Source organism: Pecten maximus, chromosome 10 (genome assembly GCF_902652985.1).
Source record: "Pecten maximus chromosome 10, xPecMax1.1, whole genome shotgun sequence".
Taxonomy (NCBI): domain Eukaryota; kingdom Metazoa; phylum Mollusca; class Bivalvia; order Pectinida; family Pectinidae; genus Pecten; species Pecten maximus.
In genome coordinates, this window is record NC_047024.1 from 24,349,508 (window position 1) to 24,493,686 (window position 144,179).

The 144,179-nt window shown below is 35.3% G+C and overlaps 1 protein-coding gene across 3 annotated transcripts; it reads left to right on the forward strand.

Moving 5' to 3' along the window:
- The first annotated feature begins 16,992 nt into the window (after nt 1–16,992).
- On the forward strand, nt 16,993–117,259 carry LOC117335681 (DNA damage-regulated autophagy modulator protein 1-like). Of its 3 annotated transcripts, XM_033895836.1 has the most exons (10): nt 16,993–17,191; nt 52,741–52,918; nt 91,473–91,526; nt 98,791–98,858; nt 102,307–102,467; nt 108,702–108,888; nt 110,007–110,065; nt 110,654–110,668; nt 115,292–115,447; nt 115,827–117,259. In XM_033895836.1, the coding sequence occupies exons 2-10, from the start codon at nt 52,827–52,829 to the stop codon at nt 115,860–115,862; spliced, it is 828 nt and encodes a 275-aa protein (XP_033751727.1). In that variant the 5' UTR covers nt 16,993–17,191; nt 52,741–52,826; the 3' UTR covers nt 115,863–117,259. The 3 variants fall into 3 exon arrangements, with proteins under 3 accessions (XP_033751727.1, XP_033751729.1, XP_033751728.1); XM_033895838.1 differs by lacking the exon at nt 110,654–110,668 and having other exon boundaries at nt 16,994–17,191; XM_033895837.1 differs by lacking the exon at nt 16,993–17,191 and having other exon boundaries at nt 52,412–52,918.
- Nucleotides 117,260–144,179: the final 26,920 nt, after the last annotated feature.

The following is a 144,179-nucleotide window of genomic DNA, read 5'->3' on the forward strand; positions in this document are numbered from 1 at the left end:
ATCATAAACACTTTTATAATTTCTGTGTCCTATTTCAACAGCAGTTTCATTTTAACACCATCCACCTCTTTGCCTCTACCCTTTTCTAGTTCTGGACTGTCCAATCATTGTTTCAAGTTCCTTTCCTTTTTTGACGAGTCAAAAATAAATTAAATTGGATCAATATTAGTGAAATGAACATATATCGTCATTTCCAGAAATAGTTTACGACGATATGTTATATTTCAGCACATTAAATAATAACCTAGCTACAGGTAAAACCGAAAAAGATAGTAGCATCCAGATATATATATATATATATTATACAATCAATTATAACAGTTTACAGCGTATAAACCTACTTTAATTTTGTTACCAATTATGTCATTTTGGTATACACGAGGCTAGCTTAGTGTAACATTTAACTAGTAAAACATTCAAAATTTTCACAAAATTGTAAACGTATCCAAAATTGTCAACTTGAATTTAGGATAGTTTGAATCATATTAATACTTCTTCAAAAACTTACCGTTCATATATCATGTCTACAGAATCAATCTGAGGACATTTCAAAACCGGTAAATTACTTTTTTAACATGAACAAACATATCCAATGCACAAATGATAATGAAGGTTTTATTATCATTGGTTTTATATTGCAAATACCAATATAGTTTCAATGTTTTATTTATTATAAAACAACTGCTTTTTCATACATGATTTTTGGTTATATGCAGAAGATATAGCTCACAAATATACATTCTACGGAATAATCTATCCTATTAAGAACTACCTAAGGTTGAGATGGAGCTATAATGAGCAAATATGTTCATAAATATGAACATAGACAATAAAGATACCATTTTCATAAAACTAATAAAGATGTGATTATCATTTTGTCTTTTCCAATTCATCAGAAAAAGACATGAAAATATATTGCATACATATATATATATATTGATGAGTATAAAATGGCGAAACCGGTGGGCGTAACACTGCGGTAGGGCAAGTGATGAGCGTAACGTGGCAAACTGGTGGACGTAACACTGCGTCAGGGCAAGTGATGAGTATGACATAGCAGTATAACTGAACTATGTCTACATAAGACCATATCACATCAACCAATAGTAACATAATATTAAGCCAAGATAACGATAACTGAACAAAATGCGATACTGGCGTAACATAATGACATATCAATCCGACATAATGACAAATTAACTAAAGATAATGACATATTTACCCATCATAATGACATACTAACCCACTATAATGTCACATTTGCACAACACAATGGCATATAAACTCCACATCACGACGTGTTAAGTTGACAGTGCAGATTTACAAAGCAATAATGTATACACTGAACATAATATAGTCTTGGCGTTCCATTTCCCGCTTAACACAGGTACGACTGGTTCGCCCGTTGTCTTTTTAATGTGAGTAGGTATGGTTACAATTGATCGAGATTGCACTTTAAATAGTAGGCATCAGATCCACGTAATCACACGGAACACGTAAATACTGCAGCCTACCAAAACACACAACCTTCACCACACACATGCAGCTCAAGCACATGCTAGATAAGTTAATTTGTTAAAATACATGTTTTCCGCGTCGACAGGCTTGGTGGGTCACCAACCGGACCATGCGTATTATTTTCGAGTCCATTTGATGTTACAACGCAAATAGGGAGTGACATTTGTTATTGTGATCAAAACTAGAATATGCTGTTGTATATTTTTATATAATACCGGAAGTTAAATACTTCATGCTATTAACACCTTGAACAATTTTGAATTTTAAGTGGAAAATATTAAGTTACATCCGGCAGAAAATCAATCATGCTCCGCCTCTGCAAATCAGACACCTTCGGATTACGCCTCTACCAACCTGTCGCGGTGGCCTTTTCATGGGAAACGTGTAAAATTGTAAGTATGAATTGGTACACTGCCATTTAATCTAAAATGAAAAAGTGGAAATGGTTACTCAAATCGAGTGATACAGACCAACAACATTTATATAGTTCAACATTTTGTATGTGCCAACAGATTTGAACTTAGACTTGCTATGCTGTTGTAAAAACTCTCTCCTGTAAGTTGTAGAGCAATGCAACTCAATAAAAAATATTTAACGTTAAATGAGTAATTGCACGTGATATACGGAGGCTGGATTTTACGCTTTAATAGGTAGGAATGTGTTACGTTTGTATGGCCCATCCTAAGAGGGCCAAGAACAACCTCGTCTCAGCGACTGTCTTTGAAGCAAGGAGACCATTCACAGATATTTTCTTAAATCGAATGTAATTCATTTCTACATATTGAGTCCATAAAAGAACATCAAAGCTCTTATAACTAGCATTCCTTCACGAATTTCGATCGTATGTCAATCAAAGATCAAGACAGGTCGCTCTGATGGGATTGTAACTTAAAATCTTTAAACCGATCATTATTAAAACACCTTTATAATTCATTTCTTTTTTGGTTTTAATTCGATAGTTTCTATAACATTGTGCAATGTGATGCATTTTTGTAACAGATAATGTTTAGGCCGTGGACACTGCAGCATATTCAAAATGTTAAATCACAATAAATAATTTCAGTTTATTTTACATCTTTGTGTACTTTTCTTTCACGGCACGAAGTCATCGATTCCGTGAGTTGTTTTTGGTGTAAACATAAAATGGTACACATTACTGTAAAAACAGTGTATACGTTTATAAACTTTTATAATTCATTTCATTTGTTGATGTTAAATAGATAATTTGAGCAACAGGCAGTGTTTAGGCCGTAGGCACTGCAGTATCTTTAAATTATCAAATCACAAACAATCATTTCAGTTCATTTTATACCCCTGCGTACATTATCTCACCTCATGAAGTCACCGTTTCCGAGAGTTGTGTTTGGTGCAAAAACTATATACACTATTGTTATATATACTTCGAGGAATGTTATTTGGTTACACTGACGTCACAAGGCGATTGGATTTGTATCCTGTGACTTCTCCATCATACCATTAATGATTTTACCGATGTTTCTTCCTAAGCCAATTAATAAGATATCAAAAATCAAGCGTTTCTTGTTGAGAAAGACCTCGCATGGCCAGGGCGAATGTAAATTTGTTTCATTTATATTCCACGAATGCATCTAAAATGCATTTTTAACGCATTAAGCACATACTGATGGTCTGATTGTAAACCATAAAATAAAAGTGTTCATCTTTTTTATTTTTTCAAGACAGCAAATATCAGTCAGAATATTGCAGTTAACTCCCTTGCCCCATACAATACGGCAAACCGATTTGATAAAAAATGCTTCAGTCAGAGGGCCTTGGTTTCGATTATGTACATGTGGCAGTTGTTGATTATCACTAAAAAACAGTATTTGCACACATTATAAAAACCTTATAAAAATCGGGATATCGATGTAGGAAAAAGTACATCGATAACCGAGTTTTAAGCAAAATAAAGCTCGATAGATATTCGTTATTCTTAATTACATTGCTTTACCTAGGACAAAATCAAGTGTAAAGTTATTCTTTATTCCGAATACCGAATAAACGTCTAACTAAACTTTACTTGATTTTCATAGGTTTTAGTATGTGTATGAAAACGTAGATTATTAATTGGTGTCGTATACCTCAAATCCCAAACCTGGCCCATGAGGCTTCAATGATGGATAACATTTCGGTATCAACATTCCTACAGGGCATATACCGCCGGTATTTTAAATAAATACATAAAAAAATTAAAAAAAACAAAAAAAAAAACACGAAATATCGGCATTAAAAAGTAATGCGGAATCCTACACCAAAAGAGGACACGAAATAGACTCTGATTTCCCCTTGAAATAGTAGGAGAGTAAGACCAGGTGTTCCGGAATAGGTAGCGTCTTCTGCTTCATTAACACCTGTCATGTAAATCTAGGTCATATAATAGATCTAGGTGTTATAACTGATGTAATTTCCGAGTGTATTTTTTTCAACCAGGTCAGCATTTGTTTAGTATTGTTTTACGTCCCTATAAAAGAAAGCAATGCGATTTCCGGACTATTACAACTGCTGAATGCTTTTATTCTGACATCACAATAAAACACCAAGCATGGGCACACTATAGTGTTTTCTCACTCACTCACATGATACTGGCAACATAGGAACCTGTCCATTCTACCATCTTAAAAGCAAAACTGCAGACTTGCTGTAAAATCAAATGGTGTGAAAATCTTAAGAAATAGCATTTCGAAAATGTCAAACAACAACTAATGACAGGAATGAACATCTGTATAATTGTTTAAATGTCCTTTTGGTATCAGAGGGTAAAATCATGAATGTTTAAAGATTAACCAGGATAGGTTTGTGTTAGGGAACAATAAGACACACACCCTCACAAACACTCAAAAGCAACAACAACAATAACAACAACAAATATATATATAAATATAATAAGAAATAAAATAAAATAAGAAATAAGACAGAATAAAATAAAAATAAGAATGGAAAAACAAACAAAACAAAATAATAAAGAAACAAAAAACAAAAACAAACAACAACAAAACTAATGATAATAAAATGGAGATCACCCTATCTAAGCCGCAAAGAACTCATTTTTTTCTGTTGTAGTTCCGTAACATAAAATGCATTATTCATTTTAATTTTATCTACTGTACACAAGACAGTGTATTTTTCAGATTCCTGGGGAGCATACAAACTAGGACATTTATTTTGACTCTAACAGCACTGCCTTATCACGTATTCATTTATAGCTGAGTCGACTTGCGTTCTACCGTAATACCACTACGCCATAAAACTGAAACATGTTCGCCTTACGGTGAATAACTATCTCGGATCTATGACCATTACCCGTCAGTGTTGGTCATATTCAGAAATGGTGGCATATAGGGACTGATGGCATCATCCATTCGTACATGTGAGAAGAAAGCATTGGACAGATTGCTCAAAAGCTTCTTGGCGAATCTTTATTGTACATAGCTCGGGAGATGAGAGTACTTCATGTGTCAGGGACTTGTTCAAGCAACGGTATCATCCTTACCAATAAACAACATTGAACAGATGCATATCTCCGAAGGTCCTGAAAGGATATGCAAAAGACTTTGTTTGTTTGTTTGTGTTTAACGTCCTATTAACAGCCAGGGTCATTTAAGGACGTGCCAGGTTTTTGGAGGTGGAGGAAAACCGGAGTACCAGGAGAAAAACAACCGGCCTACGGTCAGTACCTGGCAACTGTCCAACGTAGATTTCGAACTCACCACCTAAAGGTGGAGTGTCGCATCAACGTTTGAGGGGGAATGGTTTAACTCGCTTGGCAGTGAGTGGAACGTTGATGGTTGTTTTAAAATCAGAGGCAGAGCAGACAAACAAGTTCATCCTTCATCATTTTTTATTCTTCACCGGAAGTAACAACAATAACTATAACGTATGTACAGAAGAATCCGGAATCCGGTAGGGAGTTCCGGAATTACTAACATATATATTAAAAATTACAATAAATTTGACTCTGCATGACCAGTATTATAATGTGTATACACAACATCCCCCCACGCCAAATAAAAAAATGGGAGTATTCCCTTTTTTTTAAACACTGGTCAAGCAGAGGCTAATAATATATTTTAGTAAAATATGCATATGAAATTGTCAATATCAATGCCAAAATAATGACTAAATTTGATCTCATCGATCGAACAATTATATCTTGCAATTATAAATTCATCATCTGTCATGTGAAAGTAGTACAAGGCTTGGTAAACCAACATTGAAATAAGCATATCTTCAAAACACAGATTGATACAGATTAATGCAACTAATGTCATTTAAATTCATCAGAGCATAAACCATATGAGAACAGATGCATATCTATTATATAGAAATACAAGAAAATTGAGTAGTTTAAATGCAACCACATACACCTCTCATATAATCACCTGTGCACAAGGTACAAACACTCACAGATACAATTGTTAGCAAATAATTCAATTCATTATATCTCATTATGAACAGTTTGTAGAACCAATAATATGCAACCTGTCTGTGGCAATTCAATTATCAATATATTGTTGAAATAACACTTTGTTGGTATACAAATTAACACAATATACTACCTATGAAAAAGCAAGGTAAAGAGTATTACAAATCAGCAGCAAATATCATCCACAATGTAAAACAGTAGCAAATATCATCCACAATTAAAAACAGTAGAAAATGCCATTGGTGTAGATTAAGCATATTTGGTTAGTTAAGTATACTTGGTAATCTCAAATAATCAGTCAATAAACTCATATCAACTCATTAAAGGCACATTCTATCTAGGTGCAGGCAAATTAAAGGGACACACATATTTCATGTCAAGAAATTCTGGTAAAGTCAAACAATCAAAATTGAATGTTGGCAAATCATATACATGGGAGATAATTCTATAAGCATATTATGTGGCATTAATAGATGTGATAAGTGATCATAAAAAAATCAAAAATACACAACTGATAAACTATGCAGGTAACAATTATTTCTGTTGTCTCAAAAAATAATGCAACCGGAGATGTAACCCATGATTATTAACAAATTAATATAAAATTAATTTGATTCAGCATGGCAAACATAAGTGAAAAATAAGGGCAAGTGTAAACGATTTGTGTACCTAAATCTATGAACAAAGAGAAGAAGGTCAGAAATTTGTTCATTCAATGCATTTTGGTTTCTTTGCGAGAACTGACCGTTGAGCGGCCTTGTTAAGGGAGTCAAAGTACACCCACATAGCCTTCTGGGACGGTTCACCTACAAACTGCACCAGGTATTCACGATTAGATCCACTTCCACGCTGGGCAAGAACTCGACGGATTTTATAATATACATCATCAGACGCACTTGAGGTATTAGAACAAGATAACATGCCAGGGTCTAAATGTTCGTCGGTGCGAAATCGTAAAGGCTTACGTATGTGACGAGTCGGACGAGCAAGTGGTATTGGTACAACAAATGTAAGAGTACTGTCAGAATCAGTGACCGGTGACAGGGTTTGTGGAGGGGAATCAGCCTGTTCCTTCCCATCCACTGAATTGTCCTCAGCAGAAACACGGCCAGATGACAAAGTATCAGTCTGGGAGTCATCTTGAACCATGTTGGCTTGAACACCTACAGACACTTTGCAGGAAGTGATACACTTGAAGAAATTGGATAGTGTGGGAGCGCGAACATGTGCTATCTTGAGACGATTTACATGTACAGGTCGATCAAGTTGTTTTCTCGTAGTGGGATCTTGCAACGTCATTAAGTGATCAGAATCTGCTCTTAGAATCACAAAAGGTCCTTTGTATATATTCTGAAGTTTCTGACCAGTACCCAAAGGTTCATGTCTCAAATAAACATAATCTCCAACATGAAAGTCTTGTCCTTGTCTTTTGACATTCGCCACCTCAACCATTTTAGACTGGGAATGGAGTATATGTTCCTTCATGTCCTCACGAATGACTTCAAGCCGAAGTTGGATTTGGTTAATATAAGCATGCATGTCCTTTGGTACACTTTTCAGGTCCGGCAATAAAACTGACAATGGAAAAGATGGTCGGTCACCGAAAACAACTTCAAAAGGTGAATACCCAGAACTGCTGTTCACAGATGCATTCATTGAAAACATGACTGCAGGAAGAATCTCCTCCCAGTTGTTTCGCTTGCTGTTCATGTAAGGTGTTAGCTTAGTGGCCAATACACGATGAGTTCGTTCACAGGCGCCCATACAATGATGCGCGTAACTTGGGGTAAAGTTTTGTTGTATATTCAAAAGACGACAAGTTTCCTGAGTAGCTTTGGCAATAAATTCAGATTCTTGATCCGACACGAGAGTGTTACATATACCAAACATACAGACTAGCTGGAAGATAGCTTCTTCGACGGAAAGGGCATCACTGGTGGCGATAGGCACTGCAAACACGTATTTGGAAAACAAGTCTATAGCAGTGAATATATACGACTTGCCAGAGGCAGTAATGGGCAAAGGTCCATAGAGGTCTACTTCCCAAACCTCAAATGGCCGGTGTGGTGTCGGAAACGCAGTGATGGCATGTCCGTGTGGTACAGACGGCACTTTCCTTTGTTGGCAATCTGGGCAAGAACGTACGTAGTCTGACACAATGGTTGATAAGCCTGGGAAAAACTAATGCTCACGGATACGATCCATGGTCTCCTGTATTCCACAATGTCCACTAACAACAGAGCCGTGGTTAATTTGTAGGACAGTAGGTACTAAAGTGAAGGGTAAAGCCAACTGATAATGTTTTAGTGACATCAAACGTTTTGACTTTGCTACACGCGAATGAAAAAGCATCCGGTTGATCAAAACATAATCTGCACTCTCAAGAATGATTTTCCTTGCAGCTTTCTGAGAATTGGGTAGTTCCCCTTGGGTTAAATAGTCAATCATTGGTTGGAAGGTATCATCCTGATGTTGCATCTTGATAACATCCTCAACCCCTATATTAGACACTTTGAAGAAATCACTCTGAGATTCTAAACCGTAGGTGGTTGCTTCATTAGTAGAATCTGAGGTGCTGTACATGTTCATACCGATTCGCTGGTAGGGCTCAGGTAGTAAAATGTCCGACAGTGTGTCATCAGGTGGTACTGGAGAATTCATAAGAGAAACCATACCGTCATTTTCAGTGAAAGTGCTAGAATCAATGTCTGTGTCTTGTATGTAAGGGTTTACTTTAATGTCTGAATCAATATCCGTAGACACGAGAGTTGTAGCACCAGTACTGTCCACATCAGTAAGAACAAAATAAGCGTCGTCCGCAGGAGAAACGGTAGTATCCTGTGCAACAGTATCTACTACACTGTCTAGTATTGCTTGTGAAATGTCTGCTTCAATCCTATTCAAGCTTTCGGTCACTAAAATGTCCAAACAGCTGTCCTCTGCTGGTGCGAACAGATGATCCACATGGTCAAGGGTAGATAACTCCTCCGTACTGTGAGGAGAAATGGGATCAGTCACAGGTCCCTGAAATGAGACCTTATCAGAAACACCGGGCGTGCAATCAGGTAAGCATGAGGCTTTTGTTGGTGGTGTATACGTAGCAGTATAAGAATTGGGTGACTTTCGTTTATGAACAGCCATGATTCGCTTTTTCCTTTGTGGTACACCCTTGACAGCAATATCACCATCCTCAGTGTCCGCATCATCAGCACCACTACAAACAATGTCTGACCGTAAGACAGAGGAGGGAATCATACACATGTTATTCACAATAATGTCATTGTCACTACTATCGGAATGAACGAGAGAACTTAATTTCTGTCCATTAGGGAGGGTGACCCCAACAGCATGAACATCCTCGATGAAAGGAAAATTCAAATCCTCCTCCGCTGGACTGGAATCTATAACTCCATGAGGATAAGGGTGGCATCGCGATAACGCGTCAGGCACTACCATCTGGCGAGCGGGTTTGTATTCAATACTAATGTCAAATTGCTGAAGGATGGCGAGCCATCGTTCATAGATCTTCCCACGAAGCTGCTTCTGGAATAAAGGCTGTAAAGCTTGGTGGTCACACTCGACTACAAAATGTCTACCACGTAGATAATGCACGCAATCCAAAACACTGTACAACATGCCCAATAATTCTAATTTTGTTGGTCCATACGTCTGTTGATAAGTATTAAAACCTCTGGAGCCAAATCTGACTACTCGATGTACGCCATCTGGATGAATTTGATATAGCATATAGCCAATGCCCCGACAAGATGTGTCCACTGCTACACGAAATTCGATATCATAGCGAGGAAATGCTAATGCTTCCGACTCCAAAAGCGCGGTTTTAAGTTTCTGAAATGCGCGATCATGTTCTGAAGTCCAATAGAAACGAACACCTTTCTTCAACAGTTGGGTAAGTGGAAATGACGTTTCGCTAAACCGAGGTATACATTTTCTGAACCAATTCATGAGACCCATCGCACGGCGTAACTCCTTCTGACTAGTAGGTGCAGGAAAGTTCTGAACAGCGTTCACACGGTCAGCATGTGGACGGATACCAGCACATGCAATTTCATGACCGAGAAAAGTACATGCCGACTTCGCGAACGAACACTTCTTGGGGCCTAGCTTCAGACCAGCTGCCCGAAGACAACTAAACACTTCCTCAATATCTGCCATGTGCTGATCGAAAGTGTGCGAGCAAATTAGAATATCGTCCAAATAACACAAGACTGATTTGAAGGTTAAACCGTGCAGTACTTTGTCCATAAGTAACTGGAAGCTGTTGGGTGATGTGCTCAACCCCATAGGTAGGCGTAAAAATTTGTAGCTACCAAAGCAAGTGTTGAATGCTGTATACTTTGTAGAGTCTTTCTCTATCCCCATCTGAAAAAAGCCAGAACTCATATCAATAGAGGTGATGTAATTTGGGTTTTGACGATCAAACGATTCAGTCAGTTCCTGAAGGTTTGGTATCGTGTAGCGAAATGGTTCAGTTTGTGAATTCAAGTAGCGAAAATTGCAACAGAATCTGTAAGATGACGATGGCTGAGTGGAGTTATCACCAGACTTCCGTTTTGAAACAAGCACAATAGGGCTAGATATTGGTACATCCTCCTTTTCATCAAGAGGTGCTATAATACCCTGGTTTAGGTCCGTTTGTCCGGAGATAGTCTATACGGTTTATGATACTTAGGTTTGGCATCAGCTTTCAAGTTAATACGATGCTCCACCACTGTAGTAAACTCTAAAAAAGGATTTTCATCCGTTACGAATACGTCACGATTCCTATACACACACTGTTTAAGACTGTTGAGTTGGTCTAGTGATAAATTGTCATTGTTCATATCAAAGTAAGAGATAAATTTCAAAAATGGTTTTGTATCACTTGGCTCTGTAACAACATTGTATGTAGTACTACATACAGTATCATGTTCAACAAAACTATGATTAGTAGGGTCAATGTTATCTAAAAAGCCACAGACAACATTGTTGTCAACATCACTGGCAACATGACAGACTACATTTTGAGAACTGTTTGCTTTGACATTTGGAAAAACATGTGTGTCAACATTCTTGGCAATATTATTTACAACATTATCCAAAACATCACAGACAACATTGCTGGCAACATCATTGGCAACATGACTGACTACTTTTTGAGAATTCTTTGTGTTAACATTTGTGACATCATTTGTAGCAATATTACTGGCAACATTATGAACAACATGTTGAGAAGTACTGGTATTATCATCAGAAACAACATTAGATGCAACATTCCTAGTAAAAGTTTTGACAACATTGTTAGAAACACCAGTGTTATTGTCAGTGATATCAACCTTTGTAACTACATCAGAGATAGTACCTGTGACATCTTTCCCAGTAAGAGGTTATGAAAAATTGTGAACATCAAAATCAAAAGTCTCAGAAACAGCATTCTTAACACAGGTACTAGCAGACACATGTTTATGTACAAGATCATCATTGTAGGCATCATCTTTGTCAACATTGTAACCTACATCAGAGGTAACATTCTTAAAAGACATATTGTTACATGTTGAAATACTAGCAAAAGTCTGTGTATTTTGAGGTATAACCTGATATGAGCTATCCAAAGCAACACAATCAGCCAATTCAGTATTTCGAGGTACCACAATACAGGTATTACTAGGGTTTAAAATCTTGATGGGAACTTTCGCGATGGATAGATGGTGTTAACTGATTTTGCTACCAATAGGCCAGCTTTTGCAGATTTTTTACTTGGAGAACAAACACCTTGTAATCCTATCATACTGCCCTTAGGGAGTTTACACATCACTATACACTCAGAATTAGGCCTAATCTCAAGAACAGATTTACTCCTAACTTTCAATTTTTTAGAACCTACAAGCATAGATCCAAAATCCAAAACAATATGCTGTTCATGCATAAAAGTAGTACCCAAAATAAGAGGATGTGATGTCTGCTGTAGAATATAAACATGTATTGTACACTTGCCATTAGGTAACTTGACCTAAACATTAGCAGAACCTTTGACCTGTACCTTGGAAGCATTGGCTAAGCCTATAGACACAGCATCACACAAATTGATACTACTTTTAGAAGAATGTGGTAATTGTTCAAACAAAGAATCAGACATGACATTAATACTACTACCACTGTCTAATAATGCTGTAACATTGTGAGTTCCAATGTGTACAGGAAAGTACATGAATTGTCCCTGAGCCTTGTCTGTTTCAGAGTCTGATACAAAATCATCACCATCAGAACTGGTTTCCAATGAGGGTGTGTTGTCTCTATCTGTGTCGGAACTCTCATGTTGTGCGAAGCCGCGAACAGGTTCAGCACTACGATGTCGCGATCGATTTACTGACACAGTCTTCCCGAGGGGACGCGACCTGCTACCCCCGGGAGCAGCAAGTTTCCCGAAGTAACATGCATGCTCGACACATTAGGAGGTGGCAGAGTCGGTTGAAAGTTTTTCAAGCATGATGTGGCAATGTGTCCGAATTGAATACACAACTGACAGCAGGTCTCAGGGTGAGGCACATCCTGTCCTGTCCACATGCAATGGAATTGTCTATGTCCCTGGCCACCACACTTATAACATGCATATGCTGTAACGCGTGTCTCCTGACGATGATTACCAGGGTCCTTAGTATGAAGTAAAGTGGTAACTAGATCTGTTAACTTGTCCACCTTAGCCGAGAGATCTTCCGTCCGAGACAGGGTAGGTACAGGTTCCGGCTGGAGCTGTGACACTGAGGGGGTGGGTGTTCGATAGCCGTACACTTCGCCCATCTTCGCTGATGATAGAGCCGTGGTACTATCAACAGGATTCCCAGCTGTCACAAAGAAGGCAAGTCGGTCAGGCAGCGAAGAAATAAATTTAGTTAAAATTTCAATGTCACTTTTACCAATTCGCCTGCCTCTCTCAACAAGTCTAGCATGATAATCCTCCAACGGTTCATGAGGGCTAAGGGTCATGGTCAAGAAATTGTTTGTTTCCAATAACAAGGATGGACTGGATGCAGAGAACTCTATGTACTTTTTTGCAAAGGATTTTCGGACGACTTCCCAGGGTTTTATACTCAAATTGTTTGTGGAAAACCATGTCCTTGCAGGTCCTTGTAAAAGAAGGGCACTCTCTTGTCATTTAAGTGATTATCCAATGAATATAGTTCAACAAAAGACAGAAATTCCATGAGAAAGGTTTCTGCATTTTCATGGCTGAGCCCTGTAAACTTCCGGCATTTTGAGATGTCCATGTTGAACGGAGTCTGAGGTGGTTGTGGTGTAAACTGTAAACAATCTGATACCTTCAAAGCATTGTCTCTTATAAAATTATCGTGTAACAGCTCGTTAGGATCAAATTGAATGTCATCAACTTCTGATGTAATATCATTATCACTGTGTAATAGAAAACTGTCACATAAAAAACTATCCATGAGGGAGGGAGAGAGGTTAGTCCATGGCGCCAACAAAAAATGGTCACGTGATCAGTCACTAATTGTGCATCGTGATCAATGTTCGGTAAAATTTCAGGCACAAGTCATTAATGTATAGTAATACACACCGAAATCTTCTTATAGAAACAGATTCTCCACCATGTCGCATCAACGTTTGAGGGGGAATGGTTTAACTCGCTTGGCAGTGAGTGGAACTTTGATGGTTGTTTTAAAATCAGAGGCAGAGCAGACAAACAAGTTCATCCTTCATCATTTTTTATTCTTCACCGGAAGTAACAACAATAACTATAACGTATGTACAGAAGAATCCGGAATCCGGTAGGGAGTTCCGGAATTACTAACATATATATTGAAAATTACAATAAATTTGACTCTGCATGACCAGTATTATAATGTGTATACACAACAGGAGGGCTAGTGATAAAGTGTCGGAACACCTTAACCACTATGCAAAAGACACTCAAGTTATTAGCACCTTTAAGACTTAGATACAGTTTAGCAAAAATGAATTATTACTGCAATACAGCTGTTTAGTCCCTCTAGGGCCCGTATGTGATGTGTTGATGATGAAAGGTCATGATAAAAGAAACAAACATCGAAATAAATCAGAAAATATGCAAAAATCTTGATGTGGATTGCAAAACACTAGTAATTCGATAAATGCTATTATTTTCAATAAATTTGATCATTCCGAATATTGCATTTCATAAAAACGTTATGTACATGTGAAAGTCATACGATACGGAGTGAGTTTAAGTCTATATTTCCTAACTACTCTGTCTTCCTGTGCTTTATTTTCTTGACATCCGCCAGCATGATACCCTGGCTGTTGGTGTCGCCATGTCACCCGTCCTCACATGACCCTGTCTGTTATTGTCTCAATGTCACCCGTCCACATGTGACGTCCTGGCTGTTGGTGTCTCCATATGAAACGTCGTCATATGACTCCGGCTATTTGTGTCTCCATATCATCTGTCTTCATATAACTCTGGCTATTGTAAGGACGTCAAACCCCTAAACACACAAAAAAGAAAAGAAAAAAAACAAAAAAAAAACGGGATTTATATTCACACGCTTCATGAATGAATAAGCGCGATGAAACCAACTCGCACACCAACCTCTTTTTATGAAACTTATAGAATTGTCATTATGATGCTTTTTAACTTAAGAAACTACGAAGACCATGGTAAGGAGCCATGACCTTCCTCACAGGGGCGAAAACTCACCTAACACCAAACGTATGGCATTGTCAAGGGATACATTATCAGAAAATGGAAACAATCCCACATTTAGTCGCTTCTAAAGAATCAGGCAATTGAGACAGAATCTAAATTTCTTACCCTCTATCTATCTGAATGACGTATGGTGAAATTAAAAACAAAATATTTTTGAGAATTAATTTGCGAGGAAAACGCTTGTTACCTTCAGAACTGAGCAAGATAGGATAAGTCAACTCGAATCTGGCTATGGTTTTGTAATATTGATTAGAAGGAAGCGATAGAAAATCTTTTATCGAAATAAATCGGGAAAAGTATTACGCGTGTCTTCTATCGAAATTCTTGGTATTGTGTCGTTCTAATCGTTTACTCTTGTTCGAGGAAGCTAATTTAAGTTAATTAAAAAGCTAGTATTCGATCAAAGCGGAAAGTAGCTGTTCAACAATTAAATAAACTGTACATTGTGTTTGATGATAATCGCGTACGCTTGTAATTCGGTGTTAAGTACAAACGTTTCATCGATCACGAACGTACCATCGGTTATAAATTACACTTTATGCCATCATGGTGTCAGAATGCCGGACGAATAATCAAGATTAATCCCCTTCCAAATTATTTTCTCTTCAACTTAGAGAGAACTTTAAGACAGACGATACCGAATAGATATATATTCAGCATAAACGTACTTCACAGATAATTGGAAAACAAAACACTTAAATAGATAACTCCCCATTCACATGTTTCCGCTTTATTCCGGAAGTAGCCGAAGATCTTGTCCAAGCACTCTTAATACCATACCGTACTAGCCAACTCATATAGTATGACCTGTCGACACTCGGCTCTTCAGGATTTTATGATACATAGCTAATGTATTTGTGTACGGAGAGATAAATGCGCTATCATAAGAGAGACTCATTGAAGGGACATGAATACAAAAAGGTCATTAGGGTTAAACAAGATGGCAAAAACGACTTGAAATTGATACATAGAAAAAATAACGCTTAAATACATATTTTATAATACAAATATTTATAATGTAGAAAGAAACGCATATGGCAATAATTTTGTAATGTAAACAGATCGACAGTTTCGAGATAATACAGACTTTTGTATATATAGGTCCCGTTTTAAAACGTTGTGCTATAAAAATACCATTTTACAATTTTTACAAACGGTTTATGTTGTAAGCTTAAATTTAAAACATATTACATGTAATATTGTCCAGATTCATCTGATAGTCAGAATAAATAACTGTTCCATGTACAATACTTGTTGGTAAAACAGTTATGCTTAAGGATACATTGGGCCAAAAATAATACGAAAAAAAATGAATACAATTTTCGCCAATGCTTTCAAGCATACTGAATGTTAATATTCAAGTATAGTCGATACGTATACATGTCAACTGGAACATAAGCAGAAAGAAAAGGATTTTCAAATTGGAACACGACAGAAAGGGAAATACATAGCTAAGTGTGTATAAAAAACATTCGTGGTAAACATTGCCCGTGAAAATATATTGAGACGGTACCACGCTTTTTACCAGGCACGTTATTAAATATTGTTTCCCGGTAATATTTCTATTACATGTTCAACTCGCCGAAACATTATTAATAATGACGATGTTAAATGGTGAATAACGCTTAGACAGATTAGCAATATTTGGTTTGGGTCGTTCAGCCATCACCCTAGTTGTAGTTTCGAGAATTTGATTAAAGCTGGACTCTATATAGATTTATAGGAGGACACTTAATCCTCCAAAATACTTGATATCTTTGGTATATCTTCAAGAGCCTGTATGCAAAAACAAATATGTTCATTGATCTTAAATTTGAATTACGGTTTCATTTGAATGCAGGTATCTTACTTATAATTTTGTTTCACGTCTTATTTAAAGAACGATATCCCTGAATAATGGGGCCACTATCGATCGCTTCTGTAGTGTTATCATACTGAAATTGTCATACATGAAAGCGGTACCCCACCCGGTCACATATTAACTGCGGACAAAACAGTCCTTACCGCAACCGTCAAAGCTGAACACCAAACAGGAGAGCCGGTTGTACCAATTCAAAATATTCTGGTTGTCTCGTGAGGATGATGTTCTATAATGGAATTTCATGAAGTTTAATATTGTAATCTTCTGGTGTTGGTCGTAAGATGTTCTGTGCCATTAAGACGTCTTCAATATTCGAATATTATGTGCATTGAAATTCTTTTATCTGCTATCCTATCACTAAAAGTGGGTACACTTTTTTACAAGGATGTTTGTCGGTTGTTTCCTGCAGACTATGTAGAACAGATAGGACGTATTTAAGATCTTAAGTAGATACGGTGTTCTGTAGTTATATATCGGCCCACGTGTTGCCTGTGCTAGTTATCGTGTGTATATTTACTATAATACGTACGACCCTCTGTAATGGAGACGATATAAGGGGTATGCTAAAGAATATATCACAGGCAGTGTCTATATATAAACCAGACGTGTTGGGAAATTCCCAGTCAAGAACAAAACTGAAAAGAGAGGCAGTGGATTATCTATGTAAAAGGTAAGTACGTTTCTTTTTTACACACTTCATATTGAATAACATGGATATGTATATATAAAGATATAAAGGTATCAGAATATCATGAAATAAAAGAGATAGATAAAACATAAGATTTTGTGATATAACTTTCTCTTTTAATACGTGGAAGACATTTTATATGCAGTGTTTCATGTTGAATATGTTATAAAAGAGAGTTATGTTTTCCATTACTGGACATAGATATAGTATATTGCACTCGTTCCTTATATCATTCTATTTATAAATAGGCGTCGACGAGTCATATTTGTTTTTAGTACATGGCCTATTTAACAGAAGTAATGTAATGTTATGGTAGGTTTTGTTTTATGGTTTGACGCCAATAACGTTATGTAAGGGCAATCTGATTCAGCTTGGCATTGTTTTACGTCATATCTATGCATTAAAGCCAAGGAGAGTACTTGAGTGAACTTGACGTTTCTCATTGAATGAAGAGTGTCTTTAAATTCGGTATTGTTGTAATTAAAGTTTATTGTTAGATATAACTACCTGTGATGTACATTAATTCTACAATTCGTTAAAATGATATCTTATAGCATTGTTATGGCACTTAAATCGTTGCCAATTAGGATATGTCGATTGATATTGCAACAACTATATAATAGATACTACGCTTTACAATCTATAAGAAATTGATAATAAATACCTTACAGATATATGTTTAGGGAGCAGCAATATTATAATCAATATTCCGTTTTTGCAACGAAATAAAACTTTTCTGGTGGTGTCGTCCTTGAACACTATACACACTTATGTATACCATGGATTTATTATACTTATTTCGTCAGAATATTCAGATTCGTCCCTATTAAAAAGTAATCATCTAATCGTGTCCTTGTTTACAAAATATATTAATAATACACTATATATCTCGCTCCCATTATTGTCTTAACGATGATATGCCGATCGTGACAGTGTTGACCAGTCCATGGTCAGTACTACCGAGTCGACGATGTCATGCTTACAGTACATACATGTGTATTAGGTGTATGTCTGCATGTATAAATGTCGGAGCGGACACCACTTCCTGTAGGCATCCGGACGTAAATAAATTATTTTGTGTCGGTGGAGTTAGCCTTCCCCTCAGGCGTAAGTAGTGTTCGACAATGGGCCTAATCGTGTGAGAAAAATCTCATGGGATAATATTGTTAAAAAAATGACTTGATTTTTCTGCACATATCTTCCTTCGAATGCTTAAGTATTGGAATATTTTATACAAGAACTTCCTATATATGATCACATATCAACGATACATCGTTTTATTACATTATTTTATTAACTAGACACCTGTGCAAGTAGTTTTATCTATATTGTAGGACCTATTTTTCAACACGGCCCATATACACCAATATGCCACAAAGGCAATGATGCGTGGACATCCACTACTTACTAACTATATGTATATTGATGTGACTCATTGAAACTCCAAATCAAAACCAACACCCAAGACAATACCATTCATTAGATAAAATATTGTAGCTTGTAGAATTTAAACTCAAAAGTGAAAATAAACGCAAATCATTGCTACCTTCAAAGTGAATAAGTGGTTTTAGATCCGTTTAATAGAAAGAAAATATCACTCATTAGAACGAACTGTTTTAAAAGAATATTGAGAAAATTCAATCTTGGAAGTCGATACATGAAAATTAAGTAATGCGTTCTAAGACAGACACTATGATACTATCGTTATTTATTATTATATATATTATATATCAAATTATATATCATTATCATATAAAATACAATATATATATTTATATCGGTTACTACTTTTGCTGTTGTTGGTCCGTGGTGATTGATTCTATCCTATTTGACAATAAGACTGAAGTCACAATGGTTGCAATCCTTCGCTAATATACGCTGAACTTGTACGCCATTAGCGATCAATCTGACCTAGATTTGTATGGCGGGTGGCATCGATGATCCAGAGGATGCTTACCCTATTGGAACACCTGGTTGTCCATTTATTGGGAAATAACTACATATCACTATGGACAGTGTTATTTTGTGACATTCACGTATGTCTAGCTGGTGTCTTGTCAAAACTGAAGGAATACATACAAAATGGAAGACGTAAACCTTTCAGACTGTTTACTTCAAGTCTCATTCGTATACGTCACGAATGGCTGTATGGCTATATATTGCTTGGAGTGGCTCGTATCATCACGAACAAGTCTTTACGGTGGAGATGTCACAGGAAACCAAATCAGGAAATATGACAACTAACTACAGAAACACTCAGAAATTACGCTGCACAATGTGTATAATTTGAATACCAAATACAGCGTTAAAATAAACATTCGTACATATACGTAGCGAACGAACTACAATGGCAAATATTTGAAAGTAATCAAAAAAATATACCAATCATGAAAGTTTCTTCTTGAAGATACGACGGTCAGTTCCTTTTCTTTTTTTCTCTCTCCTGATTTTGACTTCTTCCCTGTTCCATATATGAGTCATAACAAATAACGACGGAAAACACTCATCTTCAGTATAAATATATGGTTTGCCCTTTGTCCTTCCATGCAGACATCGCATAAGCATTGCATATGCTGCTTTCATTACATAATAAGAGGCAAATATATTGGAATCTTACCTTTTCTCTTCTTTCTACTTGTTTTAGCTAATGTCTCCCATGACAATGCCTCACTTTTTTGGCGTTTGTTTTAGCATTAGCCCCATGAAAAGATTATGGGCGCTCTCTCTCCTAGCCGAGGCAAACAGCAGTCTCTATAATTCATACATTCTGCTCTCTGATTGACATTACATTTTACACAGTTTTAAAGTGTACCCTGAATTTTTGGTATGGTTTCTTATTGCTAGATGACGATGTAAACTCGAGTACTTTGGAAAATCAAAATAATTTATCCAGTTCGAGATATGCATGAATCATTGAATGCACACTTATATTCCAATGGCATTCGTCTTACATAATTACCTATCTAGCTGTGACATCCTTAGTGTGTTAATCTGCCATATTGTATATAAACAAACGAAACATAAGAAGCATGAGATCAAATACAACCGTGGAAAAATGTAAATTGTAAACTTTATTTATATTACGACTATTCCGAAATAAGTTATACCAACTTATGTTAATTTATATTAATTGGTCCAGATGGAAGCGTGCGAGGGATCTTACTGTTGGTACCCGGGGAAAACCCACTTGGTCGGGCAAGTGACCCCATTCCTTTTCACGTCCGATCGGAGAATCGAACTCCGGCCGCCTAGGCGAAAGGCTAGTGCGTTATTACTGTGCTATTCGACCACCTAAACCACCGTGTAATAGGATGAGATATCTCTGTATTTTGATATTTTATATTCATTTATATGCTATACTGAGGAGCTTGGTTGTTGAATTAATGTTTTTTATATAAAATAATGGATTGATGATCGGGATCTTACTGTTTGACTTCAACGGCGTCTGGTCCATGGTCAGGTTAAACTGCGATGGTGTTTCGAGCAAAACTTCATTGTTGTATTATCGGCAAAATTTCTATAAACAAAAAGAGACAAAATTCAATTATCTTTACTCTTCTCAAAAATGATTTTATGTTAGACAATTTGATCCGTGATTTGGACTTTCATATCACACATCACAACCTTAATCAAGACCTGCTCGAGAATGTATGTGTTACTTTAACCTAAAATAGGTTTTCTGACCCGTCCTTGAACGGGGCTAGTGCTCGTAGTCGGATATGCTTTTCATTTCAGATTATCATGCCAGCAACCGACCAATTCCTCTGTTTTAGTTAATTACGGGGTATATTGACAATTTCCTATCTTCGATAAACGCTCTCCAACAAGTGCGGTACGTAATCAAAATCTGAGCAGATGACTCGGAATACCTGACGTCATTAGCCACAACTTTATCACGGGCGAGGATACCCGAGGGCCCTCTCTGATACAAGTGTTCTTCTGAACATTGTCTTGTATTTGATTACTATACGTATTTTCTGATTTTCCTTGTCATGTTTTACCCTATCTATTCAATAGTTATACATATATACTGTAAATATATTTGAAAGTTTCGAATTTAACTGTATTCAGTTGATGTATTGTTTTCGGATTAACTCAACTGAAGTTAATGAAATGTGTGTGTCCATATTATACATTGAACCGTTCGATTAGTTCTATTTCGTAATGAGATTACCTAGTATTACCAGGTATGACACTGTCTTTGTCGCGGATACCAGGCAGGTTAATTGACTCACCTATCCGGGTACTGACAGTGATATATATATATTGATTGACAGCTGTCACCCCATCAATCTAGGTATGAATTGATTGGTTTTGTGTATGCGAGGCATGGATATTACAACGGAGATCGAGAACACGTGCAAATAGCAAATATTTATTTGGATGTTCGATTATTGTAATCACAGACATGTGTAAATGCAGGCTGTCCGCCAACATTAAAATGCTGCCGAAGTATAGACTGTGAGCAATTTGTTTTTATTTTTTGAAAATATTCACGCTTTCGTCATTGTCAACAAGCAGTAATAATATCTAAACAAAAGGAAACTGTCCATATGTGGAGTTAGACCTTCTATCGCAATACACAAAGTGATCAGCCCTCACACTCAGCATCTACAGATGGCTGCAAACAGTGCAGGTGCTGATTGGTTATCGACAAATATGTTACATAGTCAGCTTTGACAGCTTATATCTCGGGTTAGAGTGTGTGGTTTTCGATGTGGTTCTCGATGGCCTCTATTACTAAAGCGAACGAATCCACAGTTTAAACATAAAAAATAGATTCGTAGTACACTTTAAGGACTGGTTCGCCTTCTGTCATTATAATGCAACTGGATTGATGCAACGTTAACGTCTCCTTGTGTATGGCAATTCAGTGTGATTAAACTATAAACGTCCTTAAATGACCCTATTCTGTGTATAGGACATACAATGATATGAATTGATGGCCCTTCTTAGTAGGGTGATATGAAGGTTTATCCACCTGAAGTGGTCATATTCCCCCGAGGGAATATTTATTGAACTTGTTCTTGATTTTTTTTCGGTACAACAAACAATATATGACCTTCCTGGGTGATGGGGTGATATGTAAACATAATATGACTGCTGAGGGTAGACAAACCTTCATATAACCCTACCAAAAGGTCCTATACTTTAACCTTTTGTTGTAGACCCCGGGAGACATCCTATAGCATAGATATCTCAAAGGAGACACCAGAGAGAGAACGTTTTTTGAAATTGAAATAAGATTAAAGAAAAGAAATTAAAATTAGGACAGTTAGTGGCATTATCACGCACTTTTCGCAAAGAATTGCATGAAATGCATTAAACGGTCTAATCGGGGGTTTATATAATTCCGAGTTATTCATTAACCAGAAATCGTGAAAAAAAAACATTCCTACAATCCGCAAGAGGGCCACGACAAATCTCATCGTATCATTCATACGTTGAGACGCGTGGATGAGCCCGATATCTCGAGTTACTCTGTCTAGTATTATATCGCTATGATATATCGATATTTTAGTTTATCTAGTCTTGGGGTTGGCACACATGTATGTGTTTCACGTCATGCAATTTTGCATTTTGGATATAGCAATGTTATGACTTATGATCTTTTCAATGCTGAAACATTGCCAAGTGATTCAATCAAAAGCTGATTTACAAACATTCACCTGAAGCCCATTTGTGATATTAATACACAAGTTAGTTTAAATTCGAACAATCGGGAGTCACAGAACCAGGGTAGAACAATAAGGAGACAAAAAATTATCTACTGCCACTCTGCAACACTTCGGATCTTAATCCTTTCTTTCCTTCCTTCCACTTTTCTGTATCCCGTTCTTTCTATGCTTTGTGTTTTTCTCCTGACACTCTAATGATCATTAGAACCTGCTGTCATGAGACGATGAACGCCTTTAAATAAAACAAAAACTGACATGTTAATTTGACGGCCATGATGTTAGCTCTGTTCAAGCATTTATCGTCCATAAACGATATAAATGTGTTAATTTACGGATGTATTGAAAACAGATATGTGGTCAGACAGTGTTTATAAGTACTTTGTTCACTACCTTCACCACAAACAGTTTATTTGAAACGTGTTATTGAGTAATCACTTGAAGATACCGGTCCTTAAATTAAGTGGTTGTAATATCTGTAACTAGCCAAATAAGCGAAAAGAGGTGGTTTTCATTCCGAAATAGATTCGATTTAAGCCACATTTCATAATATCTATTCTTTCCCGTTGAATTCACCGTGAACGAAAATACCACGTGACACACGGTGTCTTGCTGAAATACAATAGACACGTACATAGTCAATGTACCAATTCATTATCACGTGATTAATTGGAAATTAAGGAAATCCAATATATGGTTAGGTTTTTGTGGACTGCAGTGCCAATCTGTCACATCCATACAGAGTCCTATAGCATGACTGGACGGCATTAGACTAGGCTAGCAACACAGGAACGTGATTTGGAGTATATTATGTAGTGAATCGCCCTAATGTATTGGCAAGGCAGACTGAACCAGAATCTAATTATACCTTTCTCTCCCGATAAGGACCAGCGTTCAGCCTTGAGGGATAGCGTTTAATACTACTCTGTGTGGGGTTGTGTTAGCTGTCTCCAGCCTTGTACTCTACCTCCTAAGGGAGTTTATCCACTTGTACGGATCTCTTGTATTAAACTACATTAATCTGCCTCTCTGCACTCATTTTTTTACCAAAGCACACATCAGTTTATTTTCCTCTTGGTTATTTATGGCGTAGATAAGGGCATCGGGTTGATTTTGCAATAAAATGCTGTGATATTTTTCTTTTGACGTTTTCATCATTCTTGATATCCTCCCGACACAGTTACCTTATTTATAGTCATAATCTGAAAAGCCCCAGAGGGATCATATAGTTTCAGACTATAAACGGTCAAAGACATCCAGAACTATTTAGCCGTCTCCATTATATAAGAGGCAATTATATAAATATCTATAAATACGTTTGCAGACGCAGGGCGCCGATCCGGGAAGTAGATATAACCATTTGTTAAACTACAGGCAGCGCCATCTATACCAGTCACTAAGTCACGTGCTGTGGAATTTCTGTCACAGCGGTGATTACCATTACGTCACAGTATTAATTTCTTTTGTTATTTTTGTTCCCTTGTTTTTGGCTGTCTTTTCTTTTAGATACGACATGGTAAACTATAGTGATGTAGTAATCTACATGTGTTTATTTATTTACAAAATTCTAACCAGGAAGTTAATGTTACACGGTACAAAATATCCACTTTTGGACAAAAATCAATCACAGATTTAAATTACATTTACTGGCAATCTCTTGAAATTGTTAGCACCGTGTTTAACCTCCTCACAGCTCAGGGGCTCTATTATTTTTAACGTCTCCATCAACTCAGAAGATATTATAAGTACCAGCAACATCGTTGACAAAAACGGTTTATAAAGGAAACATCATACAAACAAAATAGTATAAAAATATGGTTACTGGATAAACAAATTTGCGTCATATATTAAAATAGATATAGCTTTTAAATAGTCCAGAATTTTCTATCTTGGGCATGATAGGTCGACCGAAGGACGATTTTATTATGGCATCGCACTGGAATTCCAAACCTGCACACGGCTTCATGACACTTCACCTGTTAACATGATACTGAAAAAGGTGTATCATTTCATACCATTGAACGTCCGTCACAAAACCTTCGTGAAACCGACAAAAATGAAAAAGAGGTATATTTCTTATTTGCTTGTCAAAAAATAAACAGAAACAATACTGGCGCATAGAGTATTAACGTCTTAACTCGAACAGACCTAACATTTTTGTATCCTCGCAACTTTTGACACATGGCGACACTATACAGAGTCCAAAGTACTGCAATGGGACAGCAGATGCGTTTTGTCAAATTGAAAACACGGGTTTTAAACAAATATTATTTTTATTAATGACTAATTCCTCGACAACGTATTGTAAGTAAATATATGCAGATAGGCTGACCATGGATTCAAATGGTCTCGGAAGACGCCGAAATGTCTAATTGTGTAACATGCATGGCAGCATATGCAACATTTCATCTGGAAATACGTTAAACATCTCAAACAGTTTAAATTTATCAGAAAATATCCATTGGTTCGATCACCATAGGTCTGAACTCCTAGTGAGACGACCAGATTTTTCATCATTCGGAATATTTGAATCACGACCGAAAGCCGCCATCGTATTTAAATTGTTTCCGGGCGAGGATAATTGGTATGGTTTTATCGTACATTGTCTCGGGCCAGTAATTGAAGGTAGATGAGCGATTTAAAAATCGCTGAAATGGGAGGCATGTGCGAACTTGATGTGAGTTTGTGTTTTTTGTGCATTTACTTCCTTGCAAGAAATCGGCAACGACAATGGTAACTGTAGTATACTTATGTTCAATTGTAGAATAATGTTAAATATAGTTTGCATTTTTTGAGCTTTTCAAGAACTATATCTGCTGAAAGATTATGTTAGCTGCGACTAAATTTGAGATATTTCCAATCCCATTGTTCATGTATATGTATTATATGTGTTAATGGAGGTAACCACTCCGACGAACAAACAAGAAAATCAATTTCAATCGTATGTATATGTAAATAAATTAGAAGTACATGTACATTGAATCCAACGAGTGCTCAAATGAAGAAATTGACACAAACATTGGCATCACTAATGGTAAGGTAATTAGCAAAGACAAGAACACGGATGTGGTGCTGACAAGCAAACTGAGTTCATAATGTCTTGCTGTGATTTTGTTTTATGAGTCCTCTTAGTTAAGGAAGTCAGGTTGGAATCAACGAGCAAAGAATATTCCTACGGCTGAGAATTCGTCTCAAGGCCTCGTTTTTAAGCAGTATATTCTACCTTATGTTTCCCTTGACAATGCTTCACTGATTTTTTTTTTCTGTTTCATTGTTTTTAGTTTTCACCCTTGTGAGAAAGGTCAATATATTTTTTTCATCTAGCCGAAAGATAACAAAAGTCTAAAAATCATGCGTCGGTGGACGCCATCCTAAAAATACCTTATTCTGTTAATAATACGTAAAACGAGATCGTTTAATTCCTTTTGAGAAAGATGACGCTCTTGTAGAAAGATATACACCATTGTGTATATCTGTAAATAATAACGCTCCCCCATCGGTTTGTAGTTCTTTATCGTATGAGGATATTGTATGTCAAGTAACAATTGGTAAAGCCGTATGTTTGCGAATTGTGTATTCTCATACTTCCAGTTCAATGTCCATTAAGGTTATCAGATTCTTAGTTATTTGTCACACAATCCCTAATAGATACATAATAAATGTTCATATCCAAACCATAGTCACTAAAACACAAATTATTTTTTATCTTCTCTTTCATATACGTGTTTCCTTTCCGTTGTTTTGATTTCTTTCTTTTTATATCTATTTTACTCTCGTCATCAAAATTAATATCCCAGTATGTGACAGGACGTTAAACCCTGACGAAAACTGTTAAAGGGGTCTCACATCAATTTTATCAAAATTAAATAAATGAATAATCAACTGAAAGATTTTAAAAACAAAAAGCTTTAAATGTGTTTTCGGTATATTGGGTTATGCAATGTTCACTACATTCAATATGGCTTCCAAAGACATCTTCCTCGTTGAAATCTTTTGCACATTTTGAATGATATTCTCGGTAGTAATAACCTGACGTAGGACGAGATGATTTCGGTCTATTGGACATTAATTTCGAGAAAGTGACCACTCCCGTTACCGCTGTAGCGCCGAAACTATATTGATGTTTTAACGAGATTGCCAGCGCGATTGCTAGGTGACATCTGATGCCAAGCAGTCGTCAAATTAATAAAAAAAGACTTAGCGGCTATCCCATGTGTTAGGTCTGATAAGAAAAGAAGCAAATTGTATGTGTTGCGTACCATTTATTTTTGTCGTGTTCAACCAAATGATGCGTAGATCTCTGGATTGTACGTCCTTACACCTTCTTTTCTGTTTCTTACTATTTGTCTAAACACAGGCTGGCTGCGAATTTTAAGCTTGAGATTGGTTTTGGTGATAACAATTGGCCTTGCTTTAATGACAAGAATTATCTTCAGATATTTTTTGTTCGCTAATTTGATCTTAACTACAACAGATAGCTTCAAAGGCGTTGTGTCATAGTTATTAACATTACAATTAACCTTAATCAAGTTCACGACGAAATAGGCTCTAAAAATAAAATTCTCTATTTTAGAGTGACGTCTCAATGATTAGCTTCTCTTTCAACTGCTGCAGCTTCAACAATGGAGCAATATTGAAACAGCCATATAATCCGTTAAAGTGGCTGTTTGACTTTTTGTTTTTTGTTTTTTGTTTGGCTTTTTATTTTAAGTTGACGTTAGATTGACAGAAAACGCCATTTCCAACTGAACCACGGTTATTCATGAGAACAATTTTCGAACCTTTACAAGCAGGAGATTTTTATTTTGCATTTGCATCCTTTCAAGGTGGACTGATGTCAGCTTTACAGTTCTAACCCAATGAATACAATGTCGAAGGCATCACAATAGGTAGTAACACGGCTTTAGATAGTAAAAGAAATAAACGCTTTCCATACCTTAAGTCCGATTAACTTCAAATGTTTTACACGAAATCAGTACAAAGGGTAAAGAAAGCTGATGAATCTTCTTACAATGATTTTTTAAAATGACATTTGTAAACTCTGCTGAAATAGTTAACTTGCCCTTTTCATGTAGTATTGCTTCCTTTATGAAGTTATGGTCCCTTTTGCATTTCAGTAGATAAACTACTGATGTAATATACAATGTACAAGCTAGTTCATTTCAAGTCTTGTGGAATCTGTATTGGTATAACATGCAAGAATATATATGTATTTTCATATTCTCTTCCCCTTTACACTTTAATATATGTCGATTTATCTGAATTGATTCAAAACATCTGCCAGGGTTATGTATCCCTTGCATTATTATGGACTTGGTTTCAGTTGATTTTTGTGACATATCAGCAGCCTTAATGTGAAATTAGGCTGTACTCAATCCAAGAAATGGAGATCGTGACATTCTCTATGGACTCCACCGTATACATTTCTTCCCTATTCTAATGATATATTATTAGGAATTATTCATAACATTGAGCAATATACTCCAAGTGGGACGCTAAATATATGTTCTTTAATAAGGTCATAACTTTGATACACTATAAAGTAACATTTAAAGCGTCTTACCTGTAAAAAGAACTGTTGGAAAATGTTATCAGACGTATAAGGTTAAAACATTTTATATCTTTCAGACTGTCTCTTGATTACGAAAATTAAACGTGTCCATAACCGTGTTTTTTGTAAATACGTAAATCAGTGCGATATAATTACGTTACAATCCAGGAATGCCTACAAGAATGCATACAGGTACGTAACCGCTTATAAATAGAACGCTGCACGTACTACATACTCACACCCATGTCACTCCATTCAGCTTTGTCCGTGTAACATCAACTGGGGTAAACAGTGTTTTAAATCTCTTAAACATGTATTTATAGAACATTTTGTAACTGTATAGACTCGGTATCGCTATATATTGAACTCCTTTCACTATTTATAAGCAGAAATCACCGTTTAGTTTAGTTGAGTATAAAATTTACATATATAGTCGCTTTAAATACAGTCACTATATTCGATACTGGCAATATTGTTATCCATTAACACTGGCATAGATCAACTCCTTTGAAGAGTGTTGGTAATTATAGAAGTGCCTGATAAATCGAAACTTAAGGCTGTATCTTACGTATTGGCGAATTCATATCACGGTACTAGTATCCGGATGTAATCATTGGCGAATAGCCTCGGTTTCAATATGACGACATGTTGATTAGAGAACTTTGTCGGTGTTTTCGGTCCACTGTGTCTACGGATTTAGACCAATTTCATGGATGTCGAGTGCGAACGTACCACTACTTTAGTGTTCAATCTTGGTGTATAAATGCACGGGGTATTATGCACGGAGCTTACCAGAGCCAGTATTGAAATATTCATAAACCAGGTCAAGTCTGGAATAAGCTGTTACAAAGACCAGACTGCTTTTTGATCTATTAACTTGACCGTACAAACACTAAATGTCTATTAGAATGCTGACACATTCGCGTAACTTCATCCGTTGCTGGCCTAATAGTGTTGGCACGTGAACTGAGAAATCTGCAACCTCTAGGGTGACACAACAATATAATACATGCAATGGTATGATGTGGTACAATAAACAATACATACATAAGAACGCAATCGACAATGAACCAAAATTGAATCTAGGAAATGCCGAAATCTGGAAAAGATACTTTTGATCTTATTTCTCGTTATAGAACGATAATTTCAAAACGTTTCGTGCTTGAAGTCAGGTTTTGGATGAGTCATACGTTTTTGTTTTTTGTTTTTTTTTTTATTTAAGTCAGGTTTTGGCAGCAGTAAATATAAAAACAACAGAGAATACCATATTAACAATTGTTTTAACATAAAATCGAAAAAATGAGGGCAAAGCACGAGAAAAAAATCTAGATTTGCATGGAGTGTACGGGAAATAAGACAAGATGTTCCGACAGAGCAGGCTTCATCTTCAGCTTCATCTGCTTTATCGACGACCATACCAATCTAGACCGGGTGAAGTCGTATTCTCAAAATGAGAACTAGGGTGATGACAACGCAACTATCAAGTATTCAGACATGCATCAGACACGTTTGAATTGATATCGCACAAGGAAATAGAATGTTTCCAATTGAGATTGTATGTCGACCAAAACACTTTCCCATAGTCTTCCGTAAACTGCATCTCGCGAAATATTGTGTTATAAATGTCACTGTCAGTAGTTGACATTTGTCACGGAAATAGTGATAATGGGAACACTCACTTAAATATAGAATCAATATGAGCATGTAAACGCCGTAGGTAGGGGCATGTGGGATGTTACTATCTATAAATGGAAAGTTAAAGACTGGGACGCATAACATACAGCTTATTTGAAGCTATCCCTGATTGTTATGTTGTAAATAAAGATCGAGGCTGATGATGAAGAGTCTGTAGTGTCCTTGATTCCAAGTTCTACAGAACGAACATGGCCAATAAAGTTTTTGCTATATAAAGATAATACAACGCGCCAATATCATTCATGTAGTTGATATTGAAGAACTTTGCAAGATCTATGTTACCTTTTCTGATAAGCTCTTTAAAATAATCTGCCTCGTTTGAAATACATTGACGATAACGCTAACATTTTGGCAATAATGTAAACAGCATCTCTTCCGAGGACATCGTTTGTGTATGATCTTAATTATTAAGAGGGTAAAAAGCAATAAACAACACAAACATGCAGTAAATGCATTTAGAAAGTAGGTAGATGACTTTGAAACCTAAACCTTTAGTCGCTCTATTTAAACAATGTAAAAATCGATTTAGTTTTGGCAAACGCGTGGAAATAATTTGCTGACTATGCGGTATTTATCTAAACGCATTTCACAATTGATAAACATTTCCTTTTCTGATTATACGTTTAAAAATAAACAGAACATCCAATATGAATTGTCGTGAAATTCCCTGTTACTGCTCAACCAATGTTATTATAACATTAATTCATCTGCCATCGCAGTATGCATGAATGTGTATTGTCTGTAAGTGATATAGTGACCATCTGTGCATACAGAATTACAATATAATGTTTTGAATGTTCTGCAGATTTCTAAAGATATCGCACTTTTGAAAAAGACAAGATTATCAGAAAAAAAAAAACCCCAAATAATATTACTCATACGTTCTACTTTTAACATGTTACCCTCGCATTCATTGTGGAATTAACATTAACAGTTTTTGTCTTTTGGTAGATATTCTACCAATACAGTTTGTGAAATTAATAAATTAATTAAATATTTACATTAGGTTTAAGTGATTTTTGTTTCAGTCCAAAAATAATAAATTTCTACATTTGTAATTGAATATGTTTTTGGATAAATGACAAACATTTTAGTAATTTAGTATGTTTATAGTTTTCATTCCATTATGTAGGTCTAGAGATATCTGGAATGAGAGGTAATGTAACTTTTCTACATGGTTAGTATGGTATGTTTAATCAGGTAAATAAGGCCACAACAGACATACGCTGAAGTTACAACATTTCCAAGCCCACGCTTTGATGTGAAATTACATGCAATCCATGTACGGCAAACTTTTTTTTCAATCAAATCTGCACATTTAATTTCATATAGTATCCACATTGCAATGTATGGCTACTGGTACACTGTTCATATCAAAACTAATGTTTCGGACAATAGAAATGGTTTTTTTTTTGTAGTGAAGGACGTTTGAATTGTTTGTTTCTTCCAGTTTCCATGACATCATCATAATGATAATCATTTATGTAAATAAATCAATAAATATATATCCGATTCGTCCAGCTAATTATCTAAATAATGGCAACAGCTTCCACGTTACGTAATATTTGATAATTTCGATGGGATTCGGAGAATGATGGCTGTGCTGGAATGAACAATGTAGTTTTAAGCGAAACATCCTTCAAAGAGACAATGGTTCGTTTCGGAGTAATTATTAACGCTTTCGTATGTGATAAAAATGAATGTTTTGTGGGTTGCTAGTTTCCAGTGCCAGGATTTTTGATTCTATTAACGTAATGAATAGAAATTACAGCTAGAGATCTTGTAAAACGTTTGGAAGCATGGTGATAATACGTTTTTCATCACAGAAGGTAGATGTTAACAATATTGTATTTGCGCTTCAACGAACATTGTTCAGGAAATTGTAACGTAATATATATAGTAGTGTTGTTGTTGGAGGGGAAATGTGTGTCATGGTGTGTATTTGGTGGGATGAAGGGGGTGGTGTGAGAGAGAGAGAGAGAGAGAGAGTGTGTGTGAGAGTGTGTGCGTTACGGTGAGGTTGAGGGTGCGTTAGTTTGTGTATCTATCGTTGACAATACAACTGACGTACGTTTACAAACTGATGAAGATGAGAAAATACCGTGACATCATCATCACCATCATCATGATCATCATAGAAAATATTTATGTCAAAATATCAATAAATACATATTGAATTTGTCAAGATAAATAATTAGGTAATGGCCACAACTTCAACCTATTTGATAAATACAACAGCATTCATGTACATGATATTAATGCTGGAATGAACAATGTAGTTTGAAATTATATTTTCTTAAACGATACAACTGACATTTGGAAATAAGAACATAAAATCTAATATATCCGTGAATCTGTTCGTAATTTGCTCTGTCATCATCCCCATTATACATATATACTAAAAAAAAACCGTCTCTAACGATGACAGCTGGCTGTGTAGCTGCAGCCTCTTGTGTATCTGATAATATCAAATATCCTGGAGTCTTTCCAGATATTCTGTGGATTATCGAATAAAATGTCTTGTTGGTGTTTTTGCATAATCAATCGAAATCAACATATATTTGAATATACGAGTAAATCATATCATGAACTTTAAAGCTTCTATACACTGAACGTTCTGATATTGATTTGTTCCGTTTACTTATACATTATATATAGACTTCTAGCTAAATGTGTGTTCCTGATCATTTCAATATTTTCAGGTTTTAAGGAACAATTCACTTAAAGACTTATCCCTGTCACGATAAATTGAAATCGGATATGAATTTACTTTACGATGATTTTAAATTCGTCGGTTATAGTTTGAGCAAATCAAAATCGGGAAGCAAAAATGACATTTGTAATTATATTTAGGATAAATGAAATCTTTGAGGAATTTTATTTGTAAATGATCTCCTTGTAATAAGAGAATTGGTAGATGTTCTCCTCGTTTTGTTTTGTGTAGTTCTAACGTTCAATTGCAGAAACCAACAGCCTGCTAACCATAATACAAACTCGAAATTGATTGAAAGAGTGTAAAATATAATCAAAAATTGGATTTGCATGGAGACTACTGAAAAAGAACATGGGAATTAAGACCAGGCGCTCAGCTTGAGTAAGCGTCTTCTGCTTCTTCTATTTGCTATACACATCTAGGTCAAATCCGAGTTAAGTGATAGTTTCAAATCAGATTAAATGCAAAGAGCGTGTAAAGGCAAAATGTGTACAGTAATCATTATCCTAGCATCAGTGAAAATCATGCAAATTCGGTGGGCATGTAAAGCAGGGCTATATTAGAATAACAATATACTGTCATAACATGGAAACGCCATAACCTAAACGAAAATGAAAATATGAAAGGGAAACAAAGATAACCGTTATTTCAGTAAAGGTGTTCAAGTATGAGTTCAATATCACGAGACTTTGCGTTATTTTGCGTCATCTACGAGATCACATGCAAAACAGTGGGAAGCTTCATCGTGTGCATGATTGGCGTTCGGCTTTAAAAAGGTTGACTGTTAGGACTGGTTTGCCGGTTTTTTGTACAATACGACAGGTTGGAATGCCATGCTACAGTGTCTAGGTATGGTATTTCAGTGTGTATTTCATTATAAAAGTGAGCGTCATTGCCCCATCAACTGTGTTCATCCTCATCAAATGTCATCAAAGTCGTCACAAGGTTGTAACAAAGATCGTCCACAGAATAGATATAAAGCCTTTTCATTTCATTTTCTTAAATAAATGAAGTATTCCAACTAACAGCAAGAGAAATTAATATCACGTTGTCAAATTCTTACATTTATCAATTAAATATAATAACCTCAAACACCATCACAAAACCCAAAGTAATTGTATACGATTGAAGAGAGCCGACATTTTCAATTTGTTTTTATCATATTTATCATAAATCGGCTGCATAGTCATATGCTCGGTTTGGTGTAGCGTAGGGCTTGCTAATGATATTTAATGATTGGTAAGCAGCGATATAGGCCGTTGATCTTTTTCTTCTTGTTTGTAATCCGGACGTCTGTATGTGCCGTCACGGGAACTACTTTTTCAGCACTTCCGGTATCAAAGAAGATAGAGAAGATGCATTTTATGACAGCAAAAGTTAAACATAAATATATAAGATCGAAGTATACGTTACATTTTGGCATTAAGGAAGTACATGAACTGGTTCACTAGTCGTAAAATTCTCAGAATCAAATCAAAACTGACAGTCGGCATGGTCCACAGGATTATAGAACTAAGTAGAAACACGAGGGGGCACACCAAGAACGTCGGAAAACCATATGTTCGTTTTCGTGTGATACGCGATCTGACCATTACAATACTTCATTTAGCATATCCGTACTGTTTATTTATTATTCCAAAGAAAATAAACAATATTATAAAGAAAGACAAAGGAATTCAAAAGATAGAAATCTTGCAATCGGTAGGCTGAAAAAAAATGGCTTCTCAAATGTCTCCTGGGCTTCTATCAGCACGCACAGTATCGCTTATGATATGAAATAAGTGGTATTCAACTTTGTAAACTTATTTTACCCCGAGCTTTGATCAACACGCACAGTATCGCTTATGATATAAAAAAAGTATTCTATTTCTAAAATTTACTTTGATTTTAAAAGCGTTCGGTTCGGTACAGAATACTGTAAAATATGAAATGTTCGTTTGAACTTTCTTTCGTTGTTTGAAGCTTTCAAATTATTTTGTGAGTACAAACTTTTATGGTTAGCCCATGAATCAATAATATAACAATAACAGGTGCCACAATATCCATTGTATTTATATACGTGGTTTCATAGCAACCACAATAACAACGGAAGTTTTACACAACGAATGATTCATGTTACACTGTATATAGTAATGTTAAGAGACACTTAAGCATGGAACTGTTACCGGACGCGCGTATCCAGTCAATAGGAAAATTATTTAGGTGACAGATAAATAGAATGTCGCCCGTACTAGCATCCGATAACAATTTAAAGTTCAATGCTGATACTTGCATTTTTTAAAATTTCTTTCTCTTTTTTGTTTTTTGTTTTGTGTGTTTTGTTCTGTTTTTGTTTTTGTTTTTATTTGCTTTTTTTTGACAGTAGCAAAAATGACGTTAATAAGCTAAAACATTCGAATTTTTCAGAAACTAATATAGTTCCTTGTGTCGGCGTAAACGACATGCTTACAAAACAGCTTAATACAAATTTATGTCTTTTCTATGTATTTTGATGTCAGTTATTAGCCGATACCTCCTTTTTTTTTTTTTTTTATAAATGCTGGATTTGCATGCTGTCATGTGCTGAAAATCGGAAAGGAATCCCTGTCACAATGATGACAAATCTTATAATTTTTAATCTACAATAGCGCTTACAATTATTTTGTGATAATTACATTTCCTATAATAAATTAGTAGCGTCATCACTTGCGATGTTGCTTTATGCTTACGTGGTCGCTTATGATATGACTAAATACAAACAAATTTAGAAAGCTCTCTATTATATTGATACCGGAAGTAACTGGCGGCCATCTTTTATCTGTTTTACTTAGAACAAAGAGAGCTATGTAACTTTATAGACTGAATGATTGTAAATTGTAGTATACAGTCTCATATCTGCCACAACTTGGTTTACTAATGCAATGCAAATACTGAACGGAAATAAAAAGTATTTAAGATATACAATCTAAGAGTTGCAAGCGGGTCAATTTTGACCTCAATGACCCCTGAGCCAGTTATGATCAGCATACACAATATCGTTTTTAATTTAAAATGTTATTCCAGTTTTAGAGAAAAGATGCTTAATAAGGATACAATAAAGCCTTGATACACGGATGAAATTTGAGTGTAGGAACATTGCATTGTTACAAATTACAGAAAGGCTCGTGGACGCACTCTAAATATTATACGGATTAATATTACCATGGCAACATGTCCCGTTAATATAATTTGATAATAATGATGATGATTCATTGTATTATCTTCATTATTTCTGTTGATATGGCAGCAAAGTGTTTATATCCAGAGTCTCTAGGGTATCGCTTACTAGGATTATTACTAGGATTATAAGATCGAATGATAAATTGTCATAGCAACATCACGTATCTAAAATGTTTATGAGATTTTCGTTGTATTAACACGTCGGATCTATACAAGACTAACAAGATTATACCATTACTGATACACCAAATGACGTTGTTCCACGATCATCAAATGATTCCACTAATCACAACAAGGGTAGGTTCAAGGGAGAAATCGCATACGTAGTGTGTACCTGGCTGCTCGCAACTACAAATCTTATGTGTTTAGTTGAATGTGGATATTGAAAGCAAATGTCATCCGTGTGCAGGAAGCAGCTATGACTTTATAACATCCGGGTTTTTTTTCTTCCCAAGCTTACATGTACATAATGAAAATCTAAATAACGTGTACAATGTAATAAACACGTCATCTCTCCTTGGGATCTGAAGATCTTAGATATATGAGAGTATTCAAATTTATCTTTCTATATATTCTCATCACTTAACATACATTTTCTATAAATGTAACAAAATTTAGTGTTCCGATTTCTTTAACCTCCATTGGAAAATAGCGTGTCGAACCCATTTTGAAATTATGACGAAATAACACTAGTGACGTCATATATCTCATGACATCATTGGAAATAGTTTCTCCATAGTCCAGCCTTTAATTAGTCTCACGAGAAAGTTTACTAAGTACTGCTTATCTCAAAAACTGATTATTTAACAAGAATTCATAGGTTCCTGAAACTGAACATATTTAAATGACGAGTTACTGACTTTTTTTAAAACTCTGTTTAGAAAATGACAGTCCAATATTCATCACCTCGTTCTTTGAGTTGTCGCTCTGACATTGATAACATGAATCGTTCCTCGTCTTGTGCCGTGACAGCGTGAATCTCGTGCCCCTTACCAAACACAGAGTCAGCCTACATGACCAACATCACTTTAACATTTTTATGGTTCATCAGAAATGTCTATTTACCAGAACGCCCGTCTTAGTATAATGTGTCCAAATGGGTTATCATGTTATCGTGTCCAAATGCGACATTTCAGTTTGGCCGTAGTATTAAAGCGTCTTTTAATGACCTTGCCGTGTTAATAGGAAGTAAAGCATTATAACAATGAAGTCCGGAAAGCCTGACATTTCCCTCAATTCAAACAGTAAGTCAGGGCTTGCATATTCCACCTGAATGTTTTCATTGCTATTTGGGGACAAATTTAGAAACGGAAACAAGTTTTCACCGGTCTAAAAAGTTCTTGTTCTTAATATATTCTTTTCTTTTATTTCCTATCCACTCAAATAAGCCGGATGGAAAATTCTTTTTCCAAATGGTTATTTTTCTATTTTGTATGGAGTGTAACTATCCCACAGATATTTAAGTGGAAGGCCCTTGAACCGAGAGTATTCACGGATTTTATAAATTAACTTCTATCATTGATACCAGATTGACTAATGCTTCGGCGTGCCCATCTAATTCTCACTTGTATGATTTTACTCAAAAACTAAACATGACTTTTATAGCTGATTTAATTACCTGTTAGTCCAAGGAGAGGTTTGCTTGGATTGTTTTAGTCTTCGCAATAGTATAAAGGCGATCCACATGGATCTTGGGGTAATTCGATAAAGCCATCATCACAGCAAAGTCTGTTAACCTGGATACTGGAGCATGGCACCCAACCCCGTGAGAGTAAACGGACATGAACATGAACATGGCTAAGTATTGCAATTAAGTGCTATGACACATGCAGTGGACCTGTAAATCGGGTAAGCCTTCATAGTATTGCATAGGTTTCGTTAAAGCATTAAAGCTAGCTTGCATTAGGACATAGTGTGTATTGATACGAAACTCCGGTCTCGACCCTTGCCGTAGTCCTTCGTTTTAATGCAATGGACCAATACAATTTGGAACCCGAAAAAAGCTGTGGCGGGTATCCTCGACGACGCAAAAGACGCTTACTACTTTTGAGCACCTGGTTTTATTCACCTTGTAATTTGCCAAGGATTTCCGTACAAATCGGTATATTTTTGCCCATATTTTATCTTTTTTTATCGATATTGATTTTATATATTGTTAATATGTTAGTTTTTTTTTATAATGTTGAACATAATCTAGATAACAAGGGATGATGGACATCATATTAAATGGTAAACATACAAAGTAACACTGACCTGAGGATGTGTAATAATGTTTGGTAAATACTATACATATATGTTCTGATACTAGCTTGTCATTGGCTACCTTTAGAAGTGGTTTAAAAAGCTGGTCTGATGGACTGCTATAAGACATGCAAATTCCAACTGGACGGTTTTTTTCTGTACAGATATCAAGGTGTCCGAAACAACAGTTGATTCTGATCAAACAATATACGAGTCACTTATCAATAAATACGACGCCGGTCGCTTTTGCCAATGAAGACAATATGCAAGCTACAGTGAGTGTAAATGTCAGGATGTCGCTATAATTGATTCCAAGTGAACAATAGATGATTTGCTTGTTGGTAAACCCAATGCTGGTCACGTCGCTAGGGAAGACAATGTGCAAGCTACAGAATGTCTGTCACAGGCTGCCATTTGACATCCGAGACAGACAAATATCTCATTCAGAAGCAATAATTTTCATTATTAGGATCAAATCTATGCGTTGCCTACAAAGCGATCAAAACGGATATCAAAACATAACGTTTTCCCTCTGACTATATTAGCATAGAAATAAGCAGACCATCATATACAGTCCCATTGCAACTTTCGGCATCTTATCCTGACTTTATATACTTATTCAGTCTGTGTTATCTTGATTTTACTCAGCTGTTTTTTCATTCTTCTGTGGCTCTGAATGTTGTTAGACCATTTTTTTTAACACAAGATACATTTTTATTGTTATATGGTTGAGTGTTACCGTGTTGTGATAGGTCGATACCCGCCCTACATGTATTGACGTATTTAATGTTCATTGCACAATAATTCGCGTGAGGTTAACATAATTTTTTAATTTAGTTACCTCTGACCTTTTAAAAGAAACATGGGGAAACACAATAAATGAATTAAAACAAAAACATTTATCACATATTTACTGCTATTTCTTAGCTAACTAAGGAATTCACCCGCTACCCCATTACATAATGGTAAGAGGCGACTAGATTTGGGATCTTACCTCTTCTCTTCTTTCTAAAAAGCTCTCTTCTTCCTAATGTTGCTCTTGACACTGCTTCACTCAAGGCCTTTATTAGAGTATTCGCCATAGTGAGAAAGACATATCAGAGTCTATACAATTGGAAGGTACTGCTTTGCTGTCAGCATTTTTGGAGTGAGACGGCTGGTTCATTCGTTGTCAGTATAATGTGAAGGGGTGGTATATCCTGCGTGGTGTCTTTAGCAGTATGCGTCATTCCACTGTCAAGTGGAATCAGTTCCGCGGTATTACGAGGAGACAAATATACTGCAGCCTTCCAAATCACACTCACACCGCGTACAACACGCATGCATCTCGCACGCAGGGAATACCGTCCTTAAATGACCATAGATGTTGATATGGACAATATATACCTAACACAAAACCATCAATTTCGGTGTTGTCTTCTTTCAAAGTCAACTCATTGTACTTGTATATATCATAGTATACACATTTACAAAAGCATTCAGTAATCGGGAAATTATCTTTTAGAAACAGACACAACGATGATATCATTTTTGATGTCCTCGGGATATTTAATCTCGTGTTATGAACACTCTCCGACGCCTGCCTTGCCAGTAGCGCCTATTTTACTCCACAATAATGACATAAATAAATTGCATAAGTCACTGCGACGGTCAGGCTAAACGCATGGTGACTGTTCCCTAGTAATTGAGGACTTTTGCTTCTTGCTTAAGGCGGCTGGTACGCAACCTTATATTAAAGGTGAGTTGTGAACCAGTTTTCATGGTTGAAGCTGTTAAAGGGACAGCTTGCTTTACGCTAGCTTGTGGACAGATCCCTTAATCCCCCTCCATGACGTATTGTGGGGAAATAATAATAGCAATTAGCTGGCCACAAACAAACTGACCTGCGATCGTATTAACAAAGCATAAAAATCATCAAAAAACTTACGATCAAAATACAAATGTGTTTATTGAATATTGTTGTGTAATTTAAACAGTAAACGTATTGTATGACATAACCGAGAGATATTTTGTACTGGAGTGGTCAAGCCAACTGTACAGCCACATGAGTAACGTTATAGATCACCATTAGATATCTCTCCAGACTCTAACTAATCAAATAAGAGCAACAGATCAATGGACGGTCTAGACCATCATTTACGTCAGGCCATTATATAGATACAAGATGTTATCATTATTAGATAACATGAAATGAATTTGTGTAAGTCAACGCGGATTCATGCCCAATAAATAATATCGTGATATCCAAAAACATGGCTGCCGACATCATGTAAATATAGATATGTATCTCGCTATCTGTAGTGATTCTGACGAGTTTATACACGTCTTTATATAAACAGACCTGCCGCTGATAAAAATGTTACGGAAATAGGATGATAAAGATGTATTACGTAACGTCTGCTACATGTATACAAAGATATCTATTGGCTTTGTTGTTGATGTTTTTTTTTAATTTGTTGTTGTTTTTTTTATTTTGAAAAAAAATATAATTATACGCGTTTTTCCAAATTTGCACTGAAAGAATACATTTGGAGCATTTACAGTCGTTTCAACAGATATCTGGACAATATCTCAACTTGTAAAATAGCAACATCTTTAAATATCTGTACCTCAAATTGTCACATTGTTTATAGCTTGGTGCGTTGCCATACGAGAGTTCAAGCTGATAAGAAAAGGGAGATTACTTCCGCCTATGAATGTTAAGAGATCATTTTACTGAAGCGCTTGAGTGAGGCAGAGTCGAGGTAGACATATGGGACACTTTAAACTGTTAAGGAAGAAATGATAAAAAATCATTTCAGAACACTTGATTGCGCATATCTCAGCACAAATGAAGTGGGCAATAACCGTAGTCTACACTAAATCTCACCTAAAATCACGTTTTCTCTGGGGAATCATGATATGAAACAGGTGCAATTTTAAAGGTTTTAACTAAAACGCAGAACCTCCTGAAGCTTTCAAAAAGGGATAAAAATGGATGAAACATACAAATCTTAAAGCAAATGTCTGGATATTGTATAAAAATGAAAAAAAAAATCCTGATGATTAATAATTTGGCTAAAAATTAATACTTATAAAAGGTAAATAAGTGAATAAATAAATAAATAAATAAATAACAGTGATTCGTTCGGTATAAGATCACAAGTAAGAAAAACACCAAAGGTCATTAATATTTGCGTTGCATAGTGCGCGCAGACAATGTACTTCTTCAAACAGATTGAATGATAAAAAAAAGTCGAACCTTATCATGTTTTCAAAGTCTACAATTAATGAATGTTGCCACGCATAGACTTTTTCTCATATCATCTGATGGATCTATGTTTTAGTTTTTAATAGCCATTAAGATTCCCGGAAGAACATTACGCGAGAGACATCCGTGTTCAACATCCGGTGGATAAACAAATGTTATCTCTGAGAGATACTTCCGGTTTGATATAAATGAATGTCCTGACGGTGTTAGTGTGTCGGAGGATGTCCATATTAACAGGGCGGAAGTGCAATATACTTTTTTTTAAATGTTTTTGTTCTAAGTATCATTCGGTAGTTACGAAAGTGCAATAGATCGTCACGAATCAGTTGTCTAAAGTAAAATCGGACATTGATTGACATATATTTGTCAGAAAACGATTGTCACATTTCTGTTTTATTGAGTTAGGTCTGTGAGTTTGAGTCTGTGTTACCCTCAGCAGTTACCAGTTTATTATTAATATATATCATCTCTGAACAAGTGTCTCCGATCGTTCCGACACATCGTTAGATAAGGTTATAAACCATCTATCACGTCGGCACCACGTGTTAGAAGATAATAAGACATGCAGCCTATGTCGGCATCTCACAATATACGCCTATATCATCTGTGAAGCATTGTCCCCGATCGTTCGGACACATCTTTAGGTCAGGTCATAAGACAACTTACTGTATATATATATATCACGTCGGCACCACGTGCTGGAAGATAGCAAAGCAAATCCCCAGGCACGAAATCATACATAAACCAGCTATATGTTCTATTGAAGAGTCATTGAAAAGACCAAACACTGTTCGAAGACTCAAATTGCAACACCCTTTTTTTATCGTATTCTTTATTTGCTCTGATTCTTCATATTGGTCTCCACCTAGGCACCATTCCCGTATGATGCTGGCGGTTGCGAGAACGTTGAACCACAAACAGAGAAATCGATATGTGTTATATGTAACCAACTCATTCTGTGAGTTTGTAATACATGGGTGCTTAGAACGTAACCAGAGACTGGATTTCTCAAAAGATTCTGTGTTATGGATGTGGTATAGAAGAACGATCGCTAATTAACAAAGAGAAAAAAGTTCGTGTTAAATATTCAAGATACTATTACTATATATAGGTCCAATTCGACCTTCGATATGGCACATAATAAGGCGAAGACTTCAGTCTTTTAACTTGCCGTTTTATTTTCGAATTATATCAGTTTACTAACCAGTTTTCGGTTGTGTTCAATTAAAGCCAAAATTAAACATACATATTTACCATGTAGTTATGAAAAAATGCCGTTCATGCCATATATGAATGTCAACTGCATAACAAGATAATGGGTTGTTACGAAGGAACGTGATCTGGTAAACGATTAGTGTTTTCCCCATAACACGGCTGGCATTCAAATGGTATATGAATGACACGTGTTTAGCAAACCTTGTTTATTTTCCTGTCTCGCAGGTCCGTGAACGGCATTTGGAAGCAGTAAACACGTAATGTGTCATTCATGTGCCAGTATTCAAATGCAAAATTGTTTGTTTCGTTGAACTTTATTTTCGTGCTCTATTGTAACAATAACATAATGCACAAATTGCATTTTCTTTATGCTAACAGTTGCCTTTCAATTCAATTATAAGATTTAAAAATGCGTCGCCAGATATACGACTCATTGTCGTTCAGTTATTTGCTGAAATTGCAGTTTGACTACATGTTGAATGTAAGAATGCTTTTCGTACTCGCCATGGGGAAATATCGGCGCTAACACGTGCTAGACCTTTCAATCTTTCAAATTGTCTTGCACATTTATGCAACATTTGACACACGATTGGCGATGTCTTACTTTTGGATGTCATTTTCTCTGTCTCTTGGTCGAGAAAAGCCAGTGTCTATAAGCTTGGTACTTAATGTTCTTAGTTTTACTTAACATTCAGTTTTTAAAACTGGCGGTAAGGGCTTATGAACATATGACCAGTGAAATTTCAGTGTGATGGCACTATAAAAGCGACCCTCAATGGCCATTCATTCACGGACACCATCCTTGAGCGCAGGATATAAATATATATTATACAGCAAGCATGATTTATGGCATTCCAGTAAAATGCTACAGTAAAGATCCCTAACTAATACATTTAGGCACCGTCCTCTGATGGCCTTAATGTGATGATATGAAGTTAAGTAATACTAAACAAGAAAAGAAATGTTTACCGCACTTTCATTTAAAACATTATTTGTTTCGTTTATACAGTGATTGATATTTGAGATATTAGGGAAAATTACATTGTTGATGAAAAATATCTTCTTTAATTCCAGAATGTAAAATGGCGCTGAATACTCCCAAGAGTGTTTCATTTTCGATCTGCCAGTAGACGGAGTTTTAGGTACTAAAAATAAAACCTTTATGTTCAATACAAAACCCAGAATCCCATAACATGAATATTTTTAACTGAGTTATCAATATACTACATAGCTGTCAGTCCGGACAGACTACGTGTCAGGTTGACCTGGTGGCTCTGGTTTAGGTCATGTATTGAGCGGAAAATAAGATCGATTTTTGTCAGCCGTGCCTCGTCTATCCGTAAACAATGGGCGACTTCTATCTCTTCTGTGAAATGTCTGAATTTGACATCAATCACCAGGGGTGTTGATAAATAATTGTTCCGAACTGAGATCACTGTGTTTCCAAAACAATGTTTCTACGTCTAAGGGCCGTCTGCTAAATCACAGTTGTTTGGGTTTTATATAATACAAATAAAACTGATACGAGAATCTCGTTCTTTAAATTTATTTCAATGTTTTTCAACTGCTAAATTAAAGTTGTTTGGGTTTTATATAACGCAAATAAAACTGATACGAGAATCTCGTTCTTTAAATTTATTTCAATGTTTTTCAACTGCTAAATCACAGTTGTTTGGGTTTAATATAACGCAAATAAAACTGATACGAGAATCTCGTTCTTTAAATTTGTTTCATATTTCGTAAGCACTGCCATTCAACTATCTTGTAACAGAAATTCCAGTAAATCTATGGAAAACTGATGACAGTGGGTTGTAAGCGTTTCACCTACAGGGTGTAATTTACAGCCGGGTGTATCAAATGTTGTTTGCATAAGTTCTTAGCTTGTGTATGCCATACGTATTTGCACCCATTTGTAACTTGCACCATGCTCGTGAAACGGATCGCAAAGCTGTTCAGGCTATTCAGACTTGAGTATGTTGCTGGTGTTCTATCATTAAAACAAAGATAAATACTTTGCTATGAAGCTGCATTGCCATTTTCGATTTGCAAATTAAACAGCAATTGTATATGTCAGGTAATCACAGAATCTAAACAACTATGGTCAAGCTATGATTAAGCTTAGAAGTTATCATAAGCATATTGTGAGGATAGATACAATGACAAAAGGGCATTGGGTGCCATGTGTCACCGATCATGTGATCATTCACTATGACCGTAAACTAACAAACAACTTTCGTCGGGGTTCTATTTGCAACTTTAATTTCTCTGGATACATTGCTGTTAACGAATTCATTTTTACGTAACAGAACATAAAATAATCATATATAATGTATATCAAAAATGAAATCATGATAATAATGAAACACATGAATACAATCTTAAAATTCCTGATAAGATATTATCACCGAGTAAAAGAAAATGTATATAAAGGTTGTAAGGACGACGGATTTAAAGTGATATCATGACAGTGAGTTGCCGATAGCCTGATATACCATTATATTGACAACAGCCCTTCAAGCTTAAGTATTACAGAGGGAAAACAAGCATCCGTATTCGGGAACTTCTCCATTCGTCTGGGTGTTATGGGTAATATGTACACGGAGATAAAAAAAAAAAAACCGTGTGGTACTTTCAACAAGATATACTGATAATTGTTAGGGCACTGAACCTTATTGTAATGATGTATATCCCGGTATCGTTTTAGTTCACACGATTACAAATCATTTTTTTTATTTCGATAATAGTTCACGAGGTGCGTGAATGTAGCAAACACACACAGTGAAATCATACGATTCATAACACCTCCCGTAAAAAGTTTTGATAACGCTCGTTGACGGGAAAACAATTATGATAAAATATAGTAAATTGTAGGAGATACGGCACTCGAAAACATTAGCCGGTAAAAAATATAATTTTACGACGTTTTTCCCCCCATAAAAATAATGTATTTTGTTTCAAGTTTTACTACATGCTTGAAAAATTGTCCCTACGATAACGTATTTCCATTACCTCAGTGGTTAGGGCAGATGTACGCCACACACTGCATCGAGAGTAGTGTTGAGTAATGAGAAAAATCTTCGAGCAGATACTAAATATTTTATGTGTAGACTAAGATAAATTGAACATCTGGTGTAAATGAGAATACTTAGCAAATATATGCGATGCTTTTGTGTTGATGTTTGTGGTCGTGCTACGTTAAACAGGGAACGTTTGTTAATAGATGTTTACTTGTGTAACAATAACACCAAGAAGTACAGGCCTATCTCCCTTAAACTCCTCTGTTAAAGCCTCGGTTTCATTAGTCCCCAACACCACACGTTTCGACGGATACATGTCTGATGTAAGAGTACACTAATGAAAATGGGTAATTTTCTTAATATTGGGATCGATAAGATTTTTTGGAGGACAAAATGACAAACCCACAACTTTCAATTTATCGTTTAATAAGGGAGTCATGCCGGATATATTTTGTGGGAACTAAACTCTTCGCGACGCCAGATGGTATGGAAGATATCCATGCTTTCCCATAATAGTGCATTCCGGTCCCGCACTAGAATTAATACATGTCTAACCTCTGGTATAGGGGTAAGTGGAAACACGGGTAATGTCTGTCACAATCACTTTATAATAAATTATTGACGATATCTGCTGAAATCTACTCACTCTGGAGGTTGAGAACATCCGTCTGTGAATTTTGACATTTTATTGGCACAAGAAGGAACCAATTGATTGAGCAATTGGCCACATTGTATTTGCTTATCAACGTACCGTCTTCATCTATCTTGCTTCAATTACAACATTTTTCTCATCATTTCCGTTTTGTCTTATCTTACCTTTTTCTTTCGCTCAATGTTTTTTTTTCTTCTGATAGTGTTTGCTTAAACACCTGTTCTCTCATAACACAGGATGTTGGGAAGACGTTAGACACGGAACAAATTTAGACAACATAAACTAGATAGAACTGTTCAAAAGACATAAGAGACCTTGAGAACAAATAAGATATTATCCTTTGATGTTTTCCCCTGGCTGTTACACACGGACCCAATACAGTAGTGATTATATAACATGCATGGTTAAAAAATGGCTTTCATATATTGATGGGATAAGTGTATTCAACCCATAGACAAATTAACATATTATTCAAATAGTCACTGGGGACGTTTACACAATTTTAATTACCTATATGTCTCTTTCCTTTGGTTTCTTTTTCTCATTTCAGAATTCACGTGCTATGTATATGCGTTTGGAATCAAGTTTGTATTGATTTTACTAGATAAAATAAGTCTTTAGACAACGTTATGACACTAGTCAATCCCTAAACTACGGCATAGGCAACAGAAAGGCAGGGAGTGCTGTAATTAGCCGTCTGCCAACTCTCGCAAGGATACTATAATCAAGCTATCGTCTGGTCCACGGACAGTGTCTGCTCTGTTACATGTCATTTGCTTGTCTAAGAGCGCCCTCTATCGTATGACACGTAGAGAAGCGCCATCTGTCGGTTGTCAATATGTTCAATGTTACTTTATTTAGTTACCTTGACAGTCAATGACATGTTAAGTACCGGACATTAATGAAGCTTAAAAAAATGAAGAAAAAAAAACTACATACCAGATAGCATATCTTGGTAAACTATATCCATCATCTATATCCATTTATATTTCGTAAGTGTGTACTCGAGCGGTTAATGAAGTATGTCTGCCATAAATATATTTTCTCTCTCTCTCTCTCTTTTCATAAGATGGTACACAGTCTCTGAAAAAGAAAACGACTTTAACAATCATCAATATTTTGTCAGCGTAAATTCGCCATTCTAATGTTCGTCTGCTCCGTGCAGTTAGTTCGTACCTGACCAATGCGTCAGAAATTTGCAATATTGGTCTGGTTTGTATAGTTTAACGTCCGATAAATAATGCACGCGCATTGATTATTTATAGTGCAATTTCTCTGAAATATCAGGCTGTAGGAACATTTGCATGTTTTCTCCTGATCCATTATTCTCGCACCGGAAGTACCTCGTCAATCGGTATTCGGTTAGTAAACAGCAAACAGGAAGATGACTATTCTACATATATGATTTACGTGCCTCAGTGGGAATACAAATCGATCTTTTTGAATAATGAAAACTTATGGTTCATTGAGGACAAGATTATCTAGTCCGAATCACCGAGTTATAGCAATATGAATCAGGACAATATGTCTATGGCTAAAATAGTAACATACTAAATTATCTTACCTCAAAATTGTAAAAACTATTTTTTTACGTATAGTTACGACAAAGGCAGCAACACCTTCTGGTACCTTCTGGTCGCAACAATAAAGCGGCTTTATAGTTACGAACCTGTATAATCACACTTCATATAACCGATTTGAAACCGGTAGTAGCTAAATTTTGATTTTAATGGCAATTGATTAATGATCAGAACCTATATTAAGACAACAAATATAATTCTATGAAAAAAACAACTATTGATACCTGTCTTTATATTGACCATGCTTGCGTTACATATTAGACGCACGAACATCCAATGAACAGTACATCCGTTTTACTGGACTATTTTGACCTACATGCAGCCTGCACGAGTTGCAGCACGAGATGCTGATTTATATAACAGTATTGAACGTCTTTTGTTTGAATTAATTCTTGGCGCTCTCTGAAAGCTGAAAATCTGTTTTACAAGAAATACCCGATTTTTACCAATATTTATTTAGGCTATATATGAGTGCTTTAACATCCCTATTTTACACTTTGTGATTCTCTATCGAATTGTTTTGTCCGCATTGTGCTGGATCTAATTGCCTTTTCGGTGTCAATGGGCTACTAAGGATTTATAAACGTTATAATAGCGTAGAGGCAACTAAACAAATATTGTCCAACTTGTTAAAATCGCTTACACCAATTCCTGGATGATATTTTAAAAGCAGAATATACTTTATGTATTTATCATGAAATTATAGGTATGTTTTTTCTATAAAAGAAGTCTGAAGCAATGCTAATACAATACATTTGCCAGTTTTAACCGCGATCAGAATGCATACAGTAGTAGTGAAAATAAAGATTAGTCAATAACTGTCATGATGAAATTTGGCTCGCATTAAGAAATATGTAAAACCTGTAACAAATGGGCGAGAAATGCAAATGTGTTAGCTGGGGCTATAAAAGCCAGCATATTTGCTAGTTTGCATATCGAGTGTATGACTGGGGCACAGAATGTTTCGCGTAATGCTCACATCTTACATGATCATGCATGCATGGTCACAACCTGTGGGGCGTTTCGTGTTAGGTGATGATTTGTATACACGCTCATGTACTGATATCAGGAAGTGTAAACGAGAAGCTGAAAAACAGGTGTTAAGTGTCTGTTGTTGAGTTCCATGCGTTATGTAAAATGTTTTTCCCGTTTGGCAATGATCCAATTTCGATGGCTCTGAAAAAATATTTTTTACTCGGCTGAAATAATTGCAACTGCATTGAACTTTGATGAAACTGCATCAGTCGCTCTCCTTTTAAAGGAACTGAATGAGATCGTATCATTTGTGTATCTTGCTTATCAAAATAAATATTAAAACATTTAAGAAAGAGTAAAGTTGTAGATCATTCTTCGATGCTGCCAGTATATGTGAATGTTGCCGTCATTCACGAATGACACTCCCTCATGAACGTAGTGCGTACAAGGAGGGTGGCGGGATTGTACCTGATATCCCCATTACGTGATGATTTAGATGGCAATAAAATAGGGAATTATCATATCCTGTCATTTACCGAGGATCAATTTTCTTTATAATGCGTCCCTAGTCACACTTTAGGTTTTGAGTTAGGGGTTGATCCATACAAAGGGGGTTATGTGTGAAAAAAAAGTATCACTCGACACACTTCCGTCGTGCTATGCCTCCTTTTGGTGTTTACATTAACTCGTATAACGATGGCTACTGGTGTCTGTTTGACATCCGTTCTCATATGACTATGGCTGTTGATGTCTCCTTGATATCCGCGCTCATATGAATGTGGCTTCTTGTGCCCCTGATATCTGTTATTGTATGCCCATGGCTGTTGGTGTCTACTTGGCACCCGTCCTCATCTGGTGTCAAATTGGTATCCGTTTCCATATGACCCTGGCTATTGGTTTCTCTTTGAAATTCGTCCTCATATGATCGTGGCCGATGGTCCCCTCTTGACACGCTTTCTCATATGACCATAACTGTTGGTGTTCCCTCGACACCTGTCCTTATGTGACACTGGCTGTTGGTGTCACCTTTGCATCCGTTCTCATATGGCCCTGGCTGTTGCTAATTCTTTCACATTGGTCCTCATATGGCCATTGCTGATGGTCCCATTTTGACTGGCTTTCTCAAGTGTCTCCTTGACACCCGTCCTTATATGACACTGGCAGTAAGTGTCTCCTTGACACCCGTGCTTATATGACACTGGCAGTAAGTGTTTCCTTGACACCCGTGCTTATATGACACTGGCAGTAAGTGTCTCCTTGACACCCGTGCTTATATGACACTGGCAGTAAGTGTCTCCTTGACACCCGTGCTTATATGACACTGGCAGTAAGTGTCTCCTTGACACCCGTGCTTATATGACACTGGCAGTAAGTGTCTCCTTGACATCCGTCCTTATATGACACTGGCTGTTGGTGTCACCTTTGCATCCGTTCTCATATGACCTTGGCTGTTAATGTCTCCTGCACATCATTCTCATATGAACTTGGTTGTTGATGTCTCCTGGACGACACCCGACCTGATATTATGACCATGGCTGATGGTGTCTCCTTGACACCCTTAAATCTTAATAAAATGAAAACTATAAATGTTATCCTGAATACTGTAATCAATGTCACTTGGAAGATGCACATAAAAAGGTAATAACTGAAGTTTTTTGTCATATCATTGTGTTTGCCTGGTAATGTAACATGTTTGTATTATCATCAGGACAAAATGACGCAGTCTTATTGACTTCTTATTGACTATTGGCATGGCATACAGCACAAGACTCGAGATGTAAGCGATTTATGGTAATTTTGACGTATACACTTCAGAACGGCCCGGCAGACTTTACCCTTGTGCCAAAAATCAATCATGTATCCTCTTATGGACCTGTTGGAGTGCCGATATATCACGAAGCATGTGTTATGTAATACTATCGGGAAATTCTCTCAAATATAATCACGATGCTTAAATTATGTAGAAGCTGATGGCAACCCGATATTGTGCCTTTTAGTTAATGTACTTGTCTTAATTAAAGACATCATGCATTAAAATGCCTGAATTAAGGCAACATTTATATGAACGATATTCAAAAGTTTGACTTTATACTCAAACGTTTAAAATTATGAGAAAAAAAAATTCAGTTGACCGGATTTAAAATCAACTTCACTACCATACGTATGTGAAAGGTATCATATGTATCCACTAGTAAACATTAACTTCTTGTTCGACACGTAATGGATATAGCTTGTTTTGTACGTTGCATCAGTGAAAAAGTTAAACAATTATAGTGTGTGGTGTTCTCAATGTGTTTCCATGTATAAGGCACTCAATCTATGACTACACAATCGACATATACATTACATCATAATACATGTTACACGTGCGAATTACAACTTGTGTAATATACCCTGGAGTGTTTTTCATTGGTTGTGCCGGTCAGAAATCGATCGTGACGTCATACTTTCGTCAATAATATGGCGTCATGAATTGTGAATGGCGCAACGAAATAATTTTATTTTGTATGAAACACGCATTTTCATTGGCTGAAATAATTTTGTTATACCTCCATAACAAAATTTTTGACGTTGCGAAATGTAACGTCATTTTTGATTGGCTGATGACGTTGCGTAATAATTTATCACAGAAAAGAGTTCGCCAAAGAAAGTGAAATATCTTGGTGTGTATAAGACGAAATTAAATTATAAGAATTAACATTAATTATTTTTTTCTGTTATACAGTCATAACATAAAAAACTGGAGTGTACTCTCTTCATAAACCGCTTCGCGGTTTATTTAGAGTACACTCCAGTTTTTTCTGTTATGACTGTATAACAGAAAAAATAATTGATGTTAATCCTTAAATAGCTGACTATAAAACCTATAAAATGGAAGTATTCAGAATATTCTACATTTGTTTTAATTTAAATTTTTTATAAAATCTCATACGAAATTAATATTTATTATGATCTTACATATCTGAAATTTATTACACGTTTTATATGCAAACGTGTTTATTTTTTTTAAATGCTACTTTGTGTATAAGTGGCGATATTAATGAATATAAATATACAAAAGTTATTGAAAATAATATGATTATTGAACTATTTCTTAACCAAAGAAAAAAAAAGAAATAGGCGAAAAAATGTATTATGTAAACGTAATTGTATATGAACAAAATATAATGAAAAATATGTTTTCCTGCCATCAAAACTCAGTTGATTATCTCATTTTAACTATCGTATTTTATTTAAAGAGATAAAAAAAAACGTTTTTGCGTTCTTGGCGGTGTACCGACAGTTTTTTGTCGTAAGTGTGTTTTGCCTGAGTATTTTGTGTTGCTTGCGATTCTAGATGCTACAAAAGATAACGTGCAGTACCAAGCAGCAGACTTTAACACATTTTTCTCTCGTAGACTACATTATCTTTGGTAGAACGATAGCTGGGAGATTCCGTACGCTGTAGAACCAAATAACATCTCTGTACTACAACATGCTATCCTCACACGGGATCTCATCATGACGTTGTAATCACACAAACCCTTTGCAGATGTCTTACAAACTGTTAACAGCAGAGAATGTATATGTTGTCTACTGCTAATCGTATACGGGGTTTTAATTAAACTTGCTATAACATATAATAGCTTGACAGTGTGACGGGCAGGCGACACACGCCGAGGACCGCCAATCGATCTACCGGGCCGTTCAACGCGTGGACTTCAAGCATATTGAGATATTGCAGGACATTCGTGTGTATTCTAAGAGTCTGTGTTTCTTGTCATTGCAGGTTCGACAGCGTCTCTGCTTATAAGGACATTTCCATGTTTCACGAGACCCTTGGACGTCAAAATCAAGGATAAACAAACCGACATAATGTGCTTAACGCTATATCAGTTACTTGGAAAAGTATTGTGGATTTTGCCAATATTCACGTTTTCATGGATATTTTCAACAGTTCTTCTAACGTGAGTATGGATTGCATGTTTTATTATACGACTTTTTTGGCTGTGTTTTATAAGTACATTTTTATCAATCACTCTACACAACACTGGGCGCTAGGGGTACTTACATCGTCACGATACCAGTTTTTATTGACAAAATCCTTTTTAATATAGATACATGCTCGATCAATTGAACATTGATTATGGCCGATTTATTACCCTGTGGTGGGATAGCCATTAACCGTTGGGGGTCGTAATTGGCCATTTCGTGCAGATCACAATTGTACAAACCTTTTTATGTCAGACTGACAGGAGGGATGTTATTCCCCGTCACAAAGCTGATAATCTGACAAATTGTATATGACATACATATAGGTAGATACGAGTCTATTCCACGGAGAGTATGATGTGTTCGTTCATTGACTGGTTCACTTCTGATTAGGGAGTATATCTGTATCTACAAACATTGGGATCACTTATGATTTATATGGATCATATACATGGTGGGTGGGTAACATGTTCAACTAACCAAGGAACTTGCTGATTTTGTTTCTTTTGTGCTTTATTCTGTAGAGAAACATTTCAAATAGGCAAGTCTATAACTAATAATATTATTTCTGCAGCGATATATATATAGTAAAGACAGGGTCTTCAAGTGAATTTACATCCGCTTTAGATATTTTCGGTTCATGTTTGGTAAACGCTCCACCATTTTATAAGCTATTACCATTGGTGTGTAATAGAAAAAATCCCTTTATTGAGAGCCCGACAGAGGAATTTCCAACCTGGGTGGGGTGGGGGTGTTATTCTTGATTGTCTTACTCAAGCCTCTGTCGAGGGTAAAACAATAAAAAAATATCACCAGGAGAGCTGGAGATTGCTCTGTCACATCCCCAAGGCAGGAGATGGTTATTTTTCTCTCATCATGTTTTTTTTTCTAATTTCTGCAGGGTCCAATATTGCTCAATATTTAAAATATTTCCAATGCAACACACTTTTGACGTGGCACGACGTCATTATATTCACGACATGACGTCATTTTAATGTCGCTGTGACGTGATAGTATTGTTACAAGCACGTGCTATCTGTTATACACTTGGAGATGATAGAGAGTCAAATCTATGAATAACAAGAGAATACACAATCACACACGTGAAGATTATTCAGGTCGTAACGGGCGTTTAATTGTTTACTTTATTCGTGCATACCCTATATTTTCCAAATTCAACTTTTCAGTTTGCTTATATTAGTAAGTTATAATTAGTATCATCTTAATACTAGACATATACATACACACATATATATTGAGTTTATTTCCATCCAGGCAACTGATACTGCAGCTACAAAGTGGTGATTTATTTCTACAACGAAAACAAAATCGGCCTTAATTACCCGTAGGCTCACTGCACTATGAATTCAATTGATTTTTAATCAAATACGGGAAACGAACTTTTCACATTCACACTGTACAACATGGACCGTTGGTGTTTAGTTTCTGTCGGGGTTTTGAGTTTTCAAATTATTTCTAGGTTCAAACTTTCGTGGTTAGCCCATGAAAAATAATCATGACAATGGTACAACATTACTGTTGTAAATTCATTTTCGTGGTTCCATAGCAACCACCGAAACAACGGAAGTTTATGCAGAAAGAACGCTTCATGTTATACAGTATGTTAAACTATATCAAAACGAGATGTTAATTATATCTCAGACTATTTCATACTAGCTACGCCATAGTCTCGGATAGATTATGATCGCTCATCTGTTCTACATATCATATATAGACAGCAGTCAGCCACAAATGAGCACCACACAGACAGGTTAGAAACAGTGATGATTTAGTGCATTAAATACAGCTATATAATGACTACCAGTTGTTCCGATCAGTTTTAATATAAGCTGTATTCATAAAGATTTTTATATACATGTACGATATAGGTGGCGTGAATGCGCCGCTTTTGTTTTGTTTGATGACTGAGTGCCTTCGAACACTCGATAGGGAAGAGTCGACATATGTGCTTGCAGTGCAAGGATACAGTTTCAATGTGGATTATTTATACAAGTATACAATTCACTATTGTCCACATTGCATTTTACACGTACGTCATTGCTATTTGATATTTACTGGTAACAATGTACAGGTATAAATGTACTAGAATCCGAGTGTTCGTCTGTAGAGCCCGGCGTTTGTCCGGAGAATCAATTCAGCATTTTTATGGTTGTAATGTAACGCCCTGTACTTTCATACATGGTAATTGATGACTGCTACGTGACACACGTGGCAAACGACTCAAAATAGGTACATGGAATTAGCAACAAGCCAACACGCAGGCTTACTTTAATGGTGTTGTGTTATTTAGATTTTGGTATGGATTTTCAATGCACAAGCTCGTCCATATGGCATCATCGCTTAATTAATAATTTGACTTGTAGGTAAAAAAGTAATAAAAAAATAAACATGGGAGATCCATCAACATGATCTAGAATATCTATCCTGTTGGAATCAGTCCATTTGCCTTGTCATTCAAAGTTGGGAATCTTTCTGAGAATCGGCGTGTCTGCAGAAATCCAAGGTTGTTTAGTAAGCGTCATCGCTCGCTACACTGTAAAGTGATGCCCCTATATCTATGATAGATGTTCTGCGCATCTTAAAATCTCATTATGGCAAAATTTTACCCGACGATCGATCTTCGACGATAACGCTGCAGTTATAACAATAACCTGTAAGAGCTAATACAAAGCTGAAGGAAAGTGTTTTTGTCCTGATGTAGCAATATGAAGCATGGAACACGACCAAGGTGTTTTAGTATCGTAAATGGTTAAGTATGTCATATCGACTGTAAACTTTCCTTCCTCCTCCTAGGCCCGAAAAGCCCTTTGTGTGTTTTTGTTTTTGTTTTGTGTTTGGTCGAGGCAGGCTCTACAATGATAGCCGATGCTTGGGAACCTGTTCATTTAAGATATTTTGCTAACGGTGTACTGCTTTTAAATACAATGTGTACGGTATATATAATGATATGCAGTTAAAATAACTTAACTTTATTTGTTTCTGTACATAACTATTTTCATTAAAAATGAATAATGAACGTGAAATCGATTTTAACGGTCTCTCTAATAATTGGATATCCAACTGTGTCTATTTCAAAATTACATGCTGCGGTTCATGGTGTAGTAATTGCCAGACAATACATTTTAAAGAACGCAAAATAAATTTCACTAGAATTATTAAATTTGATGACAGATTTGTTCTACGGTCTGTTCAATCGAGAAAAGTGACAAATTACATGATACGGAATACAGTGTTGTAATTTACGTCTTCTAGAAATTGAATAACTGGGAAGACTTTCGGATCAATATGCTGAACAGTCTCAGCTTCATCGATGCGAGGATATACAAAAGTGGTGGTGCACAGGTTGGAAGGTTATGTCGTTCACATTCAACAGTTTTGTTAGCCACCATTACATATGACGTCGTCTAGTATATTGTGCAGAATTTCGCGTGCTAGTAATACGTCACCGTGACTACCACACATGTACATATATAGTAGCATCAGTTTACAGTAATATGTTACCATATGTATAGTAAGTAGTGACGTCATCCTATTGCAACATGTCAACATGTCTATCGTACAATGGCGTCTTTCAGATGGCAACACGTATCCACGTCTTTCTGTACTGATTATGCTATTACGTCCATTTGCACTCTTCTAATCCTTCTTGCTATCAACAATACATATTGGTAAAACTTGTTAAAAACAAATTTCATGGGACCAGAGAAATTAATTCGTTGAATCTGTATTTGTTATAAGATTTTGATATAAATGATGTTCAGCCGGATTTTAACTCACTTTGTAAAAGGCAGAAATTCTTATTTGTCTCAGGATAGCTCTACTGCATGTACCAAAGTGATTTACAGTTGTATAAAATAAGGCCTGTCATCGAGTCATTTTTCTTAATCTGAAAATCATGAATCAAAATATGCTTGCATTTTGCGTATTTAGGATCCATATCTTAATCGTGTTTGTTCAACACAAGCATGACCATATTTTGACGTTGGTTCTAGGTAAGATTTACTTGAACATAAAATACAATGTAAGATAAATACAATCTGTGGATATTTACAATTTTAAATTCTTGTTCTTTGTAAAAAAGAAAAAAATGCATACGCCTTACCGTTATCGAAATCATGATCCGTTTATCATTATTTTTTTCTATTGACAATCACTGAAGTATTTTGTCATTGTGTGGTCGTCATATTTAATTTGATATGTCCGTCCTGATGTTGCTTACCGAGGAGGGAGTTAGGTTTCTTCACCCTCCATGCTGTATTCATTTACGCTGATAGGTATATCGACTGTTTTAACGCTATTATGGGCACGAGCTATAACTTCGATCCGCTTTTTTCCGATTCCACATGATTTCACATTGAGCTGTTCGTTTTCCAGAGCAAAGTGCCCGTATGACCAGGATATCCGACACAAAATCTATTAATGAAGCACTTTGGGGTATTTAACGCTTGGAGGATAGAAACTAGACATTTTACAGAAAAAAATCTCTTATTTACTGTGCTTTATCTGGTCCTTTCATTCCTAGTATACTATAGAAAATGAAATGAGCTTGTTCCAAAATAATCTAAAAACAGAAGACCCCAACGGAGTCGTTAGTGATTAAAAGTTCTTTGTGTCATTACGAACCCGGAACTAAAATTGCGTTATTTAAATTTGGTTATCAACATAAACAAGCCAACTGTCGTTAAATGAACGAAATTGAGCAAAAGTACGTTTTTGCAATCTAACTGATCTTTGTTTTGGAGATTGAGGAAAGATCCTAAATGCTGTTATCATTGATCAAAAGAAGCGACCGTTTTTTTGGCCTTCAAGCGTAATGGAGAATTTCTTGCAATTCAAATTCCACATGCATCTTCTACAGCCATTGTAAATCTTGGGATATTTTTTATCTCAATATGAGCTTGCTTGTCGCCACCTTGGCGTTGAGCGTTTACTTGAGTGTTCACTCATGAGATGCAATGTATGGGTTCTGTCTTTCAGATCAGGGGTGACATCTAATTGGCTGCCCAATTATACATATACTCATAAACGTTATAAAGAACATTATAATATTTTAAAAAACATTTTTACTATCTAAGAAAATAATAAATACTATACCATATACCTATATACCTATCTAACGTATATCTGTCCCTTTATTCAAATACACGTAAGTCTTATACATTTTATATCTTTACATTTCCTACCTTGTTAGTACAATCCTTTCACGATATTCTTTATTCCTATGTTAAGATTGTTTAAACGAACGTTATATTTGATTACAAATTGTGTGCGTTTTCAGCCTCATAATTATGCAATTTGTTGAATCATTGTCGACCTTTCTCATGACCTTGGTGTCCTGTCTGTCCAATTTTATTATTTGATTTAAGATTTGCTGACATTAACACCACCAGCTGGAAAACAAATTAACCCTGGTTCTTTAAATTGCAACATGTATTCGGCTTTAAACTTGGTATCGATTGCGTAACCCTTTGGTTCAAACAGCTAACTTGTGCGAGCTGATTACGCCGACGAAATAAATACAGTGCAATATTCATATACAGGGGATAGCATATCTATGTCATTCTCATCTAATGTTATGATATCTCACCTTATTTTGATAATCGTCTTGAAAACAGGCTAGTGTCCAATTAGGACGGATGTCAAGCATCCACCAAGAGCAGACCTAATATGGTATAGAGAACGCCAACAAATCATATAATGTTAAGGGGCTAAGCTCAAGAACATAAATCATATATCTGAACCAAGTATTTAACTTAATTTTGAATATTGCAACATCTTGATAGTGTTATATTATATTGATATATATTTCCCACAAACATGAAATAACTAATTTGTCCACTCATATACCGTTTAAAAATGTACATAAATATGTATACAATATGAGTATGACACTTTAGAGAGCTCCATATCGCCCAGTGTGTTTTTTTAAAACAGGATACCGTTAGTCTCCAATAAAGTTTCCATTAAATTCACCATAGATGGCGCATTTCAATTTTCAAAGTGAATCGATTCTAAATAAAATTAACAAAAACGTTTATGCAAGTGATATTGCTTAAATTGATGCATGGGCAATGTTTTTGACCTTGTAAGACAATTGGTTATTAAAACAGAGAAACATATTGTGTAGAAATATTGGAATGACGCTATATTACGTATAGCGATCGTAAATGCATTAAGATCACCGAGATGGCTGGTAAACAATGGTTGATCTATACCGGATCTATGGTATAAGTAGAGATGATGTGTATTGCCTTGCCAAATTATCTGTAGATGTTATGAACTATAGATACAATTTTTCTCAAGATAGTATATAAAAAAAGTCCCTTGAAACACTAAAATGGGAAAGAAGTAGTCAAATACTTTCAAATCTTGTTACATGGCAGTTTTCAGAGTTTCTCCGCGACCAAATTGTACATTCTTGGATCAAATGATTTTAGGAAATATGCTGACTTACACATTATACACGCTAGCTGTGTTGAGTTAATATCCTTTTAAATTACGCATGCGCGTGGTATAAATCTGAAAATATCTGCCAAGACTCATAGCCCTACGATCTATCTCTATTGATCTCGAGATCATAGGAGTTATATCCTAACAAGGCGGTAGAGCCCCGGATGAATATGTAGCACCAGTTTGTTGTCAGAATTTTTCCAAGTAAACATAGGATTTTTGTTCTCGAATATTTATGGATAGAGTCCACATTGTCAAATTTAAACGACGATATTGGGAAGAATAGATTTTACCGAAAGAATCGGCGAGATTTTCTTTTTCAGCAAGCCAACTACATATTTACATTTGACACCTGGGGATGTTTACCAACTGTCTGATTACACGATATAAAATAACCGGAGAGGGGCAAAGAATAGTAATTTAACGTGTCCGCTATTAGAGCCAAGGATAATTCAACATATCCACTCTGGTAGCTAGTGTAGACCGAATCCAATATAAGCTAACGCCTTGTTTTATATTCCAATTTTTATTGATATACTGTCATGTCTTCATGCGTTTCCTCTTGGTTGGATGTCTACAAAATCCTTAGCTTTTCAATTTGCCATGCGCTTTGAGAACGCACAGTTTATTTCTCCGAGAATTGAATTGCGTATCTATATATATTTGATTTTAGGTCAGTGCGTACTTTTTGGGGGACTCTTTATATCGTAATGCTGTTATTATTCTGTTTTGTTTTCGTGTCTACAATACACTGTTTCGATACTTTCCGACATATGAAAATGAGGCTGGACACAAGGCTTATCAATATCACCACCGTCATTCTCCCCGTGCACATAGCTGCATTAGATAGTCAAATTTGGTATGCTACTTCAATGTGTTACATGTCTTCGACAGTGAGAGATTATGGTCGATAGAAATCTAGAATATATTATTGTTTATTTTAAACAATACCAAATTTTATACTAAAAATCTTCTATTCGTATCTGTTTAATTTGAAGTGAAAGAAAAACCATTTGTACCAAAAAGAAATTTTATCCTTTAATATTTGGCACCTGTGTTTTGCTCTATAGGTTGCTGTTTTGCCACTTATCTGTGTTGATTTGATATTTCTATACCGTATGTATGTGCTATTTGATGCAATTTTGGCAAGTAATGCATACTTTGAGCATGGAAAATATATAAGTCAGACGAACAAATTTACAAATCAAGCGTAAATCTGCCTTGATTTCACCTCAACTGTAGGTAAAAAAACTATCAATTCACGACTTTGATGTAGCAATAACGGACATCGTTGTATCGTGCTTCCCTAAGCATTGACCAGGGGTCATAGTCTAAAAGCTCCAACATCCGAATAGCAGATTTATGCAAAATGTAGGCGTCGTTGTTTTCGGTGCAAACTTTAAAAGTCTAGTTTATTCAAATGTTGTCAAGGATGTTAACGCTCAACTGCACCTAAGGCGCATTTAGTTTTATAAGCGTTAATTGGATGTTTGGATGAATTTCACCAACAACCTTGAAGTCAACAGTATCGCTGCAAGAAGTGAATTATTCTTAATCATTGCCGACATTTTGATTGAAATAAACTATTCTCAGAACGACTGCACAGCCAAGTGTAATTATAACGCGGAGAAAAGTCGCTTGCCAATCCTCTGATATTTTTAAATAGGATATGGTCGATCAGAACAGTCTGGGGTAGCCCTCCAGATCCTGTGCAGTATATCCCCAGTTTAATACAAGCGCATTGCAATAAAAAAAATATTGTGAATAAATGGCTCTAATTATGCAATTCACTTGGCATTGGCTGTTACGTTACATTATATGAGATTCCTTAAGTAACTGGGAAAATTGAATCTTATCTGGAAATGAAAAGAAACAAAAAGTACAATCTTAGTTACATTCGATCCTACTGAAGTAATGATTAAAGAAGTACTGGCTTTGACTTCTATACAATATATCTCGCTTGTTGATTGGCTTGCGGTTCAGCCTCTTCCCAACAAACATGGTCATATGAGGTAATGTGTTTACAAGAATACCAACAGAGAAGAAAACAAAGATTGAGAAAGAAATCATAATATAGTTTACATTTTATTTCCTGTGCTTACTGGCTCTTTCCTTTTATGACCTTAACCGCTGAGAGAAGACGATAGACATACAGGCTTAATTCGTCTAACGAACACTATCCATTATGTTCAGAAAAAAAGTTGGCTTTTTGTTTTAAAATTTTCACTGTTTTGGAAATATCAACAACATGAGGTATTGCAAACAGCAAATTGGATCCGACATTTTTCGATCAATGGATTATGCCTATTCGAATAAAATGGTTGAAGTGTGTGGTCACTTGGGGTTCGAAAGGATTGTCTACATCATATCAGTGCCGTCTGTGTCCTTATATCCGGTTTGTGCCACCACAAGGGTCATTCAGAATCTGACATTTGACACATAAATAAACACTTCGTCAAGAATGAAACGAGTTGAATTGGATTGTAGGGTTACCGTCTATTGTTTCAGTGATGTATCGTCGACAGAATAATCGGATCTAACAAATTGTATCTCCTGTAGTATCCTACATAAGTGCGTGTCTTTTAATTGACTTGAATAGGAAATCGGTGGCGAGGCTGTCAGCTGCTTTTGTTTCTCTTCCGGATGTCTTACATGAAATGGTTGCATGACGAATCCTCTCGTCTCGGTAACGACATTCCACACAGTTGTCTCCTTCTTGAGTGAGATGTATGTCTTTGGGCGATATTGGCACTTTTGTCTTGTCTTGTTGGCGTCGGTAAAATTATTCGAGAACACCAATTTATTGACAAACAATCAAAGGAAATGGACACATTTCATCTCATGGAATATGGCCGTCAAATTTGATGCATAATTAAATGACTTGTAAAATTATCACGCAAACATAAAATGGTGAATGTATTAAGCAATTTTGAAGTGTCAGCACAACAAAACTACATATCCTTTAATGTAAACATGGCATAACACCCGGTTACCCATACCTATAATGCGATAACAGGACTTCACAGTAGAACTAATGATACCACGTGGGGGATTCGAACACACGGAGACAGGAAGTCGGGAGGAAATGCGAATTCTACTCAGGTGCAAACAGTGCAGGCTAGTTAGGTCGTCAGGTTTAAGTTTAAAGGCGGACACATTCTAAGGGGAAAGGAAATGATCGAGATCGACACAGACTAAAGGGAAAGGAAATGATCGAGGTCGTCATTAGAGAGACAGCCAAGGCCAAACCCGACTGTGATGAGGGATGAGGAACATCATTTGTTACCTAATTATATAGAAAGAAGAAGCATACTTTGAAAAAAACAGACCGGAAATCGATTTCTTCACATGATCAATTCTTTTTAATGGAGCTTATACCATGCAAGTTATACATCGAAAATGAATCGGTTGTGTTTTCGTAGGAGTCACACCATCACAATATAAGAAACTATCGCTCGTTCGACTGTTTATTTTTCTTAAAATTATGTTCATTACATCGAAAGCATACGTAAAACTAGTTGAAAATATAATTGGATTGACAAAACAGGACACAGACAAAACTAATTGCACGGCAACACATTTTATAGGGAACTTACTTCCGGATTTTTTTCTCTGAAAATATCTTAACTGCTTAATGTTCCTCGAAATATCTCGCATCAAATGTATTATTTAAATAACAATTACATACATGCCAGTAGGAAATGTGGACACCTATAATGTTCGTTCTGGGCAAAAATTAAATCTGCACAACACTAGGTAAACAACTGTTAACACATTAATATTTAATTGCAGAAATAACGGTAAGATTTTTACATATATTAAAAAAAATACAGCAAATTGTATGGTTAACTAAATGTACCTAATGGGCGAATGAGTGATTCTCTCAGCCAATGTTTGTTTATTTTTGTGAAATATTGATTCTTCAAAAACTGTCCCACAATCTATATATTTGCGTTAGTTTCCTTCACTTATCCAGTTCCAAATAATTACCGCTCCCTAACAAAGAGAAACTGTTCTTTCATGTACAAAATGTACATCATTCGTAAACGTTGTGTCAAATCTTGATTGTCTCGTATTCAGTACATTTCGTCTCGTTTCCAGTAAAGTTCCTGGCAAACCAATAGTGCATAATAACTCGATGCGTCCACAACTACCCCATGGTTATACCCTCAATTTATTACTTAGTTGTTTTCGTTAAGCTACAATTTGTATTTGTATGATTGAAGTCCCGTTGTCCTCGTCTGCGGGCAGTCCTCGATTAGGTTGTGGACCGGACATATTATTGTATGATACCAATCTGAGATCGGAGTGCAAACATACTATATATGTAGATGCTGCCTACTTTATTTCCCTCTGTTGTTTTATATTAGTTCGGCCTTAATTTAGGTTTTATTATCTCCGGAACAGCAACTACAACATATCCAATAATCAATAAAACACAGAAATTCTTTGGCATTTCTGTGTCACTTTGGGGGCAAATTGTGAAGGAAAGTTTCATTAGTGAGTTGCCCATTCTAGGAATTTCGCATTAATTTTGTGAGATGGTATGTTATGTATCAAAAGTAGGTCACTTTGACTTACATTTTGACCACTGACCTACATCATGCTCTATGCTCTCCAACACGACTAATCACTGGAATAGCTACACCTGCTTGAGACGGTGTGTCATGAATCAAAAGTAGGTCAAACTGACCTACATTTTTACCTTTGACTTTCATGAAAGAAAATGATTATCCGAGCTCAATCTTCAAGATTACTTGTCACTGAAACTTCATACTTCATAATTGTTTACGCTTTTATCATGTTTTGTTGGAATGTAGTTCATTTTTAGTATATAAAGTGTTTTGAAAAAAGCCTTCAAGGCTATATTTTTATTAAATGATGCAATGAAATACAGCGTTAACATAAATTCTGAAAGATGTTGTCTACATGCATCGTGTAAGCGTTTTATAAATGTTCTACTTATTGATCAAAATAATCAGCTACGGCTCTTTGTCCTTTTCATAACCTTTTGTTAACCGTCATGGCCAATTAATCACCATTATTTTAAGATGCACAATTAAAGAGCTTGATGATTTTATATAAAGCGGTATTGGACTGTAGCAATCATTATCGCATTCAATGGCAATTTTGTGTCGCACCATTTTTTTTTTTTTTTTTTTTTTTTTGTATTTGTCTGACATATTAGATGCACAAAACTGTTCGGAAAGAAACATTATTCATATTGTCGGGAATTTTCTATTAACTAGATATATATTCTGAATATCGATTGGTGATGCAGACATAATGCTTCACCTATCCGTATATGATTATAAAAATAGCTGTCTTGATATAAATAATATCTTATTTTGATAATTAAATTATCAGATTTGATATTATATTCATATATATGATATTCATATTCGACGTGCAGGACCGGAGCTAACTACGCCTGCTGTATTTCACTGACGTAAGAGGCGACTAATTATGTGACTCTTTACAGGATCGGTGATGATTTCTGTAATGTCTTCTGTTTTGAGACATTGAACATACTTAAATAAATCTAATGTCCTAATTCCAACATTTTGGATCTCGGTTTTACTTTGCTTTCGTCGATGCTGTGTTACGTTCTTTCCGTGTGTGTCGACTATTGTACCCTGTTGATACTGCTGTAGATTCTATAAAATGTTGACGCTGTGGATAATCTTGATGTTGAGTTTCTTTTGTTGTACAATCCTTAATCTTGTGCTTTGACGTGAGGTATGGATTCTGTCTCCATATATTATCAGTCCTTATTGCAAAACGTGGAACAATTGGATTTTGTCTTTCTGTATTCTATGTCTCTTAGCGTACATAACGATGACCTCCGAATCAGGACAACCTTATAAAATTTGATAGCAATACGGGATGGCAGGGATTCGTTAAAATTTCGTGCTTACAACACTATCTATAATGCGCGATGCCAAGTCTTTGTTGTAGTGAGAGAAAACTCACAAACGCTAGACCGAATAGCTTTCTGATATTGATGAAACAAGGTTTAGACTTTTGTGGTGCAACAACAATATAATGAAATATAATCAGTATAAGACCATACCGCTCTAATTGAATAGATTTAATATTTAATAAAAGATTATAGCATTTGCTGCAATCCTTAAAATGTATTACTGGTTATGCATACTATATCGATCAGAGCTAGACGAAGAAACTAAGGCGATGCAACGTGCTTTAATAGCAGCTTTCAGAATTATGCAGCCATACGAGAAGCCCATCGGTGTTGAAGCACACTGTATTCGGAAGTATATGTTATGGAAGCCCTGATAATTACAATAAAAATTTCATACTGAGTGTTCACATTTCAGGAATGCCGGTGTACTTAATTGAAGTTTCAAAAGAAAATGTTTTGAAATTAACCCCCAAATATAGCGCCCTTATTCCTTAATATTGCTATTGCTTTTGTCCCCGCATACGGTATAGTGCTTTAATTTCGATTACCTAATTCCTAAATAATAGAGTTCAGAGTTTGTCCTTTTAAGTTCGCTCTGGTGTAATTGGCATGCAAACACACGTGCTTTAAGAAGATTTGATATACTCCCAATATCTTTAAATCAAGGACACACATTACTCGTGTACATCAGGCGCTTACTTCGATCTTATCATATTACGTAACCAAAAGGAGAAGCTTACCACTAAGCTGTATGATAAGGATGATGATTTTAATTTCCTTATTGTGAATATTCCATTTCTACATAGTAGTATCAAAGCTTCCCGAACCTTCATTTTTTTTATAATTCTTATTGATTATTTATTAAAGGGTAAAACATTTAAATCTCAAGGATTTGAAGGATGCATGCAGACGAAATATTTTCTTATAATGTTCATCGTGAAATTTTCAGAAATATTCAATTTCTACGTTAATTATTATCTAATATTTCCTTGGTTGCATTTCACCTAGATTTATGTGACGGTTGTTGTCTGTGACGCAGAAGACGCAATACCTTCCGGACCGGAACTTACGGGTTTATTCCCCTATTTACAGTGATGATATCGTAGACAAATTGACATTTTTGATTGTTTAAAATATAATCTATCAGGGTTTGATAACTACAATTAGAAGTTACGTAACATCATTGTTGCAGACTAACCCAGACGGGTTTCCGTTAGATGGTGAGAAAAAGTCGTCAGCAATGTTTCAAACAACGCGATCAGAAGTGGCTCTAACCTATTTAAAAGAAAACGGTATATTTACAGTTCCCTGGAGGTCTTTGATATTAGACGGAGATCCGTTGGCGTCAAATAAACAGATTTTGTCAAAGAGAAATGTCACAAAAACTCAAATTCATGACAGGTTTAATATGATTGAAACGTTTGAAGTCGCATAGCTCGGAGGTGCCATAGCATCGTAGTGTTGTGCTCTCCGCGTTTTTTAAAAATCATTTTGTCTTCAAATGGTATGATTTTAACAATTCCGTAACTGTGGTTTGGGATTCCTACTTTAATCAATATCACGATTTCATTATAAATACCAGTGATATATATTTTCTCTCACTGGAAAATACCTTGCAATAATGCCTTAAAAGGAAAAAAACACCTGAGGTCCAACTTTAAATAAGCAAAGACCCCGTCCTGCAGACAAATAACTCTACTCTGAGTGAAGATTCGTAAGATGAGATTGTTTAGTATTTTATCCTTTTTTTCTTTGTAATGTTTCCTTTGAAACTGTCTCACTTCGACTTTAAGCTAAGAGTTTAAATTATTTTGTCCGTTTGTTAATATTTCCCCTTGCTTTGTTGAGGTTGATAAGAATCAGTTTCATTAGAATATCTTCATTCCCTGTTTTGCAAAAATATAAATAAGCGGTCAAAAACAAGAACAACTTATAACAGAAGTTAACATGTCAGCTGATCTGCTTGTTTGTTGCTTTGTTATGACATGTCAGTGTGTCAACACTTTAAAGCGTGGTGGTATCATCCCGCTCCTCCCTCTTTATATAACTACAGCTATAGTTAGGTTTCATACAACCACAGCTGTTTGTGGACGTGGACCAAAACAAACAAGCAGCATATCTGCAGGTTCTGGAAAAGAATGTGTTTCCTTCAAAGGTCATATTCTTAGGGATCAATAAAAAAAAGCCATATACCGAATGCATCAATTATAAGAGTTTGGCTACTTAATACTGCTTCCTAGGTCTCTCCTGGTATATCTGCCGCTTTCAAATATTCGATTAGGTTGTTGTTTGTGACCTGGTTATAATGATGAGGTGATAAGTGCACATAGGGTATTACATCTAGGCAACCTTTCTATGCATAATGCTGCATATACATAGCATAACTGTTACCGAGACTGATAAGGATGCCACATACAGCAATGTTCATGACATCCAATACGGAAATTTGGCGCTATTCTTTATTATTCTGTCACGAATTTTTGATATCCCATTAAAGACTTAATGGGTTTTGTATGATCAGCTTCTAATATCGAGGTGTTATCGCACCTCCGCCGGTGAAGAGTTCTATCAGGATTACGGGATGTGAATCGTCCCTTGGGGACATTTAGATGAATGACGTATTGACTAGGATAGTCATGTAACTTTAGAATTTCTATCGTATTATCTGTAGATCATGCCGACATCGTCTTACATATATGGTATTATATACCTTATATAGATAAAATATTCCCCGGGGAAGATCTGCGATACTAAAATCAAATAAATCAAACTACCCATTTAACAAAAATGCCATAAACATATTGGAAACCTCAATTATGCCTGGAGATGATAAATGAGCACAGTGGCAGTGAATTTTATTTTTATTTCATGAGTTTCATAAATCACCCAAATACACAAAATATATATAAAAAAATAATAATAATTTAAAAAAAGCAAACAAAGAAAGAAAGAAATCATAATGAAATGACATTAATGGTTTAAATGAAGTCAACAATATTATCAAAAATTAGAGAAAATGAGACTTCAAATCAACCACTTCATCTCTGACCTTAACTGATCTTGTAAATGTCCTTAACCTTAATCACTCGGCCACCTCGGCCTCAAAAATGCAATAAAAACAATATCGATATGAAAAGACCAGACCAGCTGCTTTGGCAGCAAGATGAAGGATATCTACATGTTCTATAAGCAACCTCAAGGACCGAGTATTACCATCGGCAGTCAGGTCATTTCAACACATTTAGGTCATTTCTTTTATGGACTGCAGTGCTTTACAATATCATATTTCCATTCCATGTAAATGATATGCTGTAGTTGGTATACTCTCTCTGAATAGCAAACTTTGTTATGATTCAGTGTGTAATTTTGGCCTATGCACTACCTTTTGGACACATCATTTCGCCTGTAAATCTTAAGTAAATTTATAGGTTTTCTTATTGTAAATTGTGTATAAATGATTGATTTCTCTTAACCTATAATACTAGCTCACCAAAACACGTGTGTTGTCCATCAACCTGATAAACTGACGGCAATCACACCGTGTTGTCCATATTGATTACAACAAATCTAGTTTATAGTGTTTGGTTTTAACGTTAAATTAACACATCACCATCATAGTCGTCACCCTAGCCCAAACCACGGTGTTATGTTCTTTTTGTACCGATCTCATTACGTTTTCTTCCCGATACGTTAATCGGTTTTGCTCGCCTGATATCGCTGTAATATCGTTCAATGACGGACTTTGCCAAGCACAAAATACATTAATGATCAGTGTCTTGAGAGAGATTTTTTACGGTATTGAAAAGCCGTCGGATAAGCTATATTAAGATAGAATATATCTACGTCACACGTTACTTATTACTTTATCCGCATGTATTTGGATAACACGTCATCAATCGAGATTGATCACCGATAAAATGTCCGGATCAATACTTGATGTGACGTAGGTAAAACCAGCAATGTACATAGAAGCCATTGAAATACTTGTTTAATTTACATTGATATATGCACAAATCTAAATCTCTGCGTACAGTAAGCGGGATGAGAAAAGTAATTAAATCCATTGCTAGGACCAATAGTATACTCTATTAAGCCCAGAATTAGAAAGTGGTATCGTACCTTTAGAAACAGCCACAAAGAAGAGGTAGTCCTTGTCCGCATCATGACAGGAAAACATCTCTGAACATTGGCAATAGTCGGGCATGACTTTGCTATATTAACGAAGTAAATAAACATATTAGTAAGCAACTAGGTAACACACATCCTCGCTATTTGTAACACATAGCCTTGCTATTTTTAACACACATAACCTCGCTATTTGTAACACATCTTCGCTATTTGTAACACACATAACCTCGCTATTTGTAACACATCTTCGCTATTTGTAACACACATAACCTCGCTATTTGTAACACACATCCTCGCTATTTGTAACACACATCCTCGCTATTTGTAACACGAAGCCTCGCTAATTTTTACACATAGCCTTGCCATTTGTAATATATCCTCGCTATAGTTGCGTTGGATTCATTACAAACCGGCGATGTCGTACAAGAAGACCGCCTCACATTGAAAAAATACCGAATAATGAAGAAGATTGGTACCCTTGTCACGGTAAATTGAAGGGAAAAAATTATTGGGCTTACTTGAACTGCAGCAAACAGAATTTTGACAAAAACCATTCACTCTTGAATTTTTAGGAATTAATGAAAAAAGGGGTTAAATAGTCACTTATTATTCCTGGAAATAATCCTATTCGGTATATATGTAGTTTATGTAATCGCGGAATTCTCCTTACTTACTTAAATAAGGCCAATTGTATACGTATGTTTTATATTGTGAGAGTATGCTAACATAAACCTTTGATTGCTTGGGGGTGGTGGGGGGTTGGGGAGGGGGTTGGGGGTGGGGGATGCATTTGGGTCACCCAAAACGGATTAAGGTGCCCTCCGTATGATATAAAGAGATGTTAGGACACATTGTATGAAGTAATGTGAAATCTTAAGGTATTTATCGACGATTAGTCTCTCCATTATCGCCAGTTATTCTTTCTTATCGTTTACGCAAGTTCCTTCATCAGTAGCAATTTCCTCAGTTTTTATCCCATCCTTCGTAAGAGGTTAGGTAAGTAGGCCTAATGTGTTATACAGTGCAGGTATGCCAGCCGTTGCGCGACTCCGCTTCAAGTATTAATATGATGTTCTTACATTAAATCATAGGTGTTCAGATACTAAACAGTGGGGCTTCTCTAATCCAGACAATCACATTCCTTACCTAACGAATGGTTTAGAGTTGTCCTGAATGTGATTAAATACCTCGGTATCATCTTCATTGTATGGTATTATGACATACATCAACAAGAAGCAAATGATTCTCCCATTGCCAAATATACCATATAATAATAAGTTCTCTACCATGGATCTTTCTCCTGACCTTTATGCCCGTAAACCGCTTGACAAGTATTTAGTTTCGCAGTGCCCGTGTATTGTCTTCTAAATCACGACAACGTTCGACTACGGCTGACATATACACTTCTGACGCCATAAACAAACAAGGTCAAAGCAATTATAGCTCTCATTGTTTTCAGATAGACACAAACGAACGTCTTTGCAAACATCTGCAAATATAAATTGATGAGTTTTACCTTTGGGCGTACACCAAAATGAATTGGATAAACTAATTAGGCCGAGAATGCTGATTCTTAGACGAATTATTTGTCGCCGAATGTGTTGTTCCGTTATTTGCATCCTGAAGGCCAACTGGCATTTACAACTCCATTGCACACACCTTTTAGTGTGTATAATGGTATATTTCTCTCGTCTTTAAGTTTCAAATTGGATTTCGAATGGCGTTGTTATTATATCAGCTATTTTCTGTGGGTCGTGTTAAAGTATTTTGCGTTTTTATCTTCTTATTGTCTGACAGACTGGGTTTGAAACATGATTGGAGAAACATTTTCTAGAACAAGTTTTGACGACAGATGTCTTAGCCGTGAATGTAGGGCAGTGACTAATGTTGTCCGTCTAGTTTGAGATCAAGACACTGAAAGGCATGTCTATTGTAGTTTCGATAACTGAATCGTACCATGAAGGTCGACGATAACCACTTATCACCGGATATTAAACATTTTGATTGACGGACTTCAGGTTTGGTCGAAACGCATATGAACACCCTGAATTAAATGTAACCGTTTGGTGTCGCTAAGATTTTGGTTTAGACATAAATCATATCACAACTCAACATAAATACATTTGATTCAATGAATTAAAAGACTTACTTTTTACAAAACTCATGTGTTTTATTTTTTGAGCAGAGCATCCCGATAAAATGCCAGTTGTACAGCACATGACTATGTCTATGGCTAACCAAGCCTTTGAATACTCTGGTCCAATCATTTCCTCTTTAACTAGACTATACTGGTTCTGGCCAAGGCATGTTCAAGTGTTTACGTCATTCAACTAGGCCACTTCCTCTCCTGGTTTATGAACTACCAGAAATGTTATCCTATTGATTGCGTGAGCATCACTGTCTAACGTCGTCTCAATAAATAAAGGTCATTTAAGGACGAAACCTACTTAAATAAGGCCAATTTTATAGTCATTTTATAGTGCTATATCTCTGAAATTCCATACCGTAGAAACACTGGCATCATGTCCCTTGGTCCATTATACTGACAACATAACGGTCTAGGTGATGCGGGCACATCCGGAATCTTGTAAAAGTGTACCATTGCATGCATCAAAACAAAGCATGAATAAGATGTTATGGGTTCTTTTGAATCTCAGGGTTACTCAAAGTGCAATATATCATTAGCGATATTCATAAGCAAAGAAATATCTGCTTCCGCAGTGAAAATCTCGTTAGGTACAGTGGCTGGTGGAAAACGGATACTATTTAGGGGTGCTTAATTAGGCGGCATTGACCTTCACGATCCCTCCTCGTGGTACGATATATCAATGGTTCACTGCCTTCTATCAATGATCCCCACATCTTTGAAAACACTGTCATTGATTTTCCTGTCTTTCCCAATTCCGGTAAAATCAAATCGGGGGTCATGGACTTTGCCTTACAAATAGCCAGACAATATCCGCGGTTTGCTGCACGAGGCTTTAGACTACGGACCAAGATATACCAAGCGTGATGGATTAAGAAAACATATCAGGTTCATAGACAATTAATACAGGGACAGGAGTATAGCTTAGTTCTCCTGCATGTAAGGGAAGGGGAGAAGTAAGCTGGATGTTAAGATAAATTACTAATTTATTTCCTAGCCACTTTTGCAAATATATTGATATATTAAGCCGTGACAGACCTTGTTAACTGTGCTTCTTTTTTTCTTCTTCTTCTTTCTTTTGTTTTTTCGAGCTGGCATGCTTTTCCGTGAATGTGTGTACAGTATTTATTATGTAGGGTGGGCTTGGTCCGGATGTGTCGTATACCACTCTGTCATTTCACACATTATCCTGTAGATTTGGTGACAGGTTTATGCACTAATCTTCATCAAACTTGGTTTGATAGTTCCCCCTCATGATATTGGAACTTCTTGCCCACTAGAACCGAAAAAAACAACATTCAAATCTCGTTTTTATATACGTTTGACAATTGTTTGTTTTTTGGTTGATCGCAAATCATTTTATTTTGTCTATGTGCCTTTGGGATTCAAAGTAGAACATATGTGTGTCGTTCCCTTTTTGTTTCCAGGAAACGTTCCGTGAGTTGCAATAACCGTACTTTTTAGAAAGCCACCAATATTTAAATGTCTGGGTATGTGTTCAGGTAATAGCAATAGGCGCATTCATTACTGTCATTATTCTATTTATTTATTATTTATTGATCTTCAATATGTAATTTTATTTATTTATTTATATTGTTATCCCCCCCCCCCCCCCCCCCCCCTTTGTATTTGATTTTGTTATTTTTGATTATTTATAAATCCTTGGTTAATATGTGGTGTCTGCAGCTTTCTCTAAAGGCAAATAATACGAACTGTCTCGATAGCAGTGTACGGTCATCCATCTCAACAAATGCGTTCACTGCAGTACTGCTTTTTAGATGCTGAAACAACAGGCATGTCTGGCCGCGTTTCCTTTTACCTATCAATTTAAACATCTTCAAATTTGAAGACCTACCTACATAATCAAGATTATTCCCATGCGTTCTATTTTGTAGCCATAGAAGAGACCGATTCAGATTTGCTCTGTGCATTGCAAGTCGTCTTTATCTTATCAGGTCTGTTCTGTCTGACCTTTTTTTCTATCCTTCACGTTCTTCTACAATGGCATTCAGTTCAAAATTTAATCTTTTTATTAGAACATGTAGTTTTCAGTATTTTGGTATCTTGGTATCGAGTAGGCAATTACAGGAACAATTGTGATCATTTTGGTATTGCTTTTAGAACTTTAAAAATCTGCAAAATTAATTGAAGTGATGGGTCAGTGCATGGTTCTGCTTACTAGCGGTGACATGTGCGTTTTTGTAACTTTGCATTGGTTGAAGTATTTAAAAAAGAACAATGGCGGACAGTTCCTCTTTCTTAATTAGGGAAAATGCTTATTTTGATAAATAAAAAAAAAACCGAAGCCTGATAATATTAAATGACAGAGAATAATAGGGCAACTGTAAAAAAACGTGTATAGTGCTATCACTTTGAAATGCCACACCTGGACGCATCAAATTTTAAACATGGATTGCGTCTTTTGACACAAGATAGATATCATGACAGTATTATATAACCATAAGATATATTGCTCTCGGGTTCTGCATGGGGATTTAATTTCATAAAAACAGAATCTACATTTTCAATCTCAATCACAGCATAATTTCTGAGGCTGGTAAGATTAAGCGATTATTTTACAATATAAAATGTCTAGGAAACTTTTCTGAGAATGGTTCTCTTCATTGTTGCTGCAGATTAAAGCACTAACTTAAGAGTCTAATTCAACCAAGAGGAATTATGTATTATGAAATATGTGAGGAAAACTGAAACTTTGTATATTGCAGCAGTTAATTAAAACTATGCGCAATTTTGATTTATGTAGAAACTTTATATCAAAACATAGAGACTCGGTGTCTGGTGCTGTAGAATTAATATAGAAATGTATTGCAATTGCATTCGCAGATACGGTAAAGTAAAAATGAAATATTTGTTTGAAAAAAAAATCACAATTTAAAATGTTGTTTTAAATAGTATTATCACGCACAATATCCATAATAAATATTCTTGGAAATCTCTTAACTTTACTTTGTAACAACATTGACACTGTCTTTCCGCTGAGTTGAAGTTCGTCTCCGTAAGGAAGACTAGATTCTCTTCCTATGTTGTGGCATGTTAAATCCATTATCATTGAAGGTTACCGCTGGAGGGACGCACAGAATAGTATCGTTGTCATTCCAGTTTCAGTAAAATTAGACGGGAAATATGTCACGCAAAAGTACGTAGGGCATTGCATTGCAAAGAAATGGCTCCGTAAAGTGGTACTCAGATTGGTCATATCCTTGTACGCACCGTCCTAAAATGGCGAGACAGGACGTTATACAGCAACTTAAACCATTTCTTCTCCAGAAAGAAATATGAGATTGTTTAACATTGGAAATTTCTGAGATTAAGGCCATCAGTGTTTGCGAACAGAATGACTTTGACCAATATTCAATATCATATTTTCTTAAAGACACCAATGACTTCTTCTAATCTCTTAGAGCGCATATACTTATGAGTTTGTTCTAGTAGTTTCCTGGCACAAAGCCCTACAGCGTTTGAAAAGTGAAATGACTGTGCTCCTCAATCAAGGTCACTATAGTTAGTTATTCCTGGATTCCTTTCAATGTCAAAAGAATCAAATGCGCTCACCTTGATACAATTTCTGACATTAACTATGACGTGAGCAGGTAATAGTATTGCATAATATGCATACAATGTATTGGCCCATTGCTGTTACTTTGAAATGCCATTCTAGATTGTTGCTGTTGTAACAGGATCAGATAAATAAATAAATAAATAAATAAACAAAAAAATTCAAATTAATTTGAATCAATTAATTCATAGACCATCGACACCGTCACCATATTATTCAAACTGTTGCAAAGAAGTACATACATACAATGGGATACCATACCTTTATGACCAAAATATAATAACTATATAAAAGACGTCTCGCGTGATCATCGAAATGGAAGTTAGGAAAAGGGAAAAACTATGATAAATACTCCAGTTATTCGTATTTTTTATCCTCTTCCTTCATTAATTTTTTTTTATCTTTAAACTACCATTCCCTATTCCAAACTTAAGGACCGTGTTCACCCGATCTATTTATTCGTGTATATTCTGCATCTTTAGGTTTACATTTCCCCTAATTATATCGATTTTTAGCTTAATTATGGTTTCGTTATATACTCATATGTGTTAACATATTTAAGATTAATTTCAATAGTGCATCTCATTCAAATAATGACTTCTTTCTTTGACGAACATCATTATGCACAGGGGTAATATTTGAATACTAGCAGATAGCCAAGTCCGTGTATGTGATGTTAGCATATCGCTGCAATATCCCGGGGACATGTTCATTTTGCAAGTGAACGGATTGGTTGTCGTTGATCTAGATTTGACCGACCAGAAGATCTCTCACGACAAAAGGTATATTGAAGGAGATAGGGCGGAAAACAGGCTATGGCTATATATCAAGAGTGCGAAGTAAAATGAGATCGATATTCCACTAATAAGTTGTCGGCTAACCAAGTCACGAACAATGGCGGTTATTTGCGGCGAAAGGTACGTCTCAGTGTAATCATACAGATATATCTATATGGATGTACTCTATACTAGCGATACCTTATGTTTCAATGCCCTTCTTACCGTAATTAGTTTTCATTAACCAGCGAATTTTTATTGATCTGGATGGCGATTTTCTACCTGATAGCAAGCACATATCGATCATGTGCTTTTAGGACGTCGCGACAGTTTCCGCTTCCGGTGTCTGACTGACATCAAGAGCAAAGAATCCATGATTTGCTTTCTCGTTATCGATTATCGGGTAATTAAATGGATGCCCCTACGAAACGCAGTTTACGACCAAACCAGTAATTAAAATGTCTTCAAATAGTTCAAATCCATGCACTGTCGGTCTATGATTATCAGGCGTAATGTCAAGATGTCGATATTTAGAAATAATTTGACACATCCATCTGAAAACATCTCTCCATGTAATTAGAGTTGGATTTTTGACAACGTCCTGAAGTGATATTCTTGCTTGATTTAAATAATGCAGTGTGGCACCTTTCTATTTGATCAACCATTTAAGATGGTGTTCAAGTTGTTGGTGGCGTCATATTGATGAATTATTCAAATCACGTAACTAATCGTAAATTTGATATACACTTAACTGCAATGAAAGCTAAAACCAATGCATTTTGAAATATTTCTATTTAATGCTGTCATCTGTTCTAGCAGTGTCTAAACAGTTATTCAGTTAAAAAACAAACTTTTCGTTTCGTTTTGAAATAATGGTCAAAATAGAAATTAATTTGGGGATACTTGTAGATGAATGTGTTTTGATGACTACCATTACTTGTTCAAGATTGCTTAAGGTGGTAGAGTGGCACAGTTTTATCAAAACAGTCTTTCACCACAAGGTAATATGTTCTGGGGTCCCTTGTCCAACTATAACCTGGTATTACGCTGGGGTACCCACAGCAAAAGACCTTTTACAATTATTGCATTTTGTGGAGGTATACATGAGACTATATGGACCTGGTCAAGAGTTTGTTCATCGAGGCCGCAGGTCGAGGTGAACAAACTCCTGACCAGGTCCGTATAGTCTCATGTATACCTCCACGTATAGAACACAAAAGGCAATAACTGTTTTGTAATATGGACAACTAAAATGAATGAAAAAATCCAAAGGCTTGATCCAGTCCAAATCATGTTGACTAAAGTTATTAAAGTCGGCATTCTGACTGACCTTTAAAGCTTAAATATGGCCGAATTAGTCTTGTTGGGTGTTCAACAAGTCTTTTTTCTTCAAAATATCCTGTAATTCCTTTTCGTTTATTGTAGCGAAACGTTGTATCTCGTCTGCAATATTGTAAACAAAGTGATGCCGAACAATCGTTTGTTTCAAACATTCTGATTGGCCGTTGTCCAAAGTAACACGTTGCGTAATTGGAGGCAAAAATTGCCGACCTGTTCGTGCTATTTATAGTGTAATAGGGTAATATGAAGGTCTGTTTACCCGAAGGTATCATATTTCCTGGGGCTTGCCTGATGGAAATATGAGAGCTGAGGGTAAACAAACCTTCATGTCAAGGTGTTATCGACAGTTTCTTTTAGAAACTCTTGGAAACAGTTGGCGTGTACATTTGTTGATATTTCCGTCTTCTGAGCAATCTTGTTTTGTAGAATTGTATCTGCTTCTTCGACTGCGCAAAATCGTTTGTATTTCTGTTCGTCTGCCATTTGTAAACAACTGGAAGGGAGACAACTCCCCATGACAGAATGTGAGGGTCGGCTAATCACAGGAACTGTGATAAACATCAGGTATAATAACGTTATATGTCGCTCAACTAAAGTTACATATCATTAAAATAAAGAAAAATGTAATATTGAATTGAAATCGTTTAAAAACGTCCATATTACATAGCTTTGAGTGTAAGATTCAATTTAGCACGTAACTCGTATTTATAAGAACTTAGGTAAAACATATACTGGGATTGTACATCATTTTGACTGCGCTATTCAAAGAAAACGCTCGTTGCCAACTGCGGGCATACTAACGTATACGCAGTCAAAATGAGGTACTATTATTATATTTACATAAAACATGTCGTTTAAATACGAAGTACGAAAACAATAGGATTCGGGGTGTGTTGCGACGTTGGTAACTACGGCAGCCGTGGTTGCTAAGATAATATAGCTCCAGTGAATCTACGTAAAGACACCAGCTTGTTACCAAAATTAAAGACACAACTAAACTTTGTTCTTTAATACATTTTACGCTTTTAATTAATTGATATTATCCCAATCCACAATTTTCGTATCAGATAAACTATGGTTGCCAAGCACAGTGTGTATTGACACAGAGTAAGCAGTGATGTGTTCAAGTGTTCTCTAGGAACTGCACGCTTCACCTATTTGTTGTGAGCTTACTTCGTGGAGCAGTTAAATATGCTCCCATTTCCGCAATATTCAGTTTATTTTTGACAAAATACTCACTTGAGGTTACCTTTTTTTTGCACAGATAATCGGGTAACAGGTGAAAACGCTAAAATTACGTTGATAAGTCCTTTCAAAATGCGCCGTCTAGCTGACGTTCCAGTAACGTCACAGCTAGACGACGTCATAATTATGTTTCCGATTCCCGCGCTTATTAATCCACGGAGACTTTTTTCCACTGGGTATACGAAGAAGGGAGAGATGTAAATATGAAAATTTATTTCGACTCTTAAGGTATGATTTTTACAAACGTGCTACGTTACAAATTCATTGTGACGTCATCATATATTTTTGACGTCACAATGATATTATTACATGCCTTACGACACGTACAGCATGGTCGTATGATATGGTGGACTGGGACAGTTATGTGATGAAACTTGTTTCGCGATCGTTGCGAAACATATAAAGTTTATAGTTTGTTACCATCAGTCGTCAAAAGAGTCAGTGTATTGAACCTGTTAACCAGTCTTTTCAATAACCTAATGCGATAAGATCATGCTGTTTTGACCTACATGTAGCTAATAAAATCATACAAACGATCACAGTTGCTCAGAAATACCGGGGATACCAACGTATACACAAGAATGTAATTCGAACTCAAAAATAAAAATAAAAGATAAAGAACAAAAGAATGTTTTGCACAGATCCTTCAATGATAACAATGTAACTCTCTTCCGAAAATGCAACGATCTGCTTCATCATCAACACCCGCCCTATCAATTTAATCCAAACCAATGCCATGTTCTCGAACTGAGAACTGGTACAGTTGCAGCGAGTTCATTAGGTATACTAACATCACTTGAAAACGCCCATGCATAAGGTTTGGTTTGGTTTGTTACATGTATTAATTGATGTCCTTTCACCATCTATGTTATTTTAAGGACGGCCTCGAGCTCCCCTATGTGCGGGATGCATGCATGTAGTGTATATTCGTGTCTCTTTGTGATGGCGCGAAACTGATGTCGTCTTTGAGTGATACCTCACTGAAGCATACTCCCGCAGACATATAGCAAGACACCCCGCCCAGTCAAATTACTGACAAAGGATGAAGCAGTCGCCCCATTCCCAAAATGCTAAACTTTATGCAGTAGTAGTATCTACCAATTCTAAAACTCTGATATATCTTGACCAGGCGACAAAGCCTTCCTTCCAAAGGTGAACGCTTAACCCTGCAAAGGAAATGGAATGCAACTATATATACTTCGTAATCATGATATGGCAATTAATCAATTATTCTTTAAACATAATTATGTCGATATGGCCAGATTGTGATAGGGTTGCATTTGATCTAAATATTCTTAACTATTTCAAATAATTTCAAATATTTCCGCCAACATTTTTCTTCTGAAATTCTTTCCGCCAACATTTTTCTTCTGAAAAAAGGCCACAATAGAAACCGCCCAGAAGTGTTTGACTGATAAATTTTCACGTAATCTTGTCCAATTTCGTTAGTACTTTGGTACATTAACAGTTTGTTTTCATCTTGGTTACAGAAATTCCTATTCCTTTAGTGACTCTGGAAATAGCTAAATACTACCCGCCATCCGTCATTACAAAACAAAAACGTACAGCCAGGAGTCTTTAAGGACACTGCGTCTGAATGGCCTCTTAAATATTGCATTAGCTCGTCGGTCAGGCCATCTTGGACGGAATGACAATTACTTTGTTTACGTCTGACAGCCTCTTCAGTAATCAGATTTCATTTAGAAAGGTTGTTAAAAAAGGAAAGGTAGGCTTAAATGTCTGACACTAATATCCAGTATTTGCAAGACCCAGTTCAGCTCTACTCTAAATGATTGGAAATTACCGATTCTGTGTCAGAGAAAAGCTAACAATATTTCACACGGTTGATATTAATGGCTTATGGCTTAGGTAAGACAGTTTTATCTCGGTTCAGTTGGTAGCTATTTTTTATCTTTAAAATGCAAGTACACCTGGAAATTGCTCCATAGTTAAAGAGGTATGCTACAAAAGCTGCATCAAGCAATCCTGAAATTAGTATTGGGCGAGTTCGAACAGAAACTATAGTGACTCCTGTATGGATAGAGTAGGAGCGAAAAACTTTGGTTATTTGCAATGCATATGTGTACAGAAACAAAACATTACAGTGCGAACATATAGTCTACTTTAATTTGGTCCCACCACGGCATCTAAACTTTATATGCGCATGTGTCATTATTTGAATTGCATATGTAATCACATTAGACAGATTGACTATGGTAAGTAGTTGTTTATCGAACTCGCTCATAATATGTGTTCTTGCAGAAGTGGGATTTTGCCTTCTTGTGTTTAACTAGGAAACATTTAAATGACAAAACAAGATTTCTGATGTATCCAATGTAAAAATTTGCAATTTCACAATTGGCTTCTCGTTCTCATTGTTTAAGTAATTCTTCATCTGTCAGTCTTGGCGCTGAGCATTGAACCAAGGAAGAAAGCATGTGCTGTATTAAAAATGAAATAATATCCTTACAATCGATACTTAAAATCGCATGCTCGACGTGAAGCTATAAATTGTTGACGATTTCTAAAGTCTAACTCATCATAGTGTGATAATGATGAAAATAACCATGTTATAGTGCTCAGGTAGTGCCTGTCGGTGTCTATAAAGAGCAGAAAACAATTATCAGGTAACGAATATGAACACATTTCATCTGGAAACGTACTTGTAAAGATAATTTTAACTTTACGTCATAATTATCATCTTCAATAACGCTAATACTATGTGAGTAAATGTACAGACACATTTCTTTTCCATTGTCCACCGTCGTATTGTGTAAATAATGTTTACCGTTTAAATTCTGAAGTCTAACATGCATGCCTTCTGATGACGCCGCATAGGCCACGAACACATTTCAGTTAGTGATAGTTTTTATCTATTACAATTAACTTCATATTTCACGACGGTGACACGACACCTAATATATATTGGACACGGTCTTTAATTCATAATCAATTGCTATTGGTTTTTTACTGTTTAGACCTCATTGTTCCTGTTCTATGGAATTAAGCAAAACATTAATTCTACAAAACCGTGTGGTGAAGGTCTGTCGCTTAGTTATAACAGTGTTATTGGTAATCGGTAATATGTTTAATTCTGACTGAATTTAAAAAAATTTAAATCTAGATTGAATGTACTGCATGGGTGTAAATCAGTAACATAAAGCTTGGATACGAGAGGGATCGGAAAGAAACTACTAGGTGGTTCGGAATTATTGTCCGTTCCGTCACTTAGTGACGTCTTTTGTCTCATTCAGGAATAACAGTAAGCCGCCATCGACTTAGCTAATGTGTCTTTTAACAAGCCCTAGCTGCTGAAGTACCAATTGCCAGCCAATGTGACATTTCACTGCAATTCAACAAGACTATCAAAAATCTCAACAACCTTATAGCAATAAATTCCTTGTTTTGACATCTAGTTTTATCTTTAGTAACACATTGTCATAACACGTGGGCGGCCTGATAGGTTAACAGTAGACTCGATGGTGCAATGGACAACGCATTATCTTTTTCACGACTGGGGTTCAATTCCCTGAATGGACATGCACAGTAATAGCTACTCAATCATTACTCAATCTGAATTGAAAATAAAAATAAATATGAGTTTATATAAATTGTTTCATATTTTCAAAATGAAATTTTAATTTTCGTTTTCGTGACTTTGTTGACGTTGATATCCAAAAATTATATCAATTTACGCTTGCAGTATCCTTGGAAAAAGAGTATATATATTTTTCTCTCAATTACAGTTCAAATACCTTTGTGGTAAAGATATAAATCAATGAAGGAGACGAGAATAATTTCAGTAAACTAAACTAACTATAGTTGCATTTGGTAATAATAAACAATCACAAAGCAAACGTAACAGAATCTAGTAAACAAATTCCAATCGCAAATATTTGTATACAGGAGTGTTTAAAATATTCACAGTATATTAATATGCGCTACCTGCAGATCTAACAAAATTCTTTATCAATGTCTTCTAGAAGGGGACATCAACATGAGACAATTTGATAAGGTGTGGTCTAGTCTTCATAATGTCTCTGATCTTTCTGATTGATAGAAGTAGACATATTTTAGTTTGTTCGAGGTTTTAGTTAAATTCAACATATTGTTGGTTAGACGAACCTAAACGCAATGCCAAGAGCGCTGAAATACATTACCCCTACCATAAACAAGTTTTGCATTTAATCAACAGCATGAAATATCAATATGATAGTTATCTAATAGTTATCGACCGTTTGATTACCCCATAATCATTGTGGTACATGTCATTACATGTGTTATGCAAGCTATATATAACTTTGACATACACGTATCTAGAAAGTGATTTCAACTTTACCTGGCTAATGATTTCCCCGAGTTATCTACCACCTGATAGTAGGCACCCAATCGTTAAACAACGCAATAGCGACCAATGCATGTAATTACAGGAGCCTGGACCCAAACACCCTGGCATCGGTAAACATGTATCAATCAGATTAATAAGGGTAGCACGAAAGGTGATGTAAAATTTAATTAGGAAATATTCATGTCAATAACAGCCGGAAACGTAATTAGTATTCGTAATGATGCATTACGTCAGCTGTAAGCAATGACGCGTATCCTGGTGACTTTGACGAATGTATATGGATAAAATTTACCTAAACTGGTTTTGATTATACCCAAAAGGAAACAAGTTACTTTTTTGACACTGGTGAGAACGATATCGTTATAACACGATGCAATGATTGCCATATCTCATTTAACATTTCGAATATTACTTGTTTTGACGATAATAACATTTTGTAATGTCGGTTACCATTGTTTGTTTGTTTGTGGGTTTTTAAAAAAAATATTATTTAATTGATTAATCTCTTGATTTTATTTACCTTTTTAATTATTTATTCATTTATATCATTTGTCTTAAAAACCATCCTGAGGAAAAAAAAACACAGTGGAACCTCGTTATATCGAACTCAAAGGTGTCATAAAAATCCTCGAGATATCCGGGTTATTCGAGCTAACCAAGTATATTTTATACAGAAATTTCATAGCTGAATTTTTACTTCGAGTTACACACAGTGTTCGAGTTATCATATTTCGAAATCTGACTGCATGTACAAAAAATGTATTGATCCTAAACCAGGAGTTTAAAAGGTCATGAAGTACCATAAGTTTTGTAAATGTCAAGAGAAACCTTACTATTCAGCAATGTTTTAACAGCTGGTGTTATGGGTTCTATACATTTAGCACGCAATCACATAGCGCATTGCACACTCTTTATAGAATAAAGCGTAGTTATGTCTTGATGTTTACACTATCTTAACATTATTCCTTGAAGGAAGAAGGAAATGTCACAACAGATATATTATCAAAAGTATCACAACACAATACATCTTCTATGCATCACAGTTGGAAGATGAAGTGTAAATGTTATGTTTCATATATGGAATGCCAAATCTTGGTGTTTTGGAGTTTGTAAGGAGCATTTTAATTCTGTAATGTAGTTCTCTGAAATATGTTCATATGAACCAACTACTATATAACAAACATTTAAATAAAACTGTGGTCAGGATGGTTATCATTTTTGACCTCTTAGTAAATTATATTTTCCTAATAGCCCTCTGACGTTGCTTCGACTTTAGTCTTTAGTTGATAATTGCCCCGTGAGGAAATGAAAAGGTTATGAGATGTATAAGCCCGAGAGGGGTCGTGTTGTGGGAAGTGAGGAAACCAAATGACCCGGAGAAAACCTACTGGGTCGGACAGGTGATTAAATCCCTTTTCATGTCCGAAAGTGGAAACGAACCCCAAAAAAAGCCGCTTAGGCTAAAAGCAAATGTGTTATTACTGTGCCACCTGATCACCCAAAGGGTTCTGATCCTTCGCCATCAAAAAACCGATGTATATAAATGTAGATTAGTACTTGCTTCTCTTTTCATGATGTACAACTTTTAAGTTTGTGGTATGAATTTGATGGAATAACGTCAGTATAAAGTGACCGTGTAGGATTTCATCTTGATGACACTATACAAGTATCCAGCAGAACCCAAAGGAGGGGATCGTCCTTATATGACTTTTTTCAAACTCCTATAAGGGTGAGGCCAAGAATATTTATATTTCATATCTGGCTATTTAACTTTTGGCTAATCAATAGACTCCCATACTTTGAACTACTGATATGAAGATGGTCCCTTTTTTGACGAGGTGACTCATTGATGGACTTCAGTGATTTACTGTATTGCAAGAACACCCATTTAAGATGGAGAAAGCATATATGTAATACAGACATAACTATGAGCATAAATGGGTGATGATGACATTTCGATGGTTTCCGTATATTATATGTTTTGATTTTAGACATAACAAGGAGGTACAACCAAAGCAAATCCATGCTTGTTTAAGCGGTTAATTTGTTTTTGATCCATGCTTTTTGTTTTCTATAGAAAGCCGCCTACATACTCATGTCATCCCTCATAACGTCGAAATCCTAATCTAGCAATTATATGCATGACTTGATCAGATTTTTGGACATCGGCCAATACAACAACGATATCTACTTCTCAGGAAAAGTGAACGGATTATATAGGGAAACATTTTCAAACAACGGCGGAAGGCTATATCTTGAAACATATACATATGTATACTGAAAGGAAAAAGAAACGTAATATGAAATCGTCCGGTTTACCGGAAATAAAAAGATGTTATAGAATGTAATAATGGTGTTGAAATTTCATCCATGTAAGTTATGTGCCCTCGTCAAATTTCATGTTAATCTAACCTCTCCTCAATAGAACATCTATGGGATGAGTTGGACAGAGGAATAAAGTGAACCCTCTAAGTAACGTCGCTTAGTTGACGTTGGCGCTGGATGAGGAAGGACATTGCCCTGATAAATGTAACTAGTGGAGCTCAGTGGGGCATACACAATATTGATGCGCCTATAACGTTATTCATTTTCAAAGGATATCCTTGGATTAACAGAAGATGGAAGAAAGAACTAAACGCATATTTATGAAATTTTCACAGACGACATAATGGTGTCACATCTGTCAATTACACTATTGTTGCATTTTATATCATCATTTTGTTCCCCATAATAAGCCAGTTAGTATCTAATTGCATTTATTTTCCCTTTTAGTATAAAATATCTACATGAACAGGAAACCACAAAAAGGAGCGTTTTTCAGGTTTCCTTACGAGAAAAGCTCTGGAAGTTTCAAAATGTAACTTACTGCTTTGTTACTGTGTTGTATTTATTAATCTAGCCTGTCTGAATAGGAAACAGATTGACCTCAACTATTCTGAGCTCTTTATATGTACATCACAGCTTTTGCATTTGTTAACGGAATGTTCATGTGGAGAACAACGACAGCTTAGAGGCTTCCATGCTGTTCGAAATGTCTCGCACAGTTCTCGGTTCTTTTTCAAATGTCCTTTAGATGCACGTCTATTTTCCGTCTCGCCATCCCTCGATTTGCCTAATACGAGGGAGGTTATGACAAAGGATATCGGGTAATAATACAAAATAAAACATTAACCGATAAATGGTTCAACGTCTCCTTAGAAAATGACAGAATATAAGCCAAATATAAGTTGGGTGTTTATTATTCATATAGGATATTATATTTCTTTAAAGCTATGGCTTGATCCTGACAATAATCAACACATTTAGGTCAGAGGTCAACTTGTGAGCCATTTTATAGTGCTATTCTAGGAAAATGTCATACATCTACTTGTCTGTTTTGCTGACTCTGGGATGATCTAGATTTTGAGATCTCGAGCTATATTTGAATGATATTGGCTTAACATGTTCTTGGGGTCAAACTGATACTAACTTTTCATCTTTTGAGCAATCTTTTAACTTAAAAGGCCAATTGCATGAAACTGGAAACGAATACAAAAAAGAATTATTTAAGCATTGATGTCATTTTTTTTTTTAGTTTCATCGGGGTATGAAACAAATTTTGTTTGCAAACTGTATGAATCCGCGTAGCGGATTCTTACCGAAGTTTGCAAACAAAATTTGTTTCATACCCCGATGAAACTAAAAAAAAAAAAAAGACATCAACCCTTATAATTAATTTTTGAAAATGATTTTCTTATTCAAAACATGTTTTATGTACAATTTTACTGGTTTTAAATGGGATTCTTTTTCTCAAATCAATACGCAACGTCAATTGTCGTATTGTGACGTCACATTTTTCGCGCCATTCTCGGAATTTCTTTCATAGAAGAATGAAAAGAATTTTTCGACCAATCACATTTGAGTATTTACCATGAAAACAAAGAAAAATTAATTATATTAAAATGAAATCAAAATTTTAATCAAAATCTGCCAAATACAGACAACATTATAAATCTACAAAGAGACCGTTAAAAATGTAAAAGTAAAATAAAACCACGTGTTTCGAAAAAAATATCTATCTTCTGCTTCAATCAAGTCGTCTATCTCAATAAAACAATGAAGACGCCATGTACATGTATAAGGAATGTCCCCACAGTTTTCTTACACAAGAGGATGGGGGTCAATATCTTCCATAAGGATCTTTTCTAAAGATTTATTCGGTGGAATCGTGTACGTTCAATAGGAGTTATCATTGCTCTCTTACTGTGATAACACAGATGACTTTTGCACAAAGTAACCGTATAAAAGTTTGCTGTCCTGAAAACAACAGGGTAACTCAGTCCGTTTGTCCTGCAGAGGGTGTAACCGTTCCAACAATTTCTCGAAAATTAGATTGGACAATTAGGTCTTTGTGTATAAACAATCAGAAATTTATCCGAGGGCTCTTGTTTTGGCCTATGATACAATTTCAAAACTTGCCATGTAATCAGAAAAAAAACTTGCATTTGCTTATTGCTGTCTTAAGAGGACGCCTTGGTAGATTACTTTACCTAAAGGTTCGGGCCTGTAACCTTCATTTTCAACAGAATTAGTTGAGAAATCGTCTATATACTGAAGCGATACAAACGGATTTTCTGTCTCCGGAAGTACTTTTTGCTTCTTGTTGAAATTTAAGGATTCAAAATCGGAAAGACAAAAAAGACAAATTAAGAATTCATTATAATGAAAACAAATGTATTACAACACTTGAATAGATGAATCATGCAATGAACTAGAACTATTGCACACTGAAATTACGTGTGTAAGACTTTGTTCTGTTACCACCGCCATTCATCCAGTTCTCTAATGATTTGCGCTCCATCTGACATTTTAGCCAGCCTTCATTAACTCTTCCAAGCAATACCTCGCCGCTACCTCTGATACTGTCTATGCCATGGCGACGCAGCATTTGTTGCTGATCACTGCACTTTAAAATGCAAATACTTTTATTGCTATTCAATTACCCCCGATGCGTAGGTACAAGAATCGTCTGATGTTAAAATATGTCGATACATCTCGTCTAAAAGCGCTCGGGTTTATACAGTTCGGTAACGGTATAGTCCGTTCAAGTCGTCCCAGGAAACCTGGTAATGATTTTATTGCATACTGCTGTACCGAACCTAGCCTGGATAACTACGTGCCATGTACATATCCACTTGATGCTGTCTAGACAGAGAAAGGTTGCATCGACGAGTGAATGACAGCTCTAAAGCGCTACATTTTCCCGAAAATCCTCTTCGGAATTGGGGAGTTTCATAGATTACTTGAAACACTGGGTTTGACATTTGAAATAACTTTAATTGACCATAAAATCATGAAAAGGTCTTTTTTGTTCAGGATGATAGTTTAGCCTTGTGTTTATATTACCAAATACAAAATTTCATATCATATTTAAGAAATGTCAGTGAAGTCTACGTGCACTAGTGTAACCCTATCTATTCTACAACGTCGAACAACCTCACATATGATAATTGTGCGTAAGAAATGCGTAGCGTACTTGTTGCGTATTCTTTTCGGCGCACTCAAATTTCCGCCATTTCCAAATTATAATAGATTTGCGAAATAAACAAATAGCGCGCCATCTTATTTTCTGCAGGAATAGTACATCGAACATAGTTTAGCACAATGCTTCAGGCGCGTAAAACGATAACATAATATCACCGCAAAAAATGTATATTTTCAGTTATATGTTAAATAAAACATGCTGAGCAGGAGCCCACTAGCAGGTTCTTGGTCGATACAAATTGAAAAGAAGATAAAGGGGCGGAAAATATCACCAAATGCATTCTGTTGTGTCAATAATCACATCAACACTATGATATCAGAATTATGAATAGATAAAGATATGGTTTAACGGCATTGTGCAAATCCAACAATCCAAAACTAACCAGACTTTAGATAAGATATACCTGTGAAATTGAAATGATATCAGGCACAACAACAGTATTATCTTGTCCGTAAAGCAATGTCAAGCTGCAAGGGAATGCAAAAGCCTATGAAATTACTGTTCTGATGCCGTGAACGTTTTGTGCTTATTGGAAGGCTGATGATTATCGATGTCTATTACTGTAAGACAAAGCCACAACCTCATAACAAGTTACTCAGTGCGCAGTGCAGATATTGTTTCTTTCGTGAAATTGGCTTCTAGAGATACATTCCAGCAACTCGTAATTCGACAAAGATGCATTACAACATGTTTAGCATAACACAATGACGACCATTCTGAGTATTTGGTAAATTTCAAATCTAATTTCTATCTCTAAAAGTGGCTTGAAACACCACCAACTATTACTTATGTTTGACGTTTTATTCATGACTTCGCAACGCTCGTGACAACCCATAGAAAACATTGTTCAATGACGTCACAGTAATTTTGTTTGGACTAGAAACAGAACACGTTTGTTAAATAAAGCTTCCTTGGAACGATTGATGACAAACACGTTATATTGATATGCACTGAACGTGGAAAAAAGGTTCAGCATCCAATGCATAGACACTTGCAAAGGCATGAACGTGATGTTTCTATAGACTCAACGTATGTCTGTTTTTAGTATTGATAGGATATTTCATGAGATATAGAGAAGTTTCATAATGAGTGGTTGCTGTATATGGTATTTCTTTCACTCTCGTTAGTAACAATTACACAAGAATTAACGAGTTTATGTGACTTGGTTCCACCACAAAAAGAATGCTCTTCCGAGGATGAATTGATCCCTGTGTATTTTGTATATGATATCATTTTGGACGCGAGGATAAGATCTGTAGTGAAATACCGTTAATTAATAAGCAAACTGACATTTTGACATGTAAGCGCGATACACAGAGTCATATCAAACGAGAGCACCCACTGTCCATATTGCATGATACATGGTTGTCTAAGAATGCATTAAATTTGAGATTTTTATTACTTCTCTTTTCAAATAACATTTTTCATAATATTGCTTCACATGCGCCGTCCCAGTGCTGTGACTTACAAAATGATTTAAATTGTTTTTGACTCTCAGCAACGGAATTGTACACAAAGAGATGTAATTGGCCAATTTAGGTGTCACTATAATGGATCGGGAGAGAAGAGGTCATGCCAAAGTGCTGAGGCGGTTCGGTGAAAAGGCACGAATTATAAGGCACCATCTTAAGAGAACCTACAAACATGGGGGTGGGGGATGGGGGTGTGAGAGGGGGGGGGGGGGGGGTGGACACGGTGGCCGAGTGGTTAAGGTGTCCCGACACTTTATCACTAACCCTCCACCTCTGGCTCTGGGTTGCGAGTTCGAAACCCATGTGGGGCAGTTGCCTGGTACTGACCCTTGGTCGGTGTTTTTTTCTCCGGGTACTCCGGTTTTCCTTCCCCTTAAAACCAGGCACGTCCTTAAATGAACAACGTTTTGTAACATACCCTAATCTTGTATATCCGGTAGTGATAAATGTTTTGGGGTTTTTAATCTTATATGCAAAATATAAATTGATGATTGGAATGTTTTGTGGTAAATTAAGGTCATGGCAATTTTTTATCATCGGTATCAAAGACAAGCTGCTTTTGAAGTTTCCAATCGGATAGTTGTTAGAATCATCTACATTAATAGCGCCTTTGCATGAAATGAACGTTTGTAATAAACTCGGAGTGCACCCATCCTGCTCTATTTCAGTTGATATCAAAACAAGGTGTGCTTCATTTTTTCCTGAGGGTTGCATATTTGCCAATGAATTATTCAATTAGTGCCGTTACTATGTAACAATTTTTTGGCCTAGCCCCTGGGAAATTAAAATACATAAGGGGAGATTAAAGGAACATTTTCTTTTAAGAGAAACAAATGAATCAAACACCTGCTATACATTAATTGGTTGATTATAACAAAGAAGTTAATTAACCCTGGTCCGTTGTTTATTTTCTCTATCTTATTCCCAATGCTATGATACATAACAATGAGAGGATCCGATGTTCCACGTTTATTGATATTATTACTGGTTCCATTGTTATCACCAGAGCTCTTCTTTTGAAAACATGTCTTTCTCGATTTTGACCTAGATTTGTATGAAAAGTGCCATTGAAGAAGCAGAAAAAGTTTACTCCATCCGAGCACCTTCTCTTTGTACTTTTATCATGGGCATCCATACAACTTAACATATATATATATATATATATTCATAGTTTGCACTGGTTTTATCGATTTTGAGTTAGAATTACGGTTTTGTTATCCTTTTTTTAGGTATTCTTTCTGTATTATACCCGGTGGCTTTAACTTATAAGTAAGTGTCAAAGGAAAAACATATGGTGTTAACAGTTGAATAGACTGTCAAGAGTGATTTACATATAAAGATATATGACTTTGAGATAGCATTAAACTTGGTTTGATTATACGTATTCCTAATACAAACATCCATCAAACTACATTTGTTGATCTCTTGCCCTACTTTTATCGACTCTGAGTAAGAACAAGGATTTCATTTGTATGTGCGTTTTCAATAAAGGAGGTTAAATCTACCATAATTCCAATTAAAATATATCATTTCAATATATTTCATTTATTCTTAATAATTATTGATTTCTTGTTCCAGGTATGGACTGGCTGTAGCACAGAACCACACCTATGCTGTGTTCCCTTATATCAGGTACGCCCATTAGTGCTCTGAGTCATTCGCTATCTTTGTAGTTTTGATCCAATATACCTAGTCATTCGTTATATATGTAGATTTGTTCCAATATACCTGGTCATTCGTTATATATGTAGATTTGATCCAATATACCTTGTCATTCGTTATATATGTAGGTTTGATCCAATATACCTTGTCATTCGTTATATATGTAGGTTTGATCCAATATACCTTGTCATTCGTTATATATGTAGATTTGATCCAATATACCTAGTCATTCGTTATATATGTAGATTTGATCCAATATACCTTGTCATTCGTTATATATGTAGATTTGATCCAATATACCTTGTCATTCGTTATATATGTAGGTTTGATCCAATATACCTTGTCATTCGTTATATGTGTAGGTTTGATCCAATATACCTAGTCATTCGTTATATATGTAGATTTGTTCCAATATACCTAGTCATTCGTTATATGTGTAGATTTGATCCAATATACCTAGTCATTCGTTATATATGTAGGTTTGATCCAATATACCTAGTCATTCGTTATATATGTAGATTTGATCCAATATACCTTGTCATTCGTTATATGTGTAGGTTTGATCCAATATACCTAGTCATTCGTTATATATGTAGATTTGTTCCAATATATTTCTTGTCATTCGTTATATGTGTAGGTTTGATCCAATATACCTAGTCATTCGTTATATATGTAGATTTGTTCCAATATACCTAGTCATTCGTTATATATGTAGGTTTGATCCAATATACCTAGTCATTCGTTATATATGTAGGTTTGATCCAATATACCTAGTCATTCGTTATATATGTAGATTTGTTCCAATATACCTAGTCATTCGTTATATGTGTAGATTTGTTCCAATATACCTAGTCATTCGTTATATATGTAGATTTGATCCAATATACCTTGTCATTCGTTATATGTGTAGATTTGATCCAATATTCCTTGTCATTCGCTATCTATGTAGATTTGATCCAATATACCTAGTCATTCGTTATATATGTAGATTTGATCCAATATACCTTGTCATTCGTTATATGTGTAGTTTTGATCCAATATACCTAGTCATTCGTTATATATGTAGATTTGATCCAATATACCTTGTCATTCGTTATATATGTAGTTTTGATCCAATATACCTTGTCATTCGTTATATATGTAGATTTGTTCCAATATACCTTGTCATTCGTTATATGTGTAGATTTGTTCCAATATACCTAGTCATTCGTTATATATGTAGATTTGATCCAATATACCTGGTCATTCGTTATATATGTAGATTTGATCCAATATACCTTGTCATTCGTTATATGTGTAGTTTTGATCCAATATTCCTGGTCATTCGCTATCTATGTAGATTTGATCCAATATACCTTGTCATTCGTTATATATGTAGATTTGATCCAATATACCTTGTCATTCGTTATATGTGTAGTTTTGATCCAATATACCTAGTCATTCGTTATATATGTAGGTTTGATCCAATATACCTAGTCATTCGTTATATATGTAGATTTGTTCCAATATACCTTGTCATTCGTTATATGTGTAGATTTGTTCCAATATACCTAGTCATTCGTTATATATGTAGATTTGATCCAATATACCTAGTCATTCGTTATATATGTAGTTTTGATCCAATATACCTTGTCATTCGTTATATATGTAGATTTGATCCAATATACCTTGTCATTCGTTATATATGTAGATTTGATCCAATATTCCTGGTCATTCGCTATCTATGTAGATTTGATCCAATATACCTGGTCATTCGTTATATATGTAGATTTGTTCCAATATACCTAGTCATTCGTTATATATGTAGGTTTGATCCAATATTCCTTGTCATTCGTTATATGTGTAGTTTTGATCCAATATTCCTGGTCATTCGCTATCTATGTAGATTTGATCCAATATACCTTGTCATTCGTTATATATGTAGATTTGATCCAATATACCTAGTCATTCGCTATCTATGTAGATTTGATCCAATATACCTTGTCATTCGTTATATGTGTAGTTTTGATCCAATATACCTAGTCATTCGTTATATATGTAGATTTGATCCAATATACCTTGTCATTCGTTATATGTGTAGATTTGATCCAATATTCCTGGTCATTCGCTATCTATGTAGATTTGATTCAATATTCCTAGTCGGTCGTAATTGATATAGATTTGGTCTTGTGTTCCTGGTAAGTTGTAACTTATGTAAATTTGATCTTGTGTTCCTGGTCGGTCGTAACGTACATGTATGTAGATTTGATCTAGTGTTCCCGGTCAGTCGTAACTTATGTAGATTTGATCCAGTATTTCTGGTCAGTCTAATTGATGTAGATTTGATCTTGTGTTCCTGGTCAGTCGTAACTTATGTAGATTTGATCTTGTGTTCCTCGTCAGTCGTAACGTATGTAGATTTGATCTTGTGTTCCTGGTCAGTCGTAACTTATGTAGATTTGATCTTGTGTTCTTGGTCAGTCGTAACTTATGTAGATTTGATCTTGTGTTCCTGGTTAGTTGTAACTTATGTAGATTTGATCTTGTGTTCCTGGGCAGTCGCAATTGATGTAGATTTGATCTTGTGTTCCTGGTTAGTTGTAACTTATGTAGATTTGATCTTGTGGTCCTAGTTTGTTGTAACTTATGTAGATTTGACCTTGTGTTCCTGGTCAGTCGTAACTTATGTAGATTTGATCTTGTGTTCCTCGTCAGTCGTAACTTATGTAGATTTGATCTTGTGTTCCTGGTTAGTTGTACATCTATGTAGATTTGATCAAATATTCCTGGTCAGTCGTAATATATGTAGATTTGATCTTGTTTTCCAAGTCTGTCGTAATTGATGGAAATTTGATCTAATGTTCCTGGTGAGTCGTATCGTATATCGATTTGTTTTTCTAATCAGTCGTAATATACCATATGTTGATTTTATCTATTATTCCTCGTCAGTCGTAACTGTCACTTATGTAAATTCGAACTCGTGTTCCTTATCTGTCGTAATGTATATTAATTTGATCTAATGTTTCTAGTCAGTGTATACGTTAGATGTTTTGAAATAGAGTTCCGAAACAGTCGTAACGTATAATGAGCTGAACTAGTGTTCATAATCATTCGTGATGAATGTTAATTTGATATATTAATCATAAACTATCGTAATCTGTGATATATTATTACAAACTCTAACATCTGAATTACCGGGTACAGAGCTTAGTTCGACCTTTTCATTAACATAACCATGTTCACGGTACAAAATAGACAATATTTGAATACTTATGAATTGATTGTGTTTTCACGATATCAGGAAAATTTAAGGACAAACATTACTTTCCGGTTATTATCATGATCGAGATTTACCTTATACTTATTTATGTCACTATCATTTTCAATTATTTGTTCTAAATAATTACAAACTTTTGATGCCAAAATACAAACTTTGCATTCAATTCAAATATCGTTTTTGAAAATTTTGCTTTCAAAACATATTGGAGTTAAATAACTGCTTTACTTAAACCGAACTGCACATAACAGATAATGGATGATTTCGTGTGAAAAACAGCGGGAAGAAAATATTGTAAGTATTATCGTGTTCTTGTGGCCATTACATCGACATTGGGTCACGATAATTGTGGAAGCGAAGGTACATTATGACTGACATTATGCCGTGGGTTTGGCGTCCCAGCGGTCAGCGAGCAATATACACTGTCACGACAGGATTCAACGTATAAAAGACCGGAAAACAAACACACCCTATCCATACCCGCGATAAGTATTTCGTTCACGACACAACTGTGACAAAAAGGTCATTGATAAAATTGTCTTAGATAAATGCCTCTGCCGCATAATTATACGAACACGTATCAATTAGGACTTTTGACACATGACGGAGAACATATGTATTCGTTTTTTACGCGACTTGCGTACGATCATTTTCTCTCCTTGTTTTAGAGACCTATTGTTAATCCAACAAATAAAAAAAAACCAAACAAACAAACAAACAAAAACAAAAAAACAAAAACCGAAAAACCTTGAAACCGATTTGTGTAGCTTTTAATGGATTTATTTCTGCGAATTTTAGGACCCCATGTTACTATTTTTAGAAACGTTGTCTATCAATATTGCTAGCTAATACAGCTTTATTCGGTGCCTTAGGTCCTTTACAAAAGTCGTCCTGTAATCAGATTACATGTCCCTGCTTTTAATGTCACCAGAGCGTTGTGAGAGACATTCTGCTTTTACACTGACCTTTTCCTCTATATTATGAGCTATGTTGTGAATTAGCACATACTTATTTTACAACCAGCTAGTTTGATTAAAACTAATTTCCTGGTCGATATTTGTTAAAATGATTATATTAGGACAAGCAATTAACTGATACTAATGGCTTTTGAACCAGAAAAGACCGAAGTTTAATGTGTAAGTATGGTAAGCTGAAACTAGTCAAAAATAATAGAATATTACTTTGGCCTTTTTTGTGGACAGAGATATCCACATTTACAATACAGGCCTATGTTTGAATAGTTCTGAATGATTAAAAAGAATTAACAAATTGTAACGTGTTGTGAGACTTTTTCATCTCACCATCGTCATTGCTCTATAAAATATGTGTCAAAATTGATGACATCATCAATTTGCAACGTGATTACGCTACAAAAAATGATGACGTTACATTATTGTGAGTACCGTCTTATCGCGTGTCAGCTGTTTACCCTACTCGTGCGAGATCGAATTATTCCATCCCTAGCAACCATGGGATCACCCTGTGAAGCATGTGAGAAAATCTATGTAGCTTCTGGCCTCTTAATGTCTCGTGCAAAGTGAAACTAGCACATAAAGATAACCTTCCCGGGGTCTGTAATGCATTTTTGAACGATAACTCGATAAACCTCAAAATGCTTGTATCATTATTATCATTTAGAATTTTAACGAAAAGTCCCGCTCAATTCAAAGTTCAAATAACATGAAAATGATCAAGTTGTGTGTGATTCATTCGTAATTCGACCTTTTTCAAAATCAAATAAGGTAACAAATGACCCTATTAGTTTGTAGCATATGATTTTCAAGATTATTTGCTACCTAATTATATCAAGAACATCACAAGAGGCTAAACATTGTATGCATATGAATGAATTTTCGTCACTAGGTTATATTAGTTCATTATCCAATATTTGTGATGGCATCCATGCTACAGTGAAAGCCACACGTATTTGTTCAGAAGATCTACACCAACATTCCAAGATATATGGAGTTGGGTTATTTTACTTTATTTTGGAAAAATAAACTTTTTGTTATAACATCTATTTATCCTACGACTCCTGTCATACATGCATCTTTGGTCACTAAAACAGAGAAAAATATACGTTTATATGTTTAATTGCATAGCCTTGTCTTAAAGCGAATGACTCTTTTCTTTTTTTGTGCTTTATGAACCATTTTCTCAAAACAGAGGTTTTAAAAAAGGAGTCGTCACTTGCGGATACTTTAAGAGAAAAGAAGCGATGAATATTATTTAACATATGTACATAAATTTCGATAATACCTACCATGATTTTTTTAATCTATTAATTGTGCTCCAATCGTATTGATGTTCATATTACAATTTGTGGTTGTTATCCAGAGAATGAATGAAAAAGAAAAAACGTACATTTTCGATTTTCTAATCCGTTTCACATCTATCGATGGTTAGTGCAAATATCTTGTCTATGAATACTTACAACATTCGGAAAAAAAATTGATAAGCTTTGATATTATCGCATATGCATGTGGATATATAGCTCACGATTTTCTTTGTCGAATACTGTTTTTAGCTAAAGAAAGCCCTTTATGTACATGTTGCTAATCCAGCAATGCATTTACAGACTTCAATTTTGTTAGTATAACATCTAATCAATATGTTTGTCACATGCGCCAGCGTCGCTCGTCGATAGAAAGGGATATAACTTACACGCACGGAGCAGTCCATTGATTTCTAGGAATATATACGAGTTTTTAATGACTTCAGCGCAAGGAAAATTGAAAAATACGATAGGAGTGAAGGCCAACCATCATTTATAAAAACTTTACAGTCTTTTTTCCAATTTTTTCTCAAAACACGACATATTCAAATAAATACCAATTACAACAGATCCGTTAAATATCATATTTTTTATTCCTTGTCATCCACCACAAATTGTAAAAAACACGCGACATGATTGATAAAAAAAAACCTGCAAACAAAGGTTTTCGAAATGGAAAATAACATAATGATCATATGTGTCTGGCTGCTTTGTGAATATTAAAATTTGATATAAATAAGTAGGATATAGTTATCAGTCCGGTCAATTAAAAGGTTATTATTATAATCACAGTTTAACAATAATTTGAATTTCCAGTAGAAGTACTTTGACATTTGTTTAACCAAATTATAGCACTCTTCCTTCATTCATATTTTCAGAAAGTAGATAAACAGAATTTGAATAAATGAGAAATGAGATGTTCACTAATCAAGCTAAGAACTTTTTGGCACGCGACTACAATATTTTCGATCGTGTTTTTAAATCCATGAAACTATTAGGCCAACAAAGGTTAGATTAATCCTAATTTGGTACATCTATACATTTTCTTAATAAAAATGTTTACTGTTAGGTGTTCGAGGTATGGGCTAGACTCGCCGAGACGAGGTAGTCCTTGCGCGTCCTAGGATGGGTTATACATAGCTCACGTGCACGTATTCTTTGTACTTATTGAAGCCTGAGAACCAGTCTCGATGCATCGCGTGCAATGAAGCTTTTACCGTTAAACGCATTTGATTGGATCGTCTTGATCCACAGTCTATTAGAGATAGCTTTGTTAACAGCATAACGTGTCTCTATGTTGACATTCGCAAATTTTGAATTAAGTTGTTGGTCTGTACCACAAGATATGATTAACCATAGTCACATATGGTTCTATTATTATTCGAAACTTCATATGTTACTGTACCAAGATATGCTTACACATTTCATTTACGATGCTGTTTCGTTTAATATACATGTTTGCTTACTGTTTCATTTACCCTAATGACATTTACAGTATTCATGGGCCTTAAGGAATATAAATAAATAAATAAATAAATAAATGGATGAATAAATGAATGAACGAAGGAATAAATGAATGAATGAATGAATAATTGAATGAATGAATGATTTTGACCTATTGACACATTGCCTATGTATAAACTGCAATTGTTGTGCGATCTTCCGTCTAACATCGACGATATTCATGTTCTTTTCCAATGCAGTAAGACGGGAACACAAGTGCCCGAGAGGGGGATTTTCACATTGTTTATATCCATTGGTGCCTTATCCAGTAAGTATATTTTATGTCGAGGCCATGGCGAGGTCCAAACAAAACATTTTGCTTTACACCATGTGAAAATCCTTTCATATTTCGATTAATTTGGAATCAAGTGAATACTGCTTAATGGCCTTGTAATGGGTGAGGGTGTAACATTTCTGTACACAACATCCACGTACGGAAAGCTTGAATGTATTGGTTTCTGCTCCACGGCCACGGCGGCAACTTTTATATGAAATTGAATTACTCGATATTCAGATTTGAATGAATTGGTGATTGTTATGGGTATGGATTTTTTTCTTTTTCGTAAGACTTAAGGTCGAATGAAGTTCAATCAGAACGATGAAGCTACTGAATAATTATTAGAATCATCACATTGAAATGCCTTACACAGTGGGTAGGATAGAATGGCACCCGATTATATCATATTATAAGGACAACATGTTAATCTAAATTAATGGTATGAGCTGGTCAGCCTGATGACGGTATAATGTAGTATGGTCAGGTGTCATGGTAACCGTGGCAAGGTTGTGCGATGACACTATCAAATGTGTCACAAGATGAATAGCAAGTGATATCTCCACGCCCTCACCCTTCCCTGGTGGGAAAGATTGGTGTGGAACAAAGGTCTGGCCCGCTTCCTGGCCAGCACGTTAATGAGATGATGTCAATCCGTATTGCTAATAAGACAACTTGAATCATAATGCGTGACGAGGGATAAATCAAATCCTTTGTCTCAGATTAATCTCTAACATAACCTACTTTAATTTAGAGCTACCAGCTTGTCCTATTTAAAATCAGTCATATCGACAATTTTAGCCTCTAATTCTAATATACATAAGTGCACATCCACCGGGAACATGTATTTGCAGTGAGGAGGATTTTACAATTTCAATACCCATACACCTAAATCTTCTATTGCGATTTAGACTATAGATGCATTTGTTTTGATAATTGGGTACTGGTCTACATCAAGAGAGATTCCTTTAACTCTAGAGACTGCTGTGGAATGCGTGATGATGTATAGTGACTGTCAGCTCTTATAAAGCCGTACGATCCGTTGCGGGGGCGATGCTATCTTTGTCAAAACAGTTCCGGAGCAATGATACTGCTACTTAATACGGCTTCCCAGAGGACGCCCGTCAAAATATGCACCATAAGTGGATGCTGAAAGAAAAAAGTGTGAGAATGTTCCTGCGGCACTTGAAGCGACAATTCATGTTGCATCATCATTAATAGGCGAATAAATATGCGAGCCATTTCTCTGTCTTTCCTAACAATTATTTCCCCCCAAATATCTCCATTGACTTTCTTGCTTCACTTCTTATCTTTGGTTGAGCGCTCGCCCCTGCCTTAGATTTGCACCGGTTGCTCTTAACTTTACGTTTAGCTTAAGTCAGCTGTTTCCACGGGTGTCCTTAACTTCTTACAAGCAAACGATTGCATCGCTTCGTCAACGTGCGGCCAGAACCTCGCCCCTAATCCATCCCCAAAGGAAGGGACTACTATAAACGAAGAGTGAGGGATCGGGTGGGTGGAGCCGTCATTTCCTATTCGTTACTTAGTTTGACCTTTAATTTTAGACTATAGCCTTTGTCTCTATGCTGTAGCATACCCAAAACATTAAAGGAGACACTTATTATTACCTAATTGTCGTCCAGAAATAAAAAGATAGCACCAGAAAGCATAATTGTGACACCATGGTGTCTTTTTTTAGTAACACAGAATTGTCTTGAAATTGATCCCCTTCAGTTGTTTGCCAGCATTTGATGACGGAAAGATGTAATTATTTGGTAATCGGCATATCGAGATTGTGTGAATTTGCCAATATCTTTTTATCATGATTATTATTAATATTTTTACATACAATTGCAAAAATTATTGATGTCCGCCAGGCTAACGTAAATTTGCTTGTAGGGCAACAAATTTAAACTTTTATTGGGTTTTATTTCACGGATGATTTGCAATCGTACACAAATTGTCATATTTAAGCCACATGTAGCGAATATTACCTCTTATCGTTTTCCATTTAAGTAGCCAACGCCCTTTAATGTAAAATGTATTGTTTACGCTGTAGTAACTACCATTTGTATTCACGGTAATTTTCATCTGATTCATTAAACAATCATTATCTGCTTATCAATACAGAAAACACCTTTTTCCAAACTGAACTCTGATTCAGATTTAACGGTATGTTTGAGTCCCCAAGCACCAATGTTCAAGCAATCCGAAAAGGACTTTATTTGATTTTACACAAACAAGGATTCGTAAGCCATTGGCATTGTTAAGACCTGACATTGGTTTGTTAGGTTTCAATTACGTCGTCACAACTTTCACGTCGATAATTCTGAAGTTGATTGAAAATGAAAAATCACTTTTATAAGGTTGCTTGAGGCATACATTTGCAAGCATGACGATAACAACATCGCAGCAAAATACTCCTTGATGGGGTAAGGATATGAAGTCCAATAGTGATGTCCTTGTACAGTAGAGTGCGATTCTTATTATGGGACAATTTCACTGCAAATGCCACCACCAAATAGAAATAACACTTCATAAATGTGACGACATTCAATGCAATTCCTTTGTAAGGAACGGATTGTCGGGAATCAGACGAGGCGTCCTGGCGGTAATCCCTAATCACTTTAAGCTAATCCCAGCATCAATCTCATTTGGTAAGTGGCTAGCGAGGTCCAGCACGACCGGACATCGCCACACTAGTAAATCACTCTACTCCACAGAGGCTGTGTGCGAAACGGAACAGGATGTATTAACACAATGTTTAGATAAAAGACATACATGCAGACATTTCCATTTGATTTCTAATTTGCATTCTTTATATATGATCATGAACACCATGAAAGGACGTAAGCGGGTGATTTATGCCTAATCTATAGCATTTTTTCTTTTTTTCATTTTTCATTTTTTTTTCTTTCATTCATCTATCAATAACATATAATTGAACCTGGAAGACTTTTTATTATTACAGATTTAGATAGATTTCAAACTGTGTTTTTGCTAGGTTCAATAAAATTAAATCAATGTTATTCTCATCTTTTAAAGCATAAACCAAAACGGAAAAATATGTTAACTAGTTATGCACGGGTAGGCATGTGGGTGTTGATGTCAACATTTCAAAGCTGTTTGGATTTATTCCATAAAATGTATCCATGCAATATTCTGAATTAATTTTAAAGAGAAAAAGGTATGGTTCTTATCATTCAGGATATCAATTTGTGTATATGGATTAAAAACTCATCAGTCGGTTGTCTTCATTACTGTTCTCCTAATATGATGTATCAAAAGAGCGGTAAATGTATAGACATGTACACTTTACTAATATATGCTATTGTCCTACATAATTTGCATATGAGAGTTCATTTATTCTAACTGATGAACAAATGAACTTTCTTCGTTTTCAATTGTTTTATTTTAATACTTACTTGTTTGTTCTTTCTAGTGGCAATGAATGCGGAGATGCGGTTTAAATATGTTGAACTGATGTACGAAAGAATGTCCTTGACACCCCGAGAAAAGACACGACTGTCTACAATGAATAAGTCAGCTTTGTATCTTAGTCTTGCAGCTGCCTTCGGACTCCTTATAGTTGCCAGCTTCCAGGTAATATAATTATAACCTTGTAATATGTGGTTTACTATAAGAACAGACATAGGTAAAGCCCATGTGATGAAAATTTCTGCGGGAAAAATGTTCAAATATTAAGAAAAAGAAAGTTATATTTAGACAAAAAATGTAAATAATCGAATAATTGCTTTCAAGAGGACTCATATGCTTATTGAAATCTTGAGCGTTACGTCTCGACTGAGTCATGTGTATATAATTCAATTTAGTCTTTGACCAGGTCCAATCTTTGACAGGTAGACAAAAATCACACTTGGTTCTTAGCTTGGTAATGTCAGAGTTTTTGCCTGTGTCATAATTCGTGAGTCCGAAATTGTCTGGCACGTCTAAGCCTTAAGACCTGTTCAGTTGCAAATTAAGGTAATATCCCTGTCTCGGTGTTCACCTGTCCCAGAAAGGTCACCTCTGCCAATCTTCAGTCTGTAGTACAGATACTCCCAGTAGATATTGACATGTTTGATAAGGTATTAGTAAAGAAAACAATTACAATCCACAAATCATATTTCAATCAAAAGTCATCCTCTAAATTGGTACCTAATGCTATTTAAAAGAAGAAATGATATGTAAAATCTACCTATGTGATTTGATCTTCTCGCAAATCAGACATGATATTGGTTATAAATAGAAAAACCAAAGACCGAGATAATTCATTTACAAAACACACCAAGATTACCTTACACGCACTTGTCCAAAGGAAATTTATTATCTTATCATTTCTGACCTGCATCATTAAATGGACACATGTACCGGAAAACACGCACATCAAAAGGTATTGATCAAAAGAATGATTGTGAAAAGAAATGCATGCTCAAGTACCGTATGTATACCACTTTGATCATCAAAGCATGATCTGCCTATGCTTGAATTCATTATACAAATTCGAAAGTAAACAATACTAGCTTGTACAAAAGTACAAGCGTATTTGACGTCTATCTGGCATTTTTTTCCTTTAAAAGACTACTTATCTAGAATAGCTGTGGATCATTTTACTCAAAATTGATATGAAAATGCCTTCCACATTTCCCTTGCAATGTATGACCAAAGTCAGCGAGGCTTTCAACAACATGGTTTATATAGTTTCACAAAAGAAACATTATCAATTTAATTTAATAAACTAGAGTGAAATCATTTTCACGCTTAAAACTAGGAATACTTGTGCAACGCATCATTCAATTCAAAGAAAGACGAAATTAATCACTACGCGTCCATTAAATATCTCGAAACCATTAAAACTGCCTCACATGCGCAATGAAACATTTAACCTGTATCTCACACAGGCTGCGCGTGACTGTTCCGCGCATGACCACACATTAAGGCGTTTAAGATAAAGCATTATGACGGAAATCCCATACAATATAATATCTATAATGTAAAACACAACATCCGTGAATCAATACCCACATATCTCCCCTCTTTACATGTAGAACGTTACCAAAATAAGTAGAAGGCTTATGGCGTTTCCAGGACAACAAACGATATCAAATCATAAAAGGATGCTGATTAATTTGTTTCTTACAATCGTGTTCACCCAGCCGGTGACAACAAGTCCGTCCCGTAATCATAGAACAGATCTGTTAACTGTAGAATACATGAAAAGACCCGAGGTCTGTGAAGCGCCATCTATGTTCATAATATGGCTTAGAGCAAATATTTAAATAGTAAAGGAATAAGGGTGTAGGTATCCTTCAGTTTAGGAGTAAGTAGTATGTTTAGTGCCTTAAGTGCTCTTAGAAACAGAATGCCTGGGACTAGGTAATAACTGTTTACGTCGAACATTTCGTGGACATAAGGACATTAATGAAGGCAGGTCGATATCAAAATATGATAGGTCTACTTCAATCATAAATTGTAACAATTTGTAACTGGAAAACTTTACCATATAAGTGCGATAATTAGCATTGACATGTTTAGTGCAATACTCGTGTGAAAACATTTCGTGGGAATAGCTGGTTGTTTGACATTTATATAGAATATATAGAGACAAAAACATATATTAGTTGCCTTCTTTGCTTCATGTTCTCTCTCCTGTCCATTGATTGTTTCCGTATTTTGGATTTTATGGCTGCTATTTGCCTGGATGCCTGACCTAATATGACCAAACACCTGTAAGCCAATGCAATACATGAGATAAATAGTCCTTGGCTTTCCTATTTACTCTTGTTTTTGTGCTTTAGTTTTTGTCTTTTAAGGTCAAAAAGGATTCCCAACTTTGATCACCCATAAGGTTAATTGAAGATGGATGAATCAGTGCAAGCGGCTATATCTCTCAGTGCCTGTGAATAATTCTTAAAAAATCAGCCCTTATAATGAAAATAACCGTTCACGAATGAATGAATATACGCTTCAAGGCAATGTCTCTGAAGAAATCATATTTGGGAGAGATAACTCTTGATTAATATTAAATGCATTTTCCTTTGTAATGTCTCAAAAACAAAAACAAAACAAACAAAAAAATGATATGGCAATAAACAAGTCACCCTTCCATTAGGGCATGATCTCATATCGTTTTTAATTATCCAAGTGTCAGATTACTCTTCTCCCTATTGTATTCGTTACATGACACAACAAACTATCACCACTCTTCATTTGCAATATCTCGGGTATTGATAGAGATTCGGGCTTTGATTCAACCTCTTCATTCATTTAGAATTGACGGTGAAAAAAGACCCAGCAACCGTTTCAAACGCAGTAGTATTCTTTAAGCGTATAATACTGTGCAATAACAGTTTATACTGAACATAAAAGGTACATACGTTGGTCCTTGTTACATCTTGGATGAATGTGGAATGACTCTTAAGCACAACCTATTCCACAAAAACTTTCATAACTATATATCATGTGCTGATATTTCAGACCATATAAGTGCAATCTTTGTCTCGGGTCTCATGACAGAAATAGCGATCGCTTAGCTTTCCTCACATATAGTGACCGTTTCGACGAAACAACTGTTAACGTTATCATAGAGAGCTAAATTACATTAAGAGAACACCGGTCGTACGCCCAAGTTTATATTGGAATGCTAATCGGTTACAGTAATGAGTTCAGTCCCCTGAGACTGGCCAGTAGTAATAAATTGCTTAACAGGAGAGAGAAGCATCGTTTTTCAGTCAAAATGACAAATGATCCCACTTTTGATAAGATGCCAATTAGATGGGCGATTAGGTGTCCATTATAGTCACACTGTGTAAATGGCCTTAATAAAAACGACGAGGAAGCCAAACCGAGTAGCACGTTAACATTGATTACCAATGTTCCTTCGATTCAGCATCTAATTTGTGTCAATCACGTTTTCGAAGAACTTCGATATAGTAGTTCTAGCTCTCTACACATCTGCCCGCAACATGTTTTCCCTGCTCATCAATTTACTAGCTCAAAGCTTAGATACTTATCCGATACTTTCTTTTTCAGTTTTTCTCTTTTTTTTCTTTCTATTTTATTTTTGTTTCCTTTACGTTTGTCCTTCCTTCTCTTCCGCGGGTTTACATTTACAGGCACCCTGTTTTCACATGGTTGTTGCGAGGACAATAACACCCGTACAAACTCATGAATGTTTCCCAATCAATGTCAATCAGTCATTGTATTAGCCAATGCATACCACAGGTCTTTTATCTTAAAGAGTCGTCGATGAACTAAGATAGTAAGACGATATGGTCATACAAATTTAATGGAGATATCACAAATCATCGTTTGTCAACCCTGCCATTTGATAGTTTTATCTCTGCGATGATCCATTGTATTGAGATAGAGAAAGGAAAGGTTTCTCACTAAAGCAAGGCATCAAGTCGCCCTGTTTACTGGTATTTAACATTAAGCAGTCAAATGAATATTTCATCTTTCGTTTTAATCAGACCGGAAGTATGTCATACATGTTCATTTGCATTTTTACGGATAACCGAGCGATATCTGGTTTGTAATGGTGAATGCGATTTCTGATGAACAGTATAAGATGCATATCTATTTGGTTAAGATTTCTGACTGTTTATTTGCGATATCATCTGTATTTTGAATATAATTTGAATATACTGATAACCAAGCGATTTCCGGTTAGTTTGGGTGGATGTGATTTTTGATAAGCAGTGTCAAATGCATATCTGTTCGATAAAATGTTCTGTTTGTTTATTTGCGATATCATTGGTAAACATAATATGATTTAAATATGGGATCACGTACACTTTGTATGCTGGAAATATCAAAAAACATTTCGTATGCTGTTTTATCAAATCGACGAATTATCTGCTTTAAGTAATAAGTTAAATTATGCATATTTCAACGCTACTGCCAAGGTTAAATGTTTCATACATATAGGATCTTAAATATGAAATAACTCTGATCCAAAATGAGATTTTATGAAATAATTCTTAAGTTTTATTCTTGCGAGCCATGGGGAGCAAACATTTAAACTTCGAAAGACGTTTTATAACATCTCATATGAAATTAAAAAAATATCTATTTCAGATACTTTCCATCACATGTTGTTTTTTTTTTAAATCAAATATGAAATGTTTCATACATGTAGTTTAAATGTGGAGGGCTTTATCAAACGAAGTCTTCCTTTCTGTTTTATATCATCTTAGTTATAAGTTCACCCGATACCGATAGTGTTGCCTTGTCTCCTCTATTAAGATGCCGTTATAAAATGTACTAAATTGATGTGTTGCCTCCATAACATCAAATTGGATCTTTCGTGTTATGTGTGTTCTTTCTCATATAATCATATTAGTTTTAACTTTGGAAAAATATTGTTATACGGTATCGTAAATATAATTACAAAACCAAATAAGGAAATACAGAAATATATAAGGTATCCTGTAAAATCAGTTCTTGGTTACTTGGTTTGATGGCATGGTTACAAAGATACGATAACATTAGCACACCAGAAGCATACCGGAAGATGATAAACATAGGTACCAAACCCTCCTATCACCAGCTGCCAACCGCGTGGCTTTTCTCCGTGTTTCCTCCCTCTCTCATAGTAAGACCCATCGCGAGCTTTCACCCAGGCCAAGAAGACTAATTACAATTATTTGCATTGAAGTGAAATAATAATGGTAAAAAGGTGATAAATAAGTACATATCGGTATTGACACTGATACTAAGCCTGGTACATTTGTTGATACTAAGCCTGGTACATTTGTTGATACTAAGCCTGGTACATTTGTTGATACTAAGCCTGGTACATTTATTGATACTAAACTTGGTACATTTGTTGATACTAAGCCTGGTACATTTGTTGATACGAAGTCTGGTACATTTGTTGATACGAAGTCTGGTACATTTGTTGATACTAAACTTGGTACATTTGTTGATACTAAGCCTGGTATATTTGTTGATACGAAGTCTGGTACATTTGTTGATACTAAGTCTGGTACATTTGTTGATACGAAGTCTGATACATTAGTTGATACTAAGCCTGGTACATTTGTTGATACTAAGCCTGGTACATTTATTGATACTAAACTTGGTACATTTGTTGATACTAAGCCTGGTACATTTGTTGATATGAAGCCTGGTACATTTGTTGATGCGAAGTGTGGTACATTTGTTGATACTAAGCCTGGTACATTTATTGATACTAAACTTGGTACATTTGTTGATACTAAGCCTGGTACATTTGTTGATACTAAGTCTGGTACATTTATTGATACTAAACTTGGTACATTTGTTGATACTAAGCCTGGTACATTTGTTGATACTAAGCCTGGTACATGTGTTGATACTAAACTTGATACATTTGTTGATATGAAGCCTGGTACATGTGTTGATACGAAGTGTGGTACATTTATTGATACTAAACTTGGTACATTTGTTGATACTAAGCCTGGTACATTTGTTGATACTAAGCCTGGTACATTTATTGATACTAAACTTGGTACATTTGTTGATACTAAGCCTGGTACATTTATTGATACTAAACTTGGTACATTTGTTGATACTAAGCCTGGTATATTTGTTGATACGAAGTCTGGTACATTTGTCGATACTAAGTCTAGTACATTTGTTGATACGAAGTCTGATACATTTGTTGATACTAAGCCTGGTACATTTGTTGATACTAAGTCTGGTACATTTGTTGATACGAAGCCTGGTACATTTGTTGATACGAAGCCTGATACATTTGTGGGTAGTGGAACTCATTCCATAAAATTTAAGTAATGCCTATTTTTGTAATCCTATCCTTTTTACCTATTTTTAAAACTTTTTTTCTGGTTACAGGTAGATACGATGCCAATTCCTCACTACTCGGGGGCGTTTCTCACCTTCCTGCTTGGCGGAATATGTTGCTGGTTACATGCAATTATTACATGGAAAATGTACAAAGAAGAAAGGGACAAGGCGTTTTTTCTGACATTCATATTTCAAATCATAGTCAGTCTGTTTGTCTCCGTATTCTTTGTTATGTGTATCCTTTTACAAAACTCATTTAATGGAATTCGATATCATGTATATTTCATGATACATAACCACTCCCAGCATCTAGAATAAGGATGTTCATTTGTAAAAAGTACAATTAACTTAAGGTTATGCGCAATCCACCATTAAGCTTGTCTCCTGACCGCCAAAGAACGCGCCCCTAACTTACACTAGAACATATTTGAATTCTCATTCAAACTAGACATGTATTAATTACCAAATAATCACACACAAAAAAACCTGTTTATACAAGGACAAGAAAGATAATACAGCGGGAACAAAACGATATCTGGTTTGATGTGATTTCTTTCTGTATTGATTTGCATTTAATCTCCCCTTTGAACACCGACAATATATTTATGTGCGAAATCACTGGCTTCCACTTCCTGCCTTCAGCTATGGATCTTGTAGAGATATTGTCGGTGTTGTAGATGTTTGTGGATGTACTTGAGTATTCCATGAATTTTTATCTTTGTCCTCCAATTTGTTATTAAATTGGTACTGAAATGACTTTAACCCCCACAAGAGATTTTCTTTCTGATATCCTATATGCCGTATCAGTTTCGTCTTAATTACAGCGGTAAATGGACTTTTATTGGATGTAAACATCTTTTTATCAGTCGTGAATATTTAGGCTTGTGGAACTACACCAATGATTCTAATATTGATTTTACAATAATATCACAATATCACACAATACAATAGCTCAGACTGGGGGAAATGTTTAAATGTTAGTAATGCGATTTTCAACCCACGATTTTTTTTTTTTTTTTTATTTTTATTTTTTTTGCATTAACTTTCTGCTGTGTTATTAAGTGCAGTGATTAAAACCATAACATCGTCGTTGTGTGCAATTGTTTTTCTAAGATACATCGTGAACGTGATAATTGCATGCATTCTGTATCCTTATAATATGTATTGTATTATATTGTGTGTGATGTCATATGACATACGTCCTGCAGTAAAATCAGTAAATCGATTTTTAAACAAGATATCTTTATTATAATCTCTGAATTAATGTTTTTCGGTTATCCAATGTTTTACAAGGTAATGCATGTTTGATGTCTTATGAACCTGTATCGATTTTGAGCCCTTGACGATCTTTAGTCAGCGTTTCCCTTGGCCACTATCGACATCAGCGGGACGCCGGGTATGGAACAAAAGAGGTATGTGCTGAAAAGTTCTGCTTATTATAATGACTTGCAATGAATATTTCGTGGTGTTCAAATAAAAAAAATTCAGTACATATCGGTATGTGTAAACTTCCCGAAGATAATCCATTTTCATATTCACTTTTGTCTAATACTGTCTGTCCCCGTGATGTAATGTGAATACTAATGCACCGTGAAATTTTCATCACTTTAACAATCACCCTATTGTTCTCTTCTTTAATGACGCATTGTTCAAATATGGAGAATGACGTGTTTTAGAAAAAATCCATACGTAGAACAAATCACCGAATTTGTTTAAAATTTGAATTCGTCAACCAGGGAAGGTCTTGATGTCATAGTTCATTGTAATCTGTAAAAATATGTCAACCAGGGAAGGTCATGATGTCATATTTCATTGTTAATCTGTAAAATATAGAACAAATATAACATATCCTTTAATATCTGTTTCTAGTTCGACCACATACTTGTAAAATAGTTATGCGAGATTCGTCCCTGTTCTTGATGAAATCACTGATAAATATTATTCCTAAATATTATCAAATCAAGACGGAATACTTTATTTTGTTGCCGTACATCGTATAGTTTGACCATCCTGAGGTAAGAACGAATAAAATTGCATGTCACCCTCCATCATTCATTCTTCCTCAGAATTTCACTTATTCTGGTATGGACTGCAAAACGTTTCTGTGGATGTATACACGTTTAATGTATGTTATCCTTTATTTGGAGTTGATTTTTACTGTTATTATTTATCTTGATTTGCTTAACGCAAAAGGGGTTATGTTCAATCAAATCTTGTTGAACAGACAAACAGTTATAGGGAAGCCAGGAGTTAACCATATTTTGTTTAACAGACCAAATGCTTTCAGGAAGTTGATATCCTTAGTTTTGTTAATACTTCTCGGACGTAACCCCTATTCTCCATCTGCAGCGTACTTTTTTTAATTACATGAATTATGTTCTGGCGAATAATGAAATTATTTTCATCAGACATCACGGAAATATTCAGTAGAGATAGCGGTTACCTAGGAAGATGTGTTCATCGGCAACTTCATGTAGAGACATGCGGGTAATTAACTGCTATCAGTATAATAGGGTGCCACAGGTTTTCTCTTCAATTCTTATTCATTTCCTGAAAACTGAATTCTAAATTAACTGACGCCATAATAAGTCTTGAATGAAATAACTTTATTAGGTTAGCTAAAATGACTCGATAATAATTGCGATAACCGTGCGTCACAAAATTGTCTTGTCTTGTGCAATGGTTCAGTATCTTATGGTGTGTAATGAAACAATGTAGACAAAATATACTTGTGTATCTCTTTAACTCAGCATCTCGGCGAGAAACAATATGTTATTGCCATTGTTATGGAGAAGTCGAGACATATTAATAAAATAGCTCTACCATTTCGGATCCGATTTCGATAAATTGATTCACACCCGAAGAATGGAATATCGAAGAACCTCATAGGCTTACATGTACCTGGAAATTTATAGGACGTCATGTCTACCCTAATTTCTTTATCGAATATCTTATTTTAAGAATACACTATATGGTATTACGATAAAATAATCAAACATATCCAATAATGACACCGTTAAAATCAAGACACGATGGACGTTTTATTTTCTATCTTATTGTGACGTCATAACACAACCAGAATTGTTATTATCAGGTTTCGAAGTTTGTGTAAAACCAGTAAATGTTTTATTTGATTTTCTTTGGAAAAATCATCTAAACGCGGCATGCTGGTATTGTATTTCTATTACTTTCATTTTTATTATTGTCTGGTGGTATATTGAAATGTGTTTAATATGTTGTGACGTTATATGATTCTTGTTTCCGTTTACAGTTTTATAATTCACATAATTCAGTTTGATGCTCATTTATTCATAAAAATAGTGTTTGCACTTTTTTTCTACAAACAACAATTTTATTTTGGTCGCATAGGATTAGATGTCATCACGAACGTTTTTTTGTCGTTTTTATTAAGCCTACGTATAAAGCGATCAAATAAATCACTTTTTGCAAGATTATCTTGACATTTTTTGTTTTAAAATATTTGGATGTTGTGTTTTCTTTAGAATCATTATATTTTCACTTGATTCATTCAACATTAATTCTATATGTATCAGGTAATGTGACATTTCACAAGGTCTGCGTTGAAAAAATATAATATTGAAAGAATGAGTCTACTGTCATACTTTTAAGAATCATATTGATGATATTGAATCAATGGACCAAACTTAATTTGTTAAGCCCAATTAGATATCCTTAACTTCCCTTCTGTTTTTTTTTATCAATTTGGCCTGTAGCGTAACTTACGAAACAGCTGTTTGATGCAGTTTTACAAATCTCTTAATTTTTGATATAGCTTTAATCTACAAATCTGAATACCGCTTCTATTGATTATATTGATAAGATTTTTTTAGAATCACTAGTAATTATATGCATTGACCAATCAGAATTCACAACATTCAGCACTTTATGCTCAGTTGCAACTGGATCGAGTAGCATAGATGGGTAGTTACACCTATTCAGCATACAATGCAGTTCTTAATAAAAAAACATATTAACAAGAGTTTTGCAAGCAAAAAGTTCTAGTTGATACCAGAAAACGCTGAAATTGATCTGAGCAGCCCATTCAAAAACAAATTTTTTTTTTCAAGCGATACATTAACAAAGAATTGTACAAAAGACACACGATGTTTGCAAACATAAATGCTTTGAGAGATAGATAAAGTAGCACAAGAAACGATATAATTACTTTGACTCGTCAGTGATGCTAAAGGCCTAAAACTTTTATACAATTGTGTACATAGGAGGCGACCAAGGAAACTAGAATAGGTCAAAAGAAATGTCAAAGTTGAAATGTTGAGGTGCAATTGCTCATAAATCACTAATTTGCATAGCATTTATCACTGGATTTCACGTAAGAACGTAAAATGAATGTATGTATTCCATTTCCAATTTCACCTTTTCGTCTTAGAAATTAGAAATGTAATAAAAAGAAAATTGATTGGTTTCTCATTGAATATAATATATTTTTACACATGACAGATGTACTAGTTTTCTGAAATAATTATGATTTTCAATTTGGAACCATTCAATATTCTCTCTGCAATTCCATGCTTATCTTCTAGGATTTCAGCTCAACACCAAGTGATGACAATGCATTTGTTTTGTTGTTTTTTTGTTCGTTTCGTGCAGGTTTAAGAAATACAGAAAAAATGATAATGCCGTCCTGTTTTGTTTTAAAATCTCTATGCAAGCTGATCTAGATACAGCCCTGTTCTACAGTGGTGACCCTCCCGGCTTTATAAATCCTCGCACCGTCGGAATTAATTAATCAGTACAAATGTATTTACGTGTCCAATCGGTTGGGAGACATGCCATGTTCACGTTGGTGAGACGTGATTTCCTAATGTCTGTCATTCATGGCTCCTAGCGGATAATCAATAGCTGATAGACTGCTCCAATTTCCAACGTCTTCAATCTCATCACTTTATATATGGGTGTTGGTTTTGTGTTAGAAACAGAAGTGTAGTATATTTCTAATGATCTACGTGTTGTCGCCATGTGCTAATCTTGATGCAACTGAGCTGTCTATACTCTGTATGATGACATAGTTGGACTACAAGAAAACTGGATCTTGCTCAAACACAGCATCATATTGTGATGTTAACTTTATATTTCATGTCATAAATTAAACATCCGCCATTGTTTCGTATAGGTATGTTTGTTAATTGTAATGATTTGTGTATGTTTTAAACAAATTAAAATGACTACATATTAGATTTAATTTTCACTTTTTAAGCTATGATGCTCTTACACAACTTCTTTGGTTTCTTTATTCTGCAAATGACACATAAACAAAATATAACATGTTTTATAATGAAGTTTATTTCTCATGGATTCATTTAGTAGTTTATAAAGATACCAACGAAAGGAACAAGAGGGTATATATGACACTTGAAATGGATCAGGTGAATCCTAATTGCTCATCTGTTCTGACGTATTCTACATAATATAACATTATGGTAGTTTTGTTTATTTGAACAATCGGATATTATCAAACGAATAATTAATGCATGAAACGAGGTATTATAAGTATTTATTGCGGAAAATGATACACATGGTGATACTTGATAAAAAGTTGAATGAAGAAAATTATCAAAAAAAAATTTGTAAACATCTTTTTAAGCAAGGTAGAACGAATAAAAACAACTATCCATAAAAGCTTCATTTCAATCAATGGTATGCTATAATCATATAGAAGGGATCCCATCAAAAGAAGATTTTCTAAAGTTGCTCACAGAGTTATCGGCTGTGGGCTACAACAGCTGTATCGTACTTTTTGTTTTTGTATGTCGTATATGTTAACATGTCAATATCTAATTGACAAAATATACCTTTAGTTTCAAATATTTAAGGGTAGTTATGATTTGAATTCCAAATACATGCCCTTTAACTTGTGTATTGAATAATTGTTATATAAGTGACGTAATTTAAGGCTTTATTGTAGCTCTGCTTTTACTGATAATCCTGACCAGATCATATTTCCATGTTCTTGATGATGCAGTTTATGTCATTGTTTGCTCTACTGTATCCAACTCTTAATTTATATTGAAAGAAGCTAATATCCATTACATCTTTGTCAGTTGTACAATCCTCTTGTACTTTTTTAAAGGTATCAATCTTTTGCACATACTTTTTTCTTGCTTTAACGATTTTAAGTTCAACTTCCGGTCTCGTTAATACATCATGTTCTTTACTTTTGGTATTTACACCAGTATTCTTATCTGGTAACGAACTTATAATGCAGTAGAATTTATTTTGGATTTACCATATCTGATTTTCATCTTGAATTAAAAGGTGTTAATATCTTGTGTTTTTGCAAAATCTGTTATAAAGTTCAATGTCTCCACGGTACTTTGAGCTTGTTGATATAACATCTATTGAAATGTAACAAAGACGAAAAATTAATATATATATATGTTTGTTATACATGCACTAACAGAGTTCAAAAGTAATGAAGTCGGTTTATCGGGTAAATAAATATTAGTTCGTCGAATATTTACGACAGGTATCATCAAAACAAGAAAAACTAAAACTAAAAACAAAACAACAACAAAACCTGCCCACCAATTATAATCCGTATGTTAACCAAAAGCTTATCATACTCATATCTAAACGGTTTATTTTCAATGCCATTTCAGGGTGCTCTTCGTCCCATCTTTTTAACGGCCGCATTTTCAGAATGGTTCCTTGCGTTGACGGTGGTGGCGTATATTCTGACTTTCGTTCCTGGGTTCAGAACAATAGACTACGATGGCGGTACCGTCAAATGGAAAGCTCCAGTTAGCAGCAGCGTGGTGAGGCCACTAATTTGGCTTATTTGCAGGAACTTCTGTCATGCGAAGGCGTCTGTGTTGTAGGGATGTAGATAGCATTGTAAACCCCTCCCTTATTTCCCCTATTCTTTTACTGCGGCTGTTGTTGTACATCGAAACAAAAATCAAATTTCGAATTAATCGACATGGAGTAAAAGTCTGATATCAACAAACATTTTGGCAATTACCAACAAGCTTTCTGTAAGAAAAAAATAGCTGAAATTTAAAAAATGAATATCATTCAAATGTCTTAATTAGCTTACCATTGTGATTTGTACGTTCAACCACTTCACGTTTTTAATTATTAAAAATCAAGATTCAAATGTCGGCTGATGTAAAATTTTCATTTCCTTCATTGCAGAGTACTTGCACAAAAATGATGCGGTGCTGTTCGTGAGACGATTGGATAATCTCCCTTGGCATAGGCTCGACAAGTGTGTGTGAAATGTATGTGTTATCTTTGAGAGTTTGTATATACTGATATATATTGATTACGCAAGCAATCATTGGATCCTTGTTATTACTGTGTATATTCGCGTCAATTCAATAATCTAATTCAAGCATTTCAATTGGCTTAGAAATTATGTTATCAGCTAATAGAGTAAAAAGATGACGTCGCCATTGTAATGTCTCTTTTGATTGGCTAATACAATGGCGTAATAATTTCTTAGAATCTTTATTGATAGTATACCAATAAAAAAGATATTTTTTAGCGTATAACAAAGCATACGGATTAACTTGAATATATTTCTATGCTATGGTGCTACAATTTTTGTTTGATGGCTCCATGACATAAAAACATATTCATGTCAAACTCTAAGATATGAGACGCAGTACAGAATATAACAAAATATAAATATTGAAAACATTCTAGTTCCTCACCTTACTCCAAATACTCAACCATGCTTCGTGTAAAAAATGATAACATATGTTTTTTGTATTATTTGACTGTGTTTTAACCTACTGTTGTAGCTATTGGTTTTATTGTTAATCTATGTCAAATTAAATGCACACTATGAGTCTGTGTCCAACCTTGTGTAATAAAGTTGTAACCACCGATCTTAACGAGTCAAATAAGACGAAATATTACCTTATAAAATAATTATACTAAAGCTTGGACCATGATATATAATATATACAATATACATCACAGAATCCATCATCATTTCTTAACTATAGATATTCCATTACTTCTGTTATTATTTCGTATGGAAAGTTTAAAGCTAGGATCGATGACGTGATCTAAGCCTTGTTAATATATTATCCTGTACTTTGTTTATGTAATACGGATGATATGTTATGTATATATGTTTTATGTAAGACATGTTATATATCATATAACTGTTTATGCTAGACGAGTTATACATTATACATCTGTATCACGAGTTCTATATAATATATCTGTTTACGTAAGACATATTATGCATCATATATCAGTGTCATATAATACGGTTTATATACAAAATAAATATTTTTTGTAAAACTTGTTATATAACAAATATTTGTTATTTATAGGACGTGTTATATACTATATAAATGGTTTTTTATTTGATACGGATTACATACTATATAACTGTTTATGTAAGACGTGTTATATACTTTATAACTGTTTTATGTAAGAAGGGTTATATACTATATAACTGTTTCATTTAAAACGGGTAACATACTATATAACTATTTAATGTAAGACGTGCTATATACTATATAACTGTTTTATGTAAGACGGGTTATATAATATATAACCGAGTTATGTAAGACGTGTTACATATTATATACATTGTAACTGCTTTATGTAAGACGGGTTACACATTATATACATTGTAACTGATTATGTAAGACGGGTTATATACTTTATAACTGTTTCATGTAAGATGCGTTATATACTATATAACGGTTTATGTGGGAAGGGTTACACACTATATAACGGTTTATGTGGGAAGGGTTACACACTATTTAACAGTTTTATGTAAGAAGGGTTATAAACTATACATATGTTTTATGTCATACGGCTTATATACGTTATATTTCTTTTATGTAAGACGTGTTATATACTATATGTTTGTAATTATATTATAGAATGTATTTATGCGTATTTAAGACAGGTTATATCCTACAGCGGGATTTATTATAAATCTAGGTTATTATGCTGTTTATCCCGAGTGTATGTTATTGGACTATATAATAATATATATTTGTTCTACAACTTACAATGTTTCCGTTTTTTTATTTTATTTTCTGATATACAGGGTATGTTGATATTGATCATGTATCATCGTAAACTTAAAGAACGTAAACAAAGCATACAATCAATCGATATTATAAAAGTAAGGTGGACGTCATAAATATGATTGGTGCTGACGTTTTAACGTTACGCTGTTTGGTGTGAAATCATTGATACCGTTGATAACCTGACAATATTAGCGATTCACTTTAATCGAATTGCATTATTGTTAAAGATAGCGCTTGTTGAAATTCAGAAAGATGCTGGCTTGTTTTCATTTCAAAATGGGACCATATTGAATTTGCTGATATTATTTTCACAGGGGATGGGAGGTAGCCTTAACATATTTATATCGGTATAAATTTCGTTACTAACTGTTATACTATCATTAATCATCGTGGATTAGGTAATGATCACCATTTTTTGTTTAAAAATTTAAATTATATTTAATGACACCTAAAGTTTCTCCAGTTAATGCGTTTGTCGTAGAAAATAAAACCCATAAAATATCCTTTCCTGTCACCGATATGTATTCTTTATTCAAAAGAAGTAGAAGATTATAATTCAGGAAATATTTCAATATAATTACCTAGTATTGTAGGGCAATATATATTCATTCATGAAATATGGTTATGCTATGATTACAAAAGTTTATTAGGAAGATATAGTCAACGACCAGAGCTTTACTTTTCATTCAACTAAAGCTGATCACGCATCAACTGCTTCTAATTTCGTTGATGTAACAGTGACTGTTCCTATTCGATGAAAGATTCAAACATGTCATTTATTTGTTAAAGAGTATTTTGAAATGTTGAATATTTAATTATTATTTTAGAAAATGATGTTGTGGTCATACAGCACGCACCTCTAACTGTTGACAAACTAGCACGAACCCGACCATAACATATTATCCTTATCCTTTACTTACATGTATATACCATTTTGTTGATAGTGTGTGACCTAGTTTTTGTTATTCAATGTATTAACGTCAGTTTGTGAAGTTCTTGAAACGGTAACATTAGTATTGCCAGAATTTAGGTCAGTGACGTCATAATATGAGTCACGTGATCAAAGGTTGTCATACATGTAGTATCACAACACGTACACATTTTAAACCCTCTGTATATTGCAATTGAAAGGTTCAGAGTAAACGAAAATATTGATAATCACTCAGATTTGTTGCTTTTTCAAGTTGACAATATATAATATTACAACTTTTTTAATTAATCAGTTAGTTGTTATTTTCGCTTTTATGTGAATGAGAACATGGCTCAATTGTTATGATGCTTCCAAAACTTTATAGATGTTTTCATTGAATTGGATTAATTCCAAATCTTCCGGACTTTTTAACTACAAAAAATAACTAAAAATAGTAAATAATTGTACCTATTTTTTTCATTAATTAATATAAAGAAACAATTTTTCGTTGTATTTGTAGTAAATCTATTCAAAGCAAAGTGATATGCAAAACATTAAATGAAGATTTTGGTACGGCTACCAATATGTTTTAGAATAATTATACTATATATATACATATACATTCAAAAAGTAACAACGACTCAAACGTCAGCTTTTAATCTGTGCGGAAGTGCCTTTGTTACTAAAAGCTTTCACACTGTTTTGCAAGGTGCATTTGAGCTAACTTAGGTTACGTAACGATAGATTTGATGAAACAATGCATTTTTAGTCTAATGATTTATACCATACGTGTAATTCATAAGAAATAGTGGATCCCTGTCTGTCTTGAAACTTTGACACGGATTTCTAGATCAACATTCCCAATTACAACTACTTTAACTAACATAGATATACATTAGGTAAATTTATATCTGAGAATAATATTAAAAATAATATATATATAGAAAATGATAAATAATTACAAATTATCTGGTTCTAGTTGAATACATTTCTTCTAGGTCTGTTTTGTTACAATACATCAATCGTAATGATGGTATTATAATGTCGAAAAATAAAAAAGCATATATGTTTTATTGAATGTTCCGTTTATCTAGTTTTGTTGATTGTTTTCAATGAAATCATTTGATTGTTATGATGATAAGGATGCAGAATTATATTTTTAAAAAAGATCATATTATAAGTTGTAATTTTAAAACATTTTTACTGTGTTTAGGCAATATTCTCCGGAATGTAACAGTCATGTGTGTCGAATGCCAAGCAATAAAGACGAAATTATCGTTATTTTGAGACTCTTTATCTGAGGTTATTCTGTGAAGTTATTGTGTTACCTGTAACGCGCATGTATGTCTTTGAAGTCTATAAAATGTGTTTTAATGTTCAGTATATATATATATAAGTGTGTGTATTAAGGAAATAATGCTATATTTCTAACAATTTCAAAGGTTAGAGGACATGTGTGTGATCAATAACAAAGGATTTAATTCGTTTGGAGTGTAGGTATGTAGTGTATGTCAATTCAATGATATTGTCGAGTATATGTACTCATAATATGATGGTCATCTTAAGAATAAAATTGCTGTAATATAGGTACATGTATATATATATTTATTTTGGCATGTGAAGTACGATGCATGTATGATTGACAGACCAAATAAACTATATATTCCTATTCTGTTTTGTCTCCTTTTTACAATAACATATATCAAAAAGTTGATATGATAATGCTGTAGAGTCGCAAATATCAGTTGATTTATTAGTAAACTCGGCTCAACTTGATTTGCCTCACTGAACATGACCAATGTAAGAATCATCAGATGTAGTGAAACTTCGCTGAGATGTCATGTCGCAGGCCCATTTGCATGACAAGCGTTGACCATAACTACAATGGTGTAATCAAGTGACAGACAATTCAATTCCATAAGGACATGATGAAGAAACATCTCATTGATGCATTGATAACCATGTCACAGAAGCACGACCAGTATATTTGGCCAAGTTTAAAATCTAAAATAAAAGTCCATTTCTGCAACAGTTTTAATTACTTATTTAGGCATCAAACAAGGGACACAACAAAGCTAGTTCATCACAAATGTCAAAAACGCCGTTAAAAATGTTTCAAATGGGGTCATCACAAGTGGTCTTACCTTTACACTTTTGCAACGATTCAGATAACTAGACAAAGGGGCACAACCCTTGTTAGAAAAGCTTTATTTGTTTGAACTGATTTTTTTTTTTTTTCGTTTTTTGTTTTGTTTTTATTTTGATGTGTGAAAATGTCTTTGTTTTTTTGGCCTTTTTGTTAAAGTTATTTGCACAAAAGTGATCAATTGCGAGAACTGTTTATTTCATATATATTGCTTTCTTCTGTCACGATAGATATCTGCACATATATATGATTCTGACTTTTGTTGGGGAACATCAAACCCGATAGAAACACTGATTCATAACAAAAATAAGTTTACATATGATTTGGAGGATGATGAAATGACGGTAAATTATGGAAAACTAGAATCTAAAAATGAAAGAATATAGGTCATTCATACACATAATCAATGTCTGCCAAAACACCTATTGCATTTCCTTCAGTCGTGTTTGTATGTTATCATTGTGCTCATCAAAAATTTGAACAGTCTCAATTCTAATATAATTGATTGATAAAGTAAAATGTTTTGTGAAGAAAAAATATTCCTTAACATTTTTCGTGGTTTTGTATGGAACATACAGTACACTTTACTGTTGTAAAATCGAAAGAAGGGATATAACTCGTATTGTACTATCAGTTAACCCAGACCGAAACGTCTATATAGGCTAGCAGTGGTTTTACTTTTATTCTGTTTTTCCTGTTGTCCTACCTTTAAGCGCTTTGGCACCTTTAGCGCTCTGACCAGACCAGCTTGTTAGAATAATATGATATGGTTTTGTGCCGTTCGACTATGCCCATTCGATATCATAATTGGACATGTGTTGGCTACATGGGTGTCTTCATCATTTGTGGACACCGTGTTAACATGACTTCATTAGAAATATATTAATACAACCAGTAAAGTTTGTGATCCCATTGCATTTTTTATTTGTTCCATTAAAATTTTGCAAGAATTTCTGTATTACTATCTACTAGTATTAAGCAACTATTTTTCATTTCGTTACATTACACAAGTTTGAATTGTACTTGCTTTTTTAATATTTAATCACATGTGACTGATAAGATGTTGTACTTAAGTAGAAGCATGCATGTTTCTTTTTACTGCATGAGTGAATTGTCTCCTTACTTTAGAAGTAAACGCCAGAACGAAGAAGAGGTTGACCTTGCCTTTCTTCGGATGTGTCATACACAAATTACGTATTTTTATTTACTAAAGCGCTTTGACAAGTCGTAGTGCAGAGCGTATAATTACTTTTACTTATCAACCGTTGACATTGAAATACTACATTGAACACTGTGGACATAACGCCAATAGTACACTCGGCAGTTGTTTAAGGGGTCTTAAATAATTGTTTGAATCAATTTGCAGGTACAAAATTTTAGATAACCTTACAGTCTTTGTATTGAAGAAAAGGAAAACAAAATAGCAAAATTAAGTATTGATAAGATACGTGATTGTGTAATCATATGTTATTTTTAGAAGTCCTTTTACATTTTGGTGGACCTTTTAATAGCTGTAAGGACACGCATTCGTTTATTAACTGTTTAAAATGGTAAAACTTATTGTGCTGTGACCAAAGAAAAAAGAACCATAGGGGAACGGTTGACTTTTCATGCTTGGGCCCACAGAAAGCTAATATTTTATTATACAATAAATTTGGCAGTGTTTTGTTGCCATAGGGCCCATTAACACAGTAAATCAGAAGAGCAGGAAAGTGCATATACAATAATTAAGGCCTGTAATTAGGTGCAGTGTAATCCGAAGTCTAATAGGTAATGGCAGCATACATAGTTTAATGAATATGTTACGTTCTTAAATATTGCGCCTTTTTGTCATCTATGATAACACCATTAGCGAAATATACATCATTAATATCGACGTAGGTTTCGTCATCACGCCCGAAGGCGTGAGAAAGCAACTTTATGATCTTTTGTTTTATTTTCATTTTGTTACATGTGTCTACAAAATAATTAGTCATGTCTGTGAATATGCTTTACGAAGATCTACTATCGTTAAAACGTTGTTTGTTATGTGTTTGATTGTAGAATAGGTGGTTTATGAAAAAGGCAGATTATTGTTGTAACAGTTGTTTAACTTTCATTTTTTTGTACGTGTTTACTTTAAATTAGTCATGAAATCAGTGCATATGCACTAATTACGGTGAACTGTAATATGAAAATCTTATACTTAATGTGTTTGGTTTAGAGATAGGAAATGGTTAAAACACGAAACTTGTCGTGAGTAGCAACTGTATGTGTGTAATATCTGATACCGGCTATCATTGGTCAAGTGTTTGTTCATATTGAAACTAAACTAGATTAAGTTAAGAGATATGCTTTATAATCACACTCGTTAGGAAATCTTAAGCAGTTGAAGTGGGAGGCAAACTAAGATGATGTATTTTAAATGAGAAAAAAAGAATCATGTTCCTACATTAGTGTATAGCTTAAGTGCTCCGAAACAGCATTTGTATGTATGTATATTTCAGTAGCATAATAGACAATGGTCTATTATTAATGTTTTCGGTGTTTCGTTATATTCTAAATTGTAAAGAAACATTGACCAAGTGAATCGGACTTTTTTTCTTTTTTTTTTTTTCATGTCAACGTGTATTTCAATTATTTTTATTTTCAGGACCAACAGTTCCATTGCTTAATACGGTTGATTAGTAGAATTAAGATAAATCAACTTTGATGAAAATGCATAGTCGTCAAGCTCTTCTTGTCTCTGTTAGTACTTTACAAATGGGTCGTTTTGTTCCAAATTGAGTTAACTAATTATATAAAGCCTGATTAGCGTAGCCAATTATCAAACACGTCTGTCTAGTTAATTGCTAAATTACTGAAATCCTTATCTACCATGAAATGTTTATCCATATAACTTTATATTTATGGTTGTAATTACATGTACAAACAATGTAGGAAAAACCGAAAACTTGAATAAAAGTGCAAATGAAAATACAATCTGGTACAAGATTTTCAATTAACGGAATACTTTGTCATTGTTGAGTCTTAAACGAATAAGCAGTAATATAACTACTGTTTTGTTATAACGTTTTTGATAACAAATTATCTCTATTTCTAGAAAGCGAAGATATCAAACACAAATCTTCTAGGGATTATTTGCTTGAATTTGTAATCATTTTAAGCGCTTTTTTGGCCATTAATGCGCGGCATTTGAAGAAAATCGGCATTTTATTGTCGACGTTGTAGAGAACACCTGAGCAATCATTCATGACACCATTGTCGTGTTCAATCATGATATATGTGCTCGATCCAACTCTCTTTACACTCGCTAACTTATGACATAGCCGCTTTAAAGAAAATTCGAAACAAAGAAAAGAATATCTGACTTGAAACCTTTCCAAAATTCCTGCTTATCCTTGGATAAACACTAATTCAATTACAAATGTATCCAACCGAAGTATTTGAGCATAAACACAAAACGTGTATTTGAGCATGAGTCTTAGCACACCAAGGTATTTGCTTTCGACTTTTCTTTTTTTTTTCTCAAGAACTTTGATCATGAATTTTAAACATTCATAAAAATGTATTCAGTGGTCCATTCAAGAAGTGGTTAAGCTTATGACAAAAATATGATTTTTAGTAAAACATTGGGTGTCGAACGGTTATATTGAAACTGAATCTTATTTACATGCTAGAACAACATTGACACATTATAGGTAAATCCTAAGAGCTTTAAGAACGTATACAAATCAGTCTAGATATGTTCTTTGTAATATTATTGTATTTTCTTCATTGTAGCCCTGTAAAGGATATCTGAAAATATCCTCCTTCTTTCCTTGTACTGGAATCTGAATCCTCAACTGAATAGATTATTTAAGTATTGTATCATTAAAAACGGCCGTGCATCTGTCCGTCGTCATCACACGTAACATATTCCTTACAAATACTTACCAATGCAATAAGGAAATACCCAGCATGGATGGAAAAAATCTTACGGAAAATATTTATCATTAAACAAGCCGATGGCAAGACGATAGTTTCGACCTCCCAGACTGAAGAGCTCTGTTTATCGTTACAGCTAATGTCGTAATCTAGATCGAAGCTACCGTAATCTGGTCTAAATGTTTATCAAGGCTTGAGCCAATATCTTTGTTGCTCCCGCAGACAAAGTCGTTACCGCTGGCACCCCTGACATATAATACATTGCTCAGTCTTCGGAATCGACTTGCTGCTTTATTATTGTCCTAAACTCATAAACATACTTTAACTTATATAAAGGAATACAGATATTTTTATTTGGGCATTTATTTTATCCTAAAAACATGTTATAACTCCAGGAGAATTTTAAGAATTTCTTTTTCACATTTATTAATAAGATTGATGTTAAACAGAGAAAATGTGAATGTGTGGCATTGCTATGTCGTTCAAAGACATCTGTCTCTTAACGGCTTTTATATACCTTGAACTTGCAACTTAACTGACATTTTAGACTATACAAGGGACATTAAATCTGACCTTGAGCAAAGTCTTTTCCTTTGAGATCAAACAACAAAACCAATTTTCCGCCAGCTTTAGGGGGGTTTCCGAACTAGAATGCAATAGTGGAGTGTACGTTGTCGGGGTCGGAGGCTCTCTGACACATTGTAACAATCAGTACAACGCCGTATTTCATGCCAGTATTCCGGACGAATTATCTACTATCACTATTATGTATTTACACTTGCGTTACATTGTCTCTAGAAGAAGCTGACCAAACCTAACGTACAGTATGGAATGATCATGTTTACTCGTGGTTACGCTAGAATACCACAGACAAATGTAATAAAACAAACTTGTCTTGAAATCACCAGCGCTTGAAAAATTAATTAAAAGAAACATCATTTTAAAATGTAATACATTTCCCATATTTTCGAAAATACTAATACATTATTCTGGCAGTAATGAATATATTATTAATAAATCACCCCATTTCTTCTTAATGACAGTTTGCTGAACAATGAAATGTTTTACAAAAAAAAAAATCAAATAAGTGTGAATCAAATATCTTGATCAAGTTTTTTCTAGTGTTTGTTTACTGGGTCTATAGTCCCGTGAAAAATCAGCAAGAGAGATCTTGAGATGTAGTTTCCTTCTAGTAGTTGGTGACTAGCCCACTGAACAGCACACGGGAGGCCGTCGCATACCATCCAGAGTAATTAGGATAAAGTGTCTTGCCTAAGGACAACTACAACAGCACAGACCAGACCGTTTCCCGAGAAACACAAACTGACATGGGTAGGAAGCGGCGAACCACGCGTCTTGGATCTTTACCTGAGATAAAGGTACGATGACCGGCGCTTTTACCGACTGGGTTATTACTTGATCCAAACTTTTCACAAAGTCTATGAAGTGGAAATATAACTTCTAAATACGCTTCCATGGGGATTTTATTTATCTATAGTAGCTAACAAGGGTAGTTTTTGGTTTTTCGAGCCAAAGGAAAGCACAAGAAAAGCAAAATGTGCCAGTCGCTAAAAATGTGTTACCACAAATAGCGCTATTAAGCTTTTCCGTCCCGTAAAAACGCTAAACAAAATAAAGGACGCCTTTATCTGGTAGGAAAAGTGCCGTTTTATAACAATTTTCTCTAATCAACTTCCGCACAATACAAGTTATATTTGTTCTGAATAAGCCTGACAACTTCCTATAGGTGATTTTCATAATTGTCTAAATATGAAGTACAAAACAAGAGCCTTCCACTACCACTTAAATACTAATCAGTAATGGTTATTACTGTTATTCCTCGTCGTCCTCAATTACAACATGCGTACAGTGTAGGCCACTAATGTGTCGTAATTTATTTTTTTGTCATATTAGAATAACAATAACAATTTCCCATTTATTACATTTAAGCATTCGTCAGTAGGAGACAAAAAGCATGATACAGTCACCTGTGGTAGCTTTGTATTATATTGGAGTCCACTGTTGTACTGTAGCTAGCGTTGATGTAGCAGTCAAGAATTATGTCACAGTCCCCTTTTGTACTGTAGAAAGCACTTATATAGCAGTCATAATTATGTTACAGTCCCCTGTGGTATCTACATGTACTTTATTGGAGGCCGAGGTTAAAGTCATATTCCCCTGTGGTATTCGAGGCAGGAATCGTAATATGGAGTCCCCTAATATAGTCATACGTGGTAGTTATGTACTATATAGGAGATATGGATCATATCATTACGCTCTTTGATAGTTATGATACATTATGAGAGATATAGATCATGATATATAGTCACCATTGAAAGCTACATTGTACTATATGGTATTCAGACACCTTATTACTGTCGGAGTATTTTTACAATGTAAGTAATGTATCCGATATAGATATAATAATATATAAGTACCATTATTAAAATGGCAACTTATCGTGAGTTTAAAAACTCAACAAAAATATTCAAATCATCCACGTTTATATCGTGTTATGAGATTGCTCACGGCTTACCTCAGCGCTGTTTGTTCTGTTGGCGTAATTGCAAGGATTAGGTGCTAGGGATTAACTGTCAACCTGAGATAGGGTAAACAAATCAACAGTGACCTACTTTGAACCCAAATAAGATTGAAATGAAAAATCATTCCATTTTCAATAATTACTTGATCATCAGCCACAGAATCAAGATACAAATGTTACAAATAAAATCGAACATACTCCATTGAAATGCAGTGTTTCTTTCGATAATATATAAAATATACGTACAATTGGAAAACATTGAGTAAAAAAAAGATTTGCTTGAATACCTTTGAAAAATCAAAAATATGATAAGACCAAGTGTTCCGAAATGATAAGCGTCTTTATTGACGACACTCACCATGCAAATCTGGGTTAAGTGCGGATTTTGTCACCGTACCAGCACGAGAACTAGGGTAGAAACAACGGAACCACTGGGTATATCAACTATCACAAACGCTATCCATCCTTTCATCATTTTCATTTTCACTTTATTTGTCGTTTCCTTTGTTTCTTTGTTTCTTTTTTTTTTTTGTATGCCCTCGGTCGCTTTCGCTGTCCTTCCATTCTTTGGCATTTTATTTGTTGTCGTCTCCTCTATTGCTTAAGTTGGCTTTACCTTTCATTACATTTTCTATCAGGTTTGTTCCGATTTTATCCTTTTTGTGTGGACTGTGTTATTCAATGTTGCGACGAAGAGGTTTTGTTCAATAAGTACATAGTCGGCATACTCATTTCATTGGAAAGAATATTCCACAGTTGTCTCGAAAAACATTAGTTTTATTCATGATATCGTATAAAATGGAACCTTACCTATCAACGATTGTCTGAATTTAGACGGGGATATTTTCGATCCCACATTTTTTCTAGTATGGAAATAGAATGTTTCTCACAAGGTTGCGACATGATCACAATCTGATTCTGCCCAAAGGAATGTTCATATGTCTAAAGCTGTTCAACCTCAAACTGAAATGATGACGCCTCCTACGGAAAGGAATTCCGACCGTCGACTACAGCTAAAATCAAAATTTAAGGTGGTATTACATGTTCTCGGAATTGAATTTAGTGACGTGTAATAAGTTTCCTTAATAAATATTAGATTTCATTGAACATGTATTAAGGTGATGCTTTAAGAGTAAAAAGGTGTTGTTGTTGTTGTTTAAATTAAACCATATTTGTTACAATTAATGAAATTTAAACATCTATCGTATGCATTAAGTTTTAAATTTCATGCGATTTCATGAAAATACTTAAGGTTTTTCTCGAAGTCATGAATATGTATTCTGTTTTTTTCGCTTGTTTTTTCCTGTCAATAATGTTTATCGAATAAGATATGCATTTAAACCTATTAAGTATACAAGGAAGACATACCATTTATTTTACGGTAGTCAATGAAGTTTTGACATTTCTATAATACAGATAGGCGTTTCAGCTAATAAAGGCCAGCCAGTAATGTCGAGTGGAAACCCATTAGTTATGACTTTTCTGTGCCATAGGCCTTCGCCGGGTCCCTATCATCGGCACTAGAGTTTGTGTTGCGTTCTGATGTGTTGCAGGAAATTCTACATAGTCCAGCACACCGATTTTGTAGAGATTTTACGATCTTTCAGATAAAAAGTACTTGTTGTATAGGGTACTTTTTTCTGAGATTTATCTCATTAAGGGCTATAAGTGTTGTTTTTATTTCCTTGTTGAAACACCACACACACACTTGGACCGGAGCAGTGTAGTATCCCACACGTGTCTGTAGATAAAGGACGGAGGGAGATCTGCTTTCACTTCAGTGTAAATTTTCCTCAGCACGACAAAACATTTGAATGGAAACTGTTGATTCCTGATCGAAAGAATGTAAGTATGTTTATTAACATGCTGTGTGGGTTAAATTACTGACATGCCATGTGTGTTAAGGGGGAGAATTTAAAGTACACGTAAATGGTATCGTTTATAGAACAATGCACATGCATGTGCATTCTGAATCGTGATATTTTGATAATCATCTGAATTGCCATTTGAATTAAACGACTCGTATTTTTGTCTATGCACTTTTGTCCTTGCCCTTTAAAACAAAATGAAATAATTATGTTGGCAAATACTGATAAGAAGCTAAAATATTTATTTAATTTAAAAAAATGTGTTTTAGTACTAATTTAATTTTGACGTTCCATGCAACTTATAATTTCTATTCTAAACGTCTGAGCTCTTAACTTCAGACGTCTCGGTACATGTGAACACTGTTATATCCTATTTTAATTCAGGTGCTTTTTTGATATCTATAATATGCATATACATATGTATTTACATTTTGATCACTCCAATGACTTATTTTATCATAGAAAACATACAGTATATCATAATGCAATGATTATATATGTTTTTAGCATGTTGATATCAGGTACACGTAGTAGAACAACTATACAGAATAACTATGTCATATCACATGTAAAGTATTATCATTTTGAGAATGTGACGTAACCCCGATTTGACCTTGATTTGTATGACGGGTGCGGTCGATGACGCAGGAAAGGCTTACTCATCCGGAGCACCTGGTCTGAACTTGCACTTTTTCAAGGGTCTCCATGCAAATCTTTATGTTTTTTCATACTTTGACCTGATGTTATCGATTTTGAGGTGGGATTATTGTTTCGTTATTATGTCGGTATTGTTTGTAGAATATGACATCACTACATGAATGCACGTATACTACAGTGTACACTGTACGTATGTCAATATGCTAAATATGGAATACGTATGTGACAAGTAGAATAATTTTATATTGAATGACCGTTGAGTACAGAATAGATAGAATAGATAGAATACTACTTGTGCTAAAAAGAGCGTAAATATACAGAACGATATTTTTTTCCTCTCCTCTAGAAAGTTTACTTTAAAACGTAAGATGGGATATGATTTAACAAAGTCCTCTAGGAAGAGGGTATCTGGCATTTGTTAAGCTCGACTCGAAAGAAGTTGTTGATAAACAACTCATCAGCTATAATTACATATATACAGTCCTACAAGAATATGGAAAATATCGCTTGTCTCTAAAAATCCTCCAGCTGTTTATTATACCATCAATAAGGCACACAGATGTAAACATCTCAGACTTAAAGGTTTTTTTCATGGAGAATTTTTTGGTTTGTTTTAAATGTCAAATGGAAGACCGTCACATATAACAAGCTTGTGATTTTGTTATTATTCTTGTAGACAGCAGTGTTATTATTACTGACCCTAACTGTGTGTGGTATTTACCCGATTGAACATTGTCTCTGGTCGTCTAGCCGACTCATCACGATGTAAAGTATTTACTCCATATAGCTGTCGGAGTGTTTCACAAAAGTGCATTATGTTTATAAATGTTAATAATGATGCAGGATATTAAATAATATTTAAAGTTGTTAATAGAGAACGTCCAGTATATCCGACTTATATTTAGCAGATATATATCAGGTACATTGTACAGCAGGTTAATGTTTTGACTTTACAGGATTTGCATATTTAGCCGATGCTTTTCATCCACAACAATTCAATTAGTTTACCTCATAACGTGTGTTATCAGCCGGTAATTTCATTTGCAATTGCATCCGTTTGTTGTCTGCTATACTTCAGAAGTTGAATCAAGGCAATCCGTTATTCTCATACTCACAAATTAAACACAATTTATGAGAACGATTTTTTATTGTACAGTTCATGTGAAGAAAAACCGAATAGCAATACAAAACAGAATGAAGCGATACTGTAAAAACGTCAATGTAAGTGGGTTTTAATTTTTCACGTATTTTCAAATATACGTACTTATATACTTTGTACTTGCTAGGCGGATTTAGTTGAGCCAATAAATGCGCATATATCAAAATTTCATGTCTAATCCCAAAGATTTACACATTCGTTGATGACAGAGAACCCACAAAATAGACGAAAATAAAAGCCCCACTAAAACTGATGATTTTACAGAATCTGCTAGCAAAACGTCTAAATAAAGAGGCCTTTATTCCCGTGCCAGACTATAAATAAATGACCAGGCCCAGTTGAAGTTATTGTTTTGTCGACATTAACGCCAACATCTTTGTAGTGTGTACATTGTTCCGTATGTTTATAACCTATTTAACACAGTACGTGTAACTCCCCAACCTTTACACGGTGTTTAAAATAACCATAGTGACATTTATGACAATCAGTGTAACAACTAGTTCATTGTTGGTTAAACAATCGGGCTGAACATATACAGAACATCTTGCAGAATGGGGCTTAATCATCATGTTTTCTCCCGCGAGATGACTGCCACACAGAATGGCCCTTAGTTGGCTGAAGGTTTTCGATAACGCTAATTTGACTACCTAGACCAATCGCACGGCCTGGAAATCATGCTTTGTAGCATTGCAACAAATCTTGTCATCCAGCCAAAATTCAGACAAGGAAATTATGTTCTTTTATTAACTAAATGAATGTCGTGCTTGGTTTTGATATGATAACATGCTTCATTTATGTCGGAGGAAAGAACCACTTGCCAATTCTACATCTGCTAACAACGTGTTGTTACTGTCGGGGAGGGGAGGGGACATGTCATCACATTTTGCAGGACCTGACATATATTTTTCGGTCAAATTTGGAAGAAATGGGTCAAAAAAGCAATGCCGACATTAGAAGACTTAAAGATTCTGCATAGTCACAAACGACTCATTTGAATCGTCTACATTACTTGAATACAATGAGTTAAATGACTCATTTCCTTTAATTCCAGCGTTACTAGATAAACTTAATTCCTTCATGGCGACAAATTCAAATCGATTTTATTCATCAAAATATCCATGTGACATTCAGTGTTGAAGATAAAGATAGATGTCACTGTGTTGGGTCAGACAAAGGACATGACCTTAGGACTTTGGGTTAAAGGTCATGACCCCGACTGATAGTTTCTTTGATTACTTTCTATTGATCTGTAAACAGAGATCGGGGTTAACACGGAAAATCGTCTGGTGTCTACTCATAGACTTAACACAAGACTAGAGAAGGCCGAAAACAGCACCACTGGTCAAGAGGTTTATGAGGGGATATCCAGACGCATTCCTCGAAAAAAAAGTCACGTTGAGAAAATCTTGCCAAGAATTTAAGTCTTTATATAACTATATAAGTAGGTTTACATTATCATATTTTAATATGACTATTTGTTGAACAGGAAAATGGATTTTGGCTCATACCAGCACTTTTCCCCATATGGAGCCTCATTTTGGCTGGATATAATTTCATTGACATATAAGCATCCTAAAACATAATTAAATAAACGCTAGATCGTCTACGGACTTGGCAATAATATTCCCTGTCTTCGTCATGCTGGTCAAATTTACCCGTTCGTTGGAAATATTTACACTTCGGTCATGGCTTGAATTAGCGATCCCGAGAGAAGGCCGCTGGGACTGTACGTCAAATCAAGTGTTGGTACAAGACCGGATTTCTATATCTATAATGCCTTTATATTTCAAAGATTTATATTTTCATGAAGATTGTTTTTGTTGCTCCATAAATTAAATGTTTTTTTTCGGCATAGCCGTATAATATTATTTTGGTCCCGGATATGACGCGATAGGTGGCGTTACTGGTCAAGATGAAGTATATGATTGGTCAATGTAGCGGTAAATGCAAAATGCAGATATGCAGTTAAAAACGAAACAAAGTTAAGATTGAATGCAAGCTGAATTAATTGAATTATATTCCTGATTCAAATTCTGCCTTATTATCAACAAATATGATTCAAACCGATATAAGTTTGTTATCCGTGCTGAAACGCGATAATTTTTTTTACCGGCAGTTTTACATTATAACCAACAGCATTAAAACTATGCCGTTTATCTTTTTTAAAGATATTTCTTGTTTTAAAGATTTTCCCCCAAACATTTCCTTAACAAATGCATATAGTACTAAGAAATAAATGTTTTGGCGATGAAGGTCAACCATATTAACGATACTTTATATGGATCTTTGCCTTCATTCGTATGAATAAATGCAGAATATTTTCTTATAAATATCAGTTTACTAATAGATATCATGACTTGAACAATAAGTATAGATCTGTAGCATACAATTGTTCGTCGTTTTAGAACTCTTGAGTGATGTTAGGGGTGAACATTCAGGATGCGACGAAATGAAATTAAAAACGGTCCTGCACAAATATAAGATAGAAATACAGGGAGAAAGAAAATATCTCTGAGTGATTCCTGAGGTTTGTGGTTGTAATTTCTCATAATCAAAACATTCATGATTACTTCTGATGATGTACAAAAAGTTCAGTACCTTACGACCTGATCATATCTGTTATTGATTATATAACAAAATCTTAATTATCATTTCTTACATATGTCGTACATTTTTCCTTGTGTGGAATTCTTTAGGAAAGGAGATATTTGTCGCACTAAGGTAGTATGCAACCTTAACATATGTCATGAGGAAGGTATGGTAACACTACAAATCACCGCTGTCTTTCATATCAGACCTACATCAAGTCTAACCAGCTGTACTTGATAACAAATTCAGCAGTAAATTTAAATAATTACCTATTTCCAGGTACTTATTCTGTCCGCTACGAGGTTGAAACCTTTTGGTCTAAATTCCAAACCAGACGTAACAAAACCACATGTTACAGTAAATATTGGTTAAATTGGTCCGTATATAAAATGTATCTCGACTTAATTAAATGTATCTATCAGTAATGAAGGAATCTACATCACTGTGGCTACACGTAAGACAGTTTGATTTTACCTCGTAATAGTCAAGTAATAGTGATTATCATCGTAAATTTGAAACAGCCATGACTGATTGGCAAAAGAGTTCGGATGACAGTAGAAGCCCTACCAGTCGCTCTGATTGGTTGGTAATTAGTAGTTGATAAGTAGTTTGTTTTTTTCATGAGACGATGTAATTGCATTCGTTTGTGGGCGTGCAATACTTGTGTATTTCGTTCGGTTTTCGGCTTCTGAAGAATTTAGTGTACTGCAATAAAATCAAGGACATTTACCGCAATGGGTTCAAGGTCTTTACATACGCGTCCTTTCGGATTATTAGATTGCTTGTTTCACTTGCCTGTTTGGAGCGAACTGTAAGTCGAATGAATTAGTTTGCCACTGTGTGGGCTTAAACCCCTAATGATATTGTTTGTCTGAGATATCTTTTAAAACAAGTCGATCTGTTATGATTAATATTAAGACATGTATAGAGAAGGAAAGATCACAACATCTTGCAAATTCAGTCACCCACATAGACAGAAACACAAAACAAAACAAAATGAGTCCCTGTATCATCAGGAACGACCTTCTTGGACTTCTTGGACATTGCAAAAATCAACATGCTGTAGCGCTTGAGATCTGCATCTTATCCTTTCCTTCCTGTCTGTTCTGCCTTTCTTTCCATTGTTTGCTTCTTGACACCTGTGGTCATATGAACCTGGCTGTTGGTGTCTCCTTGACACCAGTCCTCATATAACCCTGGTTTTTGGTGTCTCCTTGACAACCGTCGTCATATAACCCTGGCTGTTGGTGTCTCCTTGACAACCGTCGTCATATAACCCTGGCTGTTGGTGTCTCCTTTACACCCGTCGTCATATAATCCTGGCTGTTGGTGTCTCCTAGACACATGTACTCATATGTCCCTGGCTGTTGGTGGCTCCTTGACACCTGTCCTAATATGACCCTGGCCGTTGACCAGTGTCTCTTTGACAACAATCTTAATATGACCCTGCGAGGATATTAAAATCTGTAAAACAAGCAAACAATTATGTTAATATGTTTCTCATTTTAATTCGTGACAACCTATAATGTTTTACCAGAAACTATTTTAGTCTTTGAGAACCAAATTAGTGCCTGAATTCCTGATATCGCCGGGAGCTACATCACCCACACTTAACATTAGATATGCATCTTTCCAATTATCATCGGCGTCATCAATGTTAAATGTTGACGCTTTGCACAGTAAATATTAATATGTTGCTGAAAGACTTGATGACACCAAACTTCTTGCGTTAATGGTTATATGAACAAAACTCCTTTCACCAAATGACATCGGCGGCTTCGAGTCCATAAACAGGCCGAACAGAACAACCAATACAATTGGTCAATTAAGTGTGTATGGTAACAATTTATCCCATTCAGAGTGTTGGTGGAGATATTCTTGGTTAATTAATGTGGTTGATCAAATGATGAAGGACAAAACACAAATAAAAACAAAAAGAAAACGAAACAAAACCATAGAAAACAAAACAAAATACAAAAAATACAAAAAAAATACAAAAACAAAAAAAAAATATTGAATAACAAAGTGCAGATAATGACCGATGTTAATCTGGTAGTTATAACCACAATTTGATATGCTTTAAAGTACTTTATGACAACAAACAAAATCAGTGTTTTCTGGCTCCTTGTAGCCGCCTGTTATCCAAACTGCCTCGCTTGTCTTGGTCCATGCCTCTTTAAGACGTTTCCCGGACAAGGATACTATTCTATTCTGAAGCTCCTTCCATACTTCAGGTTCTGCTAAACCGATCAGTCACACAGCTCTGTGGAGCTCGTTCCGCTATAGGCACCGTGCTATTATCGAAATATCAAATGTGTTCAAGTATTTCGAGCGTTCTATTGCACTTTTGTCTTTAACGTTTTTATTGTAAGCGTTTTTGGTATTTTGGTTTTGTTTTGTACATTTTGATGATAAACGGAAAGTAGAAATATCCTGGAGGGTACATTCATGTATGTATCTTCGTTTTCAGCTAGAAATCATTACATTGTACATATATATATATATATTATTTGTTTTCGTGTATACATTCATAAATGGTTCTGAGGTTGTAATGCTTTGACATCATTACTGTAAAAGTGGATATTTTCCTGCGTTGAAATTTTCGCTTAGACAGCTTACAGACTGTTCGCGATGTTGATATTTTCACACTTTCAGCAATGATGATTTTTTTATTTTTTTTTTTTTGCGCTACGCTGTCATTGGGCGTACGTAAAAAGTTTTTTTTTTTCGGCAAACTCCATTGAAAGCTTGCGAAATCACGAAATGAATATTTAACATTGCATTAGATAAACTACTATCATTTTACTCAAATTAGTATAGCCATGTCTCAAACACTTGACCGACCATGATGACGTTATTGTATTCGATTCATTTTTAGGAAATATTCGCTTGACAATATTTTCGTGTGTTATTACCTGTATGTTCGTGTGTGGATATTTTTGCGGAGATTTAATGATCGCGAAATAAGCGAAAATTTCCGCTTTTAAAGTATGTCATATTTATTGAAAAGCCTGTTCATTTGTTTAGATCATTGATCAGAAACAATTTCACTTTGTTCGTGTTATTTAATATAAATACAAAAAATTTCAAGCGGAAATATTTTGCAATGGTGAAACCAATGAACAACGGCTGAATATGACTAAAACACCTATTTTACTACTTCATACTACACACCACAACTCTATTTTAGCAAAGCATCAATACGTTTTATGCCTGCCACATGATGGCATATTGCTGAAATTAGATTATCGAGGACCTAACTAGTATTTTATAAAACCGATGAGTTCCCATGATAGCAATCTAAACGGTGGGTTACCATGAATTGGTCTCTGTTTATTTATTTTATTTTTATTTTATTTTTTTAGCAAGCTTGAACGTTTGCACCAAAACGCAGCACCCCACAAGCTCTTCGACAAGCTGTTTTACAGCAAAGCTACAAGAGCTGATTGATATGGTGTGTGCCTTATATTGAAAGATTTGAATTTTGCCGGACAGTATTGTATTATTTTTTCAAAATGACCCTTCAGTATCTTGACACTTTTGCCAGCGGTGTTTAAGGGCCTCAATGACACTTTATAGTACTCCTTTTCTTGGCTGTTCAGAAAGTCATTCACTGCATGTATGACGTCATCATCGTACTGAAAGTGGGTGCCTGAAATAGCTGTTTTCAGTTTTGGAAATAGATGAAAGTCTGATGGAGCGAGATCAGGTGAATAAGGCGGATGCTCAATCAATTTAAAGCCACAATCGTGAATGGCAGCCATGACAATGACAGACTTGTGAACAGGAGTATTTTCCTGATGGAATAACACACTTTTAGTGAGCTTTCCGCGGCGCTTAAGTTTAATATTTTCCTGTAACTGCCTCAGAGGTGAAGCATAGAATATGCCATTAATTGTTTGTCCCTTTTGGAGATAATGTATTAGAATACCATCTGCATTCCAGAAAACCGAGGCCATACCCTTCCCAGGATATGTCTTTGCCTTCTTTGGCGGGGGAGAGCCAGGGCGCTTCCATTGTTTCGATTGTTGTTTGGTCTCTGGGGTAAAAGGATCGACCCATGTTTCATCCATAGTGACAAATCGCAGAAAAAAGTTGGCAGGATTTTCCTCAAAAAAGGTTAAAATTAACACGCCATTATGTGTGCCTGCATGCTTCTGATCAACTGTCAGAAGTCTTGGTACCCATTCGGGCCGCAAGCTTCTCATTGCAAGATCCTCAGTCAGAATGGAATGTACTTTTTTCTGTGAAATTCCAGCTCTACTGGCTATATATCTTTCTGTGACTCGTCTGCCAATCATAACAATATCATGATTTTTATTGACCATTTCTGGGGTTACAATATTGACAGGTCTTCCAGGACGGGGGGTCATCCACAAGGCTCTGTCGACCGAGCTTAACTTCCGACACCAAGCTTTTCACTGTAGCATATGAAGGGACATCTTTCCCTGGTGTTGCCACCATATCATTATGGATATCCTTAGGTGTTAAAACTTTGTTATGCAAATATTTGATCATTGCTCTTTCACCGATTTTGTTCATTTTGCAAAAGCCGCTTGTCTTATTTACTATAGAGTGCTATCTCGTCGACATAAACTAACCAAATGAGACCAGTCCTTAGGTACACGGCCCCTATATAGTCAGAAAATAGTAGGACTTAAAAATAACATCCTTGAGAACCTCCTTCAATACGAAGTTCACAACATATCAATCATCCCTCGTAATGTGTTGAGACACAGGCATGTTTTAAAAATGAACTTTAAGTCACGTGATTCCCGACCGTGACACAGATTCCTAAATATTTATCTTAACTTTTCTAAATACGTTATGATACGTTATTGTGTTTGTTCATAAGATATGACTTTTGCTAGGAGATACATGTATGTATTTTGATATTCCCTTCTGAAAATCTATGTACAGACTCTTTAGGTACATGTAACAATAAGGATTAAACTGTCTTTTTTTGGTGTCTATGGTCGATATAGATTCCAGAGCTTTGCAAACAAACGTCGTATAGCACAATATGACATGTTTGTTTGCAAAGCTATGGTATCTATATCGGCCATAGACATTAAAAAAAGACAGTTTAATGCTTATATTTACATTCTCGATATATTTTTTTGTTATATTTGAAAATTAAAATTGAGTAACCATAAAAAATGGCAATATTCAGCGACTTCGTCAATGGGGTTCGACAAATGGAACAGCCTATTTCTTCAAAATTCATTTGTCACGTGCAGATTGGCAAACAAAAAAGTGCATTGAATTAATACGAAAAAAACCCCAGTCTGTTCAACTGTTTTTATTATTTGTGTAACAATATTGTAAAAAAATACTTTTTGATACTTTTCAATTAACATAAAAAAAACGACATAGTCCTAGGCTTTTTTTCATAGAGCCATATTATTGTTTACGTTAGTTACAAGTAGTTCCGGTGGGTAAATATATTCATGCGCGGCATGGATTGATGTCACGTTTTGGGTGTCAATTATGCTCACATAGACTGCAAATCTCTTTGCTTAGTTTATATCGTGGCTTTGCCACCAAAATGTAAATATTCTGCATATGGATAAAGGTTCATATTGTATTTGGATAACTTATTGTTGTATTACTAACCACCGTGTACATGTGTTAGAAGTATATTGATAACATCATCAGTAGGTATTTGCCTGATCACTAAAATGTCATAGTAACAGTTGCAAAACCAGCTATCAACAATTATAAGCGCCACATCCACACGTCATATGGGTATTTCAAACAGTTTCCCGATCACCTTCTCCCTTACCAATGTGGTGACTTGTGTAATGAAAACGTTCCCTTACCAATGTGGTGACTTGTGTAATGAAATTGTTCTCCCTTACAAATGTGGTGACTTGTGAAATGAAAACGTTCCCTTACCAATGTGGTGACTTGTGTAATGAAAACGTCCCTTTACCAGTGTGGTGACTTTTGTAATGAAAACGTTCTGCCTTGCAAATGTGGTGACTTTTGTAATGAAAATGTTCCCTTTCAAATGTGGTGACTTGTGAAATGAAAACGTCCCCTTACCAATGTGGTGACTTGTAAAATGGTAACGTTCCCTTACCAATGTGGTGACTTGTGTAATGAATCGTTCCCTTACCAATGTGGTGACTTGTGAAATGAAAACGTTCCCTTACCAATGTGGTGACTTGTGTAATGAAAACGTCCCTTTACCAAAGTGGTGACTTTTGTAATGAAAACGTTCTGCCTTGCAAATGTGGTGACTTTTGTAATGAAAACGTTCTGCCTTGCAAATGTGTTGACTCGTGAAATGAAAACGTTCCCTTACCAATGTGGTGATTTGTGAAATGAAAACGTTCTCCCTTACCAATGTGGTGACTTTTGTAATGAAAACGTTCCCTTACCGATGTGGTAACTTGTGTAATGAAAACGTTCTCCCTTACCAGTGTGGTGACTTTTGTAATGAAAACGTTCTGCCTTGCAAATGTGGTGACTCGTGAATTAAAAACGTTCCCTTACCAATGTGGTGACTTGTGTAATGAAAACGTTCCCTTACCAATGTGGTGACTTGTGTAATGAAAACGTCCCTTTACCAAAGTGGTGACTTTTGTAATGAAAACGTTCTGCCTTGCAAATGTGGTGACTTTTGTAATGAAAATGTTCCCTTTCAAATGTGGTGACTTGTGAAATGAAAACGTCCCCTTACCAATGTGGTGACTTGTAAAATGGTAACGTTCCCTTACCAATGTGGTGACTTGTGTAATGAATCGTTCCCTTACCAATGTGGTGACTTGTGAAATGAAAACGTTCCCTTACCAATGTGGTGACTTGTGTAATGAAAACGTCCCTTTACCAAAGTGGTGACTTTTGTAATGAAAACGTTCTGCCTTGCAAATGTGGTGACTTTTGTAATGAAAACGTTCTGCCTTGCAAATGTGTTGACTCGTGAAATGAAAACGTTCCCTTACCGATGTGGTAACTTGTGTAATCAAAACGTTCTCCCTTACCAGTGTGGTGACTTTTGTAATGAAAACGTTCTGCCTTGCAAATGTGGTGACTCATGAATTAAAAACGTTCCCTTACCAATGTGGTGACTTGTGTAATGAAAACGTTCCCTTACCAATGTGGTGACTTGTGTAATGAAAACGTTCTGCCTTACCAATGTGGTGTCTTGTGAAATAGTAACGTTCTCTTACCAATGTGGTGACTTGTGTAATGAAAACGTTCCCTAACCAATGTGGTGTCTTGTGAAATGGTAACGTTCCCTTACCAATACCGTGACTTTTGTAATGAAAACGTTCTGCCTTGCAAATGTGGTGACTTTTGTAATGAAAACGTTCTCCCTTACCAGTGTGGTGACTTTTGTAATGAAAACGTTCTGCCTTGCAAATGTGGTGACTTTTGTAATGAAAACGTTCTCCCTTACCAGTGTGGTGACTTTTATAATGAAAACGTTCTGCCTTGCAAATGTGGTGACTTTTGTAATGAAAACGTCCCCTTACCAATGTGGTGACTTGTGTAATGAAAAAGTTCCCTTACCAATGTGGTGTCTTGTGTAATGAAATTGTTCTCCCTTACCAATGTGGTGACTTGTGTAATGAAAACGCTCCCTTACCAATGTGGTGTCTTGTGAAATGGAAACGTTCCCTTACCAATGTGATGACTTGTGTAATGAAAACGTCCCTTTACAAATGTGGTGACTTTTGTAATGAAAACGTCCCCTTACCAATGTGGTGACTTGTGTAATGAAAAAGTTCCTTTACCAATGTGGTGACTTGTGAATTGAAAACGTTTCCTTACCAATGTGGTGACTTGTGTAATGAAAACGTTCCCTTACCAATGTGGTGTCTTGTGTAATGAAATTTTTCTCCCATACCAATGTGGTGACTTGTGCAATGAAAACGTTCCCTAACCAATGTGGTGTCTTGTGAAATGGTAATGTTCCCTTACCAATGTGATGACTTGTGTAATGAAAACGTCCCTTTACCAATGTGGTGACTTGTGAAATGAAAACGTCCCTTTACCAATGTGGTGACTTGTGAAATGAAAACATTCCCTTACCAATGCGGTGTCTTGTGAAATGGTAACGTTCCCTTACCAATGTGATGACTTGTGTAATGAAAACGTCCCTTTACCAATGTGGTGACTTGTGAAATGAAAACATTCCCTTACCAATGCGGTGTCTTGTGAAATGGTAACGTTCCCTTACCAATGTGATGACTTGTGTAATGAAAACGTCCCTTTACCAATGTGGTGACTTGTGAAATGAAAACGTTCCCTTACCAATGTGGTGATTTGTGAAATGAAAAAAACGTTCCCTTACAAATGTTGTGACTTGTAAAATGGTAACGTTCCATTACCAATGTGGTGACTTGTGTAATGAAAATGTTCCCTTTCAAATGTGGTGACTTGTGAAATGAAAACGTCCCCTTACCAATGTGGTGACTTGTAAAATGGTAACGTTCCTTACCAATGTGGTGACTTGTGTAATGAATCGTTCCCTTACCAATGTGGTGACTTGTGAAATGAAAACGTTCCCTTATCAATGTGGTGACTTGTGAAATGAAAACGTTCCCTTACCAATGTGGTGACTTGTAAAATGAAAACGTTCCCTTATCAATGTGGTGACTTGTCAAATGGTAACGTTTCCTTACCAATACCGTGACTTTTGTAATAAAACGTTCCCTTTACCAATTTGGTGTCTTGTGTAATGAAATGTTCTCTTATATCTTTGGTAGCTCTTCAGAAGAATCGCCCAAGCATCCAGATACCAAATTTTGACATGGCCAGAATACTTAACAGTCTAACAATAGTTATAAAACTGAATTTTTGGGCACATTACAAAAACAATTGGAAAAACAAAAAACAAAAAAAAAAAACAATAAAAAACCAACAAACAAAAAATGACAAAAAACTCAAACATCAACCCTTAATCACAGAACGTGCACGTGAAAATATTCCATAAGTATTAGCGATTTCTTCTTCCATGCCACAAATAGATGATCTGGTATCTTTCCGTCATCTATTCACAATCTCTTCTCATTTAAACATAATGTAAATCACATTATAAGGAGCGTATAATTACAATCATCAAAACTCTAAATCATCACCAACCTTGACCTTAGGCTTAGTGAAAACATTTTTTAACCAATAACAAAATTGTTTAATTCTTAGATTTACTGTCCAAATCTCAAACGTCGGCGCCAATCGATGTAAAGCCCCCATGCTACGAACAACCTCTCAAATAGTGCGTCTTTATCCAGATTTCTCGATAACCATCTTTACACGAGGTTTACGCACATGCTCGATGTTTGAGAGTTTAATTCCCATTAGTTATTGCCTAACTTTTGCCTCACGTGCCGTTTTAATACTGAACACTGCAGGTAATGTACTTAAACCCGTATATCTCTGATTATATATGTTTATTACCTCCTAAATAAAGGATTCTCGGAATCTTAAAACAAGATTATGTCTCGACAGTTCTCAATAATATGGGCTTTAGAACTTTCTCATCTAAGGCTTCCGAAGGAAATAGTGTGGGTTTCTTGCAGATTTAGTTTTGTCGTTTAAATATTTAGAACCAACTGTTTCTGTTCCTAATACTGAGTAAGGCTGAGCACAAGGCCACTTTCTTCTGGCGTTAATCGTTCGACGAGGTAGAAGGGATTATGCTCGCAAGGAAATTAAGTTTATTTCCATTTTAATCACGTCATATCTATTTCTTTTTACTTTTAAATTCTGTTTCATCAAAACCCAGCATTCAAATCCAATTACACACACACAACACACACACATATACAGGTCCAGTACCTATATTGGATTATACCGTCGTTATTACTTACTAGACCCTATACATATATATATCTACATAGAAGAAAAAAACAGGTAATGAAAAATTAAACAAGTAGTTATATGATCGGCCAACAAATCAAAAAAGTATACTTGTACATGAGGGATATCTGTAACGTAAAATCCCAGACACTCGCCTCGTCTGTCAATACACCTAGTATGTATACTGGTGTATTGACAGACAAGGCGAATGTCTGTGGTAACATGTACAAGAAGCAGTGGCTACAGTTTGGGGTTCTATACACCAGCCAGCCGTTTAACGCCGACATTGTACCTACCGGTTTATTCAGCTTGACGAAATGTAGCCTTATAAACTGAATATAATCCTTTCTTCGTCTGAAAAAAAAAACATATTCTTAATAGTTTATCAACCGTATGATAATCAAAACTTCTATATTATTTCTTGTGAAATTGTTTTATCTTAAAAATATATTTTTTTAAATCACACGATTTAAGTTGTGAAATGTGTGCTTTTTAAATCATACAAATCAAGTTTTAAGATGTTTGATCGCTTCAAGATGTAAATGGCCTTAACGTTCAGGAAATTTTCCTTTGTACTTCCCACAGGTAGTGCGTGTCATCATTGTACCTGTTGTCACCATTGTATCTGTTGTCACCATTGTACCTGTTGTCACGATTGTACCTGTTGTTAACATTGTACCTGTTGTTAACATTGTACCTGTTGTCATCATTGTACCTGTTGTCATCATTGTACCTGTTGTCACCATTGTACCTGTTGTCACCATTGTACCTGTTGTTAACATTGTACCTGTTGTCACCATTATACCTGTTGTCACCACTGTACCTGTTGTCACCACTGTACCTGTTGTCACCATTATACCTGTTGTCACCACTGTACCTGTTGTCACCATTGTAC

Bases quoted from the DNA above. Each gene is read 5' to 3' on its own strand.
- LOC117335681 (XM_033895836.1), top strand. From the start codon at position 52,827: ATGTGCTTAACGCTATATCAGTTACTTGGAAAAGTATTGTGGATTTTG. The intron at 98,859-102,306 runs GTAAGTATATTT...TGTTCTTTCTAG, and splicing joins ATCCATTGGTGCCTTATCCA to TGGCAATGAATGCGGAGATG. The intron at 115,448-115,826 runs GTGAGGCCACTA...CCTTCATTGCAG, and splicing joins CTCCAGTTAGCAGCAGCGTG to AGTACTTGCACAAAAATGAT.